The 114,822-nt window shown below is 31.9% G+C and overlaps 7 protein-coding genes, 4 long non-coding RNA genes and 4 pseudogenes across 13 annotated transcripts; 7 read left to right on the forward strand and 8 right to left on the reverse strand.

The window, feature by feature from the left end:
* Positions 1-4,939: 4,939 nt before the first annotated feature.
* Positions 4,940-5,750, reverse strand: LOC116406158. Its single transcript, XR_004219178.1, has 2 exons — positions 5,424-5,750; positions 4,940-5,193 (listed from the first exon to the last, which is right to left on the reverse strand). It is a non-coding gene; the product is annotated as an uncharacterized LOC116406158 (long non-coding RNA).
* Positions 5,751-13,075: 7,325 nt separating this feature from the next.
* Positions 13,076-13,891, reverse strand: LOC116406163. Its single transcript, XR_004219179.1, has 2 exons — positions 13,565-13,891; positions 13,076-13,325 (listed from the first exon to the last, which is right to left on the reverse strand). It is a non-coding gene; the product is annotated as an uncharacterized LOC116406163 (long non-coding RNA).
* Positions 13,892-19,269: 5,378 nt separating this feature from the next.
* Positions 19,270-20,089, reverse strand: LOC116406157. The gene is made up of 2 exons (XR_004219177.1): positions 19,763-20,089; positions 19,270-19,530 (listed from the first exon to the last, which is right to left on the reverse strand). It is a non-coding gene; the product is annotated as an uncharacterized LOC116406157 (long non-coding RNA).
* Positions 20,090-23,893: 3,804 nt separating this feature from the next.
* On the forward strand, positions 23,894-24,441 carry LOC105435176. The gene has a single exon (XM_011654815.2). The coding sequence runs from the start codon at positions 23,962-23,964 to the stop codon at positions 24,391-24,393; it is 432 nt and encodes a 143-aa protein (XP_011653117.2). The 5' UTR covers positions 23,894-23,961; the 3' UTR covers positions 24,394-24,441.
* A 10,854-nt stretch (positions 24,442-35,295) lies between these two features.
* On the forward strand, positions 35,296-40,956 carry LOC116406160 (annotated as a pseudogene).
* Positions 40,957-42,023: 1,067 nt separating this feature from the next.
* On the forward strand, positions 42,024-43,454 carry LOC116406155 (histone H3.3). The gene is made up of 5 exons (XM_031889847.1): positions 42,024-42,175; positions 42,653-42,724; positions 42,828-42,904; positions 43,016-43,106; positions 43,203-43,454. Exons 2-5 carry the CDS (start codon positions 42,653-42,655, stop codon positions 43,371-43,373), a joined length of 411 nt encoding a protein of 136 aa, XP_031745707.1. The 5' UTR covers positions 42,024-42,175; the 3' UTR covers positions 43,374-43,454.
* Positions 43,455-47,465: 4,011 nt separating this feature from the next.
* On the forward strand, positions 47,466-49,141 carry LOC116406161 (putative WEB family protein At1g65010, chloroplastic). Its single transcript, XM_031889850.1, has 4 exons — positions 47,466-47,686; positions 47,918-47,995; positions 48,111-48,819; positions 48,974-49,141. Exons 1-4 carry the CDS (start codon positions 47,466-47,468, stop codon positions 49,139-49,141), a joined length of 1,176 nt encoding a protein of 391 aa, XP_031745710.1.
* A 1,623-nt stretch (positions 49,142-50,764) lies between these two features.
* Positions 50,765-54,904, reverse strand: LOC116406164 (lanC-like protein GCL1; the record flags this gene model as incomplete). The annotated part of the gene is made up of 4 exons (XM_031889851.1): positions 50,765-51,066; positions 52,628-52,739; positions 54,378-54,565; positions 54,668-54,904. Coding segments are annotated over 4 exons (696 nt in total), but the record flags the coding sequence as incomplete, so codon positions are not given.
* A 2,158-nt stretch (positions 54,905-57,062) lies between these two features.
* LOC116406145 lies at positions 57,063-59,068 on the reverse strand. Its single transcript, XR_004219174.1, has 3 exons — positions 58,934-59,068; positions 58,360-58,515; positions 57,063-57,739 (listed from the first exon to the last, which is right to left on the reverse strand). It is a non-coding gene; the product is annotated as an uncharacterized LOC116406145 (long non-coding RNA).
* A 3,076-nt stretch (positions 59,069-62,144) lies between these two features.
* LOC116406147 lies at positions 62,145-65,526 on the reverse strand (annotated as a pseudogene).
* A 5,580-nt stretch (positions 65,527-71,106) lies between these two features.
* On the forward strand, positions 71,107-73,946 carry LOC116406146 (peroxidase 17-like). Its single transcript, XM_031889840.1, is given in 5 exon segments — positions 71,107-71,454; positions 71,549-71,740; positions 73,184-73,562; positions 73,565-73,711; positions 73,714-73,946. Coding segments are annotated over 5 exon segments (1,005 nt in total). The 5' UTR covers positions 71,107-71,217; the 3' UTR covers positions 73,764-73,946.
* A 1,850-nt stretch (positions 73,947-75,796) lies between these two features.
* Positions 75,797-80,637, forward strand: LOC116406166. 3 transcript variants are annotated; one of them, XM_031889856.1, is made up of 11 exons: positions 75,797-75,858; positions 77,280-77,381; positions 78,390-78,446; positions 78,542-78,642; positions 78,741-78,821; positions 78,906-78,997; positions 79,416-79,481; positions 79,670-79,682; positions 79,755-79,832; positions 80,080-80,188; positions 80,265-80,637. In XM_031889856.1, exons 5-11 carry the CDS (start codon positions 78,795-78,797, stop codon positions 80,366-80,368), a joined length of 489 nt encoding a protein of 162 aa, XP_031745716.1. In that variant the 5' UTR covers positions 75,797-75,858; positions 77,280-77,381; positions 78,390-78,446; positions 78,542-78,642; positions 78,741-78,794; the 3' UTR covers positions 80,369-80,637. The 3 variants fall into 3 exon arrangements, with proteins under 3 accessions (XP_031745716.1, XP_031745715.1, XP_031745717.1); XM_031889855.1 differs by having other exon boundaries at positions 78,390-78,642; XM_031889857.1 differs by lacking the exon at positions 75,797-75,858 and adding an exon at positions 76,198-76,215 and having other exon boundaries at positions 78,390-78,642.
* Positions 80,638-81,716: 1,079 nt separating this feature from the next.
* LOC116406167 (tubulin-folding cofactor C-like) lies at positions 81,717-83,895 on the forward strand. The gene has a single exon (XM_031889858.1). The coding sequence runs from the start codon at positions 81,797-81,799 to the stop codon at positions 82,865-82,867; it is 1,071 nt and encodes a 356-aa protein (XP_031745718.1). The 5' UTR covers positions 81,717-81,796; the 3' UTR covers positions 82,868-83,895.
* A 6,989-nt stretch (positions 83,896-90,884) lies between these two features.
* On the reverse strand, positions 90,885-99,373 carry LOC116406165 (annotated as a pseudogene).
* Positions 99,374-103,298: 3,925 nt separating this feature from the next.
* On the reverse strand, positions 103,299-110,546 carry LOC116406162 (annotated as a pseudogene).
* Positions 110,547-114,822: the final 4,276 nt, after the last annotated feature.

A 114,822-nucleotide genomic window follows, 5' to 3' on the forward strand; every position in this document is an offset into this window, starting at 1 on the left:
AGAATTTAAACACCCATGACAAAAATAATCATAAACATACCTCAAACCCCCTATTTATTGAAGGCATTAATATGATTTAAATTTGACACAAAATAAAATACAAAAAAGTATCATTCCTCTTCTCAGCACTTCAAACACTCAACACACATACACACATATAGGCTGCAACATATAATTATTAACACAAAAACCCACAAACATTGTTTTATTTAAAAAGATAACTTTGGTTTTCAAGGAGCGACACCATGAAGCTTAGTTTATATCGGTCCCAATACAATGGACATCAATAATCGTGGCTTCTTTCGGTTTGAAGTCAATGAGTTTTAAGCAAATTTGGCAAATTAACTTGGATTTGAATTTTATAGCGATATCAAATTCTTTTAGAATATCATCCCCTAAAATCATGACTAACATAAATTCAATATTTTCAAATTATTTATAGTCATCAATATTTATTTTATGAGTTGAATTGAAAATTTGCGTTGAAATATCTCCAAATTTTGAATTTAGAATTATATTCATCCCTAAAATCGTGCATTTAACATAATAACAACTTGAAATTAAGATTTTTATGGGACGTTGTTTTTTTAATTACATTAATATTTAATTTTATTTTCATTTGGCAGGATATTTCTGGGTTTGCCTACGACTTTCTTTTACGGTTGAGTTGCTTTTCTTTTACTGTTATCATTTAGCGTTATGTGTCATGGCACTACAACGTGTGAAGACTACGTTCGATGGAAGATGGATTGGAATTTTCCAATATATTGACTACCACGTGAGTTTGATGTAAATGTTCCATGTTCATCTTCGTATTAAGAATTTATACAATGCATTCAAGGTAGACTTTTCCCATCTTCAGATCTTTCTGTATATCGGTTGACTCTTTATTTAGTACGGATGCAACAATTCAAACCTTGGCTTGTTCGAATTGTTGAAGAAATAGACTGTATTGGCTTAAATATGTTGGTTTTTTCGAATTTTTCCAATAATGATTTAGTGGTTGTCGCCACGTGCCCGAGATGACGCGGAGCGACCGATGTCCTCAAAAGAGTTAGTGTTTTTTTAAAAAAGAAAAACAGTCGCCACCAATCTTTTTTACGGTGTGATTGGACATCAAAATAAAGTAAACAGTTTTAAAAATATGGTCTGCGAAAAATAGAGATGAGTTCGGGAGTCATTTGTGTGTGAGGAAGGTATTAGCACCCCACAACACCCATTTAGAAAACGGTGGCAAATTTCAAATCTCGAATTGAAAATAATTTTTTATTTATTTTAAAACTAATGTCTTATTTTACCCCTCATTACTCCAATATTTAAGCAATGATCTCATAAAATAAGTGGAATAATATTCCCTTAATTAGTCGGTATATTGAAGGAAACTTCTCACCTTAAGAAAAAGAAAAATTATTACAATTTCTCAAAGTATATCATGGGCTAGTCTTCGAATAAAGATTTTTTTTAAAATATTGATTAAATCCATTTTTTTCATGAGATAAAATTTCAGACCCCCAAAGATATTGATCCCTCACCTTAAGAATTCTAGGAAATCGGACTCCCAAATTTCCTAGATTCCTTCATAGTATTTTTCTGTTAGCAAAATAAAAGTGTGTTGCTAAAAAAATTGATTAGGATGACTTATGAAGTATAAATTTATATTTTAAACTTTTTTCTAAAAATAAATTAAAAATGATAGTTTCAAAGTAAAAATTTATAAACGGCTAAAGAAGAAAATTTAAGAAATGATTCAAAATTAGGTCAATAGGAAATAATGCGCAATGAAATCAAATGTATTATACAACGAATTAAGCAAGTAAGATAAGATTTTGTTTTTTAAAAAAATATTGGGAATCAAATCTTGGACTCCCAAAGAAACGATTCCCTCACCTCAAGAATTTAGAAATAACGAATTCCAGATATTTTTAATTGCATCGTCGAATTTCTTTTAGAATGGTAAAATGTAAAGATAAATATGATGTAAGAAAAAAGAACAATTAACTGATATAAAATACCGTGGCAATATTGGTAAGCATAAAAGAAATATTCATGAATTTAATATTACATGATAATAAATATTGTGCATGCAAGAAAAATATGTTAAAATAAATAAGAAAATAAATAAAAACCATCACCAACCAAAAAAGGATAGAAGAAAGAAAGGAAAGTTTTTAAAAAAAAATTAAAAATGATAGTTTCAAAGTAAAAATTTATTAAAACTGTCAAGTATAACAAAACTGCAGGGGTCAAGTAAGGTTGTTTTTGTAGTAGTGCCATTACATTTTAATGTCAGATTTGAATTTTGGAAGAGGTCAAGCCGCTGTCTAGCCCACTTGAATTGAAATAGTGTTTGAGAAAGCTTTGGATCAATTTTGTTGAGATTTTGCAAGTACGTAAGGTTGTATTTAATCCCTATCAATTGTTGGTTTCAAATTGTGGATGCTCAATTTGTTTTGGATGTTAGGGTTGAGTTTCAAGGGACTAAAAACCATATTGTCCCACGGTTTAAAAGCGTAAATTTATGGCGCCTTCAATTGTGATACTTAATTGGAGTTGGAAGTGACTTTTCGACTTAAGGTTGGCTTAAGTTGCGGGTACCCCCATTGTGTAAAAATTTTGTATTTGAAGGCTTGAGGGATGTAGGATAAAATCTATGCTAAAAATAAGGCATCTTGGGAGTAGTTCAATTTGAGGAGTGGAGGATCAGGGTCACTGAAACATAAAATAGCTTGAGTTGATATTATAGAACGCTTTGGGGATAGTTATGTCATGATCTGAACATGTGAGGATAACTTAGTGGCCTGATAAATCATTGTTTTCATATCAATCTGAAGTAGGGAAAGCTTATGATCGTGGAGAATTTAGTCGTTGACTGGGAGTGGGTTATTTTCAAGTATTTTCTTATTAATCTATGTATGCTATTATAGTATGCCATGATTTCAAAAAATTCCAATATGAGTGTTTCTTGAACTACATGTTAGAAATAATTTTAAAATATGACTTTTGGTTTCCATGTACTCTTATATTTTGGAGCGAACCCGAACTTATTAATCATGATTTAAATGACAACTGGTTTAAAAGGATACCCCTTGATCTGTAATTAAACTTGGATGGTTTGAATGGCCTCTTCTAAAAGTATGTGTCTGATCTTTCAGGACTGAAAACGACTTTACGAAAATGTATTTCTGACCATGATTGACTTTTAAACATGAAATATGTGATCCTAATGAATGTTGGTGATTTACCCATAAGTTATGCAAATGTGTTTTGGTAGCGCCACACCTATGGTTGTTAGGGGATTTCAAGGCTGAAAGAGGTCGTGGCCAGAGATTCAGGAGCCTGAGAATAGGTGAGGACGTGGATGAAGGATTGTGATTGGCTTCTAGCCTAGCTCAACCCACATGATGGATGGCTCTATGTGCACATAGGAGCGTAGATATGGGGGTTGCTACTACGGTAGGTACTAAGTATGCATGAGCTCAGTTTGACCACGTGTTTTCCTGTCGATATGGATCGCGTGTGAACTATTCTCGACCGTGTATTTAGTATTCTATCATGCTTGGATTGGATGCAGGTTGCTACTGTGGCAGATACTAAATATGCGTGAGCTTAGTCTAGTCGCGTGTTTATTTGTGGATATGGATATCGTGTGAGCTATTATCGGTCGTGTATTTAGTATTCTACCATGGTTGGTTGGATGGATGTCGCTATTGTGGCAAGTACTAAATGTACTCGAGCTTGTTTTGCCACGTGATTTTTCTTGATCGTTTGCGAGCTATTATTATCTCGACCGTATATTTAGGCGCTCTGCTATGGCCGACCCTCATATGGTACTGGTTTGTTGGCAAATACTTGCGATTTATCGTAATATGTGATAGTGACGTTTCAATTATTAATTCATTATCGATTCCTTATTTAAACAGTTGTTAGAGTATGTTTACGAGCTTTAATTCTAAAAGAAATAGAGAAAAACAGTTTCAATGTATATACTTAAGTTTTATATATATTGCAGCATGGGGTGGTTAGAAGTAGCGATTGTAAATTATGGCATGTATTTGAGAGATCTCTTAGTGGACTGTAATTCCTCTGTAACTAAATTCCTTGTTTGGATATAAACTCTTATTGAGACTCTAGACTAGCTTGGATGAGTGTGTATGAGACGCACTCAATGCGGTTATGAGTCTGAAGATTATAATTAAGTATAGAATTCTCTTTTAAACTCTTTTATCACTTTCTCTACCTTCAATGTCAAACCACTCACTTTCTCTCTCATTCCTCTCTATTTTTCCCATTCACCATCAGTATATACCCACAAACAAGCTCTAATTTACAGTGTTAAAATAATTTAATTTTGATTAATGAATTCATTTTAAAACAAAAAATGAAAATCAAATCTAAAATATAAACAAACCTCTGCTCCTTCATTGTCCGCCATTAACTCATCTTCTTCTAAATTCCTCTTAGCATTTGATCCTAATATATTATTGAAGAGATGTCTTGTTTGATGATACATTTTTTTGCAAAACCCCCATTGAATAAACTAATGAATTCTTAACCCTACCTGTTCAATTTTTTCTAAATTTCTCCCTTCATATATTCCTCACCAATTTCCTAATTTTCTCAACCCATCTCCTCCTCTCCATTTTCTCTTCTTTTTTTTTCCATCCAAACACAATTTTTCTCTTGACAATCTGAAATACCAATTCAAAATAAACTTATCTCATAATTGTAATTATAAAAAAAAGCAATAAAACATATCTATAACCACAAACTTCATCTCTTTTATAATATATCAAAAACTACCGAGGGAGATTGACCAAACACACATGTGACAAAACTGCTCGCAACTTGAATAATAATGTGATATATTCACAAAATTTCTTCTACACGGTAGGATTATATGATAAATGTAAAACGCATAAATAATTATGTGAATAAACACAAAAGGCGTAAATAAACTTTATTGATCTCGTTGTTGAAAATAATGACGAAAGAAGCACCCAACGACACATAAGGTAGAACCTTTGTATAAAGAAACAACAAATTATATTGAATGAAGAAAATGAAAGGGAATTTAGATTTTCCTTTCTAAAATGTTAATTAATCAAATCATTTATAGTTGATCCCACCATTTTCCAGCTGTCAACTTTAAATTCCTGGTCAATTATCAAGCGCCTAGTTTGGACTTGAGTTTTTCTGCAGTACAAACACATAAAAAATCAAAATCTCACACAAGAAAACAAAAAAAGATTAAAAGAAATAAAAGTTGGAAGAAATAAACAACTAAATTTAATTTTCGTTAAATTTTGACACATGAAATTTTTGCCTCGCAACTAAAACTGACCACACACAATAAAATTAACTATTGTCTTGATATAACAAAAAAAAAAAAAAAAAACCATTTCTCCAGAGATTGAAGACAATACCAACAACTTCATTTTTCATGCAATCTTTATCACATATAGGATCACACAAATCGTTAGCAACGCCTTTTGTCGTGCATGTTTTCTTGCACGTTTCTACACATGATTTGTATTGAGGCTCTAGATTGGATATTTCGTTAAACAAAGTATTAGATTTCCTCTCAATCTCAGCATCCCTTTCAGCGGTCATGTGTGCCTTAGAGAATTGCAGTGATCCCACCACAACAATGGACATAAAGAAAACAATCGTAATGGTTTTTGCCATTTTTTAGTTTTATCTTTTAGTAATTAAGCCTACTTTTTTCCCTTATGGCTTTATCGTATGAGAAAACGAGGGAAGACCATTTTATAGCAATTTTCGTTGTTAAATTTAGATCATTGAGCGAAAAGTAGGTTTTTATCTCTCTATAAATATTTGTAACAAGTGGTGAATATTTGTTTGTTCTCTAAAAACCAGTTTTTGTTCCTTAATTAACACGTGAATAGAGGAAGAAATGGTAACGATAGCAAATAAAATGTCGGTGTTGACTAAATATGGTGTCTCAATTTAAAGGAGATCAATCAAAATAATGAAAACATATGTAGCTTAGATCGAGTGTGTAAACTCAAAGGTAAGGTTGACATTAATTTTATGGTTTCACGAACAAATAATTGATGTGGATAAATTAGCTTTACCAAACAATAAAATTATACTAATTATTTCGAAGCAGTCTTAATTATGTTGTAAAAAAACAGAAAAGAAAGAAAGAAAGAAAAAAGGCGTGGTTTAATAGAGAGTGCAACGAGTCAATTATATAGAATTTAAACACCCATGACAAAAATAATCATAAACATACCTCAAACCCCCTATTTATTGAAGGCATTAATATGATTTAAATTTGACACAAAATAAAATACAAAAAAGTATCATTCCTCTTCTCAGCACTTCAAACACTCAACACACATACACACATATAGGCTGCAACATATAATTATTAACACAAAAACCCACAAACATTGTTTTATTTAAAAAGATAACTTTGGTTTTCAAGGAGCGACACCATGAAGCTTAGTTTATATCGGTCCCAATACAATGGACATCAATAATCGTGGCTTCTTTCGGTTTGAAGTCAATGAGTTTTAAGCAAATTTGGCAAATTAACTTGGATTTGAATTTTATAGCGATATCAAATTCTTTTAGAATATCATCCCCTAAAATCATGACTAACATAAATTCAATATTTTCAAATTATTTATAGTCATCAATATTTATTTTATGAGTTGAATTGAAAATTTGCGTTGAAATATCTCCAAATTTTGAATTTAGAATTATATCATCCCTAAAATCGTGCATTTAACATAATAACAACTTGAAATTAAGATTTTTATGGGACGTTGTTTTTTTAATTACATTAATATTTAATTTTATTTTCATTTGGCAGGATATTTCTGGGTTTGCCTACGACTTTCTTTTACGGTTGAGTTGCTTTTCTTTTACTGTTATCATTTAGCGTTATGTTCATGGCACTACAACGTGTGAAGACTACGTTCGATGGAAGATGGATTGGAATTTTCCAATATATTGACTACCACGTGGTTGATGTAAATGTTCCATGTTCATCTTCGTATTAAGAATTTATACAATGCATTCAAGGTAGACTTTTCCAATCTTCAGATCTTTCTGTATATCGGTTGACTCTTTATTTAGTACGGATGCAACAATTCAAACCTTGGCTTGTTGAATTGTTGAAGAAATAGACTGTATTGGCTTAAATATGTTGGTTTTTTCGAATTTTTCCAATAATGATTTAGTGGTTGTCGCCACGTGCCCGAGATGACGTGGAGCGACCGATGTCCTCAAAAGAGTTAGTGTTTTTTTAAAAAGAAAAACAGTCGCCACCAATCTTTTTTACGGTGTGATTGGACATCAAAATAAAGTAAACAGTTTTAAAAATATGGTCTGCGAAAAATAGAGATGAGTTCGGAGTCATTTGTGTGTGAGGAAGGTATTAGCACCCCACAACACCCATTTAGAAAACGGTGGCAAATTTCAAATCTCGAATTGAAAATAATTTTTTATTTATTTTAAAACTAATGTCTTATTTTACCCCTCATTACTCCAATATTTAAGCAATGATCTCATAAAATAAGTGGAATAATATTCCCTTAATTAGTCGGTATATTGAAGGAAACTTCTCACCTTAAGAAAAAGAAAAATTATTACAATTTCTCAAAGTATATCATGGGCTAGTTTCGAATAAAGATTTTTTTTAAAATATTGATTAAATCCATTTTTTCTTGAGATCAAATTTCAGACTCCCAAAGATATTGATCCCTCACCTTAAGAATTCTAGGAAATCGGACTCCCAAATTTCCTAGATTCCTTCATAGTATTTTTCTGTTAGCGAAATAAAAGTGTGTTGCTAAAAAAATTGATTAGGATGACTTATGAAGTATAAATTTATATTTTAAACTTTTTTCTAAAAATAAATTAAAAAGATAGTTTCAAAGTAAAAATTTATAAACGGCTAAAGAAGAAAATTTAAGAAATGATTCAAAATTAGGTCAATAGGAAATAATGCGCAATGAAATCAAATGTATTATACAACGAATTAAGCAAGTAAGATAAGATTTTGTTTTTTAAAAAATATTGGGAATCAAATCTTGGACTCCCAAAGAAACGATTCCCTCACCTCAAGAATTTAGAAATAACGAATTCCAGATATTTTTAATTGCATCGTCGAATTTCTTTTAGAATGGTAAAATGTAAAGATAAACATGATGTAAGAAAAAAGAACAATTAACTGATATAAAATACCGTGGCAATATTGGAAAGCATAAAAGAAATATTCATGAATTTAATATTACATGATAATAAATATTGTGCATGCAAGAAAAATATGTTAAAATAAATAAGAAAAAAATAAAAACCATCACCAACCAAAAAAGGATAGAAGAAAGAAAGGAAAGTTTTTTAAAAAAAATTAAAAATGATAGTTTCAAAGTAAAAATTTATTAAAACTGTCAAGTATAACAAAACTGCAGGGGTCAAGTAAGGTTGTTTTTGTAGTAGTGCCATTACATTTTAATGTCAGATTTGAATTTTGGAAGAGGTCAAGCCGCTGTCTAGCCCACTTGAATTGAAATAGTGTTTGAGAAAGCTTTGGATCAATTTTGTTGAGATTTTGCAAGTACGTAAGATTGTATTTAATCCCTATCAATTGTTGGTTTCAAATTGTGGATGCTCAATTTGTTTTGGATGTTAGGGTTGAGTTTCAAGGGACTAAAAACCATATTGTCCTACGGTTTAAAAGCGTAAATTTATGGTGCCTTCAATTGTGATACTTAATTGGAGTTGGAAGTGACTTTTCGACTTAAGGTTGGCTTAAGTTGCGGGTACCCCCATTGTGTAAAAATTTTGTATTTGAAGGCTTGAGGGATGTAGGATAAAATCTATGCTAAAAATAAGGCATCTTGGGAGTAGTTCAATTTGAGGAGTGGAGGATCAGGGTCACTGAAACATAAAATAGCTTGAGTTGATATTATAGAACGCTTTGGGGATAGTTATGTCATGATCTGAACATGTGAGGATAACTTAGTGGCCTCATAATCATTGTTTTCCTATCAAACTGAAGTAGGGAAAGCTTATGATCCTGGAGAATTTAGTCGTTGACTGGGAGTGGTTATTTTCAAGTATTTTCTTATTAATCTATGTATGCTATTATAGTATGCCATGATTTCAAAAAATTCCAATATGAGTGTTTTTGAACTACATGTTAGAAATAATTTTAAAATATGACTTTTGGTTTCCATGTACTATTATATTTTGGAGTGAACCCGAACTTATTAATCATGATTTAAATGACAACTGGTTTAAAAGGATACCCCTTGATCTGTAATTAAACTTGGATGGTTTGAATGGCCTCTTCTAAAAGTATGTGTCTGATCTTTCAGGACTGAAAACGACTTTACGAAAATGTATTTCTGACCATGATTGACTTTTAAACATGAAATATGTGATCTTAATGAATGTTGGTGATTTACCCATAAGTTATGCAAATGTGTTTTGGTAGCGCCACACCTATGGTTGTTAGGGGATTTCAAGGCTGAAAGAGGTCGTGGCCATAGATTCAGGAGCCTGAGAATAGGTGAGGACTGTTGGAATTTTTTGTCCTAAAACTCGTAGTTTATAAATCATATTCTATTCAATAAAGTTGTTATTGAGAAATTAAATATTATAATCTTAAATCCAATAAATCAAAGTTCCAAGGCTATTTTTTGAATAAACTTGAACTTTATGTGTAAACATAAACGTGGATCAAGTTCGAGTATATAGCCTAAATAGTCTATAGTATATGAAATAAAGGTTGGGCGCCTTATTTTGAGAGACTATGGATGCGGCCCACTTTGTAGTACAAACGATGTGATCCTAATCGTTCATGTAGAGACATGAAAGTGGGGCATCCTATGTAAAATGTTTACATAAGACTGAACCATGAATTAGTCATTTTTACGTTATAACACCGTTTACTGTTTAAAACTGACTATCTCAATTATTGATGACCTAGGTAACTTAGTCTTAATCCTGAGTTAACTATGAACTCCTGTTCATACAAGATTATCCTTAGATCTGCATAGGTGAGGGCAGCTCATCAGCGTTGGCCCAATAAGCCTCCCATTTCAGGAGTAAGATCGGGTGGATAGCTGGGAACATAGGGTACAAGATGGAATTCACTCCTACCCGCTTTAGGGTTAGTAGATAGGTTGCTCTCTTAAGCACTGAATCCAAGTCTTGAACAAGGGGCCCCACCCTCTCATTGGCCCGAGAGGGATTAAGTTTATAGGTTGAACCTTAAACCAATTGTTCAATAGTGGATTAGTGGGACTTAAGGAGCAAGATGTAATCTTGGGGGTAAAACGGTATTTTGACCCAGCCAAGGTTACGAGCAACCTGTGAAGGATTAACTTACTGATTATGGTTTTATCAAATGGACACAAATATATCTATAGTGAGGGGAGTGCAACTACGGGACTTTAGTGGAATGACCCGTTAGTTAACGAATGTTGATTAACTCGGTTTAAAAGAGTTTAGCTAGTTAATCTTGAATCGTTGGAGCCCATGATCTATAGGTCCATTAGGTTCCTCTGCTAGCTCATATGGATTAAACTTAGAACAGTGTGATGAAATAAGTCGAATTGTTCGAATAGGGAGAAGAAAGGAAAACCGACATATACAGTGATATAATCGTCGGTCTTCTAATTAGAAATAGAGCTTTATGTTTTACATACTATAAGTATGAATGCGGATTCATACTAAGAAGCTCGGAATTGGTCAAAAATAGTAAAAAGTCAAAATGTTGACTTTGACTTTGAAAAGTCAAACTTTGACCGGCCTTATATTCAAATGTGATTTGAATTTTGGAAAAATGAATGCGGATTCATGCTCGAGAGGTTGGAATTAGTCAAGACGGACAAAATGGTAAAAAGTCAAAATATTGACTTTTGACTTAGAAAAGTCAAAGTTTGACTTTTGACTAGAAAAATCTAATGACCATTTTACCCTTGGACTAAGTTAGTGGGAAAATCCAACATTTTGTTGGATAATCCCACTAACTCTTAGTGGGATATGTGGCTATATGAGATATAGACACCTAGCCCACTAAGTTCCACTAATTGTTAGTGGAATATTAGGTGTTGAGATTTGGCAATTGAATTGCATGCATTTTTGCATGTAATTAGGCTATAAATAGAGATGTTTTCAAATGTTGAAGGACTTTTGCCTCTTTTATCATTTTCATCATCTCAACAAAAGAAAAAAGAAAGCTTCCAATCTCATTTTATCTCCATTATTTTCTACACCAAAATTGGGTCCCACAACCCGGTTCTTTGTCCAGAGGATAGCAGTTGAGTACTAGTGGTGGTCTCGGGTAGAATTGGTAAGAAGACATCAAACCTTTTGAAAGCTTCAAAGGTAATACTTCTTAAAACCCTAATTTGATTAGTTTATGGTTACATGTTAATTGTGGCAATTAGGGTAGAAATTCGATTCTTTTTCCGCTGTGCATGACTTAGTTCTATCAAGGACGTGGATGAAGGATTGTGATTGGCTTCTAGCCTAGCTCAACCCACATGATGGATGGCTCTATGTGCACATAGGAGCGTGGATATGGCGGTTGCTACTGCGGTAGGTACTAAGTATGCATGAGCTCAGTTTGACCACGTGTTTTCCTGTCGATATGGATCGCGTGTGAACTATTCTCGACCGTGTATTTAGTATTCTATCATGCTTGGATTGGATGCAGGTTGCTACTGTGGCAGATACTAAATATGCGTGAGCTTAGTCTAGTCGCGTGTTTATTTGTGGATATGGATATCGTGTGAGCTATTATCGGTCGTGTATTTAGTATTCTACCATGGTTGGTTGGATGGATGTCGCTATTGTGGCAAGTACTAAATGTACTCGAGCTTGTTTTGCCACGTGATTTTTCTTGATCGTTTGCGAGCTATTATTATCTCGACCGTATATTTAGGCGCTCTGCTATGGCCGACCCTCATATGGTACTGGTTTGTTGGCAAATACATGCGATTTATCGTAATATGTGATAGTGACGTTTCAATTATTAATTCATTATCGATTCCTTATTTAAACAGTTGTTAGAGTATGTTTACGAGCTTTAATTCTAAAAGAAATAGAGAAAAACAGTTTCAATGTATATACTTAAGTTTTATATATATTGTAGCATGGGGTGGTTAGAAGTAGCGATTGTAACATTATGGCATGTATTTGAGAGATCTCTTAGTGGACTGTAATTCCTCTGTAACTAAATTCCTTGTTTGGATATAAACTCTTATTGAGACTCTAGACTAGCTTGGATGAGTGTGTATGAGACGCACTCAATGCGGTTATGAGTCTGAAGATTATAATTAAGTATAGAATTCTCTTTTAAACTCTTTTATCACTTTCTCTACCTTCAATGTCAAACCACTCACTTTCTCTCTCATTCCTCTCTATTTTTCCCATTCACCATCAGTATATACCCACAAACAAGCTCTAATTTACAGTGTTAAAATAATTTAATTTTGATTAATGAATTCATTTTAAAACAAAAACATGAAAATCAAATCTAAAATATAAACAAACCTCTGCTCCTTCATTGTCCGCCATTAACTCATCTTCTTCTAAATTCCTCTTAGCATTTGATCCTAATATATTATTGAAGAGATGTCTTGTTTGATGATACATTTTTTTGCAAAACCCCCATTGAAATAAACTAATGAATTCTTAACCCTACCTGTTCAATTTTTTCTAAATTTCTCCTTCATATATTCCTCACCAATTTCCTAATTTTCTCAACCCATCTCCTCCTCTCCATTTTCTCTTCTTTTTTTTTTCCATCCAAACACAATTTTTCTCTTGACAATCTGAAATACCAATTCCAAATAAACTTATCTCATAATTGTAATTATAAAAAAAAGCAATAAAACATATCTATAACCACAAACTTCATCTCTTTTATAATATATCAAAAACTACCGAGGGAGATTGACCAAACACACATGTGACAAAACTGCTCGCAACTTGAATAATAATGTGATATATTCACAAAATTTCTTCTACACGGTAGGATTATATGATAAATGTAAAACGCATAAATAATTATGTGAATAAACACAAAAGGCGTAAATAAATTTATTGATCTCGTTGTTGAAAATAATGACGAAAGAAGCACCCAACGACACATAAGGTAGAACCTTTGTATAAAGAAACAACAAATTATATTGAATGAAGAAAATGAAAGGGAATTTAGATTTTGCTTTCTAAAATGTTAATTAATCAAATCATTTATAGTTGATCCCACCATTTTCCAGCTGTCAACTTTAAATCCATGGTCAATTATCAAGCGCCTAGTTTGGACTTGAGTTTTTCTGCAATACAAACACAAAAAAAATCAAAATAACTCACACAAGAAAACAAAAAAAGATTAAAAGAAATAAAAGTTGGAAGAAATAAACAACTAAATCTAATTTTCGTTAAATTTTGACACATGAAATTTTTGCCTCGCAACTAAAACTGACCACACACAATAAAATTAACTATTGTCTTGATATAACAAAAAAAAAAAAAAAAAAAAAAAAACCATTTCTCCAGAGATTGAAGACAATACCAACAACTTCATTTTTCATGCAATCTTTATCACATATAGGATCACACAAATCGTTAGCAACGCCTTTTGTCGTGCATGTTTTCTTGCACGTTTCTACACATGATTTGTATTGAGGCTCTAGATTGGATATTTCGTTAAACAAAGTATTAGATTTCCTCTCAATCTCAGCATCCCTTTCAGCGGTCATGTGTGCCTTAGAGAATTGCAGTGATCCCACCACAACAATGGACATAAAGAAAACAATCGTAATGGTTTTTGCCATTTTTTAGTTTTATCTTTTAGTAATTAAGCCTACTTTTTTCCCTTATGGCTTTATCGTATGAGAAAACGAGGGAAGACCATTTTATAGCAATTTTCGTTGTTAAATTTAGATCATTGAGCGAAAAGTAGGTTTTTATCTCTCTATAAATATTTGTAACAAGTGGTGAATATTTGTTTGTTCTCTAAAAACCAGTTTTTGTTCCTTAATTAACACGTGAATAGAGGAAGAAATGGTAACGATAGCAAATAAAATGTCGGTGTTGACTAAATATGGTGTCTCAATTTAAAGGAGATCAATCAAAATAATGAAAACATATGTAGCTTAGATCGAGTGTGTAAACTCAAAGGTAAGGTTGACATTAATTTTATGGTTTCACGAACAAATAATTGATGTGGATAAATTAGCTTTACCAAACAATAAAATTATACTAATTATTTCGAAGCAGTCTTAATTATGTTGTAAAAAAACAGAAAAGAAAGAAAGAAAGAAAAAGGCGTGGTTTAATAGAGAGTGCAACGAGTCAATTATATAGAATTTAAACACCCATGACAAAAATAATCATAAACATACCTCAAACCCCCTATTTATTGAAGGCATTAATATGATTTAAATTTGACACAAAATAAAATACAAAAAAGTATCATTCCTCTTCTCAGCACTTCAAACACTCAACACACATACACACATATAGGCTGCAACATATAATTATTAACACAAAAACCCACAAACATTGTTTTATTTAAAAAGATAACTTTGGTTTTCAAGGAGCGACACCATGAAGCTTAGTTTATATCGGTCCCAATACAATGGACATCAATAATCGTGGCTTCTTTCGGTTTGAAGTCAATGAGTTTTAAGCAAATTTGGCAAATTAACTTGGATTTGAATTTTATAGCGATATCAAATTCTTTTAGAATATCATCCCTAAAATCATGACTAACATAAATTCAATATTTTCAAATTATTTATAGTCATCAATATTTATTTTATGAGTTGAATTGAAAATTTGCGTTGAAATATCTCCAAATTTTCAATTTAGAATTATATTCATCCCTAAAATCGTGCATTTAACATAATAACAACTTGAAATTAAGATTTTTATGGGACGTTGTTTTTTTAATTACATTAATATTTAATTTTATTTTCATTTGGCAGGATATTTCTGGGTTTGCCTACGACTTTCTTTTACGGTTGAGTTGCTTTTCTTTTACTGTTATCATTTAGCGTTATGTGTCATGGCACTACAACGTGTGAAGACTACGTTCGATGGAAGATGGATTGGAATTTTCCAATATATTGACTACCACGTGGTTGATGTAAATGTTCCATGTTCATCTTCGTATTAAGAATTTATACAATGCATTCAAGGTAGACTTTTCCAATCTTCAGATCTTTCTGTATATCGGTTGACTCTTTATTTAGTACGGATGCAACAATTCAAACCTTGGCTTGTTGGAATTGTTGAAGAAATAGACATGTATTGGCTTAAATATTTTTTCGAATTTTTCCAATAATGATTTAGTGGTTGTCGCCACGTGCCCGAGATGACGCGGAGCGACCGATGTCCTCAAAAGAGTTAGTTTTTTTTAAAAAAGAAAAACAGTCGCCACCAATCTTTTTTACGGTGTGATTGGACATCAAAATAAAGTAAACAGTTTTAAAAATATGGTCTGCGAAAAATAGAGATGAGTTCGGGAGTCATTTGTGTGTGAGGAAGGTATTAGCACCCCACAACACCCATTTAGAAAACGGTGGCAAATTTCAAATCTCGAATTGAAAATAATTTTTTATTTATTTTAAAACTAATGTCTTATTTTACCCCTCATTACTCCAATATTTAAGCAATGATCTCATAAAATAAGGAATAATATTCCCTTAATTAGTCGGTATATTGAAGGAAACTTCTCACCTTAAGAAAAAGAAAAATTATTACAATTTCTCAAAGTATATCATGGGCTAGTCTTCGAATAAAGATTTTTTTAAAATATTGATTAAATCCATTTTTTCTTGAGATCAAATTTCAGACTCCCAAAGATATTGATCCCTCACCTTAAGAATTCTAGGAAATCGGACTCCCAAATTTCCTAGATTCCTTCATAGTATTTTTCTGTTAGCGAAATAAAAGTGTGTTGCTAAAAAAATTGATTAGGATGACTTATGAAGTATAAATTTATATTTTAAACTTTTTTCTAAAAATAAATTAAAAATGATAGTTTCAAAGTAAAAATTTATAAACGGCTAAAGAAGAAAATTTAAGAAATGATTCAAAATTAGGTCAATAGGAAATAATGCGCAATGAAATCAAATGTATTATACAACGAATTAAGCAAGTAAGATAAGATTTTGTTTTTTAAAAAAATATTGGGAATCAAATCTTGGACTCCCAAAGAAACGATTCCCTCACCTCAAGAATTTAGAAATAACGAATTCCAGATATTTTTAATTGCATCGTCGAATTTCTTTTAGAATGGTAAAATGTAAAGATAAATATGATGTAAGAAAAAAGAACAATTAACTGATATAAAATACCGTGGCAATATTGGTAAGCATAAAAGAAATATTCATGAATTAATATTACATGATAAAAATATTGTGCATGCAAGAAAAATATGTTAAAATAAATAAGAAAATAAATAAAAACCATCACCAACCAAAAAAGGATAGAAGAAAGAAAGGAAGTTTTTTAAAAAAAAATTAAAAATGATAGTTTCAAAGTAAAAATTTATTAAAACTGTCAAGTATAACAAAACTGCAGGGTCAAGTAAGGTTGTTTTTGTAGTAGTGCCATTACATTTTAATGTCAGATTTGAATTTTGGAAGAGGTCAAGCCGCTGTCTAGCCCACTTGAATTGAAATAGTGTTTGAGAAAGCTTTGGATCAATTTTGTTGAGATTTTGCAAGTACGTAAGATTGTATTTAATCCCTATCAATTGTTGGTTTCAAATTGTGGATGCTCAATTTGTTTTGGATGTTAGGGTTGAGTTTCAAGGGACTAAAAACCATATTGTCCTACGGTTTAAAGCGTAAATTTATGGTGCCTTCAATTGTGATACTTAATTGGAGTTGGAAGTGACTTTTCGACTTAAGGTTGGCTTAAGTTGCGGGTACCCCCATTGTGTAAAAATTTTGTATTTGAAGGCTTGAGGGATGTAGGATAAAATCTATGCTAAAAATAAGGCATCTTGGGAGTAGTTCAATTTGAGGAGTGGAGGATCAGGGTCACTGAAACATAAAATAGCTTGAGTTGATATTATAGAACGCTTTGGGGATAGTTATGTCATGATCTGAACATGTGAGGATAACTTAGTGGCCTCATAAATCATTGTTTTCATATCAATCTGAAGTAGGGAAAGCTTATGATCGTGGAGAATTTAGTCGTTGACTGGGAGTGGGTTATTTTCAAGTATTTTCTTATTAATCTATGTATGCTATTATAGTATGCCATGATTTCAAAAAATTCCAATATGAGTGTTTCTTGAACTACATGTTAGAAATAATTTTAAAATATGACTTTTGGTTTCCATGTACTCTTATATTTTGGAGCGAACCCGAACTTATTAATCATGATTTAAATGACAACTGGTTTAAAAGGATACCCCTTGATCTGTAATTAAACTTGGATGGTTTGAATGGCCTCTTCTAAAAGTATGTGTCTGATCTTTCAGGACTGAAAACGACTTTACGAAAATGTATTTCTGACCATGATTGACTTTTAAACATGAAATATGTGATCTAATGAATGTTGGTGATTTACCCATAAGTTATGCAAATGTGTTTTGGTAGCGCCACACCTATGGTTGTTAGGGGATTTCAAGGCTGAAATAGGTCGTGGCCAGAGATTCAGGAGCCTGAGAATAGGTGAGGACGTGGATGAAGGATTGTGATTGGCTTCTAGCCTAGCTCAACCCACATGATGGATGGCTCTATGTGCACATAGGAGCGTAGATATGGGGTTGCTACTACGGTAGGTACTAAGATGCATGAGCTCAGTTTGACCACGTGTTTTCTATCGATATTGGATCGCGTCGTGAACTATTCTCGACCGTGTATTTAGTATTCTATCATGCTTGGATTGGATGCAGGTTGCTACTGTGGCAGATACTAAATATGCGTGAGCTTAGTCTAGTCGCGTGTTTATTTGTGGATTATGGATATCGTGTGAGCTATTATCGGTCGTGTATTTAGTATTCTACCATGGTTGGTTGGATGGATGTCGCTATTGTGGCAAGTACTAAATGTACTCGAGCTTGTTTTGCCACGTGATTTTTCTTGATCGTTTGCGAGCTATTATTATCTCGACCGTATATTTAGGCGCTCTGCTATGGCCGACCCTCATATGGTACTGGTTTGTTGGCAAATACTTGCGATTTATCGTAATATGTGATAGTGACGTTTCAATTATTAATTCATTATCGATTCCTTATTTAAACAGTTGTTAGAGTATGTTTACGAGCTTTAATTCTAAAAGAAATAGAGAAAAACAGTTTCAATGTATATACTTAAGTTTTATATATATTGCACATGGGGTGGTTAGAAGTAGCGATTGTAAATTATGGCATGTATTTGAGAGATCTCTTAGTGGACTGTAATTCCTCTGTAACTAAATTCCTTGTTTGGATATAAACTCTTATTGAGACTCTAGACTAGCTTGGATGAGTGTGTATGAGACGCACTCAATGCGGTTATGAGTCTGAAGATTATAATTAAGTATAGAATTCTCTTTTAAACTCTTTTATCACTTTCTCTACCTTCAATGTCAAACCACTCACTTTCTCTCTCATTCCTCTCTATTTTTCCCATTCACCATCAGTATATACCCACAAACAAGCTCTAATTTACAGTGTTAAAATAATTTAATTTTGATTAATGAATTCATTTTAAAACAAAAACATGAAAATCAAATCTAAAATATAAACAAACCTCTGCTCCTTCATTGTCCGCCATTAACTCATCTTCTTCTAAATTCCTCTTAGCATTTGATCCTAATATATTATTGAAGAGATGTCTTGTTTGATGATACATTTTTTTGCAAAACCCCCAATAATAAACTAATGAATTCTTAACCCTACCTGTTCAATTTTTTCTAAATTTCTCCCTTCATATATTCCTCACCAATTTCCTAATTTTCTCAACCCATCTCCTCCTCTCCATTTTCTCTTCTTTTTTTTTCCATCCAAACACAATTTTTCTCTTGACAATCTGAAATACCAATTCAAAATAAACTTATCTCATAATTGTAATTATAAAAAAAAGCAATAAAACATATCTATAACCACAAACTTCATCTCTTTTATAATATATCAAAAACTACCGAGGGAGATTGACCAAACACACATGTGACAAAACTGCTCGCAACTTGAATAATAATGTGATATATTCACAAAATTTCTTCTACACGGTAGGATTATATGATAAATGTAAAACGCATAAATAATTATGTGAATAAACACAAAAGGCGTTAATAAACTTTATTGATCTCGTTGTTGAAAATAATGACGAAAGAAGCACCCAACGACACATAAGGTAGAACCTTTGTATAAAGAAACAACAAATTATATTGAATGAAGAAAATGAAAGGGAATTTAGATTTTCCTTTCTAAAATGTTAATTAATCAAATCATTTATAGTTGATCCCACCATTTTCCAGCTGTCAACTTTAAATTCCTGGTCAATTATCAAGCGCCTAGTTTGGACTTGAGTTTTTCTGCAGTACAAACACATAAAAAATCAAAAACTACCACACAAGAAAACAAAAAAAGATTAAAAGAAATAAAAGTTGGAAGAAATAAACAACTAAATTTAATTTTCGTTAAATTTTGACACATGAAATTTTTGCCTCGCAACTAAAACTGACCACACACAATAAAATTAACTATTGTCTTGATATAACAAAAAAAAAAAAAAAAAACCATTTCTCCAGAGATTGAAGACAATACCAACAACTTCATTTTTCATGCAATCTTTATCACATATAGGATCACACAAATCGTTAGCAACGCCTTTTGTCGTGCATGTTTTCTTGCACGTTTCTACACATGATTTGTATTGAGGCTCTAGATTGGATATTTCGTTAAACAAAGTATTAGATTTCCTCTCAATCTCAGCATCCCTTTCAGCGGTCATGTGTGCCTTAGAGAATTGCAGTGATCCCACCACAACAATGGACATAAAGAAAACAATCGTAATGGTTTTTGCCATTTTTTAGTTTTATCTTTTAGTAATTAAGCCTACTTTTTTCCCTTATGGCTTTATCGTATGAGAAAACGAGGGAAGACCATTTTATAGCAATTTTCGTTGTTAAATTTAGATCATTGAGCGAAAAGTAGGTTTTTATCTCTCTATAAATATTTGTAACAAGTGGTGAATATTTGTTTGTTCTCTAAAAACCAGTTTTTGTTCCTTAATTAACACGTGAATAGAGGAAGAAATGGTAACGATAGCAAATAAAATGTCGGTGTTGACTAAATATGGTGTCTCAATTTAAAGGAGATCAATCAAAATAATGAAAACATATGTAGCTTAGATCGAGTGTGTAAACTCAAAGGTAAGGTTGACATTAATTTTATGGTTTCACGAACAAATAATTGATGTGGATAAATTAGCTTTACCAAACAATAAAATTATACTAATTATTTCGAAGCAGTCTTAATTATGTTGTAAAAAAACAGAAAAGAAAGAAAGAAAGAAAAAAGGCGTGGTTTAATAGAGAGTGCAACGAGTCAATTATATAGAATTTAAACACCCATGACAAAAATAATCATAAACATACCTCAAACCCCCTATTTATTGAAGGCATTAATATGATTTAAATTTGACACAAAATAAAATACAAAAAAGTATCATTCCTCTTCTCAGCACTTCAAACACTCAACACACATACACACATATAGGCTGCAACATATAATTATTAACACAAAAACCCACAAACATTGTTTTATTTAAAAAGATAACTTTGGTTTTCAAGGAGCGACACCATGAAGCTTAGTTTATATCGGTCCCAATACAATGGACATCAATAATCGTGGCTTCTTTCGGTTTGAAGTCAATGAGTTTTAAGCAAATTTGGCAAATTAACTTGGATTTGAATTTTATAGCGATATCAAATTCTTTTAGAATATCATCCCCTAAAATCAGTATTTTCAAATTATTTATAGTCATAAATATTTATTTTATGAGTTGAATTGAAAAGTTACATTGAAATATCTTCAAATTTTGAATTTAGAATTATATTCTTTCCTAAAATCGTGCATTTAACGTAATAACCACTAGAAATCAAGTTTGTATCATCCTATAATTATGCATTTAAAGTGTACACCATTTATTTTAAGAAAATTTTGAATTGTTAATTTTATTTACAACAAAACTTGAATTTAGAAGTCCATGTTAAATATACATCACATATATTGATGTATATATAAGATAAAGATGATATATTATATAAATTATCTTGTTGATGATGAATGTATCAAATATATATTCTGGTTTATTTCTATAATATTCAAATACATAGTGTGATATAGATATATATATTATATACTTTGTTTTCTCTTTCAAACTTATTATTGTTTTCATTTATAACAGCAGCCATTTTTAGATAAACAATAAAATATTTTGGACTATGATCTTCACACTAAATTCGTCTGACATTCTATTGGTTTTACAAAAATAAAGTGGTCGATCGAAAAAATATTTGCAAAAAGCATAGAGATTTTTTGTCCTATTAGGATTCACTCTTCTCTAAATACTGAATACACACTTGTATAGATTCAATCTTCTTCAAAGACTAAATATATTGATGTGGCGAGCATTGTATCAGTTGATCGGTGAAACCATTTTTTATTCGTTATTTTTTTGTGTTACCTCCCTCTTCCCTTCATTGACAAAAACGTTTCATTTTTCATTTTTTTTTAAAAAAAATTATTAGAAGATTTTTGCTAGTTTCTTTTTGGGTTTTGCCATTGTTTTCTGAATCTTTTCTTGATCTTCTTCCCTTTTTTTTTTTTTTTTTTTTTTGTGTTTGTAGCTTCAATAGCTCGATCACTTCCTCCTCGATCCTCTTCATTTTTCGCTTTGCTAAAAAATGTCTCGTACGTCCTTTAACGATGGGGTTTTACTCCATTTCACTTTTCTTGTGTTCGTTTTGAGCACATCAATTTATCCCAGAAAAAAAAATAATAATAAGGAAGAAGAAGCAGCAGGAGGAATGAAACAGACGGCCAAAACAAAATAAAACGAAAGCAAATTTGATCCTTCCTTTAGTACTACTGAATTATTAGGAAGAGGGAAAACAAAATTAAATAATAATGATAAAGAATAAAAAAATGGTTTCACCTTTCAACCGCGAGGTGTCTGCCACATCAACCATATTTAGTCTTTGAAGAAGACTGAATATATAAGTTTATTCAATCTTCTAAAGACTTAATCTCTAGGTAATAAGAAGAAAAAAAATCTCCATGCTTTGTTGATGCTTATCAGCCAGTCTATTTTCACAATATATATAAAGAAAGAAATTATAAACAAATGCATGTAAAATTAGATGCACCCAATTATTTATGCTACAGTATATTGTGTAGAAAGTGTTTAGATTATATAGAACGTGAAGTAGAGTAAATTAGAAAGAAAAGAAATATAGAAATAGTACGATAGAGACGATGATGACCCAGGAACAAATTAACAAAAACAATCAATCAAATTGGTCAAACTTTATTATTTAACGCGCTTATTTTTTTATAAATAATAATAAATAAATAAATAAAAAGAGTTTCCACGAGTGAAGGCACTCCCACGTGTTAAAACCATTGCCATTGTCTTCGAAACGCGGCGACGTCGTCGTCTTCGTACATTTCCCTAATTCTTTTTAAGCTTTATAATTCTCTTCTCCGTTCTCCCAATAATCCCTCCCCCCACGTGCGCACCTCCTTAAATCCCGCATTTTTCTTTTTCTTTTTCCTTTTCAATATTCATTCATCTTCTCAACCAAATTAGGCCGATGATAATTTAGAAATTTAATGGAAACAATTACAAGTGTGTGAAGTTAATAAATCGATACAACCTCAAATTTTAGAAATATCATGATTAGGTCAACGTTTCAATTGTGGTATGTGATGGATGAATATTGTAATATTTTATGTGAATAAAGTTAAATAAGTAGCAATGTTTCCCTCTCACTTCTATTTGTTTTATGCATTTTTTTATACATTCATATTCCAAATTTTCAAGGAAGATAGTGGTAAATAAATTATGATATTGTAAATTAAAAAAATATTAAACATGTTTATTTTCATATATAATGAAATGATCTAACATATTTATGAATATAGTAAAATACCATCATACTAATGTATCTAAATTTGTCACGCTAGTTATATTTTTAAATTTTAATTTAAAAATACTTTGTACATCATAAGATCATTGCACATTTCTTTGTATAGTTTATTCAATGACACATTGTCATCGAGAGCTTAAGCTCAACTGCCACCCAACACCTAACATCTTTATGTACTAAAAATTAAGAGATGTCAAAACCTTTTTTAAAAGTTATTATTATTGTTATATGATTAAGATAACATTAGACATGAACAATTTGTTAGAAACATGAACATAATACAACTAACACAAATTTTCATTATTAAATTAATCTCAACATATAACGTTTAATCTTCTACCCACTTATTATAAAAAATAAACAAAACATTAAAAAAAAGGAGCTTAAAATGTATACAATTACAAGAAATTTAATTAGTTGATATTTTAATTGTTGAACAACTAATACCAAAATAAATTTAACTCAACTAAGACAGATTTGAGGAAAACTATTTTAGGGTCAAAACATTGAGATACCAATAAATGACCATTTAATAAGATAAAAATTATATATTTTTTCTTTTAATAAAAACGAGACGACATTAAAAATTAAAATATATATTCAACCAATTTTCTTTTATTAATCCAAAAAGGAAAAGAGGAAAAAGAAAAAAAAAAAAGAAAATTAACCAATTCACACGGACGACACTCTGTCTCTTGTTTTTATATCCCAATTCACATTTAAACAGAGACAAAAAAACAAAAAACCAAAAGAAGAAAAAAAAAGAAAAACAGAGAGGAAAACACAATCAATCAATTTGTTTGAAGAAGCATGGGGAAATCGGAATCGGCCAAAGAATGTAAGAGACACCCAAATCACAATCTCTTACCCGGAATTTGCCCTTCTTGTCTTCGAGAAAAGCTTCAACAATTTCATCAATCTCCCAACTATTCCGATTCTCAATCAACTTTCTCTTCCCCTTCTTCTTCTTCCTCCGATTTTTTCTTCTCCGCCGATTCCTCTCGCCGCCACCGCCGCCACCACCGTCGTAACGCCTCCGAGTTCGTCACTGGGTCGATGGCGGTTGACTTGTTAGCGGACAAGCTGAAGAAGACCGGTTCCATTAGGATCTCTACCGATGGCGGCACCGGCGCTGGCGTTAAAGGAAAGAAAAACTTGGGTTTTGGTCAAGGTTGTTGCTCCGCCCAAAAGCTCTGTATTTTAGTTGATTTATCATTGTATGAGATTTTATTTAGTAAATGAATTAGAATTTTTCTTTTTTGTTCTTTAATCATTCACAATTTCTTTGAATTTACATTATTCTTTTATATATATATGTATATATATACACATAGACGAAGAAGAAGAGTTTGTTCTTGCAATTAATTCAAAAAAAAGAAAAAGAAAAAAGAGATGAATCCCAATGGAGAAGGTTTGGTTTGTCGAACAAAGGGTACGAAGGAGTCAAACATCTTATTAATGCAAATTCACCTAATTTCCCCACTTATTGCTTTATGAATTAGGAAAATCAAGACTCAATTGTTAATATATTATGGAGACCTGCAAAATAAAATAAAGACAAACTTGAAAATTGGAAAATTGGAAAATGAGGGGTCATCTTGATATATATATATATATATATATTCTCATTAGAAAAACCATTTTTTTCTATTTATCAAATGTGTGATTTAGATTCGTGAGTGGCTTCTTGGTGACCTTTTATGTGTATGGATAAAAATTCTCTAACAATGTATTATATATATAGAAAACATAACCATTGTTTTTTGTGAGCACAGAAATCATGAGATAAACGATAGATTGCACGATGTCAATAATGTGCAACTAGATGAATGATTTTGTTGTTAGATCGTGATATTTTTATACCTGGATGATTTAAATCATATTCATATACAAAAAGTTACACTACTTTATAATTGTGTTATCCTATTGACATGAATAGTTACAATATAGAATTATTTGAAAATGTGAGAGCAAATTAGGAATGTAAAGATTTCTATATATATATATATTAAAGATAAAGGATGAGTAAGATTTCATATGAGAAGGAGTAAAGAACTACCAAATGTTAGTAATTTTTAAAATCTTTAAACATGTCCATTGAAAAGGGGAAACTGTCCATCTTATCTTCCTTTCTTGTGACTTTAAACAAGAGCTTATACTTCTTAAAAGAAAGAGATCTTGAGTGGTCAACCTATGAGGCCTCTTCAAAGCACAAGTGGGCTTATGGTTAGCCCAATAGTTCGTCATAATAAGCCCGAAAGGTCACGATAGGCTAGCCGCTACCTCTTGCTCACATGAGTGTGGGTCGTATTTTAATCGATCTAATCACTCCTTTTATTACGTCATGTTTGATAGTAAATGAGTTTTGTTGTTTTTGAAATTACTACAAAACTATTATACGAAAAATCTGGTTGAAAATGTAAAATTAAACATCAAGTTTATTTTGAATTTTTAATTAATCAACTATATATTAACCTTATTTTTAAACCAAAGTAAGTTAAAAAAAAAAAAACACTAATGATTTAATTTTCTTTTTCTTTTGTAGGTATGTAATAAGATTACGTATACTCCTCGGTAATATCTTCTTTTATCAATAAAAAATACTTTGAATTAATATATATTAATATGGGTCCAAATTATTGGAATTGAATAACAAAATAATTAGTCATTGGTAATGGAAGCCACCAAAATGGACCCAATCTAATAATGGATATTTTTTTTACTTACTCCAACAACTCCAAGTTATGAGATCCTCTTCAACAACATCAAAGATTTTCCCTTCACATGTAAGCTTTGGACTTTGGGCTTACAAGGTTTCTTTCACAAGCAATTTTAAAAGATATATACAATTAACCACTTATTCATAAAAATTAAACATATTCATGTGTATATCATAATGTTAAATCTTAGATCGTTGTATTGAGAATTTACAGAATTATATTAAGCAAAGTCAAATATTCACGAGAGCGACACAGTCTTAATACAAGTGTAACTTTACATTCTTGTAGATATTTTCAAGTAAGAAAGTTTGTGAGGATAGTGATCAATATGATTTTATGTATCATGAAATAATACTACGATACAAGTATTCTTGTTAAAAATCTATAACATGATCTCAACTTAGATTATATGATATTGCTTTGAATAATGTATGAGGAAGAATTTTGGAGATTAATGATGAGAATTTTGGGAGATTAGTGATGTAGGATAATTTGGGATAGGAGATCGATATCAAACAGACAATTCTTGTGTACGCTTACCATTCACACCAAGACAATACTCTCATCTACCAAACTATTCTCTATTCTTTAGCAACATTTTCTTTAGTAGTGGAACTATCTTTGTTAAATGAAAACTTCGATAAGCAAATAATTATCATTTTATTCTATACATGCATTCTCACATTGCTTAGATAGAAATGTGGAGTCTCATTTATAAATTTATATCATTCATGGATTTGGGCCCTAAGGGCACTCAAGTTTTGAATGGGGTGAGGAGATTGATAGGCAAATGTAGGTTTGTCAATATCTCCAAATGTTTTTGGTAAATTAAACTTTCCAAAATCAAAACCGTTTCAAAATAAATGTATTTATCAATCAGTTTTGCAATCTCTCCTCGAACGACGATTTCGTTCAATTATCTTTCACTATAACATGAGAGAATTTCAATTAGTTTCAGGTGGGGCAATCGTGGGTCGATGGTGCAATCTAAACTATATGCACAAAGAGCAGAGCTGCAAAACATCTTAAAGAGAGTGAAATCCATGACTCAGTCACTTTCTAACCAGTTTCGTATTGACCAGGCAACTTGACAAGTTGTCGTTCTGAGCAATAGGCAACTCTTCCATAGGCGAGTTGATCACTTGGTGACTTAACCATTACAGAGTTGAACGAAGAAGGTGTTCTTACCAGGCGAGATACCAACAAACCATTACGCAAGTTGAACGAAGGTGTTCTTACCAGACGAGATACCAACACATTATGCGAGATACAAGGCAAGGAAGCACGCGTTCTACCTAGGTGTTTTGTCTAGGCATCAAAAGTTTCTCAACGCATCACTTCTTCTAGGCTTTGCTACAGCAATCTTCATAAGTTTAAACATATATGAAATAAACTCTTTCAAAAAGTTTATTTTAGACATATATATCTTGCTTCATTACTTTTTCTTTTTTTTTTTGCCTATAACTCACACCTTCCAAAAGTAGCTCAAAACAAACATCCAAATTGAGCATATATGTGTAATATATTGAAGTGTGTATAGAAGGTTGTTTTTCAACATCATTATGATTAGATAAGGCCCTCTCATTCTTTTAGAGTTGGGATGAATGAAGGCTCCAAAATTTTCATACTCTTTTTTGACTCTCAAATTGATAAAAAAAGAGAGTAAAGATATGGGAATTTGGAAGATTCTCAACCTCAAATGAGAATCAATGGCTTCCATTATTCCCACTTTCCTCTTCGTGAAAGGCCATAGGATCCTTCATTTGGCATCTCATTGCTTTTTGGTTCTCATCCACTCTTTTTCTTTTCCAAAGTTCAACTCTTTAGGCTCCTCTTCATTTGTTTCTCTTTCACACACAATCATTATGCCACACGTGGCTTCAACTTCATCTTCCTCCACTTTGCCAACTTCTTTATCAACTTCTTTATTTAAGCATTTGCTAAAGCCATGTTTTTATGTCATTTTCTTTGTCATAATAAACTCTCTTTACCTTTTATACCAACCTACCATAAACTTAATTCTTTAAAGTTATGAGTTTTGAATCTACGATCTCACTTCTACTACTAAAAAAAAGACACTTTTCTTTTACGACCTTTATATATGTATATGTTACTTGATTATTAGTAGGTACCTATAGCGATAATTCCTTGAAATTATTACTAAATTTTGTTTCTGGTATAATGGTTGTATCTACTTTCAAACCTCAGGGTTCTAGGTTCAAATTTTTGTCTTTCTACATCTACATTTTTTATATATAGTGTCCTCTACCTATGATTTCTGGATCTGCCACTGTTTCAATCCGTCTCTTAAAACCTAGATCACCAAATTTGATCCCAATATCATTGACCTACTCGAAACCTACTAGTCTAATTTTTCAAATACAACTATGATGGATCATCTCGAGCAAAATAAACTCACACAATATTTTAACAAGTGATTGCACAAATTTAACCAATTTAGTATTGAGTCAATTGATTGTATTTTTATTGATAGAATAACTCGATATATTTAATTAAGACTTAAAAGATATATATCTTGACCAAAAGATCATCGTAGGTTTTATAATCCTTTAAATCTAACGTACTTTTAAAGATATCTATTAAAAGAAATTATTTTTAGCACTGTTGCATGACAAAAGAATATATAAATATGTAATACACATCATAGTTATAGTGTTTTTAGTTTAGAATTGATATTAAGTATTAACAATAACACTAAGTATGTGATTTAAGGAAGGTTTCCTCTTTCAAAATAAAATAAAATAATACATATTATTCCAAACTTAGATTTGATCTTTAAACCTTCATAACCGCTAAATATTTTAGACCTACAATTTTTTATTAAAAAGAAAAATTATTGTAAATGATTATAAGGTGTACTATATATGCTAAAAATATCATAATCTTCGAAAACTACCGTTAAGCTCCAAATTGAGATAAATTACTATATGTGTCAATCATGACACAACACACACAACACATTTATAAATATTTTGATTTATTTTACTATATTTAAAAACAATTCATTCACGGCTTATTCGGTAACCCAACTTTTGTTTTTTAGTTTTCAAAGAATAAGTGTGTTTAGTAACTAATTCACTTTTTTTGTTTTTAAAACAAGAATGATTTTTTTTCAATTATGAAAGAAAACTAAAAATGAAAAAAAAAAGACTTTATTTGTAAATAGGTTATCAAATATATATGGTTAAATTAAAAACACAATTTAAAAAAAGAACAAAATCTAAAAATTATAGACTTAGAATTTTTTTTCTCAAAAACTCACTTTTATAAAATGGTTTAAAATATACTTATTTTGATTTGAGTAAATATTGAAAAAAAAAAGTAAATAACAAAAGATAAAATGGCTTTTATTAAGAAAAATAGAACAAAGCATAATTGGAAACTTAAACATTAATGAAATGGAATTAGGTAAAGAATTAAAATGTTTATTAAGCATAGAAGGGAATAATATTATTGGTGTAATTAAGAATGTGAAATAGATAGAGAGAGTGATTAGTGATTATAATTTAAGAGAGAGAGGAGAGATGTCCCACAAAATGGTAACAAAATTGGGAGAGTAGAGAAAAAGCTTCCATAAATAAAGTGTGCAAAACCAAATGACTCTCCATCAATTTCAAACCTCATCCACCATTCATTTTGTTTTTATATCATTCAAATCTAACACGTTATTAAATTACCTAACTTCACATCTAATGAATTAACCTAATTGGATTCACTTTGATTGTATTTAATTAAAACGCATGAATTTTATCAAATTTAACATTATTGTTATATACTAAACTATGGTAGTTTATGATTATAAATAACAGTAATAATTGTCAAAAAAATGAATGTGTCACATGAGATCAAGTATAAAGTTGAGGTAAACGTGGCTTACGTTTCTATTGATATCTAAATGTTTATATATTTCTATGATTTTGATATCGACATTTCTATTATATCATACAACAAAATAACGAAACATACTAATTGTTTACTAATATAAATATAATAATAAAAATGTTAATTTTTTAACTATTCATAACATGGCTTGTTATTACAATTTACACCTTTTTATTAAAAAAATCCATTAAACCAATATTTTAATTATATTTTTGTTAGCACTTGAAATTGACATTTTAAATATAAGGATGATATATTTTTTTCTTTTACTCTTAGATAAACTTCTAAAGAATATTATCTTTTTATTATAAAATTTTTCAAACGAGGTATTCAAATTTTTCTTAAATTAAATACACGTAGCCTTTAAATTTATATTCATCTCCAAATACATATACGAATAATTAAACTACGATTACAATACTTGAATAGTCTCTCGTTTTTTTTTTATAGTACGCATTAGAAGGATATTTCTTTTCCATTTTTTTTTGACAAAATGATAGTCATGACCTACCTTATGTTCACATTGGAAGGAGATGATGAACTTTGTTGATGGTATCTTAATGGGATTAGTGATGTGCCCAAAAGAACCTCTCCCTTTTCCCTTCATCCAAAGTCAACCTATGATAATTATTTGTCTTAACAAAGCCACAATTATTGAATATACACTCACACACACATTGGGATTATTATTGTATAATAGTTACAAAATAGTTTTGGCTATATTCACTTTTTAAAATTTTAGAATTTTCTCTTCTTGCTTATATCTTTTAATCTCATATACCAAACATTATTACTAAAATATATTCCTTATTTTTCTTTCCTTTTTCAAATTTTCTCATTCTCCATTTTTGTTTCCTTTAGGTTTCATATATGTGTTGTGGGGATTTTGCTAGCATGTGTGGGATAGGTGAATTGTACGTGTGAGTGGGGTTGCATAGACTCGAGATAACAAAAGAAAATCACGATGGATCGAGGGTTAGATTTATCATTGTGAAAGAGAAAAATTAACGAGCTAATAGTGAGAGAGAGAAGATTATGAGTAAGGAAAGATGAGGAGGCCTAATTTGCTTGTGTGTTGTTTCGTTTGGTATTTTTACCCGAATATATATGACATAACTGGGAGAAGGATAAAAATTTTATATTTTAGAAAGTTGGTTAAACGTCGTTTTAGTTCAATATTTTAATTTTGGACTATCGTAACAATTATTCTTTTCTAATGCATATTAACTATTCTAACATTTCTTTATGAACCATCGACCAACATGTTGATTCAACATCAAATATCCCTTTGATAGAATATTATCTTCATGTCTGTTACCCAACATCTTGATTCAACATCGAATATGGTTTAATTGATTGATTTATGCGTAAATCAAGTAATTCCAATTTATACTTTTCATATAAAAACAAACATTTCAAACTATAATAAGATCACTAAACATATATATAACATAATGTTGGAGACGTGCTCGTGGTAAATATCAACGACATCATGCTAAAAATACTTAAAACCACACGGGTAGCCAAGAACTTCACACAATCAATTATTTGATCCCAACTTTTCTCATGGATACTCACATTAGAAATTCAAACAAAAAACAAATCATATTCAAACTTTAGTCGATATCATCAACAAAAATACTACCGACTAGTTCTCACTTAATTATTATAATCCATCAAAATATCGACAAATACTTTAAAATACATACATATATATACCTCGTCACACACTGACACACATGTAAAAAAGTTAATGTCAAACCTATGTAATATATGTTCATGAATTCTTTCCATAATCAAATCAAAATGACCCCAAATGTATCATTAATTGAAACATTTTTTTCCCTTAATTACATTATTAAATTAATTTGTTCAAAACTAGCCAATATTGATAATTAGTTTTAAAAGTATATAATATAGTTATTGCTCAACTTTAGCCTAACATGAACAGTTCATTTTTCCTTTTAATTTCCTTTATTTCTCCTCTCTTTCAATTATTGTATTCTCTCGTCAACAACTATACCAACTGTTTTGTACCATATGCCCACCAATCAGTTTATTTATTTTTTTCATTTTTCAAATTTGCTGTCAACCCATGAGACCATAAATCAACCACTCATATCATAATATAATATATATCATAATGTATTTATTTGATTGTATTTCATTATATTTTGTATATATATCATATCGTCCAAGATGCTTTCTATCATATTTTTGTTGTATTTAATTCGATTTGGTTCTTCCAAAAAAATAATTTGAAAGAAAACAACTACGACCATTGTTATTGTTACAATCCCTATTGCATGCATATGTATGATCAATTTTTCACTTTATTTTAATTAATGTAAATATAGATATCTAATGAAGATGATCAAAGTATTCATATTATGGACGTGTTTGGGAGCTCTTCTAAGTCCAACTTAATATAGATATATGATTGGAAGTTTTAAGTTTTCATCGTCCAAGAACGTAGTGTAGAATTGCACAAGAGATTCATGTGATATGAAATTGTTAGCAAAGTGAAAAGATCTAGAAAGCCCTCATCCTCTATTTACAACTTCTATGATATATATACTTCTCATCTTTCTTTTTTTCTTAAAAAGGAATTGATTATAGTGTTTAATTCTCTTGATCAATCTTAGGGTTGTTTCTAGTATATATGAAGATAGTGCAACCACTGTATTTCCAACACATACAAAGTTCATCAATGAAAAGCCCTTCAATGAGCCTTGGAGCTGATTGAAAAGAAGATGATGCAATGCAATAATGGGTTGAGTCTTCCACAAGTATTTGCAACTTCAATCAAGATTCAAATCGGTCATCTCAAATTCAATAGTTTCTCCTCGTGGAAAACTCCAATAAAACCCTTGCAAGCTCAACACCCATGCGACAATGATCGAGAAAATCATAAAGGGTTAGGTTTACAATTCAATATATTGTAGATGAGAGACATGATAACACTAATGTATTGTAGTTAACTTGCAAATAACAACAATATTTCTTTATTTTGTGCGTCTCATTCAAAAATTTTACCTCTTCTTTCTTTTGATCTTGAGTTTAGTTGAAAAGAAGTATCCAAGAAAAGCCAAACCATAGTATCTAACAACCCATTTGCTAATACATTTCTATATTAAGAAAATTTTCACCATAATACCATCAACCATACTCTTAAGGTAATTGCAATATTTTTGAGTGGTTGCATAACTACCTTTTTAATTATTTGAGTTACATTTAATAAATTAAAATCAACAAAAAAAGGCCCAATTCTCAAAATAATTAAGATTGTCTTTTTTGGTAGCATTAATTTCTCCCCTAACCATAGGAATGTCTACCTCTGCCAGCTGCAAAGAATCCAAGTCCTTTTATTCACATTAATTCATCTAAGCATTCATTTCTATATGTTTCATTTGAACTTTAAATATAAAAAGACAAAATTACAGTTTCTCCCCTAACATTCAAAATAATAACAATAATAATATTAGAAAATGAAAAGCCTAAAAACACTTTACAAAACTACTAGGCCTTTTTATCTTTAATGTTGGAGGAAATTTTGTGAAAAGAAGCAGTGTGATTTGATTTCAAATGTTTTAATATAAAGTCATAATGTGTGATTTGATTTCAAATGTTTTAATATAAAGTCATAATGTGTGATTTATTGTAATTAAGGTCATATATTGATATCTTAATCAATCACAAGAAAGTAGTTAATGATAAAATGCTCTTTAATTAGTATCATGCACTACTATACCCTATGTGATAGTTGAAGTTGGATCAGTTGCCTAAATTTGTTATATTAATAAATTGAATTCAATCGTACAAAATTTAAAGATCGAGTAAGTTACGTATAGTGTTTGTTGTTCAAATTATCATAAAGAAGGATAGTTCCAAATTAGCTTGGTCTCACTATTTTTCATAATTCTCCTATTGTACTTATAGTAATGTAATTTTAAACGACAACGTTAATGGTATCTTAGGACAAAATTTTGGAAATTGTTCAAAAGTATATAAAAGAACGGGTGCATATATTAAAAACCCAATTTAAAACTCTAAACGAATAATTGTATCGATCTAAATCCTCAACTTTCACAGCTGTGTATCCAAATATATAAAACATAAATGGTTTTTTTTTTTTTTTTTTGTTCTTCCTACGCTCTCTTGTAATTGGGGATTTAAATTGATACACTACACTTATCAAAATTCAGAGATTAATTTAATATAACTACTAGTTTGGAGTTTAAATTGTACAACTTTAAAAGTTTAGAGTTTAAATTGATACCATTATTAATTTATATAATTTAAATTAATCTGACCTTCAAAGTTTAGAGTTTAAATTGATACTTCCCTTAAAAAGCTAGTGAATCATCTCACATAATTTTCAAATGCAATCGAATTGATCCCCTTAGCGATTTTCAATCAAATTGTGTTTGTTGATTAAAAATTTGACTATAAACACCCCCACGTTTCGTTACAATTGTAAAACACAAATCATAACACAACAACAAATTTAATCAAATGAGTCCACCTTTAAAATGAGTATTTAAGAAAAATAAAGAAGAGCTTAAAATGGTTAAGAAAAAAATAAACAAGTAGGAGAAATCAGTAGTAGTCAAATATTTAGTTGCATCTAAAATATCCACCCTACCTAACAATTGTATACAACACACACACTTTTAAGTCACGTCCTCCACTATGTAATTGTTGTCTACTCACAATTGGATTATTTTATAATTAATTCACACTTATAAAATAAAGAACACATCTCATGAAATTGGGTTTCCTAATCTCGTGGAAATAATTTCTTAATCATACTCATTCCCACATCAAATTTTAATTTAATACCACTTCTTTACTATATATTAATTTAATATTTTATCTCCCACCATTCTCACTTTCACCTAATTATTTCTCATTAAAATATGCTCCACTTTCTTCTCTATTTTCTACTCATCAAACCAAATTCCCCATATTAACAACACAAACAATGTTCATAATTAATACTCGGAGAAGGAAAAAAAAACAAAAAAACGATATTGATTAATGTTTATTTTGGGTTTCACTTTATCTTAATGAGTTATGGAACTTTTCATTTTTTGTTTCTAATAATCTGTAAAATTTCAAATTTCTCCAACGGATGTGACACATTTAACATATATTATGTGTGGTGTGTGTATATATAAAGAATTATAGTAAACAAAAATAGACTTTATGTTGCCTCTTTTTTACTATGGTTTCATATCATTTATTTTGTCCTATATTTTTTTTTATTGTCTATCTGTTATGTTATATTTGAAGATGTAGAAACAATTAATACTATGTATTTTTTTTTTTTATATCTTAGTGTAAGTATGTATTTAATAAAGTAACATTAAAAAAAAAAAAATAGGAACCGTCATTATTTATTTAGAAAAAGAAAAAGAAAAGAAAAGAAAGAGAAGAGAGAGAGAGAAGAGAGAGAGAGAAGGGAAATGGTGACCCAATGTAATGAAATTGAGTGAAGAGAGGAAGAAAACAAAGGACGTGGGAAATAGTAGGCCCAAAACTCCGGTTCAGTAAATGACCCTTGGATCATTCAATCAACGGCTACGATTTTAGATGACATAATATAAGCAAAAAGAAAAACACACCTCCCCTCCACTCTCCTCCTTCTTCCCTCCCCACTTCTTCTCTCTCACCTTTCTCCTTTCTCCTTTCTCCGCCATAGCCGCCAAAATTCCTGCCATTTCCAGCTTCCTCTCCGCCGCCACTGCAACTACCTTCGCTTTTGCCGGATTTCAAATCTAAATTCACTTTCATACGACGAAGTAAAAGCGAAGGGGGGAGATTCGAGGAGGAGGAGGAAGAAGAACAACGAGGATGAAAGAGAAAAAGTGGTTTGTTTGTTGATTTATGACGCTACAATAGAACCAAACTCCACACGAGTCCCCAAGCAAATAAGTCCAACGCAACACCCTTCTGTTTCTCTGTGTTTCTCTGAATCGTATGAGCTTGTAGAAGAACTACTCGAGCGCTGCTCACTCTCAGCTCGCTCGTAGTTTAACTTATTTGCGGTTTCGAATTTTCTGTTTTTTGTTCGATGAGAGCCGGAGATAGTGGCTGCCGGTCGGGGAATTGAGACTTCCGGAATGACCGACCACGACTGTGAAGCGAAAACCTTCCGAGCTATGGTGGAGAACGCCAACCGGAAGTTCGCTCGGTCCAAGACGTCCCGGCCTATGGGCGTGTGGACAACCATCACTATTTTCATAAGGTTTTCAAGGCTTATATGCGTCTTTGGAAGTATCAGCAGGAATTTCGCGCCAAGCTTGTTGAATCTGGTCTCAACCGCTGGGAAATTGGCGAGATCGCTAGCCGGATCGGTCAGCTTTACTTTGGTCATTATATGAGAACTAGTGAGGCTAGGTTCTTGATTGAAGCCTATGTGTTCTATGAAGCGATTCTCAACCGAAGCTATTTTGAGGGATCGAAGAATTCGAGGAAGGATCTAGGAGCGAGGTTCAAGGAACTGAGGTTTTACGCGAGGTTTTTGCTGGTTTCATTGTTATTGAATCGTACGGATACTGTTCAGGTTCTTGCCGAACGATTGAAGGCTCTGGTCGACGATAGCAAGGCCACTTTTCGGGTATTTTCTCATTTCTTCCATGATTATAACTGAATTTTCGGATTCTGTTGAAGATTTTCAGTTTGCTGATGGACTTTCTTGGCGGCTTATTTATTTTTTGAAGAACTTTTCTATTAATTTCACAATCCCTAGCATTTTTTCTTTCTTTCTTTGGCTTCTGAATGAATGCTGTGCAGACCTTTTATAACTTATGATTGTTTGTTTGTTTTTCGTTATTTATCATAATTCTTCACGATATTTAAAAACTCGATTGTCATCCGTTGAATTGAAGAACAATTTTATATGTTCCCTTTTCATTTGGTTTCTTCTCAGCTGCCAAACCCATCACAGCAGAGAAACATTTATGATTTACTTACACTGTTTGTCACTTTATGTCCTTGAGATAATTTATATTCGAAAGAGTTGTATTAACAAATTTACTCACATTGTTTCTTATCCAAAAAACAAAAACAAAAAAACAAAAACAAAAATAAAAAAAAACAAGAAAAAAAGAAAAGGAAAAAAAAAAAAAGAAAGGAAATTTACTCACGCTCACAACAAATTTGTACAGTGAAGGGGAACTTTTTCTTTCATCTTTAGTTGTGTTGGCTGCTTTGTGGGTGACTTTGAAATTCAACTTACCAATATATGAGACTTGAAAGATTTCTTTTTAAGACTCCTGAGATCATTATGAGATCTCCAGAGATGATTTTAGAATCATGATTTGATTGGTTGCATTTAAGATTTGTCCGGATCTCCTGCTTTAAACATGGGTTACGTTCATATTTCACAGAGTTTCATGTGTATTCTTGGAAGAATGAGAATGATTTAATGCCCCTTCTTGGGGTCCCATAATTAGCACTTTCTTTTATTTTACTTTATCTTATTAGAAAGCCTAGATATCTTCTTTGCTAAAAAAGTATTAAGTGCATATTAATACAACTTTTTACTTGCATAACTGAGGCATTTTAACTCTTGCTTTTAGGCTACTGACTTTAAGGAGTGGAGGCTAGTTGTGCAAGAAATTTTCTGCTTCATGAATATAGCAACAGCCTCGACAAATGTCAGACCTTTACGTTACTCTACTGCATTTGATTCTCATCCACCATCCCTTCCATTTGTTGGACGCTTCCATGCAAAGAGGGTTCTTAAATTTCGAGATGCTGTTTTAACTAGCTACCACCGAAATGAGGTGAATTAATTATGAATTTTTTCCCCATCTATTGCTATTAATCATGAATGATAATAAATTTGTCTGACTATATGTACCATTACTTTCAGGTTAAATTTGCGGAAATTACTTTGGACACATATAGAATGCTACAATGTTTAGAATGGGAGCCTGGTTTCTTCTACCAAAAGCATCCAGTTGAACCAAATGAAAATGGAGCTGGCATTGATCATTCTGGGGCATCTGGAATAATTGATATCAACTTAGCTACTGATGTTACCGATCCATCTTTACCTCCAAATCCGAAGAAAGCTATCCTCCATCGACCTTCTGTGACTCATTTGATAGCTGTAAGTTTAATTAAATTTATTCACAACATTCTTTCTGCTTCAGTTGCATAGCAAAGTTTTTTATTTATTCAATTTGCAGCCTTTTCTCCCTCTTTTAGTGAGTATTTGTGTTTTAATTATTATTTTTTTAATTGGACAATTTTGGCATTTTATTTCTTTGGATGTTCTGGTCTCCAGATATTGCTTTACTACTTGTTTGAATTAGTTAGGACTTACGAGTTATGCCTTATAGCTTGTTACATGTTATAGAATGCCCTGAAGTTATGAATTGAGTCTGTTTGCACTTTTCGCTTTGAATAGCTTTGCATGTGATCCAATAATGGTAAGAACCGATATATACTACTAGAGTAAAGGAGAATACAAAGGTTGATAGCATGTATAGAGGGATCTTTCTCCAATAGTTCTGTTTTTAAATATGTACCTATCTAGTCTCTTTTCTTCCTTTGTGTATGGTTCCATCTGGCTATTAACAATCTCCTCTAACAAACACTAAAAACTACCAACCACTATGGATTGGCCTAGTGGTTACTGGTTAATAACTTCCAATGCCTGCTACTTGGGTATTACCTTGTCCTCTCGGTGATGATCTATGAGCTTAGATGACATTCAATGATGATTGTGGCCAACGTGACTTCAGTGGCTATTTATACACGGTAGATAGGGTACTTTTATCATTTGCCTACAGAACTAGGATACGGCCAATATCTTCTCACTGGCCATTGTGACTTGAAGGTATCCATATCATGAGATAGAAAGCACTTCTTATATTTGGGTATAAAAGTCTTCGCCAGCCATACAACTTTAGCCCTTTCTGACCTCAGTGTTGTAATGCTTGACATAACAAGTTGAAATGATAGCACTAACTTCCACACTTGCAAAGAATTTAGACTGAAAAAATACCCTCTAAGCTCTGTTTTTTCTGTTGGCTTGGTAAATCCACTCCTTCCGAACTTTTTCTGCCAAGACCCAACCCATTATGTTCTACTCTCCATCACCTTCTATATGTGCAAAATAGGTGCTTGGTGTGGCTTTCAAAATTGGAAGAACTTATAATTGAGCTTCTTGGTTTGTGAGCAGGTCATGGCGACAGTTTGTGAGGAGCTCCTCCCAGATAGTATCATGCTGAATTTATCTGTCTGCAGCAGGTTAATGTCCTATAACAAAGTGAAAGTGATTTTAGTTTCTTATTCTCATTTTTAATATTGTTTATTGACATTCAATGATAACTGGTGTAGGGAAGTGCTGTCAAACAGTGTCAATCAAATGGCGAGTGTTGGGGAATCAAGAAAATCCTTGAAAAATAAAGTCACAGCCCAGAATTCACGAGAAAATTGTAATGCTCTAGCGGAATCTTGTAAGAGTGAGAAGCCAGGATCAAGTGACCTTTATGATGAGTATTTGTGGTTTGGGCATAGGGGTAGTGGAGGTACAGAATTCTCTCATACCCTCTCTCAATGGTCTTTGCTATTGAATGATGTGGATACTTACTCATTCCAACTCTCTGTTGTTTCCAATTTCATTGATGACATGGACCTCTTTTTATCTTTAATTTTCAGGTCCAAACGTTTTATACCCTGGTGATATAATACCTTTTACACGTAGACCTGTTTTCTTGATAGTTGACAGTAACAACAGCCATGCATTCAAGGCAGGTTTGTCAAAACTTTTACAAGTGTTGCCAGGTCATAATGGTTTGCTTCATTCTGCTATATTGGAAATTAAATTTCCTTTTAATAGGTGGATATTTCTCATTTTTCGTCTGAGTATCATCATATATGTGATTACTTGGCTTTGAGAATGAGATGACATAGATAAGGCCATTCGATGCCTTTAATTGATTTGTTTTTCTCATACAAAACAACAGCGTTTTGAGGGAGAATATTGCGTTGACCTTTCTTGCTGCACTTTCACTATGAAAGTTTTCATTTAGACAACAAAAGCTAGTTCGGCAGTATCTGACTGATAGTTTCTTGTTGATAGACCTGTCTGGTCTCGCGTTAAAATTTAATATGTTCTTAATACATGCACTCTTCCAAGAAGAAGTCATTTCAATTTGTCAATTTATATTATTTTCAGGTTCTACATGGGGCAGAGAGAGGAGAAACTGCCGCCATACTTCTTTCACCATTGAGACCTGCATTCAAGAATCCCTTAAATGTTGATACAATTCAATCAGGAAGTCAGTTTACTTTTTTCTTGACTGCACCTCTACCGGCATTTTGCGAAATGGTTGGCCTGTCCTCGCCAATTTGGATATAGTAAGTTAATTATAAGATCAAAACTTGCTCTTCAATATATGTTCGGGACTTCCATTTAATCCACAACTTGTTCTCCTTTATAGGATGTTTACAACGATGCTGATACCATACTCTCCTCTGCATTTTCCGATTGGGAAATAATTTCTTTGTACATCAACTAGCTTAAATATCGTTTGGGCCCAAGTTTTGTCTGATCATTTTTTACGCCGTCTCATTCTCAGGTATTTTCCCGCTGCTCGCTTACTTATGCAATGCTAATACATACAGAAGCTTATGTTCTAGCCATTGTTAATGTAAATAACAATTCTCTTTCTTTTGTTCCATAATCTGCAGATTTATATTCTGCCGATCCGTGCTATCATTCTTCAACACTAAAGAAGACGACGACCTTCCTGTTTGCCTGCCTTGTCTTCCCGACTCCGTCTCTTCAAATTCTGGAGTTGTCAGCTCAGCAATTCGCCGTCTTGCAAAGCACCTTAATGTCGCTGACTTATTTAACTTTCACGAAGTGTAATCACAGTCTAGATATTGTGAATGCCGACCACCCACCTGATTCGTGTTCAAAGTCTGCCTTCTCAAGGTCAGTCCACGATCAAACATAATACCATTGGTCTCTCAAGAGTCGAAGTATAATCACAGTTCACAAATTGGTGTCATGAATCACTGGTAGTGTGATACGGTGGTCGGCATCTTTATTGGTTTCTTAAGTTTGAAGGTGGGTTTAGTGTTTAGTTTAGCCGAGAGTGTGATAATTTATTGTAGGTTTCTATTAAGCTTTGAAGATTCTTTTCTTCTTTCTTTCTTTCTTTTTGCTTATTACTGTAAAAAGAAAAACAAAGGAAGGGAAAAGATTTGGAATTGAAATTCATATGAAAAAAATGAAACTCGTCTCCCTCTCCAAACCCGGCAAAATCAGCATCTTTTCAATTTATCTGGAAATGGTGGCAGATCGGGATTGTAAAATCGGTTCCTTTGTAGAACTCTCTCTCTTATACTAAAGTGACAGATGTTTAGAAGTTTCACTTTGTAACTTGAGTTTGTTCGATTTGAATTATCAATTATTATATGGAACCCTTTCCAAGTTCATGAACTTCTTCTCAAACTATGTTTGCTTGCTTGCTTCAGCTTCGTTTCACCTGGGGAGAATCAAGCTTTTGATCTCGAGCTCAATGCAACACTTCTTACATGTATACAATGGATGGGTCTTATAAGTAATGCTAATTGAGATTTATAATTGATTTACTTATGAAAGTCAAGTTTTGGAATTTAATTGATACAATCCTTAAAAAGACCAAATAACTAAGTTTTAAATGTTAAGGATTCTATTAGTCTATTTATATAAATACTGATAATTAAGAGTTCAAATAAGTTCGATCTGCCACCTAACATATAAAATATGCAAACATTTCACAAATTTTCAATCACCAATATTAGGACTCTGTTATATAGACAAAAAGAAAGACAGATAATTATAATTTTTAAAGAAATGTTTGCAAGAAAAAAATTGAAATTCCAGCTCCTAAAAAAGGATAAATCCTACATGGCATGAGTTGATTGGTCAGTTTTTAGTCCACCAATGGAAAAAGAAAAACAGAGAAAAAGAAATAGGAAACTTTTTGTTGACAAATTCAAAATCTAAACTGCCCTGCAAAGGGTAATCATCTCACGTTTCATTCTCTAATCCCCCAATAACCCAAAATAAAGGAATTGCCACAGATTTATCGCGATTCCAACCAATAGGAAACGAGTATTGTATTCTCACGATCCTCGTCTACCCTTTCACTATCACATCGTGGCCGTTCACTGTACTCGAGAAAACACAACTCAATCCCTCATTTACCGTTAGATTCGTACACCTAAAAAACACACGGATATGCTCTCTTAACCGTTCGATCCTTCAGATTCTTTCTTCTTTTATGACGCTATATATATGCTCTAACTGCACTTATCGTTGAACTTTTGGCTTCTTTGACGAAGAGAAGGATCTGTTCGAGAGAGAAGAACCGCCGTAGCGACTTCAGGTTTGTCTTAATTCTTCTCGCTTTTTTCTTTTCTTCTTTTCTTCTTTCATCATTATTCTGAAATTCGGCCAGGTTTTTAGATTGATTTTCAAGTAGTCAATTTGTTTCCAGATCTTTTTGTTTTCTTCTATGGTTTATTTCTTTGCCGTCGTTCAACGCTCTCAATTTTGTTTCTGGGCTTAGGTTTAGGAGAGATTAGGGCTTTCTGGATCTCCCTGGGTTACATAGTTCGGATGCCTTTTCGAATTTCTCCCGTTTGAATGTCTTTAGTGATTTTGTATTGTATGTTTTTTAGTTTATGAGTGCATGCGATTAGGAAATAGATTTGGTATTAATTAGATAGGAGGATTTGTGTGGTAGTGCCGTTCGACTTTCTGAAATCTCGTGTAGGCGTTCTGTAAAGATTCCTAGAATGAAAATTGTGTTGGATGATGTCGAATTGTGATTGAGTTGGAGTTGGGGTTTGTTTTTCTGTAGATGGCTCGTACCAAGCAAACTGCCCGTAAGTCTACTGGAGGAAAGGCTCCAAGGAAACAGTTGGCTACAAAGGTTTGTTCAAGTTTTTTTTGCTTGAAATTTTGTGGATGAGTTGATTTGATTTTTCTCGAGTTTTCTATTTATTTATGCATTTTTTTGTTTCTGAATTTTGTAGGCTGCTCGTAAGTCCGCCCCAACCACCGGAGGAGTGAAGAAGCCACACAGATACCGTCCTGGAACTGTTGCTCTTCGGTAAGATTGTGCACGGTTTAATTCCTTTAGGTTTCCGCTTTAGTAGGTGGAAATTGTTCAATTGGTTTGAGCAAAGGTAATAACTTTTTGGCTCCTTGTGGATCCGTGCAGTGAAATCCGTAAGTACCAGAAGAGTACTGAGCTTTTGATCAGGAAGTTGCCCTTCCAGAGGTTGGTCCGTGAAATTGCCCAGGACTTTAAGGTTTGTTGCAACCTCTTTCATTACCTGCTTTGAGATATGTTCTTGGGTTTGATGATAGATCAAAGCTGATGTATAAAATTGCATTGTGTGTTGCAGACTGATCTGCGTTTCCAGAGCCATGCTGTTCTTGCATTGCAAGAGGCAGCCGAGGCTTACCTTGTTGGATTGTTCGAGGACACCAATCTCTGCGCCATTCATGCAAAGCGTGTGACGATAATGCCCAAAGATATCCAGTTGGCTCGGAGAATCCGAGGTGAACGTGCTTAGAAGATGTTGTATTGTTGTTTGGTGAATGGTATTGGCTGCAAAGGAGGTGATCAAAAGACCTAATTGATGATGATGATGAAGGGATGATGATGGGGTTTTTATTTTTTTTAGCAAGGTTGGTAGTATATTTTATACTAGAAAATTGTAGTGAATATGGTAAAAAAGGCATAATGCTTTTGGTTGTGCATGTTAATGTTTAGTTGTGGATGATTTTGTTTTTGTTCTTTTAAAAAGGATGGAGGAGCTTAATTCTGTATTTCCATTGATGAATTGTGTTTTTGGGTATTGCAGCCAAACTAAATTTGTTGGATAACCTAAACCTATCATATCTAATTTGTAGTTCAGATTTGTCTCGATTCATCATTTTTTTCCCACCTGCTAATGTGTGGTTTCATGTTTATGTTCCTTTATGCAACGTAATTCTTCCTGCAATTTGATATGGTGTGCTGTTGTTTTATCTTCGCCTTCATCCCTAAATCTATAATTCGTTCTTATCATTTGGCTACTATCCTCGACTTTTTAAATCAGCTGCACGTGTGGTTTATGCTATGTTCATGATATAAAAATGTTGTAGAGTGAAGGGACATCAGATCATTGCTATATTTACTGGCTTTATGATTTTGCCTAAAAGATGAATCCATTCAGAACCCGCACTTGTTCTCTTCATTCTTATACCATTTCTCTCATCATTCCAAGTTTTCATTTGGGTTTTGAAAGTTAATTTTGTCACTGCGATAATTATATATATCTTCGGGTGAAAAGCTTCTAATTTTTCTTTGCTAAACTGATGTTTTCATTCTCTAAAACAACTCAAGCCTAAAATACATTTCTTAGTAATGTCACTCTTAAAGGTAACAAATCAAAATAAAGAAGCCCCACTCTCACCCTTCATCAAACGTCAATAAGATGGAGAATGGTGGGTCGTTCTATTAAAAAGCCTATGAGAAAGAACTAAGCGCAGCCATCCTGATTCACGAACACCCAAATTCTCCATTCAGGTTCAACTAGTTCAACAGGGCCATATTGCCTCCATTTCATCTGTCGAAGATAGTCGAGCATTCCCTAGATCTCACGAACAGCAGCCTCGTTATTTTCTCTCTTCTCTGCCAATACATTGGTGTTTACAGGGAAGATTTATTCAGGATACTGCACCCTTAATCCCCATCTCAGAGTAATCTCTCACGACATTCTCATTCATACCTTCACTAATTTTAAATTCAACCAACTAATCCTCCTCCCATGGGACTATCAGAGCAAAAGAGATCACTAAAATATTTGGCCAAAGCATTTTCAAGCTCTTTTAATTGTATCTAATGGATCAAAATTATTTATATTCATTGAATTCATGTAAAGATTTTAACTTCTATCCTTTTGATCGAGTAATGTTTTAGTCGTTGCTATTGGAGAAAAAGAACGAAAAAACTTTGAATTGTTTTCTTCAAAGTCAAATTGTTGAGAAGAATTAGTCTATATTGACAACAATTCTTATATGTGTACCTATATTATTTAAATAGTTGAACTATAAACAAGCTCTAAATGTCACTTTACAACAAGACCATTGAATTAAAACGAACCAAAAAAAGGAAAAAACAACAACAAATTAAGAAATTGAGAACTGATAAATGGAATAAACGTTTGGTGATCAAAGATGGTTCCTTTGAAAGAAGAAAATTCCTTATTGCAGCCTTGAAAAGTTCTTCCTTCCATTTGATAATATAAATAAATCGTTTTCTCCCTACTTAACAATACCATTCTTTGCAGCCCAACTTGAATCTTTTTTCTTCTAAACAAACCTTTATTTTAATTTGTAATTAAAAATTTGACGCAACTCTTTTATTTATTCTCTGCATATGGTTCAAAATATGCGTGAAAAGTGAGAAATTTGAACCTTTGATTTAGACTACGTTTTGACTTGTTAATGATTCTTTCACCTATAAATTCATTTAAAAGTTTAGGTTCTTTTTGCTTTTAGCAAAATATCGTTTCAAATGTTTAACTTTTAAAATTTTAACAATACTGTGATATTTCAAAAAGTGTTAAAAAAACCATCATTTATCGTTTGTATAAGAACATAGACATAAAATTATTGTAAACGACAACTTTTTAAATATTTTGGTTAATTATACTATGTTTGAAAACGATAAAAAAGAATTAGTAATACAAAATAAGTAATTTAACTTCTTAAAGTTGAATTATTTAGGTAACCGTACCATAGTTGAAAAAAATAGGAAAATTGTCAAAATAGAGCATTGACAAAATATTTACACCCAATCTGAAAAAATCGAACCGTAATAAATTTTGTATTTGAGTGGTTTTGTTCTATGAGCCCTAAATAACTCGTCAAACTTTTCTATTTTGAAAAACCATCTTTCCAAATTTAAAGATATTATTCAAAATATTTTGTAACTGTCTTTATATAAATATGTTGAAAATATTCACAATGATAACTTATCTTTAAAATTAATCTTGTTTATCCTTAATTTTAAGAAAATTATTATGTTTAACAAATCTTTTTAAAAATATTTAAAAATGTATTAAAATAAATTTATCCATAAACGATAAATATATCTTGATTAATAATTAAATAATTAAATGACAAATAGTACAATGTTATATTTGTAAATATTTTAGTTTTTTCATACTTTAATTTTATAATATATTCTATGGACATATGGATGGAAACATATACACATATATACGTATATACACAATCGGCTCAAATAAAGAAAAAGAAAATTAGTTAAACGGCCGTTAGATGTTGCCATCTAACCACCACTCTCTGCCGACCGGCCGCTTCCATCTATATATATATAATTATAATTTTTTACGATATCTTATTTCCATTCCAATTTTCTCAATCCAAAGATTCATAAAAAATTATGTCTTCAGCTTACACATACCTCTATCGACTTCACGACATAACATCTTTGACACTACAACATTTTGATAGTAAAAAAAAAAAGTGTATTGGTTAAACATAGACATAATTAGCCACCATAAAATTAAATTCTTCTTTTTCTTAGTTTTTCATTTTTTTATCGAACTTTCCAATCACTAAGAATAGTTCTCTTAAAATTTTATTTTGGTGTGTGTACTTTGAAGTCTAATCCGTTTTAGTTTATGATCAATTTGATTTTTGTATTGGATTTAAATAAACAATGTGTTAATTATTCACATATTACCCACAATTTTTATACGTTTCTTTTATATAAAAAAATAAAGATAGAGACAAATATATAAATAAATTGAGGAATTTGTGAAAATAGTAGATTTACAAAATATTTACAATTATACAAATTAAATTCACAGGTGATATAATAGAATCTAAAATTTTACTAAATTTTTTAATTTATTTTGATATTTTTTAAAAATGTTTGGAACTTTATTTATAAATATTTATTATCAATAAATTGAAATTTTAGTGTTAGATTTTAATTTGTATTTGTATTTTAAAACCATAATCCATGCAACTACCAAAGTAGTTTTATAGTTAAAAAAGTAATAAAAGAAAAAGGCAAAATGGACATCGTCAAATCCAATGGCTAATTGATTAACATAATTTTAAACATTTCATGAAATCGACAAAGATCGAATGAAACCCATTGATTCCTTTAATGGAACATCCGCCATCTTCGGACTTTCCTTCATTCTCAAACCTCTCTTCTCTTTTCTTCTCTCTCTAAATTCATCTTCTACTGATCTTCTTTTCTTTCTCCAAAAAACCAAAAATTACAAACACTTCGTTTTCGTTTTTTTCAATGGAATTGCGTGTTCTTCCAACTTACTCTGATTCTGTAAGTTTCTCTCTCTCTTTCCTCTCTAATTGACCCTTTCTGCTTCATCTTCTTCTTCAATTTTTCATTCTTTTTGTTATATTAAAAACAATGTTTCCATAGTTATAGAAACTGGGTTTTGCTTTTGTTTGTTGGGGTCAGTTGTGTTTTGTGTTTTTTCTTTCCTTTCTTTTTCCTTAAAAACAGAGGATTTGATCGTAGTTTATGAAATACATCAACCAATGGAGAAGGTAGGTATGAAATTCAATGTGGAAGAAGATGATTCAACAGAGCTTCCAAAGTTTAAAGATGTGAAGAAATGGCGAATGAGATCAATACAAAGCTTAATTCTGAGTTGGAATCGAGAAACAAAGAGTCCGCCGTAGGAAAGGCTGAGGGATTGGAATCTGTGAAGAGAAACAAAAACTCCGCCGTGGAAAAGGCTGAGGGATTGAAATCTGTGAAGAGAAACAAAGACTCCGCCGTGGAAAATGCTGAGGGATTAAAGCTTCAATTGGCAGAGAAACAGAGCAGCTCTCTGTTTTGAAAAATTCTGAACTACAAACAGAATCAAGAATCGAAGAACTGGAGAAAAAGTACCGAATTTCCAAAGAATCAGAGGAGAAAACAAAGGATTTAATATTAGCACAAACAGAACAGCTAGAACAAGCAAAGGTTTCCTCGAAGAGTCAAAGCTAGAAATCCAATCCCTTCATGAAAAGCTCCAAAAATGTTCTTCCAACACCAATAATGACAACCACAACATTCCAGGAAACCACGAATTCGAAAGCCTAAAATTCGAGCTCGAATCGACGAAACAAAATCTGGCTCTGCTAAAAACGAGCTAAAGTTAGCCACAGAAGCAGAGGAAACAACAAGAAGGCCATGGATGATCTAGCTATGGCATTAAAAGAAGTAGCAACAGAAGCCAATCATTTCAAAGGAAAATACAGCACAAGTGAAGAGGAATTAAAGCAAAGAAAGGAAGAAACAGAGAACTTGAGACAACATTGAAAACCATAGAAGAAAAGAACAAAACTCTGTTACAAGAGGCAAGAAAAGAGGCTGATTTATACAAAAGCACAGTAGATAGGCTGAGATTAGAAGCAGAAGAATCTCTATTAGCATGGAGTGGAAGAGAAACAAGCTTAGTGGATTGTATAAGAAGAGCTGAAGATGACAGATACAATGCGCAACAAGAATCGCCGCTTAATGGATTCGCTGAGGCTAGCCGATCTCAGAACATGACATCAAAAGAAGAGATCAAGAAATTAAGAGACATTCTAAAACAAGCCTTAAATGAAGCTACTGTGGCCAAGGAAGCTGCAGGAATTGCAATAGAGGAGAATTCACAGCTAAAAGATTGTTTAGTCGAGAAGGAAAATGCATTGGATTTTGTTAGCACTGAGAATGAGACTCTAAAAGTCAGCCAAGCTTCAGCTCTAGAGGAGATTAAGGAGTTGAAGCAATTGCTAGAAGAAGCAACCAAGAAAGAAGGGAACGGTAAAGAGGAAAGCAAGAGCAAAGAGGAGAACAAGAGCAAAGAGGAGAGCAAGAACAAAGAAGAAGGAAAAGAGCAAGTGGAGATGACGAAATCAAAACCGCCGTTGAGTCCAAGTCCAAATCAGAATCCAAGTCCGAGTCCAGCGAGAAGGAGGATACATTTGGAAAAGGTTAGGGAAAGCTTTCAGTTTTAGTTTCTTGAGTTGAGAATCTCACCACAGAAGAAGGAGGTGGAAGAAGAAGCAGAAGATGAAGAGCCTGAAATGGAGGAGACGCTTAAAGGGTCATTTTTGACGAGAATGTTGATTCACCTGGTTCGGCAAGGCTGCACGAGAGAGGCCATCGTTGTCTCAGTATAGTGAAGATGGGGAGCTGATGCATTTTGATGGTGAGGATCTGGATCAGTTGGAAGAAGGGAATTTGGATGAGTTAGAAGGAGATAGGAATTCAAGGAAGAAGAAGGCATTGATAAGGAGATTTGGGATCTTTTGATGAGGAGGAGGAGCTTTCAACAGAAAGAAGGAAAATCACCTGAGTGAAGTTTTTGTGATGTTAATGCAGTTTTGATTTTTTTTTTTTTTTTTTCTTTTGATCTTTTTGTAAAACTGTAAATTCATACAAGTAGTTTACATTGTGTATTTATGTGGTTTTTCTTCTTTTTTTTGGTGCCTAAAGATGTCTTCTTCTTCAATCAAATGAGAATAGTTTGTGTTAGCTGGTTTCAAGATATTCCAGTTCCCTACACTATCCGATGAAAGAAATTATAGCTAAAATTATAAAAACTGAAGAAACTCGTTTTGAACAGAGTGTTCCTCTTTTTAAAAAAATGTGAGAATCAATAGGCTCTTCCATAGTTCCCGTATCAAATGTTAACCTACCTTTTATAATTAAACAATCACCACGACAGAGAATTAACAGTGAGTTCTCTTTTAATCAATTAATTTTTTTTTTATTCAAGCACGTGAAATGTGATTTCAAACTTCAAGGTCAAGAAATCAACACCCCTGCCTTGACTTGTTTTCATTCTTGAAAACCCAATTCTAGAACTTCAATTGTGTGTTATCGTAACACATCTTAGGCACTGTACAATTGATTATTAACGAGTCCATCACACCAAAAGATCCAAACATCAAGACATCAGTGGAATAATATACACAACTTCATACTCCAAGGGGATGCTTTTGAGTTGAGCTTCAACTATAATTCATAACCTGGGAACCTTGACTTCTCAGGTTCAAGCAAATCGAACCAAAGGCATGCAGTTCCAGCTAGTCCATGGAAAAGAGAGAAAAGACGGTCGCCTCCAACCTGGTTTTGGGTAGCAACAAGCTTGCTAGCATTATGATACAGGTAGGTTCCAAATGCTCTGGCTCTTTCTTCATAGACACTCTCTCCGGTAAGGCGATAAAGGGAAAGAAAGGCATATGCATTGCCGGCAACACCGTCAGCAAGTCCAACTTCCTTTACCAATCCATTTTCCATACTACTTCCCCTGCTTCAATTGCAGCGTCCCTGAACTCCCTGTCTTCATGGAAAACCTGAAATTCGAGTAAAACAGAACTCCTGTAACCACCTTATGTATTTCATTCAGGAATGTAAGTCTTTACTATGCAGTTTATGATAGAAAAATAAAGATCCCAGATTGAAGTTATTAAATTAATCCAACCCTTTCCCAGTGAAGCTTAACCTTAATCGCTGTGGTCTATGGTTGACAACAAATCTGAAAATTTTTAAAACATCAAGGCCAAGAACTTCTTTCCTAGTAAACATGATTTCGTGATTTTTGTTTTATATGTGTTCCACTGGATAAACAAGACTAAGAAATCTGCCTCACCCCTACATGAACAACAAAAAGATACTAGAACCTCCATGCCTAATAGAAGGACGATATTGAAGTCGAAAGAATGAGCATTGAGCCACATTAAAAAGTTAGACACGAAAGAATGAACCACCTGTGAAGCTTGCAGAGGGTAATGCCAATGCCAGTGGCCCCATGAGACCATTGCACTAATTTGTCCTTGGGCTGCCTTCACTTGAGGGATAGTTACGCTGTGTGGAAATCTTTTGCTCATCAAATATCTCAACGTCCCTTAACATCATCAGTGTCCTCTTTTGAAAGTGGGAAATGCAAAAGTACTTGCAAGATACCAGCCAGGCCGTTGGCTGCACCATAATATCTCGTCCCATGCCATCTGAACATCAAAGGGCAGTCTGGGTTGTCGGATGCACCCGCCTGCCACCCGCTAAAACAGCATCAACTACGGACATGAGAAGATCATGAGGTATTCTCTGCTCTCCAAGATGCTTATTAATGAATAAGGCAGCCCATAAGAACCCAGCTCGCCCATACAGGAGATCATATGACATTCCAAAACCTCCTTCTTCAGGTCAATAGGGAGTGCTTTCTCTTCTGCTGCCTGTTATAAAAGGTTATAGGACATTTTAAGACACTCTCGTACCTTATATTTGTTTCTTTTCTCTCGTTTTAGTTATATAGCATAGATTTAGCTACACTCTTCTTTCTTGTACTCCAAAGTTTCACATGAAATATAAATATAAAATAAGAGTAATTTTGTCTTCTTCAGCTTTAATTTTGATATGCATATACGCAAACCACCAAAGACGGTAAACATGGAGAGCACTTGTTTTGAAACATCATAAACAGTAAATAAGAAACTGAGAATCCAATGGATTGCCATTTTATGCCTAGGCTTCTTAAATAGTAATAATAATAATAATAATAATAATAATAGTAATTGTGAAGTGTTTTTTTGTTTTAACCAAATTCTTGGTGGTACCTTTTTAAGATTTTTACCTTTTATCTTTAGAGTTCAAACACTTTTAGATATCCATCGTCTGTTTGAAAATTGTATTTTCATTCTCTGTTCAACTCAGTTTCTTGTTCAGACTTCTTGAATTCTTAAAGCTTATATATGGAGCTGATTAAGAATTCAGTTACACGTAATTTCTGAATAAACATCGTCTACAAGCTATCGAAACTTATTTCCTACCCCAAACTTGCCAAGAATGATAAATTACTCCTTTACCGATTTGCTGTGGCTCAGTACAACTGTGTTAATAGGTGACATATGGGAGGTTTTTTAAAAGATTTTTACTAGGGGTGAACAAGAAAACCGCCCAAACCGAAATAATTGTCAAAACCAAACCTTACTCGCAATTTTCAGGTGTCCAACTAATATCCACTGGTTATAAACAAAACATGTCAATTTAATGCAGTGCCAATTTCCAGTGAGAGTTGGCTCGGTGGTGCTAAATTTTCAGATACTACCTATTGGTGTTAGGGAATTAAAGTAGCTGAATATATTTAGGCATATTACATCTTCGACCAAGAAGTTTGAGATTTAAACTAAACCAAATGTTCCAAGTGGTTTTAATCTTGTTGGTATAGCGCTGATGAGACATGCAAGATCTTAAACAACACAATGTTCCAGATATGCAACTCCATATCTGGAACAGGTCTCCTACGTGACAATGTTCAAAGGACCAAAGAACGAGAAGTTTGGATAAGAAAAAAAAAAGGAAAGGAAAGAAGAAGAAAATAGGCAGGCAGTGTGAAGGAGAGTGAAAAGAGAAAAAGGAAAACATATATAAAGAAAAAAAAAATTTCCAATTTGAAGAGAACAATAATTGATATATCTTTCCTAAACAACTTTAAAAAAATATTTAACTGATATCAGCCCAAGAGAGCATAACTCAACTGACATAACCACAAAGTTTGTGGTTTGAATCCCCCACCTATAGTACTTGAAAAGAAAATATGTTTAGTAAGTCAACTTCAAGAACTAACCAAGACCAAAAAAGTTCAAATATCAAGTTTAAAAACTAATGATCCAAATGCAACCAAATATAAACCTAGGCCTGCATACCGAGAAATATAACTTTATTTATTTATATGAGAGAAAAATGTAACTTCATAATTTTAACATATAATTAGACCAGCAAAAGTGGAGACCAGACCTTAAGAAAAAGATTGAAGAAGAAGTCAAGCTTTTGAGGGTCCCTCATGTAATGAGATACCACGGCGCCAAGAGCATAAACTCCTCCTCTACCACAAAGAAAAGTCAAGTGCCTGCCCATACCAAAGTAACAAAATATTCAATTATTTCACATCAAACTCTTCCAAGAACTATATGGTCCACATTCTTTCCAAGTGATATATTAACTAAAAAGAACATATGCCTAAAACCAATAATTTCTCCTTTTAAAAAGGAAACAACAACAATAATAAATAAGCATTAACTTCTATCCCATACTTCCAATACCTATTTTCTTTTCTTTATTTATTTCTTTTAGCAAAACAGTTACTAATTACCCATCATCTCTCAGATGTCAGGAAGGTAATATCTTCATGAAAAATTATCGCGTACAATTTTATTGATTTTGTATTTATAAGTCCTTATACCTCTGCAATGTGAAACTTTAAGGTTCCATTAGAAACAAAATCCAAAGGTACATATAATAGACCAATTATCAAAAGGACTTAAAGTTTTGAAAGGACTTATTATGCTTCAAATACCTACTAAATACTTTTGAAAGCTTACGAACTAAACTAAGAACTTAACCGGGAGGTTAATACTATAAATTTCATCATTATATTTTTTAAGAAATGAAGATTATGAAAACAAAATTCATAAGAACTGCCCCACCTTATATAATATCATGTCTCAAAATACGATTTTATTTCACTCATTAATCATTCAACAAAATTTCGCCAAAAACAGAAAGAAATCATGAGAAAAAAGAAGACTACTTTTTAGTAGTACACTTTCTGCTTTTCAAAGTGGGTTTGAGGAGCAGATAATTTAAAATCAAGGGGAAAAATAATTCCAGAGGCCTGGTCATGAGATATTTTTTATATGACAAAAGAAGTTTGTCTCTTTTGAAATTTTTCTGAAAACTCAATATTTGTGGCACTCGTTTTTTTGCTCTATTTTATTATATGATGATTTTTATTATTTTAATCACAAACAGGTCTAACTGGGTCCAGAAGCTTTGTGGAAATATTAAAAAAAAATTATCTAATCACATATTCCGTTGCTATCTGAGTTTTCTTTTTTTAATTACTTTATATATTTTTTTGGAACAATTTTATTAGTTAGTACAAACGGAGAGAATTTTAAAGAAAGATGATTTTACTTTATCGGAAAAACTCACTCTTCATTGCTAGCCAAGAGGTGTCATCGCTTGATGGGAAAACTAAAAGATAATGCATTGACACATGACAATTCATGGTTGGCCCAGGTGTAAAAATGCAAGAACAACTCCATAATAAATTGGAGCCAAATTGTACCACAAAAACTAACCCTTATACTAAAAAAATCAAAAAGTTCAATGGTCGATAGTAGATCTAACAATTTTATGGAAGGGCTGTACAGAATTGAGAAAGTTAACTAAGTAATAACATCCAAATCCTATAAAACACTGCAAAATCCTATTATAATCAGATTTTTTTAAAAGTAAAAATGGATTTAAAATCACTTTGAATTTTCAAAAAAAAAAAAAAAAAAAACCATTTCCTATGAAATTCATTTTAGATTATCAAAGGAAAAACTAAATTTAGGTAAAACGAAAAACTGGAAACAAAAACTTGAATTTTGGACGTCTATTTTATGAACTTCACGTTTTAAATTTTATGATTGGAAAGGCAACAAACCAAATAAATCATATCATTGGATAGAGAAAGGGAAAGCAAAAGTCACATGATCACCTGTGAGAGGCACGTGCTAGAACCGTACATTTATCTACAATATCAGAACACAATACCAAGTCCTGGTGGTTTCCGGTGGCCTCGTACGATCTCAGGCAAGTTACCGCCGTCCCAAGTAAGCCGTTATACACCGTCGGATCAACTCCAATATCCGCGTTACCTCTCTGTTTCCAAGTAAGCTCCACAACCTAACAAAATTTCAACAGCAGAGAGAAAAAAAACCAGTGTAATCAACACCGTTTCCATGAACGCTTGGGAGCTCGAGAAAAGAAAAAAAAGGTAAAACAAACCTGATTCTTGAAAGAGACGGCTGCAGAGAGAAAGGTTTGAGAAGGAAGAAGAATGTGTTGGGTGGAATAATCTGGATTATTCCTCCTCCTCCACCACCTTCTTCTCGATCTTCCTGAGATGAAGCGAGGTGGAGGAGGGAAGACATTAGTGTAAGAAGAAGGAATTGAAATGAAATCTGGAGAGGGAGGGAGAGGGTAGTGAGTTGTGTTTTGGAGTGATGGTGTTAAAAGGGAAAATCAATGGCGGTTGGGGAGAGCATAAACGGTGGGTCGGGATTGCAAGTGTGAAACACGCGCTTTTACGAATAATAAATTGAATTATTATTTCCGTAGACACACGCGAATGACGTTTGTTGTTTTAGTTTTTCTAAAAGAAAGAAAGAAAATAAACAAATTATAATTATAATTTTCGAAAAGCAAAGAAACAACGTGGGGAGCTCTCTTTATTGTAATCGATGGTGTTATTGAACAATGGTGTACTACAAATACAGTATTCATGAGTTGAGTTGAAAGATTTTTAGGTTCAACTTGCTTGCTTGGACACTAAATTTTGTGGATCAAAATAATATTTATTAAAACATAAATAGAATTAAACTCGATTGTTTCTTACAAATTTTATTGAGTTTGGTTGGATCAAGTTACTCGATTATTTATTTAAATTTTAGTTTTAGAAAAAAATTGATTTTAAATTTATTTTCGAACAGTTAAAAAACTATATTTAGGAGTTTTTGGATAAATATTAATGGAATTAAATAATATTTAAGTTTGGATTTGAATTTGGGTTATTTTAGTGAACTATCAATCCAATCTGTAAGATTTTTGTTTATTTGAACCAAATCTAATCTAGATGAGTCAATAACCTAATCCCAACTACACATAATGCATTGGATCTTTTCTGATTATTGAATTTTTTGAACACCTTTAATGTCTTGGACTATTAAGCACATAATATTGTGCCTTATGCCTTTTTTTTATTTACGTTAAAGGAATCATACAACAAAAAAGATCAAACTAAGGAATTACATTAATGTTAAAGGAATCATACAACAAAAAGATCAAATTAAGGAATTACATTAAAAGGCACACGTGAAACAAAAACTACCTAGGATAAGGAGAGTAAAGAAGAGAATCACCTAATACTTTATACACCAAAGAGTATGCTAGAACATTATTAGAATAATACCAGCATCACCTCACCTAACTTAATCGTATTTGACTTTTTTGTTTCGTTAACGAAAGAAAAAACTACAATGAGTTACAAAGAGACATCATTCACTGTATTAATAACCTCTAAACAATTTGATTCCATAACGAGAAGTTGAACATTAATAGAGTCAATATACAATCAAAATTTTTACAAATAGCTATCACTTCGAGCATCTTGACTTAATTGTATCCCGAATAAAATTTAGATTAGCTATATGAATACGACCCTAACATACTTACAACACGCATGCAACCCAACTAAACTCGCTAATTCAATCAACAAGTCTTATTTTGATTAAAATTTATAGTTAAACAAAATCAATAAAAAAAACTTTTTTAAAAGAATTAAACATTAAATGAAACCAATAAATTAAGATTCTCTTTTTTAAAAAAATATTTTTCTATAAAAGCCGTATTTATATGCTTAAATTCCAAAAATCAAATAATTTCTTTCTGCCATGACTGCTCATTTATGTTCATATTGGAATTAAATTTATAAATAAAGTTAATTTTGTACATAGGACCCACACGTACTCCTATGCACATAAAGAATGGATAAATACCACAAAAAAATATAAATGTACGTCTAGGAAAATGAAAGCAAAGTATATATATATAAAAAATATCAAGCATATAATATATACTCCGTAAGCTTAACACTTTCAAGAATCTTAAAAAATTGAATATTACAAAGTTTAAATAAAAAAGTGTTTTAAGTAAGAAAAAGAAAAAGAAAAGGTTTAAGATGCTTTTTATGGGTTTGGATTGAATTTCTAGTTGAAAAATTGTTAAGGTTTATCCAAACCCCTTCAAAGTGAACCATGTGTGTTACCAAACATATTCATTAAGTTAAATTATTAATCTATGAACCTTTAGATTACCAAACTAAGCTAAGCTCAGGGATTATTAACATAATCCTTTATCCTCAAGGTGTGTGACAAAAAATAAAAAAACAAACAAATAAATAAAAAGGAGGTGTGATTCCATATTCTTCAAACTTAGGCATATTTACAAAGAAATAATTAGTCAGATAAACTATGTTTCAATTTTTATTTCACAAATGTTAAAATTACAGCTAATAAACACAACTAACACATCGAATAAATCAATTATGATTGAACTAAACTTATTTAGTCTATAAACCACTATATTTATTTGTTGCTAGATCTTTAGTTTGATCAACCATCTATTTAACAACACTCCCATATATGAAGATGAGTTAATTTCAAAAGATGAAACTATGTTTTTGTCGACTGGATCAACCTTAAAGACGTCAAGCATCAGTTTCTAAGGCTGGTGGTACAATTATGTTACCAAAAATTAGAGGAGCCATCTAACAAGTCTTTAGCATTTCCAATTCCTCTCACCACCAATTCTTTTATTAGTTCAACAAGTAGAGGCGACGATTCAACTCTTTTTGACCCTTTGGTCGATTGGTTGTGTTAAAACTAGTTAAACTAGGCTCGAATTGGCTTCCGGAACTGTTCTTTCTTCTTTATCATTGGTTCCTGCGTTTTGGTTCCGTCACTTCCAATATAGGTGGTTGTGAGGCTGTCTACATCCTTCATTTCATAATCAACCAAAACTTGACTCTAAATTCGCCTAAATCTACACTATGACTGTCAGACAATACAAATTCTTCATTATGTTATGAATATTCCAAAATTCCATACATACCATTGCTGAAAAAGGCTCAAGTCCTCTTCATATCTCCAGCATTCTTATCCAGCTTTATAACTACCAAATAAAAATTTTTTGAAAACAGCAGCCACAAGAATCAAGATCACAAGTACAGAAACAATCCACCTTACTGTGTAGAAATTCCACTTCAGTCTCGTTTCATCAACAAAATCCTTTGTGACACACCTGTATCGTCAAAGTTATACCAAGAATTTATTATATTATTGTTGTGCTTATTGCTCTTAGAATATCTAAGTGCTTTCTAGATCCAATCATCCAAATATGAGTTTTTTACATATCTAAAATGTAGTCAGCAAGCAAAATAAGAAAAGATAGCATTATTCGTTCAAACTAAGAAACGTCCCTACCAGAGGTTGGCAGCATATATCAAAACCCTTCTATTTTTTAAGTGAATCCTCAACCCTTCTTTTTATCTACTACTTCCTAACTTCCCATATAAGGGATTGTCTTTTGGGTTGGTTAAAAAGAAGGGTCGTGGATAATATATATATATATATATATATATATATATATATGTTATCCCTGCTAGAATCCTTGTTTACCAGTGAAAGCTACATGACCAACACCATAACCACCAGCCGTGAAGTGCTACAATTCCGTTAAATTTTGTCCACTTCGGTTTTAGTGAAAACTTAAGCCTAATAAGTTTTGAATGCTCCTTACAGATATTAATTAATTATTTACTTCTTTCAGTTATAAGCTTAAGGAAGAGTCAGGTTTTAGATCAAAATCACAAGAAAAAGTGAATAATTAATGAATGGAAATTTTTTAATGAAGATCCTAACTCAGATTTCATAAGCTTCCAGTTCTTTTGATTCCACATTGGCTGAATTTTGTCCATCAATTCTTGTCTGTTCTTGATCCCGCGTTTGTTTGCTTTCCATGAGTTTCCTTTTTTCTCCCATAGCAACAATCAGTTCCAGTTGCTTTTGTTGCTGTTCCTACACATTAACTCATTACAGCAAGTTCCATCAGTTTTTAACAAACAATGAAATCTTAATAAAATCACCGTCTTTCTATATAAAGCTAACTTCAGGATCACAAGGGGAAAAAAAAAAAAGAGTACCACAAGAGCATAAAGATGTATCAGAAGATTCTGTAATCAAACAAGTTCAACAAAATCAAGAATTCCACAAATCATAGAAGCCTGTCTACAATTGCCTATAAATTGTGAAAACAGCCTTCATCCCCTCTCAAACATCCATCCAATAAACAGCACATAGAGGGTGTTAATTTAAATTGTGAAAACAGCCTTCATCCCCTCTCAAACATCCATCCAATAAACAGCACATAGAGGGTATTAATTTGAAAATAATTAAAGAGTTCTGTTTCAGTTATAATAATCATTTTAAATTTTACCTGCATGGCTAGCAAGACTTTTTGCATCTCAAGGAATTCTTTTTCAAGAATATCTTCTTGCACAGCCAAAGTTCGAGTGTCCTCAGAATTTATTTGAGCTAAAACTGCAGTCTTTAATAGCATGCAAATGATTAGAGGTTTGTGGAAAATAGTGGGTTAAAAGTCAGATTTCACACTCAATCTTAAAGAAATGAACACACACAAAAAACAAAATAACAACAAAACATCCGCTCAAAGTTTCATAGAAGTTGGGCACAGCGACTGTTGGAAGCATGTGAACTCATAAAAAGTAATCAAATAAAACTTACTTGAGAAATGAGAGGAAACGAAATCAATTGTATTGAAAATTTTCAACATACTACAAACTTAGTTCACCACTTTCTTTTAAACTGTCTTTTGTTTTCTTGTTCTTCACATAATTGCATCAAACCCAACAAAGAAACCCTACAATTTTTAGGGAGCACAATGAAAAATCTAAACCATACAATAATTCCCATCCCATGTATCAATATACATTGACCTACATTTGTTTTATATTGCCTACAACAATGTGAAGTTTGGGGTTTGAACCCCAACCCCAAGGAAAAGAGCAAGTGTTAACAAGTGAATTATGCTTCATGTTGGCTACATATATCCACAATTAATCATCTTAAAAGACTTGTTTTTGGTGGACTAGATTTTTGTATGCCCTAGTATTCTTTCATGATTTTTTATCTTACAAAACTATACACACATACACTTGATTAAATGTTCGCTCGTGTACATGTATAATGTATCAAGAGTAAAAACATGTTTAATTTTCAACAACAAATAGACGAGCTCATACATCAATTTCCATCTCTCATCCTACATATTGTTACCTCAGTTTCTCGAATTCTGCTTACAACCCACAGAAATTCAGCATGATTATGGAAATGCTGAATGCATTTCAGGTTTAGATAAACAAAAAATGGCTATACATATCATGTTCTCTTCAAGGAGACTGGATTGAAAAGGTTTAAACCCGAAGGAGAATAAAACCAACTCAATTCATCTTTCATGAACATGTTGCAAGTATCAAAACAGATCATAGACAAAAAGAGAGATAATAATACCCGGCAATTGGATCCTTCAGTGTTTTTCGTGTAACCATATATCTTATGCCCAACTTCTCAAGCTTCCGAGACAAACCCCGAATCACAATCATCAAGCTCTTTAAATCCTCCTCCAATTTCTCAAACCTATCCAACAAATTCACCTTCAACCCATCACTCGTTTTCCCCCAACTTATTCGTCTCCATTGCAACCTTCGAATCCAGAGTTAAGAACAACCGTAGCCACCAGCAGAGGAAACCCCACACTAAACCCCTATCACCCATCAACATCAAAATCCCCTTTTTCGAACTAGAACCCACGAAATTCAAAACAAAAACAACCAAGAAAACAGCAGAAGAGAAGAGAAAAATGAATTCCGAAAGCAAAAGAACCGATTCTAAATTGAAATCGCCACTCCGTGCATTGTCTTCGGATTCGTAAACTCCAATGCCGTAATGGCAATAAATCCGGTGGCGGGAAGTTGAATTGTTATGAGTGGTCAGTAACTTATGTGCATGAAAGTGGAAACGATTGAGGCTTTGGAGGGATAAAGATGAAAATGAGGGACAGAAGTGATTGTTGTTTCTGGGAAGGGAGTTGGTGAAGGAACAAAGCTTCAGACGGTTGGAACATCTGAAGAGATTTTGAGAAGGCAGTAACATTTGTAGAGAAATAGAGAGAAGAATTTGAGTTTGTTGAAGAGATTCCAAAGCTTCTTCTGAAGAACAAAGATAGATTAGAGCATCGTTACCATCAATGGAGAATTTTGGTGATTCAGGCGCTTATAGCAAAACAGGAACGATTTTGAAGCATCTGAGGAAACGAGAATATCGAAGCTATCATCAGATTATCTATTTGAATAACTAAAGTATGCTAAAATGAGCATGACTCTATCGAATTTGAAAGCAAGGTGTTTAATCTTTCGTTCAATATATTATCCAATTTTATATATTAAAGTTGCATGATCAACAAAATGTCTCTAATTTTCCTAACAAAGTCATTTAATTATTTGGAGTAAGTTCAAGTTATATCAAATTTCCCCATCTTCAGCTTCATCAATTGGCTTGTGAGTTTAACAATTTGTTCAAATTTTACCTTATGCATTTTTTATAGTTTTAAATTTACTCACTTTTTGTTCGAGTGATTTGGAAAAGGGGTAGTTTAAAAAAAATAGGAAAAATGGATGAAATTTGAAGGTGAAGTTGCGCGGCTGTGAAGGAAACGTTGATGAAAGATTGAAGAAATATATTAGGGAGTTTTCTTTTGTTACAAGTAAATTTACAAGCTAAGTTTTACGGAAGAAAAAAAGAGAAGGATCGCGGAAAGTAAAGGAACTCTCCCTTGTCAAATCAACTCTCTTGTAACTATTAAATTTCTTTCTCTTGTCACGTCTATTAAATACATTCTGATTTCTTTTGCTTTTTTGAGTCTCTTCTTCCACCTTACTAACTTTTCAAGAGAAGCATTCTAATCAAGCCAAAATTTTAGCTAAATAGTTTTCAAATCATCCATCTTTCTCAATTTTTTTTTAATCCTACCCTTTTCCAAATCACCCCTCCTTCCTAGACCATACCCCAACTTCTTTTTAAAACTCCCTCATTTTTAGTTTGTATTACCAAAGGAGTTTGAATGTGGAAGAGAGAGAAGTGTAAAAGCAAGACCAAAAACTAAAATGCAACACTAGACAGACAAAAGATAGTGATTTAAGAGAAAATAAATGGAGGAAGAGATTTCATTTTGCGGACAAGAGATTCCAAAATAGATAAAAAGGTAAGTATATGATCAATTAGCGAAGTCCTAAAACAGAGCATCATCACCCAATTTAGATCAAATTATCTTTTTTCCATGAATTTTCTCGATGAAAATGTAGCAGTGTACTCTATAATTGAACCATAATTTTTTTTAATATCGTTGAGTTTATGCAATTTAGTAGAAGCAACGATAACCTAACTTTTTTTCCAGCAATTATTGAGAAGAATCATTATCAAACGCAAGCACCCATTTGAATCGACTTTTTGGTGTTTATAAACTTTTTTTTTTAGCATTTACAAACATTTTTTTTCACATATAAACACTAAAAGGTTAATTAAAACGCCCCCTTAAAACTGGACAGCATCAGTGTATTATGAACGAGTAATTAGGCAAAAATATATATATATATACTTATTGAAACGGCAAAGTAATTTATATCCAAGATAACAAAAGCAATAGACAGATAACAATATAACATGAATATAGACATATATCCTTTCTCTATTCTCTCGAGGATCAAAAGCAACTGCCAACTCTTTCAGGACAAACTTATTAAACCTGAACAATGATGTGGCATCATCTAATAATAAGGCATGTTCATGGACCTACGAAACCGGGGCATCTTCCTGCATTGGGATATTGAAGGATCAAGAAACTGGCAGAATCAACAATTTCCATGACAATGCAAGATTAGGAAACTAGAAACTGTACCCGTATCCATAAGGTGAATAGAAATATGGTGGTGCATAAGGTCTCCTAAATCCCACGTACGGGTTATAGCGACGTGCACGATATTGCTTCATACCAGGAACATTTGTTCTCTTGGGCAAAACCTGGAATGGTGTAATCAAGCAAATAATGTCAATATTGGTCAGAGTGATATTGAAGTTCCCAAGCGTTGCATGATATCTATCTGGTTGAAGTAAATTACAAATTTGTTCCTAGGGTTTGTGAAATTGAAGTGTTAGAGTAAAGATAGAATTTAGTCTCTATAGTTTTGACAAAACCTCACAGACAGTCCCTATTATTTGATAAAATTCTCATAAATGTCTTTATCGTTGAACCTATCTGTGAAGGTTTTATGAAACCGTAGGGAGTAAATATTAATTACGAACCATTACGACTCAATTCTAACATAACTAACATCACTCAAACCCTACGACCAAATTTGAAATTTAACCTATATCTATCTATTCACACCAAACCAAACCAGTGAACCAGAAAGGTTTCTCCTTCCAGAAATTTCCTTTTTTTTTTTTTTTGTGAACGAAAAACCTTTTTATTTTTTATGGAAAACCTAGAGAATGGAAGACTCACCTTCAGTTGCCGCCCATGTAGCTCAGATTCATTCAGAACGAGAGCCTCTTGAACAGCTTCAGCTTCAAGAAATTCTACATAGGCAAAGCCCTTCGGCTGACCAAATTTATCAGTTAAAATAGTCACTCTGTTGACAGTACCACAGGATTGGAAATGCTGTTGCACTTCTTCGGGTGTGCATGCATAGTCAACCTTCAAAACAAGGACGTTGATTGTTGAAGTAGAGCTTTGAGCATAAAATAGTTAAGTTCTATAAAAGTGAATACAAAGCTAGTGTTCTCTGTTCGAAGAACACATCAGACAGCAATAATTAAGTTAGTATGTTTTAAAAAAAAATCTTATGATTGTTGTTTAGCTTTTAATATAAATATAAATACTACTTACTTTTTCAGTGACTTAATTGTTTGTTCTTAATAAAGTTTTACGCTAAGAAGCTTTGTACAAAAACAAAAACAAAAAGCAAACTTCATCACATGTAATCAACAAGGCTTGGGGATAAATACACCAGAGCAACATTAAGAAGTAATAAACTTCCAATGGCATGGGAAGTGAATCAGAAATTATTAACTATGAACAAATCACCAAATCACCACGAAAATCCAACTCATATGTTCAATGAACATATGTAGAAGTAGCAGTCAATCAGAGGCATGAGATTCACATGGCAGATGCATGTCCAAGCATGCCTCCCTCTGCTAATAGATCAATTATAAGTAGTAGAAAACAGTTCCACATTAGATATGATTGAGAATGAGGTATTTATTCTTCAACATGGAGGATTTCTCACATTAATCTTAGTTCACATAGTTTTGAAATAAAATTACCACTATGAAACTAGAAGACTCTCTGCCGGAAGATGACAGGTTGAGTTTCTAACTAAAAGGAAAAGTCTAGATTAATAAATAAATCTAGTAAAATTTTCTAATATGAAGAAAAGGACTAATAGTCTTTCAAAGATCACCTGGTTAAGGTGAAATGCATGCATTAAAATCCAACATTTGGTCTAACCGAGTCAAATGAAGCACAAACTAGAAAAATAATTCCACAAAAAAGCGTTTATCTTACACCCTCGCCTCCACCTTTTAGCTCATTTGTGAGACAAACGATAATACTGCGAGCATTGACAAGGCTCTGCAACTAAAATTGCATGCACTTGACTCGCCTCTGCTTCCTCGGAGACATTTGAGTTGTCACCTAGAGTTGAGCCATCGACATCATTATTCCACATTTAACGTCCCAGCCTCCAAAGCGCATGTTTTACAGCAACATAAGTTCTACTAGCAACAGTCCCTTTGTTCTAAATGCAACAACTCACTAATGGTTTTTGATGTTTCAGATTCTTTTTCTTTTTTTCTTTCTTTTTCTCACTGATTTTTTCCCATTATACCAGTATTTCAACCATCGTTCACAGTTTTCTTCTTTCTTTCTATTCTTCTTCCTTCTTTTTTTTTTCTTTTTGAATTTTTGCAGAAATTCCTCATTTCAATAACATTTTTCCACAGATCAAATAACTAAAAAGTTTTTCTCAAATCTAAAGAACATCAGTAGGACATTTTTCTTCTCACATTGCCAACAAATACTGATCGTGAATCAGTCTCCTCCTTGCCTGCTTGACTAGCTGATGTACCAGCAGGATCTGCATCAAACATAACAACAATAGGTAAAAAGATAGGCCAAATTGGAGAAATTATAGAAACAAACTAACTATAATACCATACTTTAAAATTCATCCAGTTTAAGAAACTTTCAACCAACATGATCGCATAATTCAATATTGGTTTCTGTCTAAAACCATAATCACATACGATTATTACTCCCCTAGGTTACATAAAACTAAACACAAGCTTAAACATATTCTAAAATTTAAAAGTAACAATTACGAACCATAATGTCAAGAGTTTTGTCAACCTTGCACAGCTATGTGGTAATATGCTAGCAATTTGCAAGAAACGAAACAGATATGTGGTAATACTAGCAAATATATCACAACAACACATCAAAATTTCAAGCCCCAAATCATCGCTTACAACATCACAATCCAAATTCAAGAGATTCCATGACTAGATGTTTCTAAACGAAAACAATAATGCGTAATCATGAGAAAACAACCTTGCACAGCTCCCATTTCTTTTTCAACCTTGGCCTGCATTTCTCGAAGAGCCGCTGCTTCTTCCTCCATTCCTTCAAGCGCTTTTTCATCTCGTCAAGCTCCTGAAATACATAAACGATCACAATTGTAATTCTTCTGATTCTCTCCAAAGCACGAGAACCAGAAAGAGAAAGAACAAATGGCAACCTTGACAGCGTCGTCGTCGCCGGCAGACATGTCAACGTCTCCTTCCATCTCCCCTTCAACTGGGATTTCTCCACCGTATACCTCGTGCTCCTCTTCCTCCATATCTCGTTCGCTCACAATTCCGCTTTGGTTTCTAGAAATCTCCTCGTTCGATGCGTAGAACTGCATAGAATCGGAATTGTTGGGCCCTTAAAAGTTACTTCACTTCACGGCCCAACGGCCCAACATTGGCCCATTTAGGCATAATGATGGTGGCAAATTAGTAAAATTAATTTAAATAACAAACACATGTTGATTACATTTGTTATTTGTTTACAAGATGATTATTACGTTTGTTTAGTTTACTAATGTAGTCATAATAAAACGTTGGGTATATAATTAAATACATAATCAACAAACACAATTTAATTGTGAAGTTGAAAATTATCAATTCGGTTACGATAATAGCAATGATAAATTTATAAAATGAAATATGCATTTTCTTGGTACTTTCCTCTCAGAGGTGTGTGATTTATGGACCAAGGAAATTTCGAGTTCATATTGCAATACAAAGTGAGAGGAAAGAAACTTTAATCTACAATCCTTCTAACTATTCAATATTTGTTCAAGTCAACCATTCGTGAACAAATTCATAGTATTAGATTGTATGAACAACTTTTCATACGACCTCCATTCATTAATTATCATACAAAAAGTTTATGGCGTGCCCTTTTTCTCTTGTCATATTCTAATAAGGTACAGTTACTGCATGCTCACCTATGTAATAAAGGGATATGTTATAAGAAATACGAGCGTATCTTGCGTTGTATTTATCTTTGTGCATTTCACTATCATGCCTAATTAAAAATTGTCACGTATGAAATTTCCTTTATATATATGAATATATTTTTCATTTTGTGATTTTATATATGCATATAAATGGGTGGAGGTTGGACTTGTAGAGGGAATGATTACTTGTGATGAATTTTTCTAGCACTATAATTTTATCTACATAAATATTATTTGTGGACTTCATTTTAATATCGTCATATTTTAAAAAATACATTAGTGTGAGATACAATAAATAGACTCTTGATGTGAGTGTGTTTGACCTAGTAGTGATAAAGCAAAAAGGAACGTTGAAAGTGAAAATCAACCTAAGATGAAGTGTGAATTATTATGGTTCTACTTTTCCCACTTCCCTTTCATTCTTTTTGCCTTGTTGGTTGGCTATGCTTGGCTTCCTTTACTTGTAAGTTACAACAAACTTCACTTTCTTCTTACACTTCTATGACTCAACTTTCTAGATTTAATTTTTGTAATATATATGTACACATATACGACTTTTTTAACTCGAACAAATACACGAGTTTTAATTTTATCAAATTATACCTTGAGTTTCAAATTAATGTCAGCAATTTTACTCTTTGATAAATTTGGCAAATGAAAATGAAAATGTCTCATACAAATACCTCCATTAGTATGAGATATTTTGATTCGAAACTAAGTTTGAAACCAAAAGTAAAATGACCATGAGGATTTGTTATACCTGAAGTTGACAGTATCACACCATTACCAAAAGATAAATCAATTAGAACTATTTTTCTTTTTTGTTAAATTTTTTTTCTTAAAACAAATGAGTGGATTCCAAAAATAAGAAGAAGCAATACCAAAATCACTGGTCTAATGATAATAATCAAAATATGAAAGACATAGTAGGTCAAATTATAGGCCACCTTATTACAACATAACTCAAGTCGGCCACAAACACAATTTAGCAAAGAATAAGTTTTAGCACAAACTACCCAAAAATAGGAAGGGATGAGAGAAAGAAACATAGAGAAGATTTTAACCACACCATTAACATCGATACAAGTCAAATCACATAAAAGTGAATCTTCTCTACAAACCTATCTCGATCGGAATGGCCAAATTTTTTCTCTAACTTCTACATCTACGTGTCCCAAAGCAAAAGTAAAGTTTAGGCAACAACCAAATTACCACTTCTATTTCTCAAGATATCAAACCCAAATCAATTCCCATTTTGTTAGGGTGATACACAACATGAACGTTGAGTCACCACACCTATTGTCACAGGACACTATCTAGACAAATGAGCAATGATAAACTTAGTCGTAACACCAACACCAATAATCTGGAACCCATCCTAGTTCTTTAAATGGATTGCACATCAACCCTAACCAAAATAGAACAAAGAACAAAATCTACCACATCCCATGAAATTTTAAAGGAATAACTATAAATCTACCCACCATACTATGGGGAAGCACAACCAAGATGAAATTATTCACCTTTCTATGATCCTCCAAAATCGCCCAAGAAGCAACACCAAAACCATTGGGATTTGTCCTAAAATTCGTAGATAGTAAATATAATTAATTGACCGTTATTTATTAATAAAATTTTATTATTATAATTTCAATTAGTGTTATTGATTATATTATTAGTTTTGTCTCAATAACCTAAATCAAATAAACTAACATCCTAAGTTGTTTGAGGAGTCTTGAACAGTATGTAGAGACATACATGAATCAATGTTCGAGATAAACTTAAAGGTCTATAGTATAGAGATAAAGTTGGGTAGATTATCCAAGTAACACTATGGATACGACTCACTTTGTATTTGATACAAATGCAATGATTTAATGTGTTCGTGTAGGTGAAATGTGAGTGAAGGTATCTTATTCAATGAGTTTGCATAAGACTGAACCACGAAATAGTAACCACTAGATGTAACTCTGTTAACTAGTTGAGTTTTTATTATTAGGATGACCTAGGTAACTTAATTTTAGTACTGAGTGTATTTATGAACTCCTGTTCGCGAGGATTGTCCTTTGATTTGTACGGGTGAGAGAGGCCAAATTGTCGACTTAATATGCTTATCATTTTGAGAACAAGACCAAGTGGGGAGCTAAGAACATAATCACACAAGGTGGAATTCACTTCTTCCCGACTTTAGGATAAGTAAATGAGTGTTTCCTTAAATGATGTCTCTAGGACTTGAACAAAAGGGTCTATCCACTCTATGGCACGAGAGAGGTTTATGTTTATTAGTTGAACCATAAATAGGTTGTTCATTAGAGGAGCACTGGTATTTAAGGACTAGAAGTAACTTAGTGATAAAATAGTAATTTGACCCAGTTGGTGTTACGAACACTCGTGAATGACTAACTTACTGTTATTGGTATATATGCATTGACACAAAATATATCTACAGTAAGAAGAGTTCAAATGTGAATCTAGTGTACACACAGTTAGCGAACATTGATTAATGTGGTTAATGAATTTAGCCAATTAATCTTATATCGTTTTAACTTCTGATCTATAGGTTCATTAGATCTTCTTCCTAGCTCGTAAAGGGTAATGAAATTTATTTATATTGGTTGTAATTTGAAATGTTCAAATTTACTTTAGGAATTAATATATTGTATGGTGATACATTATAATATAAAGTTTATATTTTAATTAAACTTTATTATATAGATTTAATTTTGAATATGATTCCTAATTAATTTATAAGAGATAAAATATTTGAATGAGTTGAACTATTAATTTAATGTGAATTTGATTCGTATTAAAATTATTGGTAACGAGAGAGAAATTTATATTTGGATATGATTCAAATTTGAGTAAAATTAAATATAAGATATTTAATTTAGTAATTGAAGGATCAATTAATGTTTTTGTTTAATTTTATTAAATTAATTAAATTAAAACTATAAAATATACGAGAGATATTCATTAAATATGTTTTAAATAGAATATTAATTAAATATGATATAATTAATAATTAATTTGATATTTCTATTAATTTAATATTTTTAAATTAATGGAATCTTCTGATTCTCTAGAAGAGTGAGTTATAAATACAAAACAAGTTTTTAAACCTAAGTCGTTGCTTGCAAATTGTATCAGAAATTCTCTCAAAACTTTTTGTCATTCTAATGAATTCTCACAAACCAATCTCAACCTAGAGGATATAAAGGTCTCCGACGAGTAATGTCTCAAATTTGGTGATTTGTAGATTCAGAGACGTCGTCAAGAGTAAATTCCTCTATTCTATAGTTCTCTAATCTATAATTTGTTTAAACATATGTTTAACCTTAGTTAAAATTATAAGAAAATTTGTTTATGCAATTGTTTAACAATTTACAATAATTTTAAGTTTCAAATTAAATTAATGTAAGATCTCCCATTGCTTTCGTTTCGTTCCTTCAATAAAACAAGTACATAGATTAACTTACTCTATTTAGACGAACCAACGCATTCACCAAAACATTACTACAAGACTACATGCATCCCTCCCAACAACTATCTAACCTCAAGTAACACCCCACTCCAAAACTCTGAATTCCTCCATCATTGCTCAAATTCACAATCTCTCCCCCAATAACACACACACACACCACATCTCAAAGAAAGAAAGAAAACAAAATCCTTTTGAAAGAAACAAGAAACCACCCAGGCCTAAGCCTTTTTCCAACAGAAACCCAAATTAGGACCTTCATTCATTGGAGGAGGAAGAAATTGCCTATTTAAAAGTTTTCTTTACACAAACTAAACCATATGTCAACATTTGGAATCATATGTATCCTAAACTCGTGGTTCCCACCTTCCATTTCCCTTACAAAAATATTAACTTAACATTTTATAATAAAGCTTAATCAATCCCATAATTACTTTACAATTTTAGAAAAGTAAATGGAATCTCCATAATGCCCCCATTCACCACTCATACTTCGACACGCGTTCATTATTAATTTATTTGACAAAAATATTTAGAAAAAAACAGTCAAAGTAAATATTACCAAATATGACAAATAATTAGTAATATCAAATGGTTATAAGATTATAAAAAACTATCAATTTTTAATTTGCTACTTTCATAAAAGGAATGAAGCATTAATGTGTCAAATAGGAAATAGGAAATAGTTTTATTTATATTTTAAATTTCAATTAGTCAATTTATCGTTACTCATTTTCAAACAAATGTCTATGTTTATTTATTAATTTAGAAGGATTATGAATGACAATTTCAAATTTACTTTTAAGTGATGAAATATAGTGAAATTTAATTTAAACATCACTCTAACTATTTTAAATTTATTAACCTACGTAAATACAAAAATAAGTATTTAGTGAAAATTAATAAATATTTAGTGAAAATTTGAGGTTAAGAACGTAGATATTCAACCAAATTGAAACAAAATATAAATGTAAAAATAAAAGTCTAATATTTTAGTGGAGTTTTTCAAAAATATAAAAAAGTACAACGAGGAAATAGTAAAAAATAGTAAATTCGACGAAATATTTTCCAAAATTTTGCTATAACTTATAAATATTTTAATTTATTTTACTATTTTAAAAAATGACCAAACTATTTACTATGCAATTTAAATAGATTGTCCATTGCCATTTTTTTTTATAATTCATCTATTTTAATTTTATTAAAAACTAAATTAAAATCAAAATATGAAAAAGTTGGTAGAAAAGTTGTAACCTCAATCTTAGGAATTAAATAAAAGGGACATTGCAAAAATAGCAAAAAAAAAAAATTTATGATAATAAAATTCACTTCATTACATTTTTAAATTATAAAAATAATTTTAAAAGTACATAAATTTATTTTTAGTCCTCCAATAGCTCTATATGCAGGTTCTAATATTCCTAATTTTGTCATAGCTAAAGTTGATGCATGAAAGGAGGCAAGGACCAAAGAAATGGCAATTATTGGCCATCCTTAGCCCATATAGCCTTTGTCGTCTATAACTTGCCATTGCCATTGCTATTGTGCTCTGCTATAAGAAAGCTTTCCAACCTAAACAACTTTTTTAGTGAATACTGAATGAATTCTATTCCCAACGCGCAACCAATGGCCAATACCTTCTTCCCTCTCTTCCTCTTCTTCCTCCTCTTCCACTTTCCATCCCTTTCTCCGGCCAAACTCCAGCTCAATTTCTACTCCAACTCATGCCCTCAGGCCGAAGCCATAGTCCGTTCTGTGATGCACAAAGCTTTCATCAGAGAACCTCGTAGTGTCGCCTCCGTTATGCGTTTCCAGTTTCACGATTGCTTTGTTAATGTAATTGATCCCCCCAACTGTTCGTTCTTTTGGATTTTGCTTTTTTTCTTTACCTGTTTGGCTTCTGAATCGGCGTTTCCTTTGTCTAATTCAGGGCTGTGATGCTTCTATGTTGCTAGATGATACGCCGACGATGCTTGGAGAGAAACTCTCTCTTGCTAACATTAATTCGCTTAGATCTTACGAAGTCGTTGATGAAGTGAAAGAGACTTTGGAGAAGGTTTGTCCTGGCATTGTTTCTTGTGCAGATATCATAATTATGGCATCCAGAGACGCTGTCTTTTTGGTGAGTACTTCCGTTTCTTCTACCTCTCTGTTTTTTGTGCTATGAAATTCTTATTGGAGCCTGAGATTTGTTTTTCTTGATGTTTATCTTCTTTGCTTTCGTTTTTCACTCTCAATCCTTCTCCTAAAATCCACAAATCGAAATTCCGAAAACACAAGAAAGAGGAACGAATCAACCAACACTGCCTTTCAATTTAACATTTCAGTTCCATTAATTCCACTTAATTGTTTTGAAATTTTTGCTACCAAACAACAGTCCAAATTTGAGTGAACTCCATTTTTTAAAACGATTTAATATAGAATTTGAATACTTCGTGATAATCGTTGGATTTTAATTTAAAAAGAAATATTTAGGATAAGAAGTAGAACATTGAATTGAAAAGTAAGAATTTATAGAATCAGAGAGTATTTCTACCGTATAAGAAAGAGCGGAGTAATGTGTATATATGTATTATAAAAATCGAACTATTGTTATATCTTTTACCCTACAACAAAAGAAAGTTGTATGAGACATAGAAAATCAGACCGACATGATGTGACACCATTTTTCAACTTAAAACACACGAGAGAATATTTTTAGCATATGATATTTTTTTATCTTCGAAAGAGAGAAATCAACTTTCATGCATGTTTCCTAATTCAGTCGATCTAAGATGGGTAGAATTATTATTTTCATTTTTAAATTGGGTTCATTTTCTCTTAATTCCATGTTCATAGTTTTCTCATTCTTAGTAAAAAATACTCCTAAAATATAGACAATCAAACATCGTCCTAAACAATGGTTGTGAAATGATGTATATAAGCTTAAGTTTAAAAAATCAAAATTCAAAGAGTTACGAAATGAGGTGTAAGTGATGAGAAAAGTATCACAACTATTTGTATGGTTCATAAGTTGTTTGAAAAGAGTTAAGTGGGATTGATACCTTGTACTGAATTAGTAAGGTACCCAATAATAATAGTAGCTTGTTAATAAAGCAGAGTTGGACAGTAACCCTTGCATAAGCAAGTAACTTCCAATGGTTTAAAAGCTCCACCAACAATCCTGCCAAAAATTCATAACAAACTGGTCCATCCCCATCCTCCCACCCCAACTACTTTTCCAAATGTCATCCTCTTGCTCATTTTGTCAAGAATTCACGTCCAAAGAAATCAAAATATAACCACTTTTATTATTGATTGTTTTTAACCCTATCGAATCTAAATTCATTAAGCTAAAATAAACATAACTCAATCGATTCACATTTGAATTATCAACTTAGAATGTTCGATCTTTCACTTATATGTCATAAACAAGAAAGAAATAAATTCATTAAGTCTGAAGGAATATATTCAATCTGAAAACAAAAATAAGATAATAGGATGAAGTTATGAGCTATTTCTCTAATTTATAATTAATTTTGAGATGAAATTCACATTTTTATGAACATAACTTGTATTTATTCAGACAGGCGGCCCTGATTGGCCAGTAGAACTGGGACGGCTGGACAGTTTAACAGCAAGCCAAGAGGACTCGGACCAAATCATGCCAAGTCCAAGAGCCAATGCAACTTCTCTCATTGACCTTTTCAGCAAATACAACCTCTCCGTCAAAGATTTGGTAGCTCTTTCAGGTTCGCACTCAATTGGCAAAGGCCGATGTTTCTCCATCATGTTTCGACTCTACAACCAATCCGGCACAGGACGACCAGACCCAGCAATCGAGCCTAGGTTCAGAGAAGAGCTCTTCAAGCGATGCCCTCATGGCGTGGATGAAAATGTGACACTCAACCTTGATTCCACACCTTACGTTTTTGACAATCAGTACTTCAAGGACTTGGTTGGTGGGAGGGTTTGTTGAATTCTGATGAAACTCTTTACACATTCGGTGAAACTAGAAAGTACGTGAGGTTCTTTAGCAAAAATCAAAGTGCATTTTTTGATGCATTTGTGGAAGGTATGTCGAAGATGGGCGACTTGCAATCTGGCCGGCCGGGGAAGTGAGAAGGAACTGTCGGGTAGTGAATGGCCAATCTGTGATCATATAAACAAAGGTTTTTTTTTTTTTCTTTTTTCTTTTTGTGTCTGGTATATGGTAAAAATTTGTTCACACAGGTTTGATTTAAGTTGATGGGATGTGTTACTATCAGTATAGGAGAAGTATCTATTGTAAAAGTTCCGTTATTTACAGATGAATGACAACCAAATTTAAAAAATGCTTGAGACTATAATTTTATTAAAATCACTTCTAAACATGCTTTTGATGAACAATAACAATGGAGAATTCAAACTAAAGTTCTACGATTTACTAACAATAGATTAATTATATTCACACACAAACAAATAATAGTTTATTATTTGAGAGAAATATCAAATTAGAAATAAAAATTGAGACTCCACCCGTAATTCTCCCTACTCATTGGGATAGACTAAAGTATTAAACATCTAAGCTTTAAGCTTTAATATTTAGAGTACAAATACACAAACAATTTAGAGTACACAGTTTTATCTGTTTTTCTAAATGAAAAATCTTTTTAAAAAATGGAAATATTTAGAGTATGTTTCACTTCAACAAATATCATTTGTGTAGCAATATGAAATATGTTTCCAAAAATTATTTTTGAATTTTACCATTCTAACTCTCCAAATACATAAACAATATCTTTCATGTTTTCATTATATTCAAATTTTAAAATACAAGATTATATTAAACAAAAATTAATTGAAACATTTAAATATGTCAAATTATAAATTCAATTTATTTTTAATTTTTTCTATTAAATATGTAAATATTTTACTATTTTTAACCATTTTTTAAAAATAAATACATTTTAAACAATTATTTAAATAAAAATTCAATTTTTGAACATTTTGGTATCACTAAATACACTTTATTTTTTCCTTAAATTAATCTCTAAATTTTCCCAGCATTATTTATTTGAAAGTTGCAAATATAACAATTATATTTAAAATAATTGTCTATTAGGAATTGTAGACAGTACTGTATTTATAATTTTTTAAAAATATTACTGCATATTATAATTACCTTAAATTTATTTTGAATAGTAGAAAATGAAATTCAAGGTGGGCAGGAAGTGTGGAGTATATATATATTATTGTTTCAGATTTCAGAAAACAAATTTAAAAGACGAGTTGATTGCGAGTCATCAAATTTGTGGGTGAGAACGAGAAGAAAGGGAAAACAATGGAAGAACTAAGGAAACTAGAACAAGTACATACACTCATTACATTAATGGACTCCCGCGGAATCCCCATCACTTCTTCTTCTTCCTCCAATCGATTCATTGCCAATTTCCTTCTCCTTTTGTACTTTCTCACTCAACTTCATCTCTGCTTTACGTTCTAAATTCCTCATCCAATTTGAACATTTCAATTCCTCCACTTCCCTAGTAAAATGTATGTTTCTTGATTGCAGCTTGATTTATTGGTGCTGATGAATCGTTGTTCTGATGTGAGTTTGTTTCATAATTGAATTGTATTTGTATGTTAGGTGCAACCATGTGGAGAGCTTGACTTTGACGATAAATTCGATTTGGTTTCTGAATACATGCCTGAAGGTGAGTGCAAGCTAAACCACTGATGACTTTGATTCATTTGACTCCTGCCCATCAACTTTTCTTTTGTTCTACAGTTTTCGGAAGAGTTTCTTGGCGATGTATCATTGCTGCTTGGCGATGATGAGGTACTATGTTCTTATGATTTTTTTTTTAAGTACAACAATTGGGGTTGGATTCAAACCTCCACCTCTAGGATGGAATGTTATGTCAATTAAACTTAGCAGCTTGCTTTGATATCTATTCTTATGATCTAACTGAAATGTAGATGTAGATCAATAAAATAAGGAAAGGTGGAATGATTTTGTTTATTGGTATTTGTTGTAGGGTTATATTTGATGTTTAATCTTGGAGAGAGATTTTATTTGTTTGTTGCGGAGGTAGTGGCCCTACTATTGATTGGTTGCTATGGTTTAATTTGTTTTCAGACTATAGGGGAAAGGAGATGGAAAACACTTTGCAGCCTTATTGTGACAATAGCTGGATCTTGGTTCCCAGAACTATTGTGGGAAATGGCTATGGTTGGCTTGATGCAATGCAGCGTGCAAATTCTACACTTGAAGATTTTGTAAGTGCATGGTATAGACTTTTTATTTTTGTTTTGAATCTTTGATTGAATATTAAATATTTTGGGGACTTCCATTGGCAAATACCTCTGATGGCATATGGTCGTTCGGCAGCATATATGGTTCAGACCTGTGGATGGGCTGGGCTGGGTTGGTCAGTCTCTTCCTTGCTGTCCCCTCTTTGTTTCCAAAGTAAGGGGTTTCAAATTAGCTGAGTGCAGGACTCTTTTGTAGCAATATTCCACTAGTAAATCAGTTGATGGAGAAAAGCTAAGGTTTTAGGGTTAGTGGGTCTAACTGAGGAACTTGGAGGTGCTCACCGAAGAATTCACTATTGCTGATTTTGTGACGAACTGCTGGTATTTCCTCTCCAACACATTGGAATCTCAGGTTTAGAAGTAAGAAGCAGACACTTTGATTTGGCTAGGGTGTCCGTGTTTGACACGTTTTAGACACTTGTACACTCTGATACTTGCTGGACATATATTGGACACTTGTTATTGCAGTGGATGTGCTAGTTACCACTTACTAGTTATACAAAGGCAATATAGGTCCAACATTGTCAGACATGTCTAGAACACTTAACTTCGAATAAATTTTGGGAACAAAATGCACCAAATTCATTTTTTAAGCATACAAATGCATCAACTTTTTAACTTTGTATTTCCTTATATTAAAATGGTATATATTTTTAACAATGTATATTTTGTAATGCTTTCCTAGACTTTTAAAAAATGAAGTGTCATGATGTTTGTGTCGTGTCCTATGTGTGTGTTGTATTCGTATCTATGCTTCTTAGTTTAGAAGGTGGTTACATGGAGTGAAAATTGAGGAGTGGTACAACATGTCAAAATTGAAGTTGGAATCGGTTGGATTTAAAAACATTGTCTTCAAAGTGGTTAGTTTGTTCAATTGAGGGACTTTCTTTTTATTGATTTTTTCCTCTTCTTCTGGTCTAAACTGGGAAGGTTTTATTTATTTATTTATTTACGTGCTGTTGTAAGTCATTGTTAGAATTAATGGGCTTGGCCCAAGGAAGGATTTACCCTAATTTCCTATCCCTTTTATCATAAGTCTTCCCTTTTGTATCTTTTGTTAATATGAGAAATTAATAAGAGAGCCAATTGTGGTTTTTCTTCGGTACTTGGGTTTCCATGTAACTCAGTGTCTATTTTACTTTACCGCTTTTAACAGTCATATTACGGGCTTGTTAGATGTCTTATCACCTCTCCCCATTTTGTAATCTCGGTTCTTGTTTTAATTCAGGTCTCAAGGCATACAATTACTGTCATGATTTTCTTTTCGGATTTTAGGCCTTTTTCCTTTAAAATAATTCTTTTATGTCTAGAATCTTTTGGATTAGTAAACTTAGGCTATGACAATTCTGCCATATAACAAGCTGACATTATAATTCATTCTGCAGTTCAGATCTTATTTCATGTTTCACGGAATGGATGCAAACAAACCTCAATCTGTATTCAAATACTTTCCCATTCTGTCATTTACGGAAAGTTACATATATCAGGTTATGTCCTACTCTTTTCTTTAGTTGTCTTTGGTGGAAAATTAGATGTACAAAGGTTCAAGGATAATGTTGCAGTTAAGAAAAAAAAAAATTAAAGAGAAAGAGAGAGGGAGAAGAGAAAAAACTCTTCAATGATTAATACGAAGGTTGGAGGATGTTACATCAATTGTTTCTTATTAAGAAAAACACAAAGAAAGAAAGAAAGTAAGAAGAAATGAATTTGAATTTTGCTTTGGTCTCAATGTAAACAACTACAGGAATTAGTGGATGGAGAATATTTGAATATCTTTTGCTAAAATGAACTTTGACAGAATGAAGAAACTTCATCCGAGTGTGGTGTGAATATAAATACACGTTTCTTGAAGTAGTACATCTATATAGAGGAGATCATTGATCATTCGGTGTCAGTTTTGGGTTCAGCTAACTAGTTTGAAGAGGTTCATTGTTTGGTGAAATGAACGAAAAAAGTACTGAAAGGAGAAGATTAAAAAGAAGAGAGGGAGAAGAAAAGAAGAAAAGGAGAAGAGAAGGAAGAAGAATAGAAGAAAGAAGAGATGAAGCTAGAAAGAGAAGAGAAGAAAGATAAGAGGAGCAAAAAGAAGAAAGAAAAGAAGAAAGAAAAGAAGAAGAAAGGAGAAGAAAATAAAGGTGGAGAAAGGAGAAGAAAATAAAGGTGGAGAAAGGAGACACGAGAATAGGAAGAAGTTATTCCTAAGGAGCCGCAGCAACACATTGCCACAAAACACACGTTTATTTATTTGTTTATATTTATTCTTCTTTTTAAAACAATTTTTTTGATGGGCTTTAGCAACTGGCCCAAATCAAGATGTATCATTAAGTCGACTTACTGAAGCTGGTTCGGTTGGTAAATCAGATGGCTCACCTTTTCTATTTTTGATGCTCATGCCCACTTGGCCACTTCTATAACCCAATCATGTCTTTACTATGATCTCAGTGACCTTGGGTTCTGTTTTGTTTGTGCATAATGAATTTATCTTCATGCTGCAGCTGGACACTTTGAATGAGAAGATAGTTTTGGGTGGATTTGCTTTTGGAGAATCTCAGGTGTTAATAGAATACTGGATAAGATGAAACATGGCAATTAAGCACTTGTGCATTTAGCTGACGAACTTTCATATGATTTTTCCACTGAGATTTAGGAAACAAATGAAAAGAGCACTAAGATTCTAAGTGCTATCAGATCTGATCCACTTCAACCACTTATTAATCTCCTTAAATCACATGGCTTATTGACAGACAGGTCTGATGATTTGCTCCAAACCATGTTCTTTTCCACTTGAGAAGTTGGGACTTACTTTGAATGGCAATATTGACTTCTTTGTTTGTTCCAATGCCTAGATTGGTCCACGAACTGAGAAGTGGAGAGGAGTATTGGGCCTTGGAAAGGGACCTATGTGGTGCATTGGCGAGCAATGGAAGGTAGTTGTTGTAGTCTTAATTTATTTTTATTTATTTCTTGTTGGGACTCCTTGTGCTCATGCTGATCCCAACTATTTTGTTTAGGTCTCTATCGAGGATGTAATGCGGGCTATTCATCTGAAATCTTTTGATTATAGAGTGTTGAACCTTCTTTTGTATCAGTTGAGAGGAAAGAAGTAATTCTTTCTTGTTTAATATTTCATTCTTTTAGCACAACAATAATAGGATAGGAGATCGAACTTTCCACTTCTAGGATAGAAGGTTATGTCAATTACAGCTTTGGCCATTTAATATTTCATTTTAGAAGCTTAATAATCTAACTTTTCATGAAGTACTTGCTAGAGATAATACATTACGATATGTACTAGTCCTACAGACAATATCTGGGGGCTTCCAGTGGTTGAATTATAAGCCTAATGGACTTACCTTCTTGTGTTCTTTAGTAATTTTGTCAATCTTCTGATTTAACTGTGTTTGTTACTATTTTTTCTTATATTAAGTTGTTAACTGATGTGTTAGCGTTGCAATTTGTTTTTGATCTGCTATCCACCTTACTTTGTTAGTTTGATTATGTCGTGCTGAAGTTTTTTTGAAGGTTAATGACTTGCACATGGAATTTCTATCAATCTCAGAATTGCTAGTTGAGATAGCTGACGATTTGTAAGTATTCTTCCCTCTCCTCCTGCTTCCAAGCACTCTGAACAATCACCCATTTTGAGTTCTGCTAATAGGCAATAGCTTTGCTTGACTCCTGAATTGATGTCTACTAATAATTAATTTGAATATCATTTGGCAAGCACAACACTGGTTTCCCTTGATGCTGGGTTGACTCACTGACTTTCTGTTAGGTTTGATTATGAGGTGAGTTTACCAATTCTCTAATATATTTTCTGACCCTTTTAGCTGCAAATAAAAGCTATGATCTTCATGTAGGATGATGTACTAGAGAATAATTTCAATATTCTGCGGATGTTTGTCCGGATGTATGGAGCTTCAGCTCCAACAGCGCTGGTGAGTGCTTGAGGTAGCTTTAATTTCATTTGATTTCTGAAGCAGCTCCAAATTACATAGAAGAGATTTGGTGTTAAGCTTAAAATTGGAAGATTAAATAAACACCAAGATCAAAGTTCAAAGATTAAATTTGTAACTGAACAAAACATAATCCTTTTCAACAGATTACTCATGGTAACCGGCATATATACAGCTTGTACCACGTCTTTGATTCTTAATACTAAGTTTGTGTGGTAACCATTTTCAGGCAAAATATGTGAGCGAGGCTGAGGAAAAGTATGACGAACTATTAAAAGCTTTGGATCCTCATTTATCCTCACTTTACCAAAGGAGATGTGAAGAGGCCACTAAAGAAGGTAACTGGTCCAACATTTTAAAGCACAAAATTCCTGAAATATGAAGACATATCAAATCATTTTGACATGTAATCAGGTGGTAAGGTGTCAGCACATCGGTTTGGATCGTGGAGTATCCCACCTCTGATACGAGATGAGGAGTCGTTTCGAGCATCTGTTATGTCAAATATTCAAACATGAAAGGTGATAGTAACCTCATAACCTCGTAACAAATGTTGATGAAATAGCCTTCCTAAATAGGGGATTGTTGGTTCTACTAATTTTTATGCATTGGTTTTTGAAATATATTTTAGTGGTAAGAAAGGTGTATAATTATGAGTGATGTTCGTAATGCACCTACCTATTTTTATTCAAATAGGTCTACCACGTAGTTTACTCTTTTGTAACTTTAAGACATGAATTTCAGTTGCAAAAATTAATATAAATTTGAGCCCATTAACTACTTCTAACTACTAGTGTAATACCATGCTATACATTTTAATATTTTCTTATACTATTATTTTATTGAATTGAATATTTTTATATCAAAATAATGTTGTTTCGAAATATTTTACATAAAATAGTTGATTTTTACGTTTTTTTTAAATAAAAAAAAAGAAAAGAAAAAAAAGAAGGAAGAATCTTGTTTTAAAAAATAAATAAAAAGAAAGGTCGAGTCTTAAAAAAACAGTGAAGAGAGATGGGCGCTCTCTTTCAACTTTTATTTAAAAGTTTTTCTTTTCTATCATTTAAATAAAACTTATTTAAACATTTATCTAAATTTTATTTTTTAATTATCATGTTTTAAAATATTTCTTTAAAAAAAACTTGATTTTAATATTTTAGAATTATTATTAATATTAGTACCGTAAAATTTATATCCTAATTTAAGACCAAAGTAAATTTTACTTAAATCACCTATCCATGTAATACGAGGGTGTCAAATTTAGATGATCTTGTTAAACAATCCAACAATCCTTCCGACTTTAAAACTAATATGTTTTTAAAAAAATTATCATTAAAATATTCTCCAAATTCTTCACTTTTACATTATCTCTCCCTCCTCTTCCGTATTTCTCATTAGAAAAACACTCACAAAATTATAGAAGAAAATAAAATTAAAATTCACAATTAAAATAACTGATTTTGCCTAATTAGTTGTCAAAATCCATTTTACCATAAGAGATGAGAGCTCTACCAAAGCTAGCTTCCTACGAAAAATCAACTATCAAGTAACATAAAAACTCTTCTAATAACAAAAGCCTACTTGTATTTCCATTTTCTCAATTCACTTAAGAGCTTGTGTACTTCGGAATTATGCTAAACCTTCAAATTTATATACATATATTTTATAGAATTTCAAAATATTTATAACCACTTTTATTTAATTTATTGCATTTAATTTTGTAGTAAATTTAGAATAATGAAATTTCATAATAATTAGTTTTGCAATGATTGAATTTCATGGATGAGGGTATAGATGAAATTTTATAAAAGAAAATTAAAAGATAGATTTGTTTTCTATATATTAAATAAAATAAGGTTGGTTTCAAAATTGAAGTATAACGCAACCCATTTTCCGTCATCGTTAAATTAAAAAACTCGCGGCTGCAACCGAAGCATCCATTAATGGCGGACGCTGATGAACCTTCGTCGATCCCTAATTCTATTCCTTCAGATCCTTCAGACGCGAATCTCCAAAAGAAGCATGCTTCAGTCATCGAACGCCTAGCCAATCGCAATCAAACTCGCTTAGAGAATTCCATAACTCGCAGATCGGAATCCGATTCCTCTACCTCTTCCACTTCTTCCTTTCTCGACCGCTTTTCCGACTCCAAGCGCGCCATCGAGTCGGCACTCGCCCAATGCCGCCTCACACCGCCGGACCCCGCTCAACTCAGATCTCACCTCGATGGGATATCCACCTCAATCTCCGACCTCGAGAAGCTCGTTGCCGAATCCTCTTACTCTTTGCCCTCATACGAGGTACGAGCTTCACTCAAATCCATTTCGGAATTGAAACAAGCCCTCGATAATTTAAATTCTGAGTTGCTACCTAAAAAGAAATTCTCATTCAAAAACAAAGCCACGAAGAAAGACCAAAAATCAGAGTCGAAAGATCCAGGGCTTGAAAATGCTGATTCTATGTTAATGAACAAGCAACAGCAAGCGAGTTACAGCGCGCGGGATTCTCCAGGAATCAGAGACAAGGACGGAGAGATTCTGGTAAAGAATTTCAAGGGATCAGATGTTGGGGAATTCACTATCTCGGGTCTTAGTTCTTGTGAGGTCAAGTTGATCGGTAGTGTTAGGGCATTATTTATTCACAAACTAAGAAACTGCAAAGTTTACACAGGACCTGTAATGGGTTCAATTCTAATTGATGATGTTGAGGAATGTACCTTTGCAATGGCCTCCCATCAAATCCGGATTCACAACGCTAAGAAAAGCGATTTCTATCTCAGAGTCAGGAGTAGGCCGATCATTGAAGATAGTAGCAGCGTGCGATTCGCTCCCTATCGTGTGAGCTACGAAGGAATTGAAGAAGATCTCACAGATGCAACCCTTGGCGTGGAGACAGGGAATTGGGAAAATGTAGATGATTTTCGTTGGTTACGAGCCGTGCCGTCTCCGAACTGGTCGATTTTGCCGGAGGATGAGCGGATTGACACCATCAAAATCTCTCCCACAGAAGGTTAAGCCTTTGAAAGTTAAGTTTTCATCTCTACTTTTGATGAATCCCAAGTTTTCTTTCAAGGTTTTGTTTGGTTAATAGAGCAGTAGGATGCATCATAGAGAATTTCAAGTAGTTGATTTTGCTGTGATTGTGTGTATACAAAACTGGGAATCCTAGTAAATTCTCTCCCTTTCAATTGGTTGATTTTTCAAAAAATATTTCCTGGGTTGGCTGTTTTTCTTGCTGCCTTCGAGTGAGTTGCTATAGCCACTTGATAACTTTGCCTGAAGGAATATGATTGTCATTTCTTTTCATACCATGAAGATTTAGACTACTATGATTTTGAATGAAACATTGTCTCAAAATTGAATATTAGTTCTGGAAACATGATTTGTAGGCTTTCTGCCCCTGTATGTATGCTTGTTGAATCTTGTAGCAGTCTCAAATTTTGATGTACTATGATGACTTGATGAGTAAAAAGTATTGGAGAGTTCTTCAATCAAAGGGGTGATCATAAGCACAACTGATATATGTCTCAAGAGTTTTCATCTAATGAATGCTATGCTTATGGAAGGTTTGGAAATTGCATGGAACAAATGAACACCAAGTACCTTATATGTAAGTTACGAACATGAAGTTCGAGAAGAAAGATATAAGCTATAAAGAAGAAGAAACATTCTTGAAAGTGTTGTCATTTCGTTCTCCTCAAAGATGTCAGAAGATCATACATAGATTATGGATATAGGAAATGATACCAACCAACCAACTCAAAGTTTTCCAAAGAGAACCAAAACCGATATGCAGAAGGACAATGCACGTTTTAGTGGCAAGAAATAGTCTCCATTCCTTTAGATTTATGATCCCCAACAACTCATGCCAAAGCTTTCGTGATCGCATTCCAAATTTGAGCCAAAAGCTTTTGGTGCATCCCTCAAATATTGTATAAAGCAACATATTCATTTGTCTGCTTGTTCGTTTGCTAACAAGTATCCGTCGATATTACCTCCTGCCTAAAAAAATTAAGAGGAAACGAATGCCTCCGAGGAGATCATGGTTTGACTCGTTGTCATCGATTATACCCCATAATATTTATATTAAAACAACAACAAACTAAAAAGCATGGTTAGAGTGACATCTTCTCATTCTTTTTCTTTCAAGAAAAAGATTTCCTAATCGTCCTTACAAGTTCAATTCATTTTTATCGATTAAAAAGTGCAAAATTACAATAGATGATTAAAATTGGAGTGCAATCTTTGAAATATTTCAACAAGTTTTTCTTGAGTTGAACAAGTGTTTCCTATTATTATTATTTCAAAACTTTGTACTTGTTATATTGTTGTGATATTGTTGTTAGTCTTCGTAAATGTTTCAAAACTCATAGGAAATAAACATTTGTTAGAATGACTATGATGAAAATTGAAACTTGTTAGATGAAAATTAGGAGCATTAGAACATCGAGAAGGTGTTTGTGTGCCAACTTAATTTTGTTCCACAACAATAGTTTCGAGTCTTAACTTTTTTTTTAACAAAATAACAAATTGGGGTGTTTTATTGGAAACAAATTAATGACAAAATTTAGGAATTTTTCCTCTCTCTTTCCCTTTCCTTTCCTTTTATTTAATATAATTATCCTTACGTAATTTATGAAAATAATATACTCCTATGAACTTAAAACTTAAATTAAGAAATTTACTCATGAACTCAATCAACAAACCAAACCAATCAAAATGCAACCAACAATAAAATATATAGACAATGATACAAAAGAGGAAACATGCATGTGAAGAAGTGACAAAAACAATCTACATTACAAAACCAAATAATTTTTAATGCAATAATTTTCATTTATTAGCTCAAAAAGAGTATCCAAACACATTTAAGATCAACTTAAAAAAGAAGAAAAAAACAACTTAACCAAAATAGAAATGCAGTTGATATTGTGGAAAATTAGATAAAAATGGGCATCCACAATTTAGATCAACAAAAAACAAACACATTTTTGTTTCCAAGTAGGAAGCCACCATTTTCTTCCATTAAAATTTTGAAAAAGTAAAATAAAATAAAATAGAACATCTAAGCTAAGTATACTTCTTTTACATGAACTTAAATTTTTAAGTTGATCTTGAAGAAAGTGGGAAGAAAAAATAAAAACATAAGAGAGAAAAAGAAAAAGTAGAATATGGGAAGGTCTCCATCATCTTCTTCTTCTTCTTGTGATGACATTGGCCTTAAAAGAGGTCCATCGACTCTTGAAATGGATGATGAACTTAGTTTCTTTTATTACAAAACATGACCATATGACACAACGGTGAACTATGGCCAATTTTAGATTACACGTAATAACAAATAGTATAATCATAGATTATAAATCGAAGTTTATCAATATCTATAATCGTAAAATAAAAATTTTTACTATATTTATAAATATTTTCGACCGTTTTATCTTCTATTATATATTCGGTTATATATATGTAGGTATGTTTACATTTTTTAAAAAATGGGGTAAATTAGCAAAATATACATATTGGGTTCTCAAGAATTGGGTATAATGTCTGATTTCAGGCCATTAGGAAGCTCTCTTCTCCATCATTTTTCTTAAAATTGCATATGATCGCCGGAAAGCACAAAACACCACCAGTCCGTCATCTTTTCGGTGACCGGAAATGCATAATTCCTTGGCTGCTATATTTTCTTCGTCTTCGTCGGCTAATAAATGCGGTGGAATTATGTCGTCGTTCTCCATTTGATGAGTATTTGTTTTCCATTCTTCAGCATCCATAGCCCACTCATTGGAATCAATCCCCGCCATTGCCAAAGCTTCTAAAGAAACCCTCATGGTTAATAAGAAATCAGAGAGGTTTGATAATTTGGGAATAATATTGAGAGATTAAATGGGCTAATTTCTTGAATGTGATGAATGATAATATACAAACATATATATATATATATAAATGAGATTTGAAGAGCTAGAGGTGATGTGTGGGTTTTTGTGAAGAAGGTTGAATAATTAAGCTCACGAGTTTCATAAGAATCAAAATATTGGAAAAAGTTTATTCAAATTTGAGAACAGATTAGGGTTTGAATGGTCTTGGCTTGGTAAATAATTAAAATGGTGGTTTTCTCGTGAGCAAATGATGCAATTTGGCTATAAGCTTCGGTACGCCAATCTTGAAAATTAAACTTACTAAGTGGTTAGCTCGAAGTGACGACATGGAGGATCATTGAGGGATGGTTACATGCACAACACATTGTTAGGGTTATTCGAGCTGAGGGTTGGATAGAGAAATTGTTCAATGAGACAGCCAAAGGCATGGCTTCTAATCTTTCATTATCGTAGGATGTATAGGTGTGTGTTAGAACTATCTCCAATAATCTATATCCATAATTTTTATGCACCTTTTCAAATAATACCAATCATAATGCACCAAATCTTAGATATAGTTTTTTTAGATTTATAGAAGTTATCTACTAAATGATAGAGTCCGTTACATATGGATTTTGCTATATTGTTTGTAATTTATTAGAAATGTTATACAATGTACTTAATTATTAACTCAAAAGGTTTACTGTTTTAGTTTTTATATATATGTGTGTGATCAAAGTTATAACTATCGTGTTCTTGAAAGCAGGATTGTTATTTCTTTTATTTCAAGGAGACAGACGGAGTGTACATATCGTCTTTACTTTACGTAGAGAAGAAACATACGTGAACTAAAAAGATGGATTATTCATTTGTTTTGTGACAAAGAACGCTTTGATTTGGATTTAATTAACGAGATCGACATGATCGGATAATTTTTTTTCTATTTGAAAAATATCCAAAGTTACGATGCTTCTACAAACATACTATCCTTGCACGGTTATTATGAATATTCATCACATTGTAGTAGGTCTAACTTATAAAATAGCTTTTCTCGATATTTTAAAGAGGATATTATTTTTCAACAAAATATATTGTTCACATATATAATAATTTAGAAACAACCTAGGGTTAAGTTTTACTGATTTCTTATGAAATAATATCATTCGTCGTTATAACTTGATTTTTCAAATGATCACTCGACTTAAAACTTACTCTCGTCTAAAAATTAAACGTATTTAAAAGTGAAGGGTATGATGATATAGGATCTAGTGCATATTATCATTGCTAGTAAGTTGATACTAACTCTAAAACATTTTTATATTATTTTGGTTAAAATGTTATATTTTTATCTGGGTTAACTACAATTAATTTATTATCTAAGTTTAAACTTTCATAATTAATATCCTTAATGAACACTTACGATGATATAAAAAAGAAAACTCAAGTATTTCAACGAATCTTTTCTTATCATTCTTTAACAAATAAGTATAACTCAATTAGCATAAAACATCTTCACGTAAAATGGTCGTAATTCAATTCTCTACAGCAGATGAAAACGAAAGCTTTCTTTCTTCCTATATTACCATAATGTATTCTGAAAGAATGTAAATAAAAAAAAACATATATATCAACTTTTTCTTGCAAAATATATCCACCAAATTTGTTACATCTTGGATCTTTGTGCACTAATTATCTTCATGGTCATCACCATCAAAAACCCTAAAATAGTTCTGACTATTATTCTCACTGAACTCATCCCATTAGAAGCCCTTTTCTCTATGACTTTGCTTAGACTACAAAAAATCCCCAAAATGCCATGGCCATGGCCACCATCAGCTTTGCAATCTCTCCCACGCCATCCCTCGAATGACCCATCAACGGGAAAGCAATAGTTACTAATAGTACTCGTCGTTACATGTTCATCACCATCCTCGTCATCTTCTTCATCGGCTAATAAATGTGGTGGAACAACGTCGATCTCGTTTCTTTCCCATTCTTCAGCGTCCATAGCCCACTCATTGGAATCAATCCAGCCATTGCCAAAGCTTCCAAGGAAACCGACATGGAAAACCTATAGTACAGAAGTGTGTACTAATTTGCTTTACAAAGATATAGATATATGGATATATGTTTTATGGGAATTTTTGTAGAGAGCTGAGGTTAATAAAGTTGATTTGGGGTTTGATGAAGAATTGGAAAGTGATGATTTTGGGATATTTATAGATAGACTTTGAAGGGCAGATGATGAATAAGGACTCACGGGCTCCATAAGAATCAAACATTGAAAAAGGTTGTTCAAAATTGGGAACTCATTTAGGGTTTTGAAGGGTAAGTTATAATTTAAGGGTGTGATGTTCACGTGTGAGCTAGTGATCTCTTTTCTTCCTTTTTTTAATTACTTATTTTTTATGACGACGGTCATTACGTCCTAGTGGTGGAACGTTTGAAGTTAATACTTTTTGTACTTTATTTAGTACAATAACTATGAGGTGGTGGATTAAACCTCCGTCCTCTCATAGGTCCTGTCAATACCACTAAATCAAACTCACTTTTTGGTGGATTACTTCTTGTATTGTCCATTAATTTTAAGATAGAACTCTAATCTATTTTTCTTAATATAAGGTATTGGTTATTCTAATGAAGGCAATGTGAAAATTCGGTCATGATGAAAAACTAAAAAGGTACGTTATCTTAAAGAAACATGATGAATATCTCAAATTGAAAAAAGTGTGGATGTTACAATTATATAGTATATGAGGTAATTCTTCTATTAATTGTCGATTAATTTTAAGATAAATACTAATTTAGTTTCTCGAGGTCAATGGTGTATAGGTATGCCCATTTAGGTTGAACCAAGGGGAGTGGATAACTTGATTTGCTACATCTTATATTGATAGCCTTTTAGGTTTAAAGCTATTATATGTCATTTAAAATTAACTTTGATGAAATGAAAATAGTATTTAAAAGGTGTGAAATTAAATATTAAATTAATTTTAATTGATTCAAAACACATCTCAAAGTAATTTTGAATATGAAAAAAGTGATTAAATAAAAATCACTCCCAAACATGGGATACACCGATGATTTTTATCAAGCCAAATGATATCAAGGTCGAGACCATAGTGTTTATCTACATGGGTGCAACTCAACTAGTTAAAGTATGCATCATCACCAATCAAGATTATAGTTGTAAATATAATAATTAAATTTAAATTATTAGCATATATATCAACATTTAAAAACTTTTTACAAATATAACAAAATCTGTCATCGTCTATTAATGATAGAAGTTTGTCACCAATAAGATAGACCATATAACAACTTATCAATAACATAAATCTATGATCGATAGATTACTGTATATATATTTATAATTTTTTTAAAAAATATTATTATATATACAACTACCTATCACAATTACCTTAGTAAACAAATCTCAAACTATAATTTATTTGAAATTTAGAGACTGACTAAATAAAGTCAAGGTGGTAGGTTGAATATATATATATATATATATATATATAAATGGAGTTAAAGTTTTGCATTTAATTAATTAGTAACTATCCATCCATAAAAATATGTATGTGATTAATTTGACCATAGGTTGAAAGAGAGAAAACTAAAAGATATTTCGTCATGCATGCAATCATATACATGAAATCATCCAAATAATTTGCTTCTTTTGTGCAAATAAATACCAACTTTATGGACACAAAAAACATTCAATATCTCATGTGAACTTTGCGCCTTTTTTACCTTTCAAATACACAAAAAAATCTTCCTTATTTTTTGGAAGAATAACTTTAATGTATTATTTCCTTATATATATATAGATATGTATGTTCACATTCTGAATTTTACTTTTATATATGTATTGTTGTTTGACACGCATGAGTCCATGACCAAAAACGAATCATGATCAAAGGAATGTTATGTTCTCTTGTACTATCTGATTTTTTTTTTCCTTCTTCTGTCTTTGATTATCTGATAATGTTGCTAACTTAATTATGGTTGTTCGTATATTGGTTCATTTAGAATTTTTTTTTCAAAAAGATATTCCATAATGTTTTGGTTAGATGTTAGAGTTAATATGTTTTAAAATATAGTAAAATGAAACGAAATATTTACAAAATATAACAAAACTTCGTATTTTATATATGATAGGCACATTGATAGACATCAATAAAGTTTATTAATATATGCATTTACGGTGCCTATTATTGATATATTATAGATTTTTGGTTATATTTTGTAAATACGTTAGCTTCAAATAATTTAAAAAAAAATGTAGATTTTTAAAGTTAAAAGGTATTATCAAAGCTAAGTGGGGAGGTTTTGTTATGTTTTTTATTAAAAGTTTAAGGACTAAAATTGTTAGTAATAATAATTTAAAGTATCGAGACTAAACATTCACCGACTAAAGTTTAGGAACTAAATTGTTTTGAAATAGGGTAAAATGATTGAAAATATTTATAAATATAACAAAATCTTATACACCACAATATATCTAAATAGACATATATTGATATATATCATTAAAGTGATCGATATTATCTGAAATTTATTGTGATAGATAATAAAAATTTGCTAAGTCTAATTTATAAAAATCAAAGGCTGAAATTAAATTTAAAATTTTACTCATTATTTATATTTTATAATATATACACCACAATAGGTAAACTATAATTTTACAAAAAAAATTACATTAACTTTTCGCTTGTAAACTCAATATTTAATTAATATGTAAGCTCATACTCAAACATAGCAAAAGGAAATTATTATTTTTTTTATAAATAAATTAAATATATACTTTATTTTGTTTTTTCTAAATGTGGAAATTAGGTCAAAAGGGATGTTGTGTTCATCATTGTTTTAAAATGCAATATTATTGTAAAGAAAGAAAGAAGAAAAGTGTTAGTCTTCAGTAACCCATTTTTGACGAATTTGAAGGGTCATTGCAAATGTTTGACTCTAAATCACGTGAGCCTTTGGGAATATTATAATTTTCTTTTTTTTATATGGTTAATTTTATCCTATGAAAAATGTTACATTATCATGTGATATATAATTAGATTACAAAATTAAAATATGTAATTTGAAACTTACACAAACTATTTAAAAAATAATAAAAATTAAAACTTTAAATGCTTATTAAGCAAGCACAGAACCAAGAACAATTTAGAAACGAAGAACAATTTTATTTAAGCTCAAACAATAATTATTCTATAGTTACAATGTTGGCAAATGCAATGCCAAGTATGAAAATAACGACTCTATTCACTCAGTTGTATTACAAATACAAACTTCAGCCACAGCACGTGTTAAATTGAGGGAATTAAGATTACACAAAGAAGCACAGCCAAAAAAATATAAACAAAAGTGAATGAAATGTACAAAAGTAGGATATGAGAAGGCAATGATTTCATAAGGATGGCCCCCAAATCAAACTAATCTAACAGAAAAAAACTGACATATAGATGAGGATCAAAAAGCTTGGTAATTGCTACCTTATCTTCCACCAGATAACTCAATAGCTTCCTGTTTATAAATGGAATCATTCCCTAATTCAAATCTTCTTTGCATTCTCTCATAATCTTGTCTGCGAATCACCTCTAAATGCTGCCATTCCTCCCACCTCTCTCCGAGTCCCTCGCCTTCCAGCATCCGAATGACTTGCGACATTGTTGGCCGACTAGCCGAAGATTGCTGCGTACACAGTAGCGCAACTTGAGCCAATGTCTCCACCTCTCTAATATCATAGTTAGTCAGGTTTTCGTCCACAATAATGTTCAGTCGCTTCTCCCTTTCCAATTTCTTGACCTTTAAGAAACAGAGATGAATAAGCCAAAATTATATTTATGATAGTAGAGCTAATTGAAGTTGGCATAAAGAAGGAATAGATTCAAATGGAGATGTGCTGATTTTGATATAATTTGCTTACATGGTCTAGCAGTAAAACATCATCATCTTCATCGAAGCGTGAGAAGTCGATCGCGCGTTGTCCTGTAATAAGTTCTAAAAGCATAATGCCATAACCAAAAACATCAGTCTTTTCTGACGATTTCCCAGTGGATAAGTACTCGGGTGCTATGTGGCCAGCTGTCCCCCGAACTTGAGTTGTGACGCTAGTCTTCTTAACATCAACCAACTTGGCGAGGCCAAAATCACCAACAACTGCTTCAAAATCCTCATCAAGCAAGACGTTAGCAGCCTTAACATCTCGGTGAATAATCTTTGGATTGCAATGTTCGTGAAGATATCCTAAAACCACGAGCTGTCCCAATGCCACACGTTTTCGTGTAGGCCAATCTAAAATAGGTTCCCCAGGCTTAAGTTCTGGCATAGGAGATTACAAAAGAAATCAGCTAGAGGGTAGTAATTATTTATCAGTAAGGCAATACAATAACAATTGGCCAAAGTTCATCTTGTGAATTAAATGAGTAACTTGTATGCTCAGTATCCTGCAAGACTATTTTACATAAGCTTTCATTGAGAAGAGTAAAAGTAAAAACGACAAAGAAAAAGACTAACTGATAAAATGATGAGAGCAGGAAGGTGATGAACAGAGCAATCGAGCAAGGAGTTAACCGGAAAAGGACAACTATCCAAAGACTTATCAAGGTTGTTTCTCTCTATGCAACAATGAAAGTTGAAACTCACCTATAAATCACTTATCGAAATGATGTTCATACTTACTGACAACAATCATATTCTATAAAGCTTCAAGTTGTAACGGGAAAGTAGCAACCAGTTAGCTAAATTACCCAACAATTTCACCTATCCGCAGCCCGCCCCAGGAAAGATCTTGAGACCACCTTCCAGTTCAAGAATGTGATAATCCGCACCCACCACGCCCTCTCACAAAAAGTCATTTTCCAACTAGTGGCCCCTATAGAGGCTGGAGGACTCCTTTCTTCAGTACTAAATACAAACGAGTAGAAAATTTTGTTGTTCTCTGGACTAAGACAATGGTGCTACTTTCCAAGGACATGACAGGGGCACAATGCCTTCATGTATATTTTTTTTAGACTTAAAAAGTCGGCCGTAATCAAAATATTTGAAGGTTGAGCAAGTACTACGAAAAATGAAAAAAGTAGATACAGGAAAGAAATAGCCCATGGCCAATATTTCCCTCTGCCCAAACCAGGATCTACTCAAGCACCTGACACTCAATTGATCTCTTAGACCTTAGTTTTAAAGTTTTCTTGGTTACTCTCTCATTTCCCTATGCCCAAACCAAGATCTACAGATCATTAATATATGATGTAATATGCAAACATTGAAGTATTTCTGCTCAAACGAAAACAGAAATTGTGAGATTTTTTTTTTTTTTCAAATTTCATATCCAAAACAAGCAAATGATTTAATACCTCGAAGACGGTTGGCAACACTCAAGTTCTGCATATAGGGATACACCAATAAGCGTTCAGTCTGAGTTGTACAAAACCCAATCAGCCGCAATAGATTTCTATGAACAGCTACACTAATCATCTCAACTTCACGCAGAAAAGAAGCATCTCCCCAAGGCGTTCATAATTAGTTGACTGTTTCACTGCAACCTTGGTGCCATCAGCAAGCACCCCTTTGTAAACCTTTCCAAAGCCTCCTTGTCCTATAACATTTTCCTCACTAAAATTTTCTGTAGCTAGCTGTAGCTCCCTCCATGCAAATCTTTTCAGCTGACCAAATGCAATTTTTCGATCAATTTCACCTAATTGAGAGATTAGGGAAAAAAAACATTTAGACACGCTTCCATGAACAAAAAATTCAGTTCTAGTGCGGGTGAGATGGGGTGGAGGCATATGGAATTTTGATTCCCTTTTCCAGCTTGTGACTTGATTACATTTGAAATTATTGCGTGTTTCATAAAATTACTAATGAATGACTCAAAGTACGATAACTGGAAATATAGCAATTAGATTCAAAATAATTAAGTATATAGCAAAATTTAAAAAAATGCAAATATAGAGAAATCTGTCGAAATCTATCAAAATCTCAATGATAGAAATCTATCACTGATATACCATATCTAATAAATCATAAGAATCTATCAGCAATAGAAGTCTATCGTTAATAGACTTTGCTATATTTGCGATTTTAAAAAAATGTTATTATATACTTAATTATTATTCTTAAAATTGTTATTCATTATAACTATACCTCAAATTATCCAGTAATTTCATTTAAGACATAAGATGGTTAACTTGACAAGTAATACAAAAACTTACATCAAAGAGTTAGAAACATGAGAAACTATTTCTACAAGCTCTTCATGAATCCAGTTGGGAAAATATTTTTGTTATGCAACTACGAATCACATATCAATTATCTCGAGCAATTCAATATGCTAGTAGAGGACCAAATTTTAAGGAATAATTCTCTAGATGAGTAGCATCTAGATAGTCTATGCTTCAGAAAAATCACAAATACAACACAGTTGTATTTCTAGATAGGTGCTAATACGTACAAACGCTACTAAGAATTGGCAAAAAAGGTTGCACCGAGAAAACAATTATATTTACATTGATATCGATATCCATGAAACCTAGTCACCATAAATGATGCTTGCATAATCCATTTTGAAAATTCAATGATAGTCATAACAATTACCGGGAACATCTTCGAAGACTTCACCCTTGTAGCCTTTATATCTATGCTTGCACAACAAAAGCAATAATCCGACCAAAAGAAGAGTAACCATTAACCCAGAAATAGGTCCAGCTAAGAGCCCAACCTTCGACTTATTTGAAGCACCTGAGAAAATGACGAAACTTTCACATTTCTCTTTCTGCTAAAGGGTGCCTAAGTTATCAAAACGGAGGAAAAGATTTTCCACAAGCCTAAGGACCTAAGGCAAATCCGATCCAATAACCTGAATTTGTACTGTCCGAATCACAGGACCAACGTGAATTGTTGCCGCAATCCAACTTATTTCCAGAAAAGCTGTGAAAAAAATATTTGGAAGGTGAAAAATAAATAAACGGATGACAAAGAATATAGAAATTACATTGCACTGTAAGATCTATTGAAAAATAGAGATTGTGATTGTAGGGTTCTTGACAAGTTATTAAATGAGAACAATTCTACATCAAAAAAGTTCTGAGAGCGATGAGCTCCAAGCACTCTAAAAGCTTGGGTGACCTAATTCTAGTTGAATTATCTTTCTGTATTTTCTAGTTTGAAAGTAAAGAAAAGGGTGTGAGTAGCATAAAAGTTTTGAGAGTGTTGGAGTTGGAATCAGCAAGAGAATTCTATGTGTTTGTAATAATTTTCACATAGTGAACTTCTTTTTGATTGATCACGGTTTTTCTTTCAGTTTGAGTTATTCACGTTAATTCTTATATTTCCAATCTTTATTGCTTTCTTTTAAGTTCTCCGTTATTTGCTGCTTTCTCCTGACAGTAGTAATAGGAAATTTTTCTTAACAGCAAGTGTTTAAATTTTATAATTTTGGTTACTTTCTTTTGACCAAATCAATTTTGGATATGGGATTTGTCATGTCCAAGCAACATATGGTATTTCCTTTTCATTTGTCGATCAGTGATGCTTTAGATTTTGAATGTTAGCTTCAAAAATTTAAGTTAATTATTGTCTTTTTTTACTTTCATTAGAAACTAAAATTTAAGGTAAAGAATCAAACCTTCATTCTCAAAAAAAAGTAGATGCTTTAAACTGTTGAGCTATATGATCGTGCCATAAATATCAGATAGATGTGTTTCCTAATATCACTAATTTTAGGAATTGGTGTTGGTTTCCTAATGCCATGTTATAGCAGATATATAGGTATGATAATATCTACCTTGATAGTATTCAAAAGTTCCACGTACTTGAATTTTGAAACTTGAAATAATTGCTCCGGAATCTGGCCACTGAGATTATTCGAATCAAGAAAACTGTAGGAGAGTAACAATCAAGGCATTGAGAACAGAACACAGATCCCGAATCTGAAAATCTCCATTAATAGCCTTATGCATAATTGAAAACATACAGATTGATCAAGCTAGGAAGGGTTGACAACGTCTCAGGAATACTCCCAGTTAAATGATTTTGACTCAGAGTTCTGCTTCAATGAGAATAAGGAGTCAATAGTCATTATCTCAACTAAAACCCAGGTGTATTGCAAATGCTCATAAGGTATCTTTGAAATTTGAGTAATTTGAAACCCATTACTTACAGGAACCGTAGATTCTTAAGATTACCCAGGGACGATGGTATTTGATCAATTAGGCTGTTATTTCCGAGATCCAAAGTGACCAAATTTGTCAAGTTTCCAAACTCCGCTGGTATCCCTCCAGTTATGTAATTTCCCTCCAAGTTCCTGCAGTAGATTAATATATATTAATTAAGTTTCTCATTGCCAATAAGAAGATTATTTCAAAAACCAGTTTTGTTAACCAAATTTAGTGTCCAAATAATCATAATATGCTTTTCAAAGCTAAGGTTATCTCAGATATACGGATGTCTAACGTCCAACACTTCCCTGAAACTAGAAGGTTAAAAGAAAATATCCGACCAAGGGATGTGAGAAAATTAGATCTCTGAAGAGGACGAAGTCTTGCGCTTAGTAAATTACAGGAATTCCAATCATAAGAAAACAGATTTTAGTTCTTTGTTGATAATAGTTTATCCCAGTTGGTATTAGTGGGTGATCTTCTAATTTACAATCTTTTGAAAAAAATAGTATAAGAAAGTTCCAGTTATGGAATTTTAATACTATATATACATGTGCAAAATAGAACTCTTTCTCGAGCAACATGAATAGATAACCTTAAGTAAGCCAAGCACCTGACTTGAAGAATTAAAACTTACTTTTAAGACAACAATGAATATTATGATCAATAAAATCCAGAATTTGGAGTATAATAATAAAAGAAGCCGGCTTAAATTGCACAAACATCAAGTATTTAGAGCTGCAAATTCTCGTCCACAAAATAACACAGTACTCACAGAGTTGAAAGAGATTTTATGACAGCAATTTCTGGAGACAAGGTTCCAGTAAATCCCATCGTTGGCAAGGTTCTGAGAAAATTAGATTTAATATAAGTAATGGCAGACTTGAAACCTTTAATATTGGCAAGTAAAATATTTCATACAATGAAATAAATAAGTCATTTATATAGAGCATCTAAGCACTCACAAGTGACATGATTATTGCTAAATGGATAGAAAGATCAGCAAAAGAGTGTATTTAATTTAATTATGTCTTACATAGCTGTCACGTTGTTCCCATTACACATAATATTGGACCAACTACTGCATGGATTGACATGATTTAGGTTCCAATCTCCAAGCTGACTACTTGTTGCATTCAATGCCTTCTTAAATGCATAGAGTGCGTCACCTGAAGGTGATAAGAACAACGTACATTCATCAAGTGATCAAGCAATTAGAGAATATCAGTATAATAGTAATTCCAGGTAAATTTGCGCAACTGGAAGCAATCAGAAATTGAAAAGAAAACTACATTATTTAATGATTTAATCTCACAAAATTTTCAAATTTGTATCCCTTTACAAGGGAAAAAAGGCTTTCACACTTGTTGATAACTTCAGACTAGCTTTTCTACCAACTCACAAGAAATGAGCAAAAAGACGAACTGATGGAAAAGGTATCTTCCATGTGACAAAAGACTTGTAGCATATCCAAAGATAGTGTGAAAATAAACAAAAAAAAGAAAGAATTAGAAACACTTAATACTGTCTTTGCCAATGAAAATGTGTATTTTGGGATTGATTTTAAAATTGCTAAAATCACTTCAAAATCAATACGAAATACACTTAGTTGGTTATAATTTTACACTTTCAAATACAATTTTCATATTATTAAAACTGACTTTGAATTATTAAAAGTCATTTTGGAAGTGATTTCCATAATCTTTCTTTTAATATTATTAAAACTGACAAACATGCTAAAAGAATTTCAATTTCTATTCAAAACTACATACTGTTTCAAACATCATGAAGATAAATCAGATGGACAATCTTTTTGCCATAGACCAGATGTTTATACAAAAGACTATGAGCAGCAGTACAGTAAGTTCTCAATTTTCATAAGCTACCTTGAGATGCAGTTCATACCTTGAAAATCAGACACCGCAAAGTAATGAAAGCAAACCAAAACTAGAGCAGTAAGATAGAGTTTTGCCATCTCCGCTAAAAATCACTTTCATCGCGTAATGTTAAGAATCTGGGCAAAAAAGGTTAATAGAGTCATTGCCATATTTGCAAAACCAACCATTCTTTTAGTCAAATATATTGGCATGGTAATAAGTCCCAAATTATTTGGTACAAGATACCTAATGATCCACAGTCTACCAACAAATCCTTGAAGAAGATAAGGCCACATTAAAAAGAATGGATCAGACTACTAGCATAGCAGTTCTAGAGCATTTGAACAATAGCTATAGGCACCAATCTTGATTTGTAAAATCAGAATATGATGAATGCAACTTTCATGGAGAAAAAATTAAAGAATACACTAAACATTCATTGAGAAGAAATTAAATAACAAAACTCAAAGAAGAACACATAAAAAAGGGAGGCGACCTTTAAAAATTGCCTCCAATCTAACAAAGTATAATCTAAAAACTAATTACTGATTGGTGTACGTTGAATTACCTTTTTAGGGCTCTTAAATTATTGATTTCGTGGAAAAATATTAGAATTAGGAAAAACTATATGATTTTGTGATTTTATTTCAAAATTTCTTCTTTTATCATAATTTTCTACTCATACTTGAAAAAAAGAATTAAAAATTTATGAAAAACCAAAAATATATGTGGTCAATTTATACATATTAAAATTAAATAAATATTTTTAAGAATTTAATAACAATAATAAGCAAGACTTTCTTGGCATCCCCTCGAATAGTCATCAATCCATGAGCACTCTCGACAATCACTTTTAACCCAAATAACTCCTTTTCACTAGAGCCCATCCCCTATTTGATTAGCTCAACCAGGATCACAATTGACTACGTCATCCAGACGCACTACACAACTAAATGTAAGAGGCGTGGCTCTCATACCCTTTGCTAGGACAACAAACTCTCAAATATATCTCCACAATGGTCACTTTGGGTATAACCCTTATGACATTGTTTCTTGTTTCACTCAAAATATCTTTTATACCTCTTGAGAGATTATTGTCCTCGCTTGTGTACCATATATCTTTTCCCTTCCTAAGTAGAACTTTGGTGGCAATCTAACACAAACCAGCTGAATGACTTTATCAATCTAACCAACTTTAAAAACTAAGCTAGAAAAGAGGGCTCTGATGGTTGATGGTTGATGGTTGAAGAATAGTACTCAAAAAAAAAAAAAAAAAAAAAAAACAAAATTTTCGTGGTCATCAAAATACCACAAGGAGGAAGGCGCTTGAAATTCATTAGTTTGTTCACACTTCTCCCAAATGTTCTTAAGTTGACCTTCAGGTTGAACTTCGAGATTGATGAATATAAATGACTTTCTCATACATTTAAAATTTATCACTCAAAACAGGATAAAATAAAATAAAAGTCATGTTAAGTTGAATTTTTTGCATTCGATATTCAAACATCACAATATCCTTATAATCTTTAGAAGACTAAAATGGAAACTAAAAAAAAAATTCAGACTTCGTAAATAAATTAATTACCATTTCTTTTATTTCCACATTCAATTTTCTATAAAATCTCTGCCACTTAGCTCTGCAACGAAAACCAAATCACCCTAGAAAATGAGAAAAACAAAAAAACAAAAGAGAGAAGTAGCTAATTAAAATCAATAAGCAAATGAGTAATCAACAAAACCAGAAGAGAAACGAGATTAAATCGAAAAGGGTACTGAAAGATTAAAGAAGAACCAAAATAAGTACCTGGGAATAGGAGAAGTAGATTTGGGCAGAGTAAAGAGAAAGATTATCCTCAAGATTCTTAAACCTGAAAGAAAAAAAAAAAAAAGAGAGTAATAAGAAAGAGGAAGAAGGGCGGTGATGGGTTAAGAAATACGAAGCTCAGAGAAGAAGAATTGTAGAGAGTGGTGGTGGTGCCTGAAGAGGAACTGCATCACATTCAGCAAATCATCCTTCCGCCACTAGCAAGAGCTTGCTTATATTCATTGTCTTCCATTGTTATTGGCTTGGAGCTGGAAAACAAAACCTTTAAAATACAATATAAATTCACTAACTATTTACGCTTATAAAAATAAAATGTAAAAAATTCTTTTATTCTTTTATTCTTTTTTAGATCGTTCTTCTTTTCTATTTTTCAAAAAAACTCATTTGTTATTTCATTTCTCAATTTTTTTAAATTAAAAATTACTTTTAGTATCTAAACTTCAATTTATTTGTAACTTGTATTTATAATTTTATAACAATTTAATCTTTAAATCTTTCATTTTCGAATTCATACGGATCAATTTAAAATCAATAAACTAACCGAAACTTAATATCTTTTACAAAATACATAGTCTAGAAATAACATCTAGTTTTAATATTTTCTACGTACTAAATTGTTATAAATTTGAAAGTACCAAGACTAAATTGTTACGTATTAAAATATATGAACTAAATTGTTACCAAATTGAAAGCAAGTAACAAAATTCTAAGTTTATGAAACAAATTGCTACTTTAATTGATAGTATATATTTTAACCAATTATACCATCCTACTTGAGTTTGGTGATTAACATATTGTTATATAGACCCAAATATCGATTATATATTAATAAATTTTAAATTTCCTCGATGTTTATGAACATTTCACCGATACTTAACATATATGTTTCTAATATTTAATCAACGTTTACAACTTTGTGCTAATATAAAATGCACTTTCAATTCAGTTAAGCATTATTTAGAGAATGTTTCTCTTTTAAATCTTTCTACATCAATTGCACTAATAATAAACAACAAATATATATCTATATTGATTTCTCTTTGTAAACTAAGCTTAGTGGTATCGGCATGACATCTATCTCGAGAGGTTGAAGGTTCATTCCTACATTTTGGAGTCGTGTGTACTAAATATGTGGGATGATGAGTTTTGTCATTTACCATTGATCTTCGATAACTACTTTTTAAATTTAACTTTTTTTTTCTTTTATTTTTTATACAAAAACATTTTGAATATAATATTTATCCATTATTAACGTCATTCACAAACATCAATCATTGCTCTCAAGACTAAACTAAAAGTACAATAATTTTTTAATTATGAGATATCATTAGAAACCTTTCAAAGTAACTATAATGTAAATGAACTAAAACATTAATTAATAATTATATCTTTTTTCTCACTCCTTTTTCCCATTAATTTTTCAAAATAATATATATACATAAAAATGATCAAAAATGGAAAATTTGACAACAAAATTTCGTAATATTCTATTAATACAGACTTTTGATAGGTCTTTCTATATATCAGTTTTTATCAGTATAAAATCTTAAATTTTCTAAATATTTTAATTTATCTTACTATAAAAAACTAAAAATCATCTCTATAAACGAAAATAAAATCCGATAAAATATTTTTGTGGGGATATATGTATTTTTATATCCATTCAAATACAATATTTGTTAGAGTAAATTTGAATTTAAAAACCCTCTAACTAGCATGTTTAGATTTGATGGTGATAAAAAGTATATTCAAAAGTGTGAAATTAAATATAAAAGTGATTTTGGTGAGAAGCCAAAAGGAAATATGAATGTAAATATGTGTATTACAAATTTACAATATGAGTTCATCTCATAGTGGTGGTTAGATCCAGATGGCATGTGGACATACACTTGTGGGTTGTTCACTAATTTATTCATTTTTACCCTTTTTGGTGTTTCCTTTTCATATGTGTTTTGTTCTTATTCAAATTCTTTTGACTAATTAATTATTGTTCTTGAAATTTTATTTTAAATGATAAAATTTTGTTTAAAAAAAAGTAAAACATTTAGTTCAACTTTTACTGAATTTTTATTTTATTAAAAATTAGTAAGAATTTTCATTAAATCATTAGTTTTATTAAAACAAAGCTTAAGTAAAAAATAAACTATTACATAATTTAATGATGACTTTGTCAAAACTTATACCTTTCAACCAAAAACAAAAAAGAAAAGAAAAAAAAGAGTTATAATGTAGTTTTTACCTAAAATTTTATTAATTAGGTTAATAAATGTACAAAAGTGTTGTTATCATGTGATAACTTTGGTCCTATCCAAATATTTTCACCCAAGATGGTTCTATAGTGGATTTTCAAGCTATGATACATATACAAAAAGATGAAATTTTAGATTTATCGTCCCATTTGGAGGTTGGGTCGGATTATTTGAAGATCATAGGATTCTTTCACAATGATTGTTTAGATTCATCTAATGCTTTGGATGTTATTGATGATAAATTTTTTCATACCCTTCAAGTGAATGTTTTGGAGTTTGTAGCATAGCCTATTATAGGGTTCTCCATGTCCTTGTGACGAAGAAGGCTAGTTTTCTTTTTGTATATTCTCTCCTTCTCCATTGTATGGTATGAAGAGTTATTTGAAGCGGTAAGCTTTTAAATAAAGTTATCCGTTTTTATTTGAGGATCTTCTCAGTATCTAGTTCATCATTTTCAACATTACTTTAGACCATAAATTACATACGATAATTAAAAAGATTGTTGGTTTTGGTAAGCGTGTTTTTGAGTGTGTTTAAATCAACATATTTGATTATTTAAACTGACATCAATGATTGCTTGTACTGTTTAAGTTAGAGCACAAACACACTTTGCTTTCATGAAGGAAAAAACTTGACTTCTATTAGGTCTTCTAGGAACGTTAATGTGACTTCATTGTTATTGATTGATTTGATCTAATTTCCATGCTTTACATATTACAATTATGATTTCGGTTATTTACATTACTTTTCACAAAATTGTATTTTTAATCTAAAAACTTGGGCTGTCGATTTAAATTTTGAATTTTCGAAACTAACCCTTAACCTCTCCGATGAATATAAAATTTAAAATCATATCTAAAAGAACTACTACTTACTAAAATTTAGAGCTTGTTAAAAACTATTAGATACAAAATTGAAGTGGAGAGACTTCTTACATAGATACAAAAGTGAAAATGTTAGAAATCTATTGACCCATATTAAAAGTTTAAAACTAACCACAAGCTCAAGGTTGACAAACTAAAACTTACAATAATTCTTAATTGTATTTACATTTCATTTTCATATTGATATATAATTCTAGATAAAGGGGTGAAAATGTGAGTTCCCTAAGTTAAAATTAATCCGTTAAAATATTAATAAATCATATATAAACAACTCAATACCAATAAGCAATTCTTACGTGGAAAGAAATTATACTAACTATTTAAGAAAATTTTTAACGTTAATAGACGAACATACTTCTAATCAGTTTTCAATATTTTGATTTAGAAAACACTCCTACATTAGCAAACAACAAACCAAAAAATTCAATAAATGCAAAAAAAATATTTATATGTTAAATTCTATCGAATATCAAACGCGTCTAAACGAATCTAATTATCAAAGTTGAACTACCATATTTAGGATTTAACTATATGGAAGTAAACAATATATTTAAAATCCAAAAAGGGGGGAAAATTGATCAATATAACACGAGAAATGTTAAGCCAAATATGAATATGATGACTTTGTAGAATTGGCTGTATTACAATGTTCAGCCACAACAAATGTTAAATTGGGGGAAAACAGGATTACAAAAAGAAAGCAAAAGCCAACGGAAATTTACAAACTGGGAGATGAAAAGGCAAGGCTTTCGGAACATTTGGAACCAATAAAACTTACCTAACTACAATAACTGCCATGTCCATATGGTTTCATAGCCAAGAGAGATGAAAAGGTGGGAGAGATTTGGAGGTAAATTTGGTACCTCATCTTCCACCAGATAATTGGATTGCATCCTGTCTATGTATTGAATCTTCTCCCCATTCGAATCTTCTCTGCAATCTTTCGTATTCTTGTCTGCGAGTCACCTCCAAATGCTGCCATTCTTCCCACCTCTCTGCTAATCCCTCTCCTTCGAGCATCCGAACGACTTGTGACATTGCTGGACGGTCGTCCGAGCATGGCTGTGTGCACAGCAATGCCACTTGAATCATCATCTCTACCTCTTGAATGTTGTAGTTATTTAGATTACGATCGACAATGGCATCGAGTCGTTTCTCCCTTTCTAGTTTCTTAACCTTCATAGCCAAGTGAAATTGGGAATTAGCTAAGGAATAACAAATGAGGCAAAAATTAGGAGAATTCAGACTTGGTAGTTTATTTTGTTTGTGCTTCTAATCCATAATAATGGCACGTTAATATTTGGCCTTCCAACCCCTTCCATTACAATAGTTGAAGTTCCTCATTATGATACTCAGACTTAGCGACACTCAAACTATAGTATAATCATGATCTTTCCTTATTTATTATTTAAACTAAAATAATCTGTACTTTAAAACAAACTATTATAACCTATACCAAAATAGTTTACACTCCAAACACAAATTATTGTAATAACCAACTCAGCATCCCAAACAAACCCTTAAAGATATTGATTTGACGAGATTTACTTACATGGTCGAGTAGTAAAACATCGTCCTCTTCTTCTAAGCGTGAGAAGTCAATTGCACGTTGCCCTGTAACAAGTTCTAAAAGCATGATACCATAACCAAAAACATCAGTCCTTTCGGATGACTTTCCAGTAGATAAGTACTCCGGTGCTATGTGACCATTGTCCCTCGAATTTGAGTAGTGACATTAGTCTTCCTAACATCAACCAACTTTGCTAAGCCAAAATCGCCAACAACTGCTTCAAAATCTTCATCAAGCAATACATTAGCTGCCTTAACATCTCGATGAATAATCTTTGGGTTGCAATGTTCATGAAGATACTCTAAACCACGAGCTGTGCCCAATGCCACCCGTTTTCGAGTAGGCCAATCTAGAACAGCTTCTCCGGGCTTTAGTTCTGCATTGAAAATACCGGAGAAATCAGAGGAAAAACAGCAAAGTATTTAACAGTTTCGTTGCCTAGGTTACACCTTCGGAATACCCTTGAAGGGAATTTTTCTCTACTTCCCTTAATCTTCACTTTACACCACCCGACTTTCCTTTCGTCATAAGGCGTGGAATTAGAATAGCATTTGACTAAACGAAAGCAGGATAGAATGATGGACACAATTGAAAGTACAAAGGAACAACAAAAACGACCTTCACTTAGAAAAATCAAACCTAATGCATAATTATAAATAGACTTAACCACATAAGGATACACCGAAGTTGAAAGTTTGCATAGCATCCAACAAGTGAAAACAAATATCTAACTGAAGAGCAAATGACAGTATAAGAATCTGAACACATGACATCTTACTCTATTACTATGTTAAATTACCAATCAACTTAAAAACTTTAACTGATGAATTAAGATAAATCTAATTATATTAATACTTTAGCACAGATTACTAGCATGCTACAAATCCAACATGAACTTAAATGTTAGTAGACAAAAGGATCTTAAATGTGTGAGTGGGCCTGCATCTACTATTTACTTATGTATCAGTATCATGCACGTTTTTTCATGATCATATTCCAAAAACGTGCTCTAAACAACATTATGTAATACGTAAACAACGAAATGATTTTCTCAAATAGCATTATTTATTTTATGTAAACATATTGTCAAGAGCAATTATTGCAAATGTAATATAGACAATAACGAAAACACCTTATACCTCGAAGACGGTAGGCAACACTCAAGTTCTGCATAAAGGGATACACCAATAGGCGTTCTGTCTGAGTTGTGGCAAATCCAATGAGACGCAACAGATTTCTATGGACAGCTACACTAATCATCTCAACTTCACGCTGAAACGCTGCATCTCCCCCTGGACTCTCATAATCAGTCAACCGTTTCACCGCAACTTTGGTGCCATCTGCAAGCACCCCTTTGTACACCTTTCCAAAGCCTCCTTGTCCTAAAACATTTTTTTCACTGAAGTTTTCTGTAGCTAGCTGTAGTTCCCTCCAGGCAAATCTTTTCAACTGACCAAATGCAATTCTTCGATCAACTTCACCTAATTGGAAAATTCAAGGGAAACACAACACTGGATATAAGTATAAACAAAAATTCCAGTTCATTACAGGAGTATTTTTACCATTTTTGTGTGTGCAAACTGGAAGATGCTTCAAAAGTCCGTATGCAATGATAAAGAAGCATTCGTAGAGCTCATGTCATTTGAGCTGTAATTTTAATTTTGTTGGCAATCTAAGTACACTTAGTTTCAATATAATGATACTTCATTTATCATGTGATTAAGTAGCAGGTTAATTTATCATGTAAATTAATTGTAATTAAATACCAACATGGACATAGCTCAAAAAATATATAAATATCATATGAATGTCACGTAAATTAATTGGAAAGTTTTGTTGGCATGTAACCTCGAGTAAAAAAAATGGAATTTATTTTGTATGTAATTGTAATATATAAATATCATATACCAATTATTAATGAATCGATCCATTAGTTAATTTTCAACTACTTCAAAATATATAAAAAAATAGAAACCAAGAGAACTGATCAATGAAATATTCAAATACCCATATAAACATGGATCCCTGGTTGATATAATAATTCATGAGATTGTCTATGCTTCAAATTTCAAACAGAAACAACACAGTTGATTTTCTAGATACGTGCTTATTCCATGAAAATACCACAAAATGTTTACAAAAGTTTGTGGCAAGAATACAACAGAAAATCATACTTTAAATTGATATGATATACTTGCAAGCTAGCCTTCACTAGAAATGTTTGGAAAATCCGTATAAATAAATTAGTCACAACAGTTTACCTGCAACGTCTACAAACACTTCGCGCTTGTAGCTTTTATATCTACCCTTGGACAAGAAAAATAATACTCCGACCAAAAGAAGAGCAACGGTGAACCCAGCAATTATTCCAACTATGAGGCCCACCTTGGGTTTATTTGAAGAACCTGACAAGAAGAGAAACTTTCACATTTTGATTACGCTTCTAGTCATAGGGTGACTGTGTAATAAAAATATAGAAAAGCATTTTTCTAAGCCAAGGTAAATGTGATCCAATAACCTGAGTTTGTACTGTCTGAAGCACAGGCGTGAAGAGACTTTCCACCACAATTTAACTTGTTTGCAGAAAAGCTGTTACAAACAAAACAATTGAACATCCTATGAGAAAATAGTATGAGCAACCTAAGGAACTAATCATCAATTTTTCCCTGACCAAGCTAATCGACCAGAAAAAGGCAGTGGAACCATTTTTGGGGCAAACAGTCAAGCTTTCATAGAGAATGAAATATTACAATGAGAATAATGAAAAGAGGAATCCAACTAAAGAATAATTATACCATCCTTGACATTGACTTCAAAGCAACTTTTGAATGTTCAATTTAGCAATGCTAGTCTACAGGCTTCTTACTCTCAATTCTATAAAATTACCATCAACAGCAGAAATGACATGATGCAAAATTAAACAAAAAGGGACCAACACAAGCTAGGGCTAATTAGTGGGTTTGTGTGCACAGTGTTTAGGTATCTACCTTGGTAATATTCAAAAGTTCTACGTACTTGAATTTTGGAACTTGAAATAACTGCTGCGGAATTGGACCACTCAGATCATTCGAATCAAGCAGACTGTAGGAGAATCACAATCAAGAAATCAAGAAATGAAATACACTTCGTCAACAGAAACTGAAGATTTACAGTTAGCCCCAGATCAGTGGAAAACTTACAGATTAATCAAGCTAGGAAGGGTTGAAAGTGAGTCGGGAATAGTCCCCGTTAGACGATTTTGACTCAGAGTTCTGCTTGAAAAATAATAATGACTCATTATCTCAAGAATAAACCGTAATCATTATAGACACTCGTGAAATATCTTCAAATTTTGACATCATTGCGAATTACTTACAAGAACTGTAGTTTCTTAAGATTACCCAGGGATGATGGTATTTGGCCAGTTAGGCTGTTATTTCCCAAATCCAAACTAACCAAATTTGTCAGGTTTCCAAAATCCTTTGGTATCTCCCCACTTATGTAATTTCCCTGCAAAATGCTGTTGCAGACGAATCTATATTAATGAAGATGCTTGGTTGTTCATCGCTAATAAGCAGATTTTCTTCAAACACCAGTTTAGAGAAACAAATTTAATAGGAAAAAAAAAATCATAATATGCTTTTCACAAGTCACGACTAATTTCTAACCCTTTCCTGAAACTACAAACATAAAAGAAACTTTCCAACCACGTGATGCCAGCAATTATACCATATAGACAGTAAAATATTAGGCTTGGTGAATTTCATAACCTTCAATATTAAGAATACACTTCAGCAGTCGTTAACTTTTACTGCTTTAATGGTAATAGTATGATGCTTTGGTTTTATTTACCAACAGCTCCCAAACTCTCTCAAGACCAAAAAGAATGTTCCAATTATGAAATTTTAACACTACAAATACGTGCAATACAAAATTCTGTTTCTCGAACAAAAAGAAGTTTCTATCAACCTTAAGCAAGTCTAAGCACCTGGTTTGAAGAATTAGGACTTACTCACGGAAAATATATGACAAAGAAAGTACAAATCAAGATAAAATCCAGAAATGTATAATCAAACTTTCAGCTAAAATCTAGCAACATGAAGTATTCAGGGCTGTAAGTTTTATATATACAAACACACTACTCACAGAGTTGAAAGTGATTTTATACTTCCAATTCGCGGAGACAAGGTTCCAGTAAATCCCATTGTGGACAAGGATCTGAGAAGTTAGACACAATATAAGTAAAAACCAGACTTAGAAACTTTATAATGGCAAGTAAAAGTAGAATACAACAACATCGAAGAGAAAACTATGGAAAAGAGTACATTTAAGTCTATCTTACACAGAGATCACACTGTTTCCCCTACATATAACATTGGACCAAGTACATGGATTGACTTGATTTGGGTTCCAATCTGTGAGCTGATTTGCTGTTGCATTCAATGTAGTCCTCAATGCATAGAGTGCATCACCTGGAGGAGAGCAGAACAACATTCATCAATCAGTCAAACAAGTCGAGTATATCAGTACAATAGCAAGTAGAAGAAAATGAGTCTGTTGCTTTCAAAACAACGTCGGAGAAAAAAAATAAAAAGATACATTTCACTTGTCAGCTCTAAGTGATACATGTATACAGTTGCGAAAAGTAAACTTCAATTACACATAAGCATGTCATGTGCATTTAACTTGAATATGCAATATTTGTCCAAGCCAATCAAGAAGAAGAAATCAATTTTTTAATCTCTATCTTATTTGTTCCACTCTAGAACAATGTACAAACATCGCAAGGATTAACGAGATGGGCAACTTTTAATTCCACATCACAGACCAAACGCTTAAGCTACAATTCTATGAGCAGCAGTATGACAAGAGACGTCTCAATTTTAAAACACCATCTAGAGATGCAATCCATACCTTGAAAATCAGAAAGGGCAAGATAATTATAGCAAGCCAGTACTAGAATTAGAAGATAGACTTCTCCCATCCTAACCAACATCATTTTCATTGGTCGGCGTTATGAAATCCATGCAAAAAGGATGAATAGAGCCATTGCTATGCTATATCTGCAAAGACAACCATCCATTGACAGTCAAATATATTGAAAGAGGCCCAATTGGTATAAATATGAGCTAGTTTGTGTCTATAATTACAACAAAGCAAAAAAACAATGAAAGAGAATATCAAGTAGAAGCAAAAAGACTAACCAAATCCCAAAAAGAAACATCCCTGTAGTTATGATCACGAAGTAGTAACCAGAACGACAACCAAATAAGGAGAGCCTAAATTCATATATAAGAGCCACGAAGAATTACAATCACATTTCTCAAAATAGCACCTGATGGAAAAACATGAGACATTTTGGAAGTACATCGTGCTTTCATTTCAAAATTCATGCCACCCTAATTTTTTCTCATTCTTCAAAAAACAAAAGCTTAGTCAACAATTAAAGAGTTTGATCGATATAATAAACATTTTAGTGAATTAAAAATCCAATATTTCAAAATATTTAAAATTATGTAATATTGTACCAGAAATATATAAAATTCATGATAAAGTGAATCTTCTACTCTCAATATTTAAATTGCGACTTTCTAAAATTCGTTTAAGAAGTACCTTTCAAACTCTGAAACCAAATCTAGAAGACTAAAATGAAACAAAACCAAACCAAACGCATTTTTTTTTTAATTCTGAAAACAAATTAAACGAAGTACTTCCGAAACTCCCAAACCAAATCCCAAAGACTAATATGAAACCAAACGCATCCTTGGACTTCGAAATCAAATTATTTTCCCACGCCAACTACTCATCAAACCAATCGACCAACTCTTATCTTCTCAACAGTTCACCACTTAGCTCTGCCACAAGCGAAATCACACTCAACGCAGCTTTATCCAAAAAGACACGAAAGAAACAAACAGCTCATCATAAAAAATCAAACCACAGATCAACAAACTCCAGAAGATAAAGAGGAAGAAAAAAGATATGAAAAGATGGTGAATAAGAGAAGATCCAAAACAAGTACCTGTGAAGAGGGACAGAAGAATAATCCTGAAGATTCGTGACCTATAATAATAAATCAACAGCGGAAGAACAGAAAAAAAAAAGCTAAAAAGAAGAGACAAGGAAAGAGAAAGAAGAAGAAGCTCAGAGAAGCAGAATATTAGGTGGAAACCAATTAGTTTGAGTGAAGCTACTGCACATTCAGAAAATCTTCTTCCGCCATTGCTAAAGCTTCTTCTTCTTCTTCTTCTGTCCTTTAGTTAGCTTTTTAATTAATGGAGTTTTTGTTTATTCTTTTTTTTTTTTTTGGATAAAAGGTAAGTTTGAAAATAAGGGTTTTTTTTTTCTTCTTCTTCTTTTTAATTTTCAATGGATTTTTAATTTAATTTACAGTCCATTTCATGTTGGCGAGATGCTGACCTGGCAGTTATGTGGCCCCCGCAGTTAAGGTGTGTGGACCTACGGCCGGTTGACTGATTTTTCGTTTTTCTTTCATTAACTAAATTTCTTATTCGGATGTGTTATGTTATCCTATACTTAGCTCCTACGTGGCTAAATACGAGTCGTCTGACGTGTCTACCATGGGGAAGTGAAATTTCTTTTACTCTTTTTTAAAACTCTTTATTTTTCTTTATTAAAAACTATTTGAAAATAAATAATGTAATATAATTCTATTATTGCATGGAAATTCAAACCATAAAACTTTTAGCCTTAAATGATTTCCTATCTATTTGATTTCTAAATTTTAAAAAAGTGATGTAGTACTTCTATTGGAGGTTTTACTTTCAAACTAAGTAAGGTTGTCAAATAAAAACGTACAACAAGGTAGAAATAATAATTTTCAATTCTTTCACAATTAACTGTTTATATGTCCAAAATTTCTTTCATTAGGATGTGATGTCGGTTCATTTACATCTTTTTCTATACTTACAATTATGTGATAGGATATATCATTCGACCTTCAATTATGTGTCTGATAGGTTGGCATATGTTCGAATAAATTGAATAGATCAAACAAAAAATTCAAAATTAAAGATTTATATATATATATAAAGTTTGAACGTTTAAAGATGTATTATATTACAAAGAAGGATAAAGAGACTATAAACACATAAACCTAAGAGTTAATAGATTAAATAAGTAAGTTGTGTTACATACTTATTTTAGTGGTGATCATTTGTTAGTTAATCGAGATTGGTTATTTGAAAAACGAATCCATCTGGTCACTTTGGTTGAACGCTAATTTTAAATTTAAAACCCATTTTAGGTGATAATGAACTAATTTATTTGGGGGAAATGTGGTATATGATTGATGTTGTTAGTATCAAATAATCCCATGCATGATTTGAATTGCCAACAATATAATTACAATCACACCTTGCCCCAAGGGAGAAGTTTTGTTAGCAAATTCTCCACGCCAACCTAAAAAGGCCAAACCTCAATCATTTGCTCCCAAATTAAAACCTTTACTTACACTTAATTAACATTTTAAAAGCATCGCATGAACACATGATTATCCTTGTTTTTAATACTAATTATAGCCCTTTGGTGGTACTTTCATCTTACATCTCTTTTCTTTATATCCTATTTTTCTCCTAATTAATTTTTCATTTTAAGAACTCTTTTCTTTTTCAAACATATCCTTGAAAGAATTTGAAAATATTTTAGGATTAAGATTTCGTAACTATTAAGTTAAATTAAAATATTTTTTAATTAAGTAAAAAATTTCATTCCTATAGTTGATGTTTCATTGTTTATTTGAGGTAGAAATTAATATACAATATCCATGAGTGTCTATAAATGATATTTTATTATATTTGTAATTGATTTTGACAATATATTTTGATATGAAATGAAGAGAGACAACGACTTCTTTTTTAACCGTTTTTTTATTACCTAGTTTTTGTACTTCTATTTCAAATATTATGTTAGTTTCAATAAAGAGATAAGCATAACTCATTCTTTTTCCTTTTTCTTGTTGTACAATAACTTTAAATCGTATCTTTCGAAAAAGGGCTTTAAAGAGTTTATGCCTTTTGGGCATCAAAATATAGTTATAAAATCATCAACTACTTTGAATTATACTATTTTCGTCTTTTTCATTTCTTTTTAATTTTAGTTCATATAATATTAATATAGTCGTTTAGAATATATTGAACTTCGATTTGTTTTGATTGATGTACCTTCGAAACCAAATTAAATATTGTCCTTATTCTTTTAAAGAATAACTATTTTGATTATCATTTTCATTTAAATGTTGTCTAAATTAAATTATCAGTCAGTACAGAGTCATACTCGAGTTAAGCATAATATATTTAAATAAATAAATAATTAGATGGTTAGTGAGATTCATGTGACAAAAGGCCAAAAATAGTGGTTCCAAGTTGGAAAGGGTTGGAGCTTGAAGAGTCCACATTTCATCACTCACTAAAAAATCATGATTTAAATGCATAAAGTTAAGTCCCAAATATTAATCATAAAAAAATTAATTACATATCTAAGAATATATTATAAGTTAAAATAACACTATATATCTAATAATATATATAGACCAATTCATATGCTTACACTTCATCCCATCACCAATTTTATGAGAGGTCCATGACAAATAATATAGGATATAAAATGAAAATGGGTTGGTTAAATATCATTTGTATGTTTGGTTTATGAATTTTCATGAAACTAATCAACTATAATTTCTTACCATTTAATCTATAAGGTAAAAAAATATAATGACTTAATTTTGGAGTTCATCATGTGATGTATTCCAAATTTTGCCCTCTAACACTATTTGATTGATACTTTGACTTTGATAAGATTTAGTATAGAAGAGACTAAATTGTTTGACAGTGCAAAGTATATAAACTAAATTGTCAATTTTACGTAGAATATTATTTTAAATGATAAAATATTTATGATTTAACAAATTAGCACAAAGTATTAGGATAGATCAAGATAAACTACTATTTGTGTCACGTAGAAATTGTCTTAATCTATCACAATTCATTACCAATAAACAATAATATTTTACAATATTTGGATACATTTTGCAATATTTAAAAATAATTTTCTTTTAACATCATCTTTCAACTTCCTTAATCATTAATTAACCGTAAAATGAATTATAGGTTAAAACTTCATCTTATTAATTTATTTGATAAAATCTTTGAATTCACTTACAACTAAAATGAGATATTAAAAAATTGCCAAAAATATTTTCAATCTCATTGTATCGCAAATAAAAGTGAGAGTATTAGTTAATGACACTTTTCATTTAACAACAATAAAACTATTTTCTAATGAAATATATTGAGCAATGGATTATGTTTTTAGGAATAGAATTTGTTTCTTCAAATCCAATATCCATAAAATAAAAGTAATTCAATAAAAAAACAAGATTTTTTTATTAAAAAATGGTGTTATTCCTTAACTATGCTTTAAGATTAACATTAGATAGTAAGCTAAGAATCTTTAGATAAAAAAAAAAAAAAACTTAATTTGAGATTACTAATCATCCGATTCTTTCCAATCTTTTTAAGCAACTATGTGAGAATACTTTTCTTCAAAATCAAATATTAAATCATGAACAATGTTCATATAGAACGTAAACTATTTTACAAGAGAAACAAATTTGAAATTTATTCCAATTCAATATCATTAAATAATTATTTCGATTAACTCCACTCTTCTAAAGAAGGTTGGAATCCAACTTTTTATTACAAAAAGTCATATTTTTTGTTTGTTATAGTTGGTTCAACCTCCCCTTATAGAAAAAATGATTGGTATCATAACTAACTTGGTTATGAAAATAAAATTTTATGCCAATTACAATGTAATTTGTATAATTTAACTTACTTTTTATTATCCAACCTAAACAAAAGGTTGAAAATTAAAGAACGTCGTAACATAATTTAGTAATAAGGTGTTAAGATATAGTTTATTATTTATTTTTTTAGGCTCAAAGAAACTTAGGCAATTAAAAAGCAAAAGAAAAGAAATTTTAATAAGAGAAAAAGTGAAAATGAGAAAGAAAAGGGAAATTTAGAATGGGAAGGTAAAAGAGGTATAATAATAGTGGAGGCATTATAATTGTTATATGGTCATTACTATTAGTGGTCAATATTTACATGATTACCAACTCAAATATTGGGTTGTTGGTTGTATATCTCCATTTTCACTACCTAACTTAGTTGTCACCCATTCATATCAATATTAATATATACCAAAGAGTTTGGTACTAAAATAATTTGTAAAACCTTGACTAAACATGGATATTTTGATCATTATAAAACTCAAACATGCTTTTAGTAATCTTCCATGGGTTCTTCTGGTTTTGATATGTTTTTTTTAGGCAACCCTACAATAGTACTTTGTGTGTCGACGTGGTTGAATAGAGATCATTCAATACTTAAGTTAATACGTGAAGTTTTTAATTAAGTTATATATATATATATATATATATATATATATATATATATATATATAAATAGAATTGATATACTTAAAAGCCATTGATATCTGATTACTTTGAAGTATTTAAAATTTCGCTTAGGAATATT

This window comes from Cucumis sativus, unplaced genomic scaffold (genome assembly GCF_000004075.3).
Source record: "Cucumis sativus cultivar 9930 unplaced genomic scaffold, Cucumber_9930_V3 scaffold69, whole genome shotgun sequence".
NCBI lineage: Eukaryota > Viridiplantae > Streptophyta > Magnoliopsida > Cucurbitales > Cucurbitaceae > Cucumis > Cucumis sativus.

What these genes read in the sequence shown, in the direction of transcription:
- LOC105435176 (XM_011654815.2), top strand. Translation starts at nt 23,962, where the DNA reads ATGGGGAAATCGGAATCGGCCAAAGAATGTAAGAGACACCCAAATCAC.
- LOC116406155 (XM_031889847.1), top strand. Translation starts at nt 42,653, where the DNA reads ATGGCTCGTACCAAGCAAACTGCCCGTAAGTCTACTGGAGGAAAGGCT. An exon ending in CCTGGAACTGTTGCTCTTCG is followed by an intron (nt 42,905 to 43,015) that starts GTAAGATTGTGC and finishes GGATCCGTGCAG; the next exon opens with TGAAATCCGTAAGTACCAGA. An exon ending in AAATTGCCCAGGACTTTAAG is followed by an intron (nt 43,107 to 43,202) that starts GTTTGTTGCAAC and finishes TGTGTGTTGCAG; the next exon opens with ACTGATCTGCGTTTCCAGAG.
- LOC116406161 (XM_031889850.1), top strand. Translation starts at nt 47,466, where the DNA reads ATGGCGAATGAGATCAATACAAAGCTTAATTCTGAGTTGGAATCGAGA. An exon ending in GAGAAACAGAGCAGCTCTCT is followed by an intron (nt 47,687 to 47,917) that starts GTTTTGAAAAAT and finishes ACAACATTCCAG; the next exon opens with GAAACCACGAATTCGAAAGC. An exon ending in GGAGGATACATTTGGAAAAG is followed by an intron (nt 48,820 to 48,973) that starts GTTAGGGAAAGC and finishes TGGTTCGGCAAG; the next exon opens with GCTGCACGAGAGAGGCCATC.
- LOC116406166 (XM_031889855.1), top strand. Translation starts at nt 78,795, where the DNA reads ATGTGGTGCATTGGCGAGCAATGGAAG. An exon ending in GCATTGGCGAGCAATGGAAG is followed by an intron (nt 78,822 to 78,905) that starts GTAGTTGTTGTA and finishes TATTTTGTTTAG; the next exon opens with GTCTCTATCGAGGATGTAAT. An exon ending in CTTCAGCTCCAACAGCGCTG is followed by an intron (nt 79,833 to 80,079) that starts GTGAGTGCTTGA and finishes AACCATTTTCAG; the next exon opens with GCAAAATATGTGAGCGAGGC.
- LOC116406167 (XM_031889858.1), top strand. Translation starts at nt 81,797, where the DNA reads ATGGCGGACGCTGATGAACCTTCGTCGATCCCTAATTCTATTCCTTCA.